The sequence below is a fragment of the Euleptes europaea genome, chromosome 1 (assembly GCF_029931775.1).
Source record: "Euleptes europaea isolate rEulEur1 chromosome 1, rEulEur1.hap1, whole genome shotgun sequence".
Classification (NCBI taxonomy): Eukaryota; Metazoa; Chordata; class Lepidosauria; order Squamata; family Sphaerodactylidae; genus Euleptes; species Euleptes europaea.
Window position 1 is genome coordinate 11,753 of NC_079312.1, and position 137,901 is coordinate 149,653.

The 137,901-nt window shown below is 57.4% G+C and overlaps 5 protein-coding genes and 1 long non-coding RNA gene across 13 annotated transcripts in view; 3 read left to right on the forward strand and 3 right to left on the reverse strand.

Annotated features, from left to right (window-relative positions):
• Positions 1-11,458: 11,458 nt before the first annotated feature.
• On the reverse strand, positions 11,459-12,859 carry ZBTB9 (zinc finger and BTB domain containing 9). The gene has a single exon (XM_056863563.1). It carries the CDS (start codon positions 12,854-12,856, stop codon positions 11,459-11,461), a length of 1,398 nt encoding a protein of 465 aa, XP_056719541.1. The 5' UTR covers positions 12,857-12,859.
• Positions 12,860-19,058: 6,199 nt separating this feature from the next.
• SYNGAP1 (synaptic Ras GTPase activating protein 1) lies at positions 19,059-91,359 on the reverse strand. Of its 8 annotated transcripts, none has more exons than XM_056853177.1 (20): positions 91,299-91,359; positions 79,164-79,282; positions 67,459-67,564; positions 57,875-57,972; positions 54,442-54,560; positions 53,078-53,231; positions 52,870-52,968; positions 47,189-47,743; positions 46,931-47,075; positions 46,382-46,526; positions 45,933-46,169; positions 43,305-43,506; positions 43,016-43,210; positions 42,773-42,804; positions 41,512-42,406; positions 26,041-26,214; positions 25,348-25,559; positions 24,811-24,914; positions 21,484-21,566; positions 19,059-19,422 (listed from the first exon to the last, which is right to left on the reverse strand). In XM_056853177.1, exons 1-20 carry the CDS (start codon positions 91,318-91,320, stop codon positions 19,267-19,269), a joined length of 3,852 nt encoding a protein of 1,283 aa, XP_056709155.1. In that variant the 5' UTR covers positions 91,321-91,359; the 3' UTR covers positions 19,059-19,266. The 8 variants fall into 8 exon arrangements, 7 of the variants coding, with proteins under 7 accessions (XP_056709155.1, XP_056709147.1, XP_056709138.1 ...); XM_056853169.1 differs by having other exon boundaries at positions 54,442-54,563; XM_056853160.1 differs by having other exon boundaries at positions 54,442-54,566.
• A 15,794-nt stretch (positions 91,360-107,153) lies between these two features.
• Positions 107,154-108,829, forward strand: LOC130480616 (uncharacterized). The gene is made up of 4 exons (XR_008933410.1): positions 107,154-107,220; positions 107,407-107,452; positions 108,550-108,599; positions 108,737-108,829. It is a non-coding gene; the product is annotated as an uncharacterized LOC130480616 (long non-coding RNA).
• Positions 108,830-110,036: 1,207 nt separating this feature from the next.
• On the reverse strand, positions 110,037-117,338 carry PHF1 (PHD finger protein 1). Its single transcript, XM_056866115.1, has 14 exons — positions 117,132-117,338; positions 116,955-117,036; positions 116,657-116,752; positions 116,479-116,564; positions 115,914-116,062; positions 115,556-115,651; positions 115,392-115,460; positions 113,936-114,059; positions 113,556-113,623; positions 112,767-112,889; positions 112,458-112,608; positions 112,183-112,286; positions 112,032-112,091; positions 110,037-110,331 (listed from the first exon to the last, which is right to left on the reverse strand). Exons 1-14 carry the CDS (start codon positions 117,336-117,338, stop codon positions 110,037-110,039), a joined length of 1,710 nt encoding a protein of 569 aa, XP_056722093.1.
• A 981-nt stretch (positions 117,339-118,319) lies between these two features.
• On the forward strand, positions 118,320-128,734 carry KIFC1 (kinesin family member C1). The gene is made up of 18 exons (XM_056866125.1): positions 118,320-118,660; positions 119,365-119,434; positions 120,683-120,820; positions 120,923-121,037; positions 121,124-121,177; positions 121,903-121,953; positions 122,591-122,810; positions 122,925-123,123; positions 123,646-123,792; positions 123,920-124,048; positions 125,618-125,734; positions 125,841-126,014; positions 126,423-126,590; positions 127,122-127,260; positions 127,523-127,662; positions 128,302-128,375; positions 128,477-128,552; positions 128,690-128,734. Exons 1-18 carry the CDS (start codon positions 118,320-118,322, stop codon positions 128,732-128,734), a joined length of 2,397 nt encoding a protein of 798 aa, XP_056722103.1.
• A 5,824-nt stretch (positions 128,735-134,558) lies between these two features.
• The window catches only part of DAXX (death domain associated protein), a 12,421-nt gene continuing 9,078 nt past the window's right edge, over positions 134,559-137,901 (forward strand). Inside the window, exons 1-2 of the mRNA XM_056858866.1 lie at positions 134,559-134,762; positions 135,645-136,437. Of these exons, the coding sequence (XP_056714844.1) occupies positions 134,559-134,762; positions 135,645-136,437 (997 nt within the window). The remainder of the gene's footprint in view (positions 134,763-135,644; positions 136,438-137,901) is intronic.

Sequence of the window (137,901 nt, forward strand, 5' to 3'; positions counted from 1 at the left end):
CCTAACGAGGAATCTAACCAGGAACCGAACCCTAACCCTAGCAGTGGGCGAGGAGCTCTCACTTCCTGGTGTAGCTTTTTGCCTTTTTAGGCTTAAAATTCTTAATTTTCTTTTGGAAGTTTGATTGAAATTTGTTCCTTAGAAGCTTCCCCACCTGGGGAGCGAAAAATGGAGGGTCCCCCCAGTGGGGGGGGGACCAGGAAATGGCAATCAAAGTTTCTCTCATAGAAGGCAATGAGCAGTTTAGGCCATGCCACTCTCCTTTGTCTTCTATGGAGGATTTTGAAACTTCTCAGCAAATCGCTTCAACCGAGGAAACCCTCCAGCTACAAGCCCTGGAACTGTCAGCAACACAGCAAGAGACCTCAGCAAGTCCACTGGTACTGGCAGAGTGCGACCCGTGCCAGTTAGTATCATCAAAGGTACAGGTAGGAAAATTTGTCCCTTTGCCGGAGGCTTCTCTTTTGGCTGCCTCCCCTTCTCAGGCCCAAGAAATAAATAACCCAGAAATAAAACAACAAATTAGCCCGTGTAAAGCCCCTCTGCATGATGTTTGGTAAGGAAAATTTGTATGTAACTATACTTTTAATTAATAAAGGACACTGTATATGTATATTGTATAATTAGGAAAATGTTTTATTTAACTTTCAAGGAAATTGACTGTTTTTGGTTGCTGTACTAAGAGTATAATTGAATGTCAGATGGCACTTTAAACTAATAAAATGTATTTTCCTAATTTTTCCCCCTAACCCTCACCCAAACCCCAAACCCCACTTGTCGCACTCTCCCCTCTGCTGCTCTCCAGTCTCCAGGATAGAACTGTCCTGAGGAAGGAGGGGCTGTGGCTCAGTGCAAGAGCTTCTGCTTTGCATGCAGAAGGTCCCAAGTTTGATCCCCGGCATTTCCATTTAAAAAGGACCAGGTGGTAGGTGATGTGAATGATGTCTTTCTGCCTGAGACCCTGGAGAGCCACTGCCGGTCTGAGTAGACAATACTGACTTTGATGGACCCTCAAGGGTCTGGTTCAGCAGGAGGCAGCTTCATGTGTTCATGTGATTTTCCTCCACCCGTGCCTCTGTTTCACAGGACCTGCCACTGGGAGCTTTGCCCCTCAGATGTACTTCAGATGTGCCCACTTGCCCTGGACTACCCCCCCAACCTCTTCCTTGCCCACATCCAGGGAGTAGTTGAGGTGAGCGTGAAATGTGGCCATCCCCAAAGGCGCCTTGCCTTGTTTCTGCTTCAGAGGAAACAGAGGGCTGCTTCACACCTTCTGACAGGGACACGGGTCTTTGTAGGAAAGAGCCCGGCAGCCACAGACAACACGGCAGCAGCATGCCTCTTTCCCACTGTCTATATCTGCAAAACTGATCCCATTTTTATCCCATTCATCCTTCAAGGGCATACATAGTTCTCCCAACCACCATCTTAACCTCACAACAGCCCTGTGAGGCAGGTCGGACTGAGACACAATGAACAGCCCACTGTCCCCCAATGACCTTCATAATAATAATAATCTTTAATACGGTCCAAGACCAGCAGATAAAAATATATATACATAGGAGCAGGATAGCGATTGTATACACCAATAAATATTTGACAAAAATAGTTGCTCACTCATGGGGGAGCCATTAAGAACATGATTTTAAAATATGGTACATAAAATATGATGCAAAATTGCAATCAATATTAATAAAAATCACTCATCCATTAAGTTCAACCCAAGCTCGCCTAGTATTCATTGCTAGGGCTGTCGATTCGGTTTGGCCCGAACTGAAAAACAGCCGAATTTCCCCTGATTCGGCGGTTTTTAGTTCGGGACGAACCGAACTAAAAAGTGGCGGGAAACCGGGGGAGCCAAATTCAGCGAGTTCGGGAGTTCACGAATAAATCTGGCAAATTCGGGGTTTGTTTTCCCCTTTTCCCTTTTCCGTATTGGGATGAATGGATCACCGATCCTGTATGCATTTCCAGAGCAAAACGTCCCGTGCTTAAATGGAATCGTCTTGGATTGCCCAGTCCTCCTCCCAGCCCCTCTTGAAGGAACAGAAGACAGCCACAGTAAGACCCCTTTGGGGGCTTTAATCTATACTTTTTCTCCTGTGTGTGAGTGTGTGGGGGAAAGCAGAGTCTGTGTGTGTGTGGGGAGGGAACAGTTTCTGTGGGTGGGGGGGAAGCCAAAGGGGGCTTTCGCCCGTTCGGCCTGGGGTGTGTGTGCCCCCTCGAGTCCCTCTCTCCCTGGTTTGAGGGGGGGCTTCAGTTGCATGTCCTCAGGTTTTCCCTCATTCATACAACGGTTAGGTCTATTTTGATGCTTGCTAAAACTGGTTTTCAAATGGTGACTTAAAGAATGCATTTGCCTGGTCCCGAGTCTCATGCAAAAGAGGAAATTCAACCCCCCTCCTGCTCATTATGCATAGCTAGCTGCCTCTGTCCCTTTCCATGGTTTGCAAACTCCCAGGTGTCAGGTGTTGCTTTGGATGTTTGCAAATGTGTTGCTTTGCAATTGTGTTGCTTTGCAGTGTTGCTTTGCAATTGTGTTGCTTTGCAAACTTCTTAGCACCTGCCCCGCCATTTGCATGTTTTCAAGTGTTGCTTTGCAGTTGTGTTGCTTTGCAGTGTTGCTCTGCAGTTGTGTTGCTGTGCAAACTTCTTAGCACCTGCCCCGCCCTTTGCATGTTTGCAAAGGTGTTGCTTTGCAGTTGTGTTGCTTTCCAGTGTTGCTTTGCAGTTGTGTTGCTTTGCAAACGTCTTTGCACCTGCCCCGCCCTTGCTCTCATCAGCTGTTTGTCGGGGCTGGGAGCTTTGTGCATGGGCGGCAAGTTCTGCTCAGAGATGCACATCATGATGATGTGATGGTGATAGTGTAGTGTGATTGGTGTATAGTATAGTACAGGTTGTTGTAGTTTATTGTACTGTGCTGTAATTTATTATCATGTTGTGTAGAATGGCTGCAACAATAAAAACTATTCAAAACTATTCAAAACCCTAACCCCAACCCCAACCCTAACCCAATCCTAACCCTAACCTAACCCTAACCCTCACCCTAACCCCCACCCTCACCCTCACCCCAACCCCAACCCTAACCCTAAACCCAACCCCAACCCGAGCCCGAGCTCTAACCCAGAACCTAACCCCCGAACCCTAACCCTAATCCTAACCTTAACCCGAACCCAACCCGAACCCGAACCCAGAACCTAACCCTAATCCATAACCTAACCTGGAACCTAACTCTAACCCGGAACCTAACCCTAACCCAGAACCTAACGAGGAATCTAACCAGGAACCGAACCCTAACCCTAGCAGTGGGCGAGGAGCTCTCACTTCCTGGTATAGCTTTCTGTCTTTTTAGGCTTAAAATTCTTAATTTTCTTTTGGAAGTTTGATTGAAATTTGTTCCTTAGAAGCTTCCCCACCTGGGGAGCGAAAAATGGAGGGTCCCCCCAGCGGGGGGGGGGGGACCAGGAAATGGCAATCAAAGTTTCTCTCATAGAAGGCAATGAGCAGTTTAGGCCATGCCACTCTCCTTTGTCTTCTATGGAGGATTTTGAAACTTCTCAGCAAATCGCTTCAACCGAGGAAACCCTCCAGCTACAAGCCCTGGAACTGTCAGCAACACAGCAAGAGACCTCAGCAAGTCCACTGGTACTGGCAGAGTGCGACCCGTGCCAGTTAGTATCATCAAAGGTACAGGTAGGAAAATTTGTCCCTTTGCTGGAGGCTTCTCTTTTGGCTGCCTCCCCTTCTCAGGCCCAAGAAATAAATAACCCAGAAATAAAACAACAAATTAGCCCGTGTAAAGCCCCTCTGCATGATGTTTGGTAAGGAAAATATACTTTTAATTAATAAAGGACACTGTATATGTATATTGTATAATTAGGAAAATGTTTTATTTAACTTTCAAGGAAATTGACTGTTTTTGGTTGCTGTACTAAGAGTATAATTGAATGTCAGATGGCACTTTAAACTAATAAAATGTATTTTCCTAATTTTTCCCCCTAACCCTCACCCAAACCCCAAACCCCACTTGTCGCACTCTCCCCTCTGCTGCTCTCCAGTCTCCAGGATAGAACTGTCCTGAGGAAGGAGGGGCTGTGGCTCAGTGCAAGAGCTTCTGCTTTGCATGCAGAAGGTCCCAAGTTTGATCCCCGGCATTTCCATTTAAAAAGGACCAGGTGGTAGGTGATGTGAATGATGTCTTTCTGCCTGAGACCCTGGAGAGCCACTGCCGGTCTGAGTAGACAATACTGACTTTGATGGACCCTCAAGGGTCTGGTTCAGCAGGAGGCAGCTTCATGTGTTCATGTGATTTTCCTCCACCCGTGCCTCTGTTTCACAGGACCCGCCACTGGGAGCTTTGCCCCTCAGATGTACTTCAGATGTGCCCACTTGCCCTGGACTACCCCCCCCAACCTCTTCCTTGCCCACATCCAGGGAGTAGTTGAGGTGAGCGTGAAATGTGGCCATCCCCAAAGGCGCCTTGCCTTGTTTCTGCTTCAGAGGAAACAGAGGGCTGCTTCACACCTTCTGACAGGGACACGGGTCTTTGTAGGAAAGAGCCCGGCAGCCACAGACAACACGGCAGCAGCATGCCTCTTTCCCACTGTCTATATCTGCAAAACTGATCCCATTTTTATCCCATTCATCCTTCAAGGGCATACATAGTTCTCCCAACCACCATCTTAACCTCACAACAGCCCTGTGAGGCAGGTCGGACTGAGACACAATGAACAGCCCACTGTCCCCCAGTGACCTTCATAATAATAATAATCTTTAATACGGTCCAAGACCAGCAGATAAAAATATATATACATAGTAGCAGGATAGCGATTGAATACACCAATAAATAGTTGACAAAAATAGTTGCTCACTCATGGGGGAGCCATTAAGAATATGATTTTAAAATATGGTACATAAAATATGATGCAAAATTGCAATCAATATTAATAAAAATCGCTCATCCATTAAGTTCAACCCAAGCTCGCCTAGTCTTCATAGCTAGGGCTGTCGGTTCGGTTCGGCCCGAACTGAAAAACAGCCGAATTTCCCGATTCGGCGGTTTTTAGTTCGGGACGAACCAAACTCAAAAATGGCGGGAAACCGGGGGAGCCGAATTCAGCGAGTTCGGGAGTTCACGAATAAATCTGGCAAATTCGGGGCGTCGGTAAGCAGCATAACCGTCAGTAAGCAGCATTCTCCTCCCCCGGCCAATCGGTGGCCAAGCTGGGTCTTCTTCTGGCCAATCAGTCAGGATTGAGTACTGGAGGAATCAGCTGCTGCGCGGCCGGGCCGGGGAGAGAGAGAGAGTGAGAGAAATCCTTGTGTGTGTGTAGGGGTGCTTGTGCACATTCGCTCCTTTCCGTGGCTGCAAGGGGCACATATTTGGGGGTACAGACCCCAAACTTTCAGTGGAGCTTCAGACAAGCCTTCTTAAGAGACCCCCGAAGTTTTGTAAACATTGGGTCAGGGGGTCCCGAGATATGGGCTCCCCCTTTTCTCTTTCCGTGGCTGCAGGGGGTGCATTTTTGGGGGTACAGACCCCAAACTTTCAGTGGAGCTTCAGACAAGCCTTCTTAAGAGACCCCCGAAGTTTTGTAAACATTGGGTCAGGGGGTCCCGAAATATGGGCTCCCCCCTTTTCTCTTTCCGTGGCTGCAGGGGGTGCATTTTTTTGGGGTACAGACCCCAAACTTTCAGCGGAGCTTCAGACAAGCCTTCTTAAGAGACCCCCCAAGTTTTGTAGACTTTGGGTCAGGGGGTCCCGATATATGGGCTCCACCCATTTCCCCCTCCCCCTTTTCCATTTCCGTGGCTGCAGGGGGTGCTTTTTTGGGGGTGCAGCCCCCAAACCTTCAGGATATCTTCAGACGAGCCTTCTTAAGAGACCCCCCAAGTTTTGTAAAGATGGGTTCAGTGGGGGTAGAAATATCGGCTCCCCCCTTTTTCTCTTTCCGTGGCTGCAGGGGTGCATTGTTGGGGGTACAGACCCCATACTTTCAGCGGAGCTTCAGACAAGCCTTCTTAAGAGACCCCCCAAGTTTTGTAAACATTGGGTCAGGGGACCCCGAGATATGGGCTTTCCCCTTTTCCCTATTGGGATGAATGGATCACCCGATCCTGTATGCATCTCCAGAGCAAAACGTTCCGTGCTTAAATGGAATCGTCTTGGATTGCCCAGTCTTCCTCCCAGCCCCTCTTGATGGAACAGAAGACAGCCACAGTAAGACCCCTTTGGGGGCTTTAATCTATACTTTTTCTCCTGTGTGTGTGTGTGTGGGGGAAGCAGTCTGTGCGTGTGTGAGGAGGGAGCAGTTTCTGTGGGTAGGGGGGAAGCCAAAGGGGGCTTTCGCCCGTTCTGTCTGGGGGGGGTGCCCCCTCGAGTCCCTCTCTCCCTGGTTTGAGGGGGGGCTTCAGTTGCATGTCCTCAGGTTTTCCCTCATTCATACAACGGTTAGGTCTATTTTGATGCTTGCTAAAACTGGTTTTCAAATGGTGACTTAAAGAATGCATTTGCCTGGTCCCGAGTCCCATACAAAAGGGGAAATTCCACACCCTCCTGCTCATTATGCATAGTGGGGGAGTTCAGACTTCGGCATATCCCGAATCTAAACGGGCCGAATTCAGCCGAATCCGAACTATACCGAATTTTTTTTAATTCAACAGCCCTATTCATAGCTTGCCATCCAAATTTGGCCACTTTAAAGGTTAGCTCCATGTCCTTATCTGAGAGCATGTTAGAAAGGCAGATTGCTCTGGATCTCCCTGGGAAGCCAACTATTACAGAGGAGATGGTTTCACGTATCTTGCTATAGATTTTACAGTCAAACATGACCTGATCGAGGGTCTCTATACTCCCATCAGAGCAAGGACACAAACGTTCACTGTAAGGTAACTTTTTATATCTCCCGATATAGCTGAAGTAAGAGCATCACAACGCATCAGAGTAAAGGCCCACCTGTGGTCAGGGTTATCCAAGTGGGTAAGATAGGACATCGGGGCCAAGATGGTAAGAGTGCTCCAGTTGTAACACACATTGTTAACTCTGTTTATGTCATGCTGTCTTTCTAAATCTAAGACTCTTTGCCTTATCAAGGCCCTGGCCTGTAAATAACCCATAGACAGGAGCAGTTGTTCTGAGAGACTGTAGAAGCCTAGTTCATACTTCAAGTTTCTCAACCAGGGAGAAACAAAAGTGTCATGCAAGATTAGGCTAACAAGTCCTTTAGGGCGTGAAGCTATTTTAAGCCAATAGGAGATCGAAGCAATCCATATCCTTGCTTCGACCGTAAGCTCCCCAGTCTCCATTCGAACTGCAGCGTTGGAGACACTGGGAGGGACTTGTAGGACAGCTCTCAAAAATTTAGATTGCATCTTCTCCATCATGGAGTTATTTGCTGTGGTAATAAGCGGCGCCCCATATAACATTTGGGAAAGTTTTAGCTTTAAATAGCTTGACAGCAGCTATGACTGAACGTCCTCCCTTAGTCCAGAAAAACTTTTTTATAGCTGTTGCGCTTTTTTAGGCATTTGCAGTGGCATGGGCTATATGAGTAATTTTTGAGCCTGATGCCTGAAAGACCACTCCTAGGTATTTGTAGCAATGCACTTGCTCTATCTTGACCCCATTCAGACACCAAGAATAAAGTTTTGGCTTGTTGGCAAAAACCATTACCTTAGTCTTTGAGTAGTTAACCTCAAGTCGGTTGTCAGTACAATAACTCGCAAGCGAGCACAAGGCCCTCCTAATTCCAATAGGTGTTCTAGAAAGAAGGACGGCATCATCTGCATATAGTAACAGTGGGATGTGTCTATCCACCAATTTTGGGGCCCCCAGTGACCTTCATGTCTGCAGTCTTATGCTGATGCTCAAGCGGTCACAACCACACCAGCTCTGAGGACACCACCCACGTGGTCCAGTTTGGTGTTTTGAAGGTCCTCTCCCAGGAGATGGGCTTGTTATGGTGCTTGCCTTTAAGACAACCACATTGCACATGTGCACAGCTTTTGGGGGTCAGGAACCCCAGAGCAAGAGCAGAACTCCTCCAGGACCTCTGGGCAGCACCAGGCATGCAGTCCAGAGGAGCCCCTGGGCTCTGCAGCACACGCAAAACCAGAAGAGGCCCCTGTGCTTCCACCTCAGCCCACAACCCCCCATGGGTCAGCCTAGGGTTTCCCGCTTGGAACGCAGGGCTCTCTTTGGCTCCATCCCCCTTGGGTTGAGTTTAGGAGGATGCAAAGGGTTTATTTGTCAATGTGAGCTTAAAGTGTGGTTATTGCTTTTTAATAGTCTGTCAGCAGCCTCGAGTGCCCTCTGAGTGAGGGAGGGAAACAAGACACCATCAAGAGTCTCCCACAGCCTCCCCTTGCCTCAGAAAAGCCCCGAGACTCTGCACAGAAGTGGCAAGTAGCAACCCCCCCGGGTGGGTGCCCCCCCATTGGACGGGCATTCCGAGAGGCCCTGCAGCACCACCAGGAGGACCCCTCCACTAGGTGCCCCCAAAGCAAGAGTCACATGGCTGATTTGGGGCACGCGCGGTCAGGAGACTATTTTTCGAGTCCACCTTGGAAGCTGCCTCTAAGAGTGGGCTCCTCCTCCCCCACCCCCCACTCCTTCCCACCCCTGTTGCAGCCAAGCCGCCTCCTCTTCCCTGGGCCCCCAAAAGAGAACTTGCCTTGAATGATGAGGCCGGGCAACCTCGAGGGTGGCTTTTAGAAGCACGACCAAGGCCCTGTTCTGCTGAGTAGCTTTGAAAGGTAGCTTGCAGCTGAACGAGAGCTGCTCATATTTCACTTGCTGACCTGACTGTTGTGTAAGGTCAGACACGTTTGCTCTGGTTCGGTCAGTCAGCAGGGGCAAAAACTGCAGGGCGGGGGGGGAGGGTCTTCCCAGTTTGCCTATTCTGCCTCCTGCGGTCAGCCAAGGCATTGTTCACCCCCCCTCCCTTTTCAAGCCTGGCTGTGCAGCCACAAGAAACTACCCCCTTACAGGGAACTCCGTGGCACAGAGCTTCGCTGGCTCTCTTGGGCAGCTCCTGGCGAGATGGTGCTTGGAGGCAGCATGACCACACCCAGTGCCATGCTGCAAGTAGCTCACACACAAGACAGCTGCCTGGACCAGAAGGGCTACCCGTTGGGATGAACGCTGTGTTTCTGGTGCTTTAGAGCACACTCCCCGAGCATGGCAGACTGGGCACACCAACAACAGCCACCAACAAGGGCTGGGGAGGGTGCAGGAGAAACACTTAAGCCCTCCCCCTGCTTGGCATACCGAGCCCTTGGCACACACCCCACTCAAGAGCTGGACTGCAGGGGCCACCCTCCATCTAAGGTGGCCCCAGGGGCACCTCACTGCTTATCTGGGATTTTAGCCGGGGCATCATCCTGAACTATTTCCTCGTCTGGTGAGGAAGCTCTGAGCATCTCTCTCAAGGCCACACTCAGCCGCCAGCCTCCTCGCCTTTCCCCAGCACAGACGGCACCACTCCGCCGGAGCACAGTGGTGGCACACGGGAACGTTCTCCCACTATGTGCTGTGCCAGCCTTGGGCCTTCTGGGCACAGGGCGAAGGTGCCACCGCCTCTGACCGAGACCAGCCATGGGGCTCGGCCTCCTTCCCAGATGCACCCCACTTGACTCCCCTGCGGCCAACCGGACCTGAATTTCCAGCTTCCAGAAACAGCAGCAAGTCCTGACTGGAAGCGGCGTTTAATGACGAGGAAGAACCAGACATCTCACTCTGCGTACACGCAAAAAGCAATTCCTGGAAAGTCGTGGTTAAAGTGGATCAAGCTCCTTGAGTTTGTGAATCAGCACAAAAGTTTATTATTCCCATCCTGAGAGTTTTCTGGTCTTTTATTTCAAAGCTGCAATCCCTGATTTGTCTTTTACAAACAACGTTCCGGACCTTCTCTCCGTCTCCCTCACACGCGCCCACTTGTCTGTTCCTGGAGGGCCCACATCCCCCCCCGACCCTGCCTCCCCCCGCCCCAGGCAGGTGAAGGGTTTGCTTCTGCTCTTTGGCTGTCAGGCTGCGCCTGTTCTTCTGCAGGGAGAGCTGCAGCCTCTTTCAGAGGGGGGGGTGTGTTGATCTGCAGTAGAACAGCTAGATTAGAGACCAGGAGCATCCAAGAGCTCCAACTCTCAAAAGCTCAGACCCCGAAAATTTTGTTGATCTCCCAGGAGCCGCTGGACTTGGGAATCCGGCCTCTCGAAATGCTTCTCTCCTCGTGATCCTCCGAGCAGCACAAGCAGCCCTTGCTGCCAGGAGGGGATTTCAGGCCAGCTCAGCCTCTCCTCCCACAGCCGGAGCCCGGCCAGGTGCTTTGTACCAGCTCCACCACTGCCAGGCCACTGTCCAGCCTGGCCACAAGGACCCTCCACACATCAGCCTGCACCCGGCTTCTCCGCAGGGCAGCCTTTGAGGATCCTGCCGCCTTCCCTCCACCGGGTATCACCCCAAAAGGCTGGCAGGGAAATGATCAGGACTTACAGAACATCGCCAGAGTATCCCCTGCTGGATCACGCCAGTGAGAGCCCACTGAGGCCAGCCTCCTCTTTCCCACAGTGGCCAGGAAGCCAACCAGGAGATGACCCCCACCCCACCTCTCTCTATAGCAGGCTTATGCCATGCGAAGATATGCCTGGAGGGAGTCGTATCTTGTTACATGAAAGAAACTGGCCGTGCAATTCTGCAGTTCCACAAACAAGGCCAGTCAGCCGGCCTTGTGCTGTGGGAGGCTCCGGCAGGGCCCCTGGGCCAAAGGAAGTTCACCCCAGCCGCTCTCCTCAGCCCCACACAAGGCGGAGAGCAGCCGGGCAGGAAACAGCCTGTGCAGGACCAGATCCGGAGCCGAGGGCACCCCCCCACACACACACACCAGAGCCCTCCAGAGAGAGAGTGGGGGAGGGGAGGCCAATGAGTTGCAGACAGTTGGTGTGAGACACTGCGTTGCCTGCCCCTCGAACGAGCGAGCTGTTTTCTGCTCCTAGGCACAATTCAGACCAGGACGGAGGGCAGAATGGGCAACCCTGAAGCTGAAACCCCAAGAAGGTGAGACAGCAGGGGCGGCTGGGCGAGGCCTCCCACTGGGCCCAGCCTGGTGCTGCTGCCGTCAGGGCCTGACATTCACCAACCAGGGAGCTGTCCGGAAAGAGACTCGCAGGTCTGAGAGCTGCTGCTGCTCTCCCATAGCAACCCTGGGAGTGTCCTTCACTGTTCCAACCCAACCCCTGACGAAATATCCACTCTCCCCAAAGCTGCACAAGATGTGAGGCTGGGGGATCGGGGCTCCCGGCAGGTCCATGCAGCAGGGGCGTCTTTACCACCACAGCCCCCATCCCCGGTCTTCCCTGGCCCCTCGTCAGGGGTGGGGTTGACAAGCCAAGCCTCCCCCCCGTTCCGCTCCCTGGCCATGGGCAAGATGACGGCGGGCTCCACGCTCCCCCCCAGTCCCGGGCTCTACTTGTAGGTCCAGCACGCAGTGGCCCAACCCTGCCCCTTGCAGAGCTCCTTGTGCTTCAGGAAGCAGCTCTGGACGCGGAACTTGCGGCCGCAATCCTCGCAGGCGTAGAGGTTGCCGTCATGGGTCTTCATGTGCTCCGTCAGGTGGTGTTTGAGCTTGAACTTCTTGTTGCAGACGGAGCAGCCGAAGGGGCGCAGGCTGAAGGTCAGCATGATGTGCCGGTCCCGCTTGGGCTTCACCGCGAAGCGCTTCCCGCACAGGCAGCCGAACTTCTTGCCGTCAGGGGCCGACATCAGCTTGACGGGGGCGTGCACCACCTGCCCGTGGACGGCGTGGGCGATGATCTCGTTCCCGTGCAGGTCGACCGGCTTCCAGGAGCTCTCCGGGAAAGGCACGGAGGAGTCCGAGGAGAGCGGCTGGGCCTTCACGGAGAAGCCGGGTGCCGCGGTGGATGAGAAGGCCCCACTGGGGAGGATGTAGCTGACCTCCCCGGTCTCCTGGATCTCCGCCTGGCACAGGCCTGGCACGTCGGCCATGCCGAGTGGCCGCCCCAAAGACTTGAGGAAGCTGGACTCGGACAAGGAGGAGCCGGGGGCCCTGCCCAGCACCGAAGTGGCCCCCTCCTCAGCATCAAAGCGTTCCTGCTTAATGTAGAAGATTTTGGGGGGCTCGTGGGGGGCAGAGCCCAGCTCCCCGGGGCCTTTCGAGCAGCCGTCGCGGTTGCCCTCCTCGGATTCGTCCAGGATGACCTTCACGGGGCTGTCGGCAGAGCCACTGCAAATCGGAGCCTGCCGCTCGTCGTCCTCTTCCTCCTCCTCCTCTTCCTCGTCTTCGTCATGGGGCACCCGGATCTTCAGCACCTCGTCATCCGGGCAGCCGTGCTGCATGCGGCGGCCAGGTCCGTCCGCCGCGCTCGCGGCCTCCCCCTCCTCGCGTGCCCCCGCAAAGTAGTTGCTGCTGCTGGGCGACTGGCTCTCACTGGCCCGGCCCGACCACGGCCGGCAGGGGCCCCCCTCCAGCTCCTTCAGGATGCCTGAGCACTGGTCCACCACCTGCCACATCTGCAGGCCGCTGGCCACCAGGAGGTGGCTAGGCAGGGCCTCCAGGAGTAGCTTCAGGCGGCCGGAGTAGATGAGCTGCAGCAGGTTCTCGAAGGCGTCCGGCTCGATGACGCTGGGCAGAACAATGCAGTTGGTGTCGTTGAGGAGCAGCTTGTCGTGGAAGTAGGGCGAGGAGGCGGCCAGCACGCTCTTGTGGGCCTGGAAGACGCGGCCCTGGACGTGGATCGAGATGTCGCAGAACTTCCCCTCCAGCCGGTGCTTGTTGAGCGACTCCAGCAGGACTGCTGCGTAGTGGGGGAACTGGATCTGAACGCTGCGCGTCTCGGGCTCCATGGCGCCCCGGGCCGGAAGTTGGCTCACGTGGGTGGCGTAGACAGGGGGGGCTGCAGCAGCAGCCGCCACGGGAAGAAGAAGGGCCGGGAGGCGGAGGGAAGAAGAGAAAAGGGGCAAATTAGGAAGAACTTCCTGACAGTCAGTGGAATGCAGGCTTCCTCGGGAGGTGGTGAGCTCTCCTTCCCTGGAGGTTTTTCAGCAGAAGCTAGATGGCCATCTGTCAGCCATGCTGATTCTATGATCATGAGAGGCAGATGATGAGAGGGAGGGCACCTTGGCCATCTTCTGGGCATGGAGTAGGGGGGTCACTGGGGGTGTGAGGGGGGAGGTGTGAATTTCCTGCATGGTGCAGGGGGTTGCATTAGATGACCCTGGTGGTCCCTTCCAACTCTATGGTTCTATGATCCGAAGTCAGAACCCCAGGAGAGCCCCGCTGGGTCAGACCAGGGAGGGTCCGTCCAGCCCACCACGCCCCCCCCCCATGGAGTGCCCAACCGCTTGCCCTGCAGGATCAGGTAAACCCTCCCCCAACAGTGCCTGCTCACACTGGGAGCCAGAGGTTGACTGCCTCAGCAGGTGGGGGCTCCCTTCCGCCACCTTGGCTAGCGGCAGCCACTAATGGGCCCCTCCTCCATTAACCTAACTCCTTATTAAAACCATCTATGCTCGTGGCCGTCACCACCTCCGCCGGCCGAGCGTCCCCACAATGCAACTGTCCACTGAATAAAGACCCGTTTCCTCTTGTCCCTCCTGAAGCCCCTGCCCATCGGTTCTACTGGGTGTCCCCCCCCCCAGCTCTCAGCAGTCAAGAGGGAGTGGGGCTGGTGACTGCCCCAAAGCCACTCAGATCCCCCCCCAACCCCAGGCAGGGAGGAGGCACTCCTTCCTTCAGAGATCCGAGAGGACCCTCCATGGTCATAGAATCATAGAGTTGGAAGGGCCCACCAGGGTCATCAAGTCCAACCCCCTGCACAATGGAGGAAATTCACAACTACCTCCCCCCCACACACACCTAGTGATCAGAAGATGGCCAAGATGCCTCTCATCATCTGCCTAAGTTCACAGAATCAGCATTGCTGACAGATGGCCATCTAGCCTCTTGCTTAAAAACCTACACGGAAGGAGAGCTTACCCCCTTCTGAGGAAGTCTGTTCCACTGAGGAACCGCTCTGACTGTTAGAAAAATTTTCCTAATGTCTAGAAGCAAACTCTTGTGATTTATTTTCAACCCGTTGGTTCTGGTCTGACCTTCTGGGGCCACAGAAAACAACTCGGCACCCTCCTCTCTTTGACAGCCCTTCAAGTCCTTGAACATGGTTCTCATATCCCCTCTCCGTCTTCTCCTCTTCAGGCTAAACATACCCAGCTCCTTCAACCTTTCCTCACTTCTCTAGCCTGTCAAGATCATCCTGCATCCTGGCTCTGTCTTCTACCGTATTTGCTACCCCTCCCAATTTAGTATCATCTGCAAATTGAATAAGCATCCCCTCTACTCCTTCATCCCAATCAGGGCCCAGCACAGATCCCTGAGGATCTCCTCTGCAAGTGGAGGAGGAACCATGAACTTGCACTCTCTGGGTGCGATCTGTCCACCAGTGGCAGATCCTCCTCACAATAATAGGATCCAACCCACATCTTCCCAGTTTGTCAACTAGAATACTATGTGGAACCTGACCAAAAGCCTCCCTGAAACCTGTCTGCAGCATCCCCTGATCCAGCCAGGCAGTCCCTTTCTCAAAACAGGAGGATTTTTTGGCCAGAGGCAGTCGACCTCGGAACGCCACTTGCTGCCCCGGAGGGAGGGAGGGAGCCGGGGCCCCCCCCGCCCTGGCCCCTCTTGGTGTAGGTGGGGGGCGGCCTTCAAGGGTGCCTCCGGCCTGGCCCAGCCCAGCCTCCTGATGGCCTTCGGACCCCCCTCCCTCCCTCCCGCGGGCCGAACCCGTGCCCGGGAGGGCGTGGGGGGCTGGGGGGGGGGAGTGTGCAGCGGGGCCGCGGGGGGCCCAGGAGGGAGAGGAAAGACGACGCCAGGCGGGGCTTCTGCACCCGCCCCAGGAGGCGGCTCTCTGCACGTGCTCAGAGGCACCCTTCACGGGGGGGGCGGGAGGGGGGGCTGCCTGGCTGCCTCCGAGCGCTGCGTGCGTGGCGGGGGTGGGGACGGAGGGGGGGCCGCCTCACCTCGCCGCCGCCGCCTCCTCCGGGTCCCTCCGTCGCCCCCCTCCCCCCGGCCAGCGAGCCCGCCCCTGTGGGGAGGAGAGGCCCCGCCCCCTCGCGGCTTGCTGGCCCAATGGGAGAGGCGGGATGCCCCGGCGGTGGTTGGATCGCTGCACTCGCCCCGCCCATGGCCCTAGCCAATGGGCCGGCGCTTCCTCTCACGCCGAGCCCGTGAAGGGCCGGGAATCAGGAGGCCCGCCTCCTCCGAGCCCTCCGGCCAACCGCCGCCGCCGCGGGCCCCTGCAGCCCCGCCCCCTGCGCCACCGCCACCGGGGTCCGGCCGGGAGGGGCGGCCCAGCAGCGCCCGGATGCGCCGCTGCCCCCTGATTGGCCCTTGGGCTGCCCGTCAGGGCTGAGGAGTGGCTCCTCGCACCGGCAGCGGCTCTGCGGGCGGCTCTCTTCCGCCCCCCCTACCTGCCTGGACCTTTGACCCGGAGAGGCTGCCCGCGGGGGGGGAGGAGGAGGGGCTTGACCCTGGGGGCCTCCGAGTGCGCAGCGGCCCCTCTGCCCCGGCCCAAGGCCGCGTCCACGCCCTGGGGGCCATGGCGCGAGGAGGGGGGGGCCTGCCCGCCCGGCCCGCCCGCCTCCGGCCCTCTCGGGAGGCCGCCTGGACGCGGATCTCCGCCCGCGCTGGGCCTCCCGCCCCTGCCCACAGGGACCCTCCAGCGCCCCGCGGCCAGTTGCCAGATTTGTCCCAGCCCTTCCGTCCCTCAAGCATTAGCTACACGCTGCACAGGTTCAAGGGATCGAGCAGCTTCCAAGGGATACATGACCGGTAGCAACGGCGTCTCTGCTCTTTTCTTGCCGATTTGGAGAGTTGGCGGGGAGTTCCCACGCTTTCCAATGGGCAATGGACTCTGTTGCTTAGAGTTACTCTCATCTTGGGCGAAGTTGAAACTGTTACACAAAAAAAGTTACATTATTTGCTTTTCAATAGAGGTTGAGAGTTCAGATTGGCCTTATTTTGCTATATCAAATGCATCTCATGTGCACATGCTGATTGGCTTATTTGCACATGTTGCTTGTCTCATATTTAATTACAACCAATAAAATCTCTAGATATGATCACATGATTATAATAAATCAGATATAGAGAAATATGACATTGGTTTTTGTTGTGTATGTATATAGTTGGGTAGTAATCAAGGGAGGCTTAGGAGCTTGAGTTCTGCACGAAGGATCCTAAACCCTGCTCACCCTATTGGTCAAGCAAACGGATCCTATTGGCCCTAAGCCAACATGTCCCATTGGTCACCGAGAGGGTATTTTCCCCCCCATCACGAATGGGGGGGGGGGAGTGGCCGCAGGCGGCCAGGGGGGCATATAAGCAGGGCACGTTCAGTGTGTAAGTCAGTTCTGTGCTGAAATCAAATAAAGCTGCGTTGCTGAACTCCATCTCTGATCTCATGAAAAGGTGTCTCTGGCTGGAAGTCTCAGAAGAAGATCTCTAGGTGAGATTCTTGGGTAACTTGGGCTTTTGATAATCCCTAAAAGCAGTGAGGAAAAATAGCTGAAGCCTGATTTGCTTTTTAAAACTATTACTTGCTATAATATGATTCCATATTTGGTCATTCTCGTATTTATCTTCACAATAATTGTAGGGTTGTTTTCATGCCTATATTTTTTCTGTCTTGCTCAATAAAAGAATACTTTATTTTCTCAAAGATAAAAGTTTCCACAGGTGTTCTTTCTGGTTTGCTGGTTAACCGTTCAGAGGACCGAACTCTACTCCCTACTATTTTGTATTATCAGAGCTAAGGTTGTAAATCACCTCTAAATGATAAATCCTGGAGAACTCTGCTGCTAATCAGTTATGCACAGGCAAAGCCTTGAAAACTGTTTAGTACAGATCCTCTAACAGGATGCGGAAGAGAACCTGCCATTACTTCCCTTTGGGGGTTTTGTTTGGCTGTCTTGGCCCAACATCCGTTAACACCTAAAAAAAACACCTGCTTTCTCCAGAAAGAATTGCAAAATGAAAACACCCTTTCAAAAAAAAAAAAAAAAGCCTGTAAACACAAGGAAACCAACCAGTTTCCACAAAGCAATAAAGTGCGGGAACAGCTCCTCTGGCATTTGCCCCAGGGTGCCCACCCAACCACAGACCAGGAGAGCAGTCCGTCTGTTGGTCTGGATCGGTGGAAGAGCAACAGTCTGTGTTCGTGGTGCGCAAAGGTGCAAATTTGGCTGGGCCGCAGCTGTGGAGCCTGTCCCTTGAAGGCGCCCCTGGTGCTTAGCACCACAGGAGAGGAGGCGTGAGACGGATCTCGCCGCAGGTGGCCGCGCTGCTCCGTCACTGGCCGCGGGGGTGGAGGTCGCCCCCCCCCTTGGGCTCCTGGCCTGCATTCCACAGGTCCCCAAAGGCCCTCCTCCACCTCCCGTTTCCCCAGGCACACCCCTCCCCCCCAAACCTTTACAGTTCACACAGGCTGTAAAAGACCAATTGCTTTTTATTAAACATTTTCTTCTGTTTTCACCACACACTCCAGGAAAAAAATGAGAAAAAATAAATTTGACATAAAATTAACTCGAGAGCTTGAGAGCAAGAGAGAGAGAGAGCGTTTGCCTGGGGGCCGCAAAATGATGTCAAGGGCCCGGCTTCCCCATGACCTGAACTCCCTTCGGAAGGTAGGAAATATGTACAGAGGATTGAGGTCCAGAGAGTTCTTCTTATGTACAGTACAAATCCCGCGGTAATTACACCTGGGGAGGTCCACGGGGAGCAGGCGGCGGTGTGTGTGTGTGTCTGGGAGAATATCGGAGGGAGGGAGGGAGGCGGTCGAGGGATTTCACATATGTACAAACTTTTATATAATAGTAATAATAATCATAATAATAATCATAATTCAGCATCATAATAATACGTATAAATATCTACGGTGCCAGCCTGAACCACCGTCATTGTCCGGGGGGTGGGGGAGAGGGGAGGGGCAGAGAGAGAAAGGGGGGGGTCGAGAGAGCAGGAGAGACCTTACAAAAGTAATCTGGATCAGAGAGGGCGAGATTGGCCTGAGGGAAGCAGAGACAGAGAGAGGGCGGGGGGGGGGAGAGGGGGAGGAAGAAGATGCACCAGAATAGCAAGAGAAAGAACAGAGGCCACGAGAGAGATTCACCACGGCGCCCAAGAACACTTTTTTCACCCAGCGGCAGCTCAGGAACCAAAGCACGACGGACGGACGGACGGACTGACGGACAGACGGCGAGTGAGCGAGCACCACACGCGCGGGGGGGCCGGAGCCCCCTTTCCCTTTGCTTCTCCCCGGCAGGCATGGGGCAGGACCCCACCCCCCACCTCCTGCCCTGAGTGCCCTGCGGCTGGGCAGTTCTAAAATGGCTTCTTTGAGATAGTTTGACGGCCCCTCCCCAGAAACCCCGGTTGAGGAGGGGGGCAGCTTGAGAACAGGAAGGAAAACAAAAGAGCAAAAGTGTGGGTCCCCCCCCTGCCCTGCCCCCCACTGAGGAATATAGAACTATGTATATATAGAATAAGAATCCAGAATAATTTCCAGAAAGAAACAGGGGTTGCGAGGGGGGGGGGCACTGTACAGAGCAGTCAAAGCCCTTTGTCAGAGGATGGAGAGCGCAGAATGGGGGAAGGGGGGGGTACAGCATTCCCACGCTGGGGCTGCCTGGCCATCGGGCCTTTGGGGATCAGAAAAGCCTCCCACCTGTCTGATCCAACCCACCCCCCATGCAGGGGAAAAGAATGGGGGAGCCACCCCTCACCCTTCATGGCCGCTGGCTGAAGTGAGTGCAGCCCACGGGAATCGGGACCAGCCTGCCCCTGGAGGCAAAGCGTTCCTCCCACCAGCAGCAGCGCGGGGGGGGGGGGAGATGGAGGGGTCCCCTGCAGCTTTGAAATGTGTCATGGCTGCCTTGGGGGGGAGGGAGGGAAGGGGGGGATGCCACTCCTGAGAAATATTTGGGAAGGAAGGAAGGAAGGACAGGAGGAGACCCCCCCCACCTCTGTTTCGGAGAGGGGGGTGGACAGAAGGTGCTCCAGCACAGAGGGGGGGTCAGGTGTGGGGATGAGGGGGTTTAGATTGTCGTCTGTGTCCTGCTATAAAACACCCTGAAAATGCATCCGGACCCTTCCCCGGCCCTGCTGCGTGTGGCTCCTTCCGGACCGGCCCCCCCACCCCACCGCACCCCATGGCACCCTCTGGCTGGGGGGGTGGGGTGAGGCAGGGGGGCGGTCGCTAGTGCTCAGACGCGGTGTTGCGAAACTCTCCATTTTCCGTGATCTGGAGTCGCGGGGGCGGAGGCGGTTGCCCGGGTAGGATCCCGTTCCAGGGCTGACCCATAGCGACGCTCAGACGCGGGTTTGCTGCACCCACGGCGGAAAGCTGCCTCTCCTGCAACAGAGCCAGAGGGGGGGGAGAGAGCGCCACTTATTTATTAACGTTGGGGGAGCCGGCTCTCACGGCAAGGCACCCTGACCCCCCAAGCAGGCCCGGCAGGGGACGGAGGGGCTTCTCCCCACCCGGCCCAGGGCCCCGCGTGGAGACGGAGGGGGCTCCACTCATGGGTGGTCCTCGGGGGGTGGGGGCCACGCTCAGCCAACCACCTCCCTGAAGCAGGACCCTGATGGCTGCTGCCGAGGAGGGGGGCCACCCCGCAGTTTCTGTGCTGCTTTCGTGTGCCCAGAAATGGAGGCCCACAGGGAGCGCCGGGGGGGGGGGGCACCTACCGCATTCCCGAAGGCTGCCCGCTGCCAGGCATGGGCTCTGGTGGGCTTTGGGGGAGCCTCAAACCCTGGGAGCCACCAGAAGATGGGTGCAGAGTTACATCCCCCCCTCCTGCCTCCCTTCTCAGCTGCCTCGGCCCCCTCCCCATTCCAAGGCTCGAGGGCCCTCCCAGGCCACTCACAAAGAAGTGGGCACAGCCTTCCTGCAGGGAAAGAACCATGAAGGGGGTCATGTCCCTGGCATGAGCGAACCACCGGCGGGGGGCAGAGGGGCTTCTTTTGACTCTGCTTGGAGCCCAGGAGCCAGATTTACACACACAGGCAAGCCCCCCTTTCTGGGGGGGGCTTTTTGTAGGAGCAGCAGGCCCAGCCTTCTGCAGCCGTTCCCATGAGGGGATGCCCCCAGCCCCAGGGGGCTTCCTAGACCACTCTGAGCCCGACCAGGGAAATTTGGGGGAGGGGGGAGGGAAGGACCCTAGTCTTTCTGTACGTGTGGTTTCGAGTGGGGAAATGCATTTTCATTTGCATCCTTCATGTGGACACATCTACACCCTACCCAAAACACACACACTCCAAGGAAGGAGATCTCCTGCCACCGAATGGAAGTGCTCCCTCTGGCCAGCTGTGGGGGGCCAAGGCCCTCCCCCCACCCCCCAGGTGCCCCAGTCCCTGCTAACAGGGGAGCCGGGAGCGGCTCTCAAGTGTGTCTCCATTCACTGGACTGATCTCCTCACGCCTCGTGCCCGAGTTGGGCAGGAGGCCAGCTGGAGCCCCTGAGGGGGGAGCCAGGCAGGGGGAGGTTATTGAGTTCAAGAGGTCTTTCCAGAGTCCTCGGCAGGGACACCCCAACTCCCGGGCCCTCTGCCCCCAAAGTGCCACCCCGCACCCACTAACACAAACCTCTCAGTGCCAGCTGTCCAGACAACTGACCCCCCCCCCATGCCTGGGAGTACTCAGGACTCCCTCCCTTCCAGACGGCAGGGTCCTCCTGGGTCCTCCCCCCTCCCCCTTAAGCATTTATCTCCTGCTTTTCTTAAAACCAAGAATTTCCAAATCTGTCCCATAACACACACAACACACAACACACAACACACACACATGTGTGCACGAGTGTGAAGGTCTCTCTCTCTTTTTGCAGCGTCAAGCAAGGATTGCTCACGAGGAAACAGACGGTGGCGCTTGGGTGGAATGCGGTGCGGACAGGCACAAGACAGGGGGGGGAGGCAGTGATGCAGGAGGCGGGGTGGGGGCTGGGATCACACTGGGGGACCGACCTGGAGAGAGCTGGAAATGACCCCCGTGTCTCCCTCCCCCTCCCCCTCCCCTTGGCTCGGGGTGGGGGACAGGGAGGGTGCCACATCTCAGAAATGAGGGAAGGGAGAACCAGCTGCTCCTTGGAAGGCGCCTGGGACAGAAATGAGACTGGCGGGAGAGGGACGGACTGGACGCTGCCCCACCTTGGGAGCAGGGGCTGAATCCCCTCAAGAGAGGGAGGGGAAGGCCCCCGCTTCTTCTGTGCGCATGTGCACAAAACCAAGCCCCCTCTCCCCGCCACGCTGTTCTTCCCCCCCGCCCCCACCCATTGTGGGTGTCTTGAAGCCCTCGGCTGGGGGCACTGAGAGAGGGACAGGCAACCCCCAGCCCCCACACACAGCAGGCAGTGCCGAAGGAGAGCGAGGAGGGAGGGGCTACTCTACGGGGAGGGGAGGGGAGGGTGTGCAGGACCCACCTGGTCTGCTACCGAACGGCGAGGGTCCCCCCGATCCCTCCATGTGACAAAAGCAGAGTCATACAGAGTTACCTGATGAACAGCTAGGGATGAAACGGAGAAAACACATGGGTCAAGCCCCCCCCCACGAGCATCAGTGGCTGCAGGCCGGGGGATGGGGGTGGGAACCCTGTCCCTTCCGCCCCCCACCCTGGTCAAGGCTGAGTGAGGGGGTGAGGCAGCCTCTGGGGCTTGAGGGATCCTAACCCCACCTAACCCAGCCAGCCATAACCAGCTACCTTCAGGAGCAGTTGCGGGGGGGGGGGGAGAGACGACTGGGAAATCTCTGGGGATTTGGAGGTGGAGCCTGGGGAGGGTGGGGTTTGGGGAGTGGAGGGGCCTCAGCATGGCATCATGCCATACCCTCCAAAGCTGCCCTTTCCTCCAGGACAACTGATCTCTTGCAGTCTGGCGATCCGTTGTAATTCTGGGAGCTCTCCAGGCCCCACCTGGAGGTTGGCAACCCTGCTTGCCTCCCACAGAACACTCTGCCTTGTGGCTCAGCCGGGGATGGGGTGGGGCTTCATGTAGCGGCAGAAGCTACATAGCTGGTGAGGCAAAGCAGGGGCAGAGGGGAGGGGTTTCATAGAATCCTAGAGTTGGAAGGTCATCCAGTCCAACCCCCTGCACAATGCAGGGGAAATTCACAACTCCCTCCCCCCCCACACACACCCAGTGACCCCCTACCTCTATGCCCAGAAGATGCCCGATGCCCTCCCTCCCACGAACTGCCTAAGGTCATAGAATCAACCTTGCTGTCAGGTGGCCATCTGTGTGTGTGTGTTAAGTGCCGTCAAGTTGCTTCCGACTCATGGCGACCCTATGAATGAAAGTCCTCCAAAATGTCCTATCTTTGACAGCCTTGCTCAGGTCTTGCAAATTGAAGGCTGTGGCTTCCTTTACTGAGTCAATCCATCTCTTGTTGGGACTTCCTCTTTTCCTGCTGCCCTCAGTTTTTCCTAGCATGACGGTCTTTTCCAGTGACTCTTGTTGTCTCATGACGTGACCAAAATACGACAGCCTCCGTTTAGTCATTTTAGCTTCCAGGGCCAGTTCAGGCTTGATTTGATCTATAACCCACTGATTTGTTTTTTTGGCAGTCCACGGTATCTGTAACACTCTCCTCCAACACCACATTTCAAAGGAATCTATTTTCTTCCTATCAGCTTTCTTCGCTGTCCAGCTTTCACACCCATACATAGTAATAAGGAATACGATGGCATGAATTAATTTAGTCTTGGTGGCCAGTGACACATCCTTACACTTCAAAATATTTTCTAACTCCTTCATGGCTGCCCTACCCAGTCTCAATCTCCTGATTTCTTGGCTGCAGTCTCCCTTTTGGTTGATGGTGGCCATCTAGCCTCTGCTTAAAAACCTCCAGGGAAGGAGAGTTTACCACCTCCCAAGGAAGCCTGTTCCACTGAAGAAACGCTCTTAACAGTTAGAAAATTCTTCCTATTGTCTAGACTGGTGTCCCAAGCTGCGCCCTCAAATGGCTGTGAAATCAGCCTGTCCGGGCCTGTCCTGGGAGACGGAGGCTCTGCTGAAGCCATCGTGGCCCCTCCTGTTCCCTGCCTACTACAGCTGCCTGTTGGAAGCAGACTCCCCCCCACCTCACTGCAGTCTAAGGTCACTTCCGCACGGTGTTTGCCCCGGTTTGTTTCCTGCTTCCCCACACCACTGTGGTGTTTCTGGGCACCCCCCACCCCGGGCTTCCCTGCAATCTTTCCCAAACCTGCTTTGCTGTGATATTTTCAGAATGGTGGCAGCAACACTGGGGGGTGGGATGGGGGAAGTCCAGATCTTCGCAGCCCCCACCCCAGCACCCATGAGGGCACCCTTTTCCTTACCCGAGTCCCCCCTCCCCTCACCGCAGGGATATTTTTAAAAATAGGTAATTAACATATCATTATAGAGTTATAACATTAGAACAACCTGTATGTTCCCAGCTTTCGTTTTCAAGTAGCTTTCTCTGGAGAGGTAGTTTAGATTTTTTCTGAATAAATAAATATTTGGACTAGCAAATCTCTAACCCCATTCACATATTTATTTAGTTATTTAAAACATCTGTTAGCCCCCTTTCTCCCTTCTGGAAGAAGAAGGCTTACAAAATAAATATAACATAATAAAATACAATCAAAACAATAATTATAAAGCCTATAAAAGTCACAGATTAATAGCTCCAATTAGGACTGCCAATGGGAAAAGTTAAATCCATCCAAAGGCAGCCCACAAATCAAACTGCCTTCGGCTGCCTCTTCCCCTCTTTCATCTCCAGAGGAAGAGGACTAGAGACTTACCTTCTAAAGAAAGCTGGGAACTCACAGAGCCACACCAAGGTCTTGTTATAACACCCTTGTGAGATGTCAATTGCTGCCTGTTATTTTTTTAAAAAAAACATGAACAAGTGCCCTTGGGGGTGGGGGAACCGCCGTGGCGGGGGGGGGGGACTGGGACCGGGAAACCGGCCACGTGGAAGTCATGTGGAGGCCACTGTGCTGCACCAGCAGCAGAACAGCACTGGGGAGCCAACAGGAGCCTGCCTCTCCCCCCCCCCCGTCCACACCTAACTCTCCAGCCTTGACACCTGGGGGGGGCATTCCCCTAGTGGCAAGCCCCCTCCCCTGCTGTTCTTTGGCCCTTGCGGCATAAGTTTGCATATCTCTAGAGAGTGATGTTAAAGCCTCAAACAGAAAGGAAAGACAGCTAGTCTGGAAAAGCACTTGTAATGCAAATGCACATTCTAGCCAAAGAAGACTATACATTTGCATTACAAACCCGACTGGAGTGCGTTCCCCCTTTCCCTTGGGGTGGAGGAGTGGGGGGCCCTGCTGCAGAGAGAGAGTCTTCTTTGCCCTTCCGGGGTCTGAGCTGGGCCGCCACGGCTGGCCGGCCTCCCTTCTTCCGCTGACACAGGTTTTTTTTTTGGGGGGGGGGGTTTAGACCGGGGGGGGGGTGCACCTCTCGGCCTCCCCATTGCATCCCTTGTGCCTCAGCCTGTCGGGGCCTCGCAGCCTGTTCTTAACATGGGGCCCAGGCCAGGGAAGACGGTGCCATGGGGGTCATCGCCAACAGGTCCCTGTTGAGTGGGGCCGACCTGGACCCACGGGCCCCCAGCCTCCAGAAGCGCCCCGGGCCCATCCCCGCATGAGGACAGACAGAAGCACAGCCAGGCATGCGCAGGCGGACGGACAGGCAGACGGAGGGTGGGGGTGGGAGACGCGGACGGGGTGGGTGGGATGGCCATGAAGACATGGAATAGAACAATGACATTGTAATTTCCACCTGAGCGTCGAGCAGTCGTTTCCGCGTTTCGGAGGAGGCGTCGAGGGCGGCCGAGTGATCCCTGCGCAGCTCCTCCTCCACCAGCATCAACCTGCAGGGACAGGCTTCACTGGAGTCAATCCGGGCCCCCCCACCCAGCAGGCAGGCGGCGGGAGCCGGGGCCGCCAGCAGCTGCGGGAAGGGGGGGCTCCCGAGGGCCGGGCCACAGAGGGACCTGCCCCTCGGACCCGAGGCCCCACCTGTGAGAAGCCCCCCCCCACCTATGCTGGTGGCCTCCCCAGAGACCCCTGCCCACCCCTTCTCCCTACCCCAATTCTCTGCCCCTCCTATCCCCCCACACCTCCGTGCATGGCTCCTGTCCCTTCTGCACTGAGCCACGCACAGCTCCGCTCTCCCAGTTAACAGACCTGGCCATCCAACCAGGCGCCCAGGGGGCTGCGTGCACAGACCCCTGGGCCCCCCTCCTTGGCTAGCTCACCTGACTACCCTGGCCCTCTCTGCACACATCCCCCCCCTTGGCTCCGACCTGCAGCTCACCTGCCGATGATGCTCTTGATCTGGGAGTCCTTCTCCACCTGCTGCTGCCGAAGTCGCTTCTCGCTCTGCTCCAGCCGCTGCTGGTACTGGTGCAGGATTTTGCCCGTCTGCTCCTCCTGAGTGAGCAAGCGCCGCTCGTATTCCTCCAGCTTCCGGTTAGACATGTGGAGGCGCTCCTTCAGGGAATGAATCTCTTCCTCATACTCCTTCACCTGTTGGGCACAACACGGAATGGTGGGCATGGAGAGGGGGAACGCCACGCCCAGCCGCCAGCCAGTCAGGAGTCTGGACGGGGCCAATGCACAGCTGGCGGCTCCTGCTGCTGGGGCAATTTGGCCACGATTGTGAGATGCCCTGGAGGTCACATTTAGTGGCAGGATGAGGGAGAAGTTTTGAAGCCAACCAGCCAACACAGCCGAGAGGACACGGCTGGCTTGCCCCGCCTCCACAGGTGCCACTCATCCCCCCCCCCGTTTTGTTCTCCATGAAGGGACCCAGCCCACAATCCAGCTCAACTGTGAGCAGCATGAGAAGAACGGCTGGGCACCAGCGGAAGAACGCTCGACCCCTGGCACGAGGGCCAGCGACCCGCTGTGCCCCAGGTGGACTCTCATCCCTGACCCAACGCGCCCATCAGGGAGGGCACAGGAGGCCAGCCTCGGAGCCGCTGGGCCCACCAGGCACCAGCCTTACCCGGTCCAGCCGACTCTCATCCATGGACTTGGAGTACTCCTTTAGCTTGTACTCTTCCCGCTCTATGTGGGAGCTCTCGATGTCCGCCGAGAGGTGAGGCATGTTGGAGACCCAGGCGACCGTCCGCTCCGAAGCCGGCATGACGGGGTTCAGCGTGGAGGGCGTGTGCGAGGGCTGCCGGGGGACGAAGGGACCCAGTGAGCCAGGAGGCCTCCCTCCCCAGCCCCAACACACACACACACACAGCTCTAGGGCAGCCCCCACTCCCCACCCCACCCCCGGCCCTAGCAGTGGTCGCCGGGCTCACTGTCAGGCCTGGCGGGTGGGGGGCCAAGGTGTTGAGCAAAGCAGAACGAGCCGGATGTGCAGGACTGGCCTTTCAGCCGGGGCCTCTGCCTCCTCTCCCTCTTCATCTGACTGGTTTGCTAAGCTCGTGCCATTCACGTAGACCAAGCGTACGCCACCACAGAGGAGGAAAGGCCCTCTCAAAGCCAAGGAGACTGAGGAAGCCATCAAGGACAAGAAGGGGAAGGGCCACGGCTCAGAGGCAGAGCGCCTGGCACCCAGAAGGCCCCGGGTTCAATCCCTGACAGCATCTCCAGCTAAAAAGGACCAGATGAAGGACCTGCGCCTGAGACCCAGGAGAGGACAAGAGTGACCTCGATGGGCCGATCCTGATTTTACTCGGTATCAGGCAGTGTCTCGTGTCCAGATGCTACACATTTCTTATGGGCAGGCGTGCAAACAGCCTCTGGGGAAAGGAGACCTCTTAAAGTCGCCTCTGAAGTGGTTGGGGTTTTTTCAGCAGTTCCCCCTTTCATCATGTACCATCATTCAGGTGTTTTGGGTGCATCAAGTTTGTTTACACTTTCTAGGAAATCGTGTTAAAAAGCATGAACATCCATGCTTTCGACTATACTGAAATGGGCACCTGCAGTACCTCCCTTTTGGACCGCTACACCAAACAATCAGACCCTGCTACACGCCCCACCCCTGGCTGTCCACTGTTTATATTTATTTATTTACAAAATTTCTACCCCATATTTTGGAACAAAACTGAGCCACCAAGGTGGCTAATAATTAAAACCCATCATAAAATCAGTTAAAACCATCCATTAAAACATAGGGAAGAGGTCATGAAAGGAACACCAAATGAAAAAAAAAAGTCTTCACCCACTGGTAGGTTCCAAATTTTCAATGCCACCACCGAGAAGACCCTTTCTTGGTTTGTCTCCTGCCTAAACTCAGAAGGTAGGGGGGCACTCAATCCACGGGCAGCGGACCCCCACAATTTAAGTACTCGAGGAGTACTTAATTCACTGCCAGTTGATTGGAGTGACGGTCACAAGCACGGGTGGCTTTAAAGGGGCTATTGATGCCGGGAGGGGAGGTCCGTCAGCAGCTACTAGCAGAGGAGACTAAAAGTACCTCCATAGTCAGAGGCAGTCAACCTCTGAATCCCAGTGCCGGGAGGCAACGTCAGGGAAGGGCCGGGGTCTCGGTGTCCTGCTTGTTGTCCCTCCAGGGCAACCAGCTGGCCAACGTGTGAAGCAAGAAAATGCAATCCAAGCAGGCAATCAGGGATGCAAGAAAAGGGATGATTCTGATGAGCAAGGTGTACTGCTGAAAGCATACAGGCCGACAATAAAGAATTCTTTAAATGCAGCAGGAGCAGAAAACCAGCGAGGGAAGCAGTTGGACCATCAGATTAAAGGATGAAATTAAAGAAACACCGAAGGACGGTGAGGTGATTGCTGAGAAGTTACATGAATTCTTCTCATCTGTCTTCCCTGTTGAAGATATGGGGCAAATTCCTCTTCCCGAATGGATGTTTTCAGAAGGGGGAGGATGTGGAGCTCAGGCCAACAGTGGTGACAAGCCAGGAAGTTCTAGAACTTAAAGACAATTTGCAAACTAAAAAATCACTGGGACCAGGTATCCGTTCTAGAGTTCTTAAGATCACCCTCTTCACCAAAGGATTGCCAATGAAACAACTAGCTTTTTAAAAGAATCCCTGGAGGGGAGATCCGGAAAATTACAGGCCGGTTAGCTTGACATCTGTTCCAGGTAAACTGGTGAAAAGCATTATTAAAGATAAGATTGTCAAGTATATAGAAGGACAGGGTCTGCTGAATAAACACCAGCAGGGCTTCTGCGAAGGTAAGTCCTGCCTCACTAAAATTTTTTTGAAAGCATCAATAAATATGTAGAAAAGAATCAGCTGGTAGACACTGACCAAGTCCCTCACCAAAGACTGCCTGTTTCTCATGGCACCAGGGGGTAAATAATACCTCCTGGTAAACAACATCCCAGCCTTTATTAAAGGAACGGGACATTTTTCTCTAGGCCAGTTGGCACCCATTATAATAACCTGGGGTCATCAGGAGAGGTCAGAGGTCATTCTAGTCATCCTCGGAGGCCCTGCTTCAATTGCCTCACTACCACCACCACCTGAAGCTAGAGAAGTGGTAACACGAAAAAAGGCCTTCTCGGTTGTGGCACCAAAATTTTGGAACTCCCTCCCCAGGACGATTCGTCTGTTTAGTAAAGTGCTAAGTACAGCCTTTTCACTCTTGCCAGAGCAGTTAATGAGCATAAGATATAATATCAGCACACCTACATGCGATTTCACAGCAACATACTGAGAACCAATTGCTCCTCTTTAGAATCACTGCATGATTTTTTTGTAAGATAGTAGATGTCCCTTTGCTATAAAAAGTGGCACATAGAAGAGTTACTCAAGTGTTTGTGAGCGGAGTGACAAAAAACGAAGGTGAGATTTCTCTCTCTGTGCATGTGTGTGCGCGCACGCATGCACACACACGCATTGGGCTTCTAAAGCTTTCTAAAGCATTCTGAGATAGTTCTTTGAAATCTGATTTACTTTAAATCTCATTTATTCAATCCTGCTTGAGAAATGTTAGGAGAGCTGATTTTCCTAACATGTGGCCTTTCCATATTTTTTAGGGTTAACTTGTTCTTGTTTCTAATTTTTATTCTCTTGCCTAAAAAAGAGAATCATGCCTTTTTTCAATAAAGAGCATTGCCTTGATGAACATTTCTGTCTGGTTTGCTGGTGCGAGGTTAAACACAGAACTCGCCTCTAGACACGGTACCACTGCAGACAAGTTGCCCCCCTTCTCTGGGTCTCGTCTGCATAGATCCTTTATCATTGTTGAGGCTGCTCGGCCAGATCAAGCCTTTAAATTGGACATGGGGTAACTGGCACAGAATGGCGGCTGCCCCAGAGCCAAAGCAGGGCTGCCCAAGGGAGTCTCTCCCTCCGCACAAGGATGCTGAAATCTCTCCACACCAGAGCTCGAGGTGGAGCAGCTCCAGTCTGCCCCCGAGGATCAGCAGAACTGCAGCCCAAAACGAACAAAACCCGCACTGTGTTAAAGGAACACAAACTTGGAAAACAGAAAAAAGAGGGAGGGGCCATGGCTCAGTGGCAGAGCCTCTGCTTAGCATGCAGAAGGTCCCAGGTTCAATCCCCGGTGGCATCTCTAGTTGAAAGGACCAGGTAGCAGGTGGCGGGAAAGACCTTTTTCCGCCTGAGACGCCAGAGAGCCCCTGCCAGCCTGAGTAGGGAATACCGATATCAGTGGTCCGATACGTCTGATGCTGTATAAGGCAGCTTTATGTGTTCCCATGAACCATCTGAGTGACAGGTGAATGACAGCGTGGGGCCGGACCCAGCTTAGTGAACCGACCCCACAAAGGCCTTTGAAAGCCGGTCTCAACCGGTGGTGGAAATGGAGCAACCTGCCGACCGCCAGGGCCTACACGACAAGGCTCTGCTGCCCCCCAGCCACTTGGCACAGGGAGGGTTCCTGCTACGAGGAGCGGAGGGACTGCACAGCCCTCTCCGGACACAGGCCCACCTAACCAGGCTGTTCCGGAGCCAAGCCCTTGGCGCTCTGCTCTGAGGCCAGAGGTGGGAGGCGTGGACCGGGGAGAAGAGAGGAGAAGAGCGGCTCAGTTCACCAACAAGGCCATCTCAGCCCGGATCCAGACCTCAACACTGGTGTAACATTGAAGACAAAGAGAACTGTCCACCTCCGACAACAGCATAGCTGAACGTGCCAACTAAGCCCGTAGCCAATCACAGCTCCCTGGAGGGGGGGTGCATCTCTCGTGTGACCTGTGTGTCCTACCCCTGCACGGCTGTGGCAATGAGAATGGTGAAGAAAACAGAGTTGCGCTTGTCTGTAACTGCTGTTCATTGAAGTCTTCTGTGCAGACACACATTTGGGACTGCGCCTGCTACTCACATCCTGGAGGTGGGTGTCAAATTACTGGGAAAGGGCCTGGAGGACCGCCTTTCCCACTTCTGCATCTTTCCTTGTTTGCAGGTCTAAGGCGTAGTGTCCTCACTTGACCACGTCGCCGCCTTACAGATGTCTAGGAGTGGTACCTTCCTGTGAAGAGTGGCTTGGGCCCTAGTTGGGCCCTAGCTGAGTGGGCCCTAACTTCGAGGGGGCACGTCTTGCCTGCCTCTCTGTATGCAGATCTGACTGCCGACACCACCCGCCTAGCGATGGACTGTTCTGAGGCACGTTTCCCTTTTTGGGGGGCCCTGATAGCAAATAAAGAGACTCTTAGACCTCCTGAATTGCTTTGTTCTATCCATGTAGTAGAGGACAGCCCTCCTAACATCCAAAGTATGGAGGGACCTTTCAGCTGACGAAGAAGGGTTTGGGTAGCACCAGACTGGGAGCACCAGATCCTGAGCCATGTGAAAAGCGAACGTCACCTTGGGTTTAAATTGTAAACTAGGATGTAGGGCCCCCTTCTTGTTGAACACCTTTAGAAAGGGGTTGTCTATCCTAAGAGCTGCTAACCCTAACCCACTCTCCTGGCGGAGGTGACAGCTACCAGGAAGGCTACCTTGGCTGTGAGAAGGGCTAGCTGGGTGGAGCCCACAGGTTCGAAAGGAGGCTGCATAAGCTTTGCTAATACTAAAGATAAGGACCATTGAGGTGTGATCCCGGGCATCGGAGGGAACAAGTTGTTAAGTCCCTTCATAAAGTGTTTAGCTAAAGGGTGAGAGAACACAGTGTAGCCCTCCACCTCGTCATGCACTGCTGCAATGGCTGCTAGGTGTACCTTGACCAAAGCCACTGAAAGACCCCCTCGAGCTAGTTCTAGGAGGTAGTCTAAGACACGAGGCAGTGGGCAGATGAAGGACGATAGTCCCTTAGACTCAGCCCATTGGTGAAACCTTTCCCACTTTAGCCCATAAGAATAGCATGTGGAAGGCTTTCTGGCCTCTAGAATAACCCCCTTGACCAGAGTGGAAAGCCCTACTCTTTGAGCACTATCCTCCAAGCTGCCAGGTGTAGTCTGTCTACAACGTGGTGTAGGAGTGTGCCCCACTTTAGCAATTCTGGGGAGTTGGGGAACATCCTGTAGTTCCCCTCTGCCAGTAGTAACAGCTCCACATACCAAATCTGGCGAGGCCAACGCGAGGCGATCAGGATACAGGAGGTACGGTCTGCTTTGATCTTCCCTAAAACCCTGGCCAGAAGGGGAAATGGGGGAAAGGCATAGAAGAGGGCCCTCGACCATCTTATCTGAAATGCATCTCCCAGTGATTCCAGGTCGTGGCCTGCTATTGAGCAGAAAGCTAGTGCCTTCCTGTTCTCTCTGGATGCAAACAGGTCGATCTGGGGAAAACCCCACAATTGGAAAATTGGGGACAGGAAGGTATCTTGAAGTTCCCACTCGTGGTTCGTGTGGAATTCTCTGCTGAGCGTATCCGCCCATGTGTTGTACTATGTGAATGGCTCTTAGAACAATGTTGTTCTCTAGAGCTACCTGCCAAACCCTCTGAACCTCCCTGCATAATGGGAGTGAGCCCGTGCCCCCGTTTGTTGATGTAGTACACTGCTGAGGTGTTGTCGGACTGCAGCAGTGTCCTGGATCCATGAAAGATATATGCAAAGGAGGTAAGGGAATAACGGACAGCCAGTAGCTCCAAAATGTTGATGTGAAGTTCTGTCCCACTTGCCCTGAATGGAGGAGGATTGGCAGTGGCCTCCCCATCCCTCAAGGGATGCATCGGTCATCAGTGTAAAGTCCGGGTTCCAGTAACCAAAGGGCACACCGGCGAGTAAATTTGTCTCTGATAGCCACCACCCCAGAGATTTCAAGACTGCACTGGGAATGGAAAGTCTATGCCACTGTGAGTGGCGAAACTGGTCAAAAACCCTAAGGAACCAGTTTTGTAGAACCCTCATCTGCAGCCTACTGAATGGGGTTACTGCTGTCGTGGAAGCCATGAAGCCCAGCAGTCTCTGGATGACTATAACGGGTTGGCGTCTACAGCGTAAGAAACGTTCGACTAGACACCTCACCCTCTCCAGTGGGAGGAAGGCCCTCCCCTTAGGACTCTAGGACGGCTCCTAAAAACTGGGCCTTCTGAGAGGGGACTAACTTGGATTTCTTCCAGTTGACCAAAAGGCCCAGGGAGGTGCAAGTGGTCAAAACCAAATCTATATGGGACCTTAAGGTATCAGGACTGTTGGCTGTAATGAGCCAGTCGTCTAGGTAAGGGAAGATGCTGCACCCCTTACTCCGAAGCTGGGAGACAACTACGGCTACCCATTTTGTAAACATCCATAGGGCAGTAGCCAAACCAAAGGGAAGAACAGTGTAACAGAACACCTCCTTACCGTAGCGGAACATAACATACTTCCTATGTGAGGAGTGGATAGACACATGGAAGTACGCGTCCTTTAAGTCTAGGACAGCAAACCAAATATTGGGGGTGAGCAGTTCCATAACAGATGGTAACAAAACCATACGGAATTTTGACACTCTCAAACATTATTAAGTTCTCTGAGGTCTAGAATAGGTCTAGAACCTCCGTCTTTCTTCTCCACCATAAAGATCCTAGAGAAGAACCCAAAACATTCAGGTGAACACGTTGAATTGCGCCCTTCTGCAATAATTCCTGCAACTGTGGGGCAAACTCTGGGAATGGGTTGTCCCTTGCCAAACTGGACGGGACACAAGAAGGAATAACGTTAAACTCAAGGCGATAGCCCTCGGAAACGATTCTGTAAACCCAGGAATCGTTGCAAATGGAGAGCCATGCATCAGAATATTTAGCCAGTCTTTCAAGGAAGGGAAACTCCTCTGGGACGGCTTGCTGTAATAGTCAGAATCTCTGGGAAGATTGTGGTTGGTGGTCCTTGGTCTGAGGACCACTGGGGGGCCTCGCCTGTTGAATGGTCTAAGCTTTCCTGATTGACCTTGCTGGTATTGTTGATGCTGGAATTGCCTCTGCTGAGGATACGGTTGGTATCTCTGGTGCCTTTGTCCTCTGTAGAAAGGCGTGGCAAAACCCTGCTGGCAGGGTTGGAATTTCTCCTTCTGAGGTAGGTGTGATGCCAAGGGATCTAGCCGTCTGGCGATCTCTCTTGATGTTAAGAACATAAGAAAGGTCCTGCTGGATCAGACCAAGGCCCATCAAGCCCAGAAGTCTGTTCACACAGTGGCCAACCAGGTGCCTTTAGGAAGCCACAAACAAGACGAGTGCAGCAGCACCATCCTGCCTATAGTCAGGAACTCTGTTGTACTTGAGGCGAAGAGTGTATCTCCCTCAAATGGCAGGTCCTCAATTTGAGATCTAGTGTCCAGCGGTAATACACTATTACACAGCCAAGAGTGACATTTTAGGGTGACTGCAGTAGCCATAGACCGAGCTGCAATCTCTGCAGCATGCTTGCCTGCACTTATCTCCTGCTTGGAGAGGTGAATTGCTTCAGCTTGAATAAGTCCAAGTGCGGCCTTGGATTCCTCTAGTAGCAGTTCCAGATGGGGGGTGGCTTTCTCCCAGAGAAAAAGCTGGTAGCCCCCCATTATTGTCTGGTAGTTCACAATCCTGAAGCTAAGAGCTGAGGAAGTATAAGCTTTTCTGCCCAAGTAGTCCATCCCCCTGCTCTCCTTCTTGGCAGGGGTGGAATGCTGGCCCTGCCTCTGTCTCGTTTGCATTTCTCCCATAACAATGGAGGATGGGGGAGGGTGGATGGTCAAGAACTCTGCAGAGTCTGGTTTTACCCTATAAAGGTTTTCAATTTTCTTGGTGGAAGCTGGAGTGGAGGCCAGCTTCTTCCATACTGTCTTGGTAATATCAGATAAGCCCTCTAGTATTGGGAATGCTGCAATACCCAGGGAATCGGGGTACAGTCGGCTAAGGATCCTATCCTTAGGTCTGTTGTCTGAGGTGGCAACATTAATTTCCAGTGCCTCAGCCATCTGGATCATCTGTTCGGTTCTCAGGCGGAGATCCTCTGAAGGGGAAACAGCTTCAGTATCCCCCACTTGCTCATCAGGAGAGGGTTCAGACACGCCCTCTGAGCTGTCTACAGATGCCAGGGCTTCAAAATCCTCTGGATCTGAGTCCGGTAAAGAGGCTGGTTGGGTATAGGAAGTAGATGGGAAAGGCACCTGCTGCGTAGTGCCCTGTGGCATCGGTCTTCCCTGCAGGTTGAGTTGCTTGAATTGGCAGAACTCAATCCAATCCTGCAAGAGGACCGGGGAAATGCTGGGTTGAGAAGTTGAAACCAAACCCGGCTGTAAACAGGGTCTCGGATCCAGAGTGATTGGATCCGAAGGCTGCTGGGTCTCTGCCGGTAACTCCAGCTCCACATCAGAAAACGAGTGGCGGGGAGATCCTGAATGGAAAGACAGGGTCCTCAGCGGAACCAGGACTGGATCCAGCTCCAGAAGCTTCGGATCTGACGCAGATGGAACTGGTGTGGCTGGGGAGGACCTGGACCGGATCGAGACGCTCGACTTGTCTCTGTGTTTGGACTTGCTCTTGTGTTTCTTGGAATGCTCCGGGTCCGATTTCTTTTGAGTCGGATCCGAGTGCTTCGGGTCCGAGCCGTATCCGGGGGCCGGAGCGGACGGCACCGAGTGCACTGATGGAACACGCTGGGGCATCCTGGAACCAGCAGAGGGAGATGGGGCCAGTAAAGCCTTCTTCCACAACTCTGCGTTCAAACGGTCGGCGCGAGCATTTCGTGCTTGGGTGGAAAACTTTTGGCAGATCTTGCATGCCGATACGTTGTGTCCCTCGCCCAGGCAGATCAGGCACAACTCATGCACGTCTGTGTGTGGGATCTTAGTAGAGCACTTGGAGCAGCGCTTGAAGGGTGATCTAGGGGCCATACCAGCCCTCAGCATACAGCCGAGGGGACCGAGGCGAAAAGTTATCTTCTCCCCCGAATTAAGAGCTGGATAGAAGAGTGGGGGAAGGGGATGGTCAGGAAGCCCTGAGCGGCAGCCGGACAATGAAGACTCACGAAAACGAAAGCAGAAGTCGCACTGAGGTAAAGAAGCTCCATTCTCGGCGGTGACAAAGAAGGAACTGAGGAGGGAGGGGATGCCCTGCCCAGGAGCACGCGGGAAGCCGGGCCCGCTGGCTTGGTGGGAGGGGCATCCCCGTCATAGGCCTGAGGCTAGTAAAAGTTTCCGGTGGCAGGCCTGTGCCCAGGCGCAGTCCCAAATGTGGGGCTGCACCGAAGACTGAAAATGAACAGGTCTTTTGCACGAAAAGGAAGCCGTTTGCACAGGTAACCAAGGAGGAGATCAGACATTCTTACAGCATGCTGCTAACGCTGACAACCACGTTCCAAGATGCAAGGTCCAGCACCAGATGTCCAGCAGGCCCCGAAAAGGGCTGGCCTGGCGCCACAGGAAATACAGCCTTCGGCTTAGCGTCACCAGGCAAAGGCTGACTTTCTTCACCTTTCCAGCTGGTGACCAGGGTTGCCCTGGCCTGGCCTCAAGATGGGACGAAGACCCCTCAGAAGGAGAGGGAAGAAGCCTTAAAGGGAGAAGAGTCTTCACTAGGGCTGAGGGCTTTGGGCATCCTGGGGGCTCCGGGGAAGGCCCCCCCTTTCCCCTCTGCAATAGCAGGCTCCGGGTCAAGATCCTGTGGAACAGGCAGATCAGCACTCCTCCCCCCCAACAGTACCTGCTCACCTCCAGCACCCCCAGAGTCTCCCCCCTGGGACCACTGAAGCCTGGGCCGGGCTGAAGTGCCCAAGCAGGGCAGGCCGAGGCCTCCCAGCTCACTCAGAAGGGCAGCAGCACCCGCCCTGTGGGTCTCAGCCACTGGGGGCCAGCATCTCCCATGAGCCGGCCAGGGCTTGGCTCCCGGCTGCCTCTGGTGGAGATTCCCCCCAGCCCCAGACAGACACGGCTCCCTGCTTCTGAGCCAGGTGGGCTCCCGCTCGACCCACGGACACACACACACCCCGACACATACACCTTCCCACACAGCCTGCCGGGCAGAGCGCGGGGCCTCCTGTCGCCAGCCACACCTTCCTCCGATGTCAAGACCACCAGCTTTTGGACCCGTCCTCGGAACCGATGACAATCTAGCCTGACGGTTCCGACGTGGAACCGCCTTGGACGGGCTGCGCTTCCGGCGGCCACAGGAGACCCTGGGAAGGGCCGTTCCTTGAATAGTGGTTTTTTATCTACCGGCTGTGCCGCTCCTCGCTTTGGATGTGAATTGTTTGCAGCCGGAGCCAGCCCGTCCCTCGCCACGGCCGAGAAGTCCTCAGTCACAAGCGGTCATCCGAGGACGCCATCTTTCCTTCACACCGGCAATGGTGCCTGAAGAACACTTCTTGTGCTGTTATCACCACCGTCTGCGTGGTGTAGTGGTTAAGAGCGGTGGTTTGGAGTGGTGGAGTCTGATCTGGAGAACTGGGTTCTTTTCCCCACTCCTACACACGAAGCCAGCTTGGTGACCTTGGGCTAGTCACAGCTCTCTCAGCCCCACCTACCTCACAGGGTGTCTGTTGTGAGGAGGGGAAGGGAAGGGGATTGTAAGCCGGTTTGAGTCTCCCTTAAGTGGTAGAGAAAGTCGGCATATAAAAAACGACTCTACTTCTTCTTCTTCTTCTTTTCAGAGCTGAAGAAACAGCCGTCACCAAGCACTCTGACAGGACGTTTTCTCACCGTGAAGGCAGAAGGTGTGTGTCGTTCTCCCACCCCCGGGTGCTTACTGTAAAGTCAGGAAACACCACGGGGGGGGGGGGCGGGGAGGTGCGCCTCACATTCAGATGGAGCTCCAGAATGTTCCACGGCACAAAGGCCAATCATAAGAGCACCCAATGGGTGACGCCCCCTCTCCACTCCTGCAATTCACCACCACGTAGAGAGCACCTGAGCCCACCTAGAGTCTGAGGCTTCGACTGCTCATGGCCCATTGCTGGCTCTGTGTATCTCTTGGCTCTTTCCAGGCAGCTATCCAACAGGAGCATAGGCAAGAATGGAGTCCATCTCTAGCAGCATTGCCAGCTGCTTGACAGGGGCTTGATCCATGAAGCCAGGCCCGACCTCAGAGGCCAGTGGGGGCAGCTCAGCCCGTCCCCTCCGCTGGCTGTCGGTGCAGCCCAGAAGCCGGCGGCCCCCGCCCCTCCAAGGGTTGCATCTCTCTCTCAATCTCTCTCTCTCTCGGGAAAGAAGGGCTCCGTGTCGTCCCCCCCCCCAGCTATCTTCAGGAAGGGACTCATTCCAGGCAGCCCTGCAAGCCCTTGGCAGACACGATCCAGCAATGGGGCCCACATTTCCACCACCCCCATCACCGCTGGCATGATGGGCCCTGCGGGGTCTCTGACCAGGAAGGTCTCTGCTGTCAACGACCGTCCACCCCTGGAGTCCGAGAAGGCCGGGTGGGCAGCATCCTCAGTGGTGAAGGGTAACTTCTCCTTTATGCTCTGTGTTGAAAACAAACCAAGCCGCCCATCTCCAGTTTCCCTCGCAGGAAGCAGAGAGAAGCGGTGCGTGACTCTGGGAGGGATGTTCTTCCTGCTTCTGTGAAGTCAGAGTTCTCTCTTGATTCTGCGATGCTGTCGGAGCAGCAGAGACTGGCCCCCGGGGGGAGCCCCCAGGAGCGCCCACCTCCAACTACATTTGGTTTGGGAATGGTCTTTCCGCCCAGATTCCACTATCCCAGCTCTACAGATCCACACTACCGAAACGCGGATGCTGGACTACTACAACACGCTCTATGTGGGACTGCCCTTAAATACAGAGGCTTTAGTGTGTGCAAAATGCAGTTGGTAAACAGGAACGAGCAGATGTGAACATGTCCTATTCCAAGACCTATTCACAGGCTTCTCGTCCACTCCTGGCTCAGTTTTAGGTGCTGGTGCCGGCTTGGGAAATCCTCCGTGGGCCGGAACCAGCCTCCTGGCAGGATAGGGACCCGAGCGCCGGACGAATCCTTCGCAGCAGCTCCTCCCATCTGTGCCCTCTGGCGTGGCTGTGAGAGCGCTGCTTTCTCTGTGCCTCCCTCTGAAATGACCTCCTGGGGGAAATTCACAGTGGGTAGCCGTGTTAGTCTGTTTGCAGTAGTCAAAAAGGGCAAGAGTCCAGTAGCACCTTAAAGACTAACAAAAATGTTTTCTGGTAGGGTATGAGCTTTCGTGAGCCACAGCTCACTTCTTCAGATACAGCTAGAATGTGAATCCATCGGTCTTTAAGTAGAGGAACAGTATGTAAATGTGAATAGCAGGCTTGATGGGATTAGGTGTGATATGCAGAAGAGTCTGTGATGTCCAGGGGAGACATGGGTGTGGAGAAATCAGCATTGGTAATGGGCCATGAATGCAAGGTCTTTATTCAGCCCAGGTAAATGCATTGCGGGCTCCGCTGAGAGGTCCACCCAGTCCAGCACCCTCCCCCTCCAGCCAAACAGCCCTTCGGGGGGTCAGAGCAGGCAGGATGGGAAGGGCTACCCCACCCGGTCCGTCTCCAGCACCTACGGCATTCGTGGTGGTCCTGTCCAGCAGCCACAGAGGGACAAAACAGCTGCCACAAACGCTCCACCCATGAGAGGAGAACCGCAGGCCCCGTGGGGGACAAAGAGGCGAGTCAGGGGCAGGAGGAGTCCTGCCCGTGCGCCCCCCATCTCCCCCCACACACACACACCGTCAGGCCAGCTCTGTCAACCCTGCTGGCGTCACTGATAAATACCGCTTGCCATTCTGTTATCAGTTATTAAACACGGACTGAGCTCAGGCCTCGTAGCCCCGGAGACCTGGTGAGGCTTTTACACATGAGAAGTAGTCAGTCAAAGCAAAATACAAAGGCTCACTTCTCACACAGGGGCACCACAAAGGGGAGGAACAATACGTGAACAAATCCAATCCAAAGGCCTGGGGCCACGGGCAAGCCCCCCCACCCCCGGCCACTGGTGGACTCTTCAGCGGATTCAGAGCCAGGTTGATGGCAGCAGGGGAGGGCATGCCCAGGGGGGGCATCACCAAGAAAACCCTGCTCTTTGTCACAGCCTGCCTCAGCCCCCCAGCCCACCCCAGAATGCCTCCCCCAGATGAGGAAAGGCCACCACCCAGGTCAAGAAAGCCGGGGAAAAGCAAAAAGGCTTCTTTATAAAAGTGGAAGGTTCTGCCCCAATGAAGTGAACAGAAAGGAGCCACAGAGTGTGGCAAAACAAGTGGAAGTTAATAATTAGGCATGTAAAAAGAGAATTTGAGGAATAGATTGCTAAAAGAATCCAGACAGACAGTCAGACAGACAATAAGCATTTCTTCAAATACACCCAGAGCAAGAAACCAGCCAGAGAACCAGTTGAACCTTTGGATTACCAAGGACTAAAAGGGTTGCTAAAAGAAGACGGGGAGATAGCAGAGAAGCTCAATTAACTCTTTCCATCTGTAGTCACTGTGGAAAGTGAGGGGCAGATACCCGCGGCCACTGCCACTATTCTCAGGGAAGGCGCCTGAAGATCTGAGTCAAATGGACTCAGAAGTGAGATTGTTCCTGAGGGCGGGGGCCGTATGGGGAGTCTGCAAGCCGAACAGCTGGATTCAAATCCAGCAGCAGCTCAGAGACCAACAAGATTTTTTTTTGGGGGGGGTATAAGTTTTCGAGAGTCTGAGCTCCCTTCATCAGATAGGTAGGTCAACAAATGGGAGATTGTTTATCTACAAACCCATATAAGCAACTTTGTCACTAAATTCAGCCACTGCACCAAAGTTTTTACACCAGTTTTTAAAAAGGAATCCAGAGGAAAACCAGGAAATTACAGGCCAGGTAGCCTAACGTCTCTGTCCCCCAGAGAAATTAGTAGAAACTGTTATCAAAGACAGAACTACTAGGCACACAAAGGAACCAAAGCCCGGTGAGGGAAAGTCAGCCTGGCTTCTGCCCAGGGACGTCCTGCCTCACCAACCTCTGTATCTGAAGAAGTGAGCTGTGGCTCACGAAAGCTCATACCCTACCAGAAAATATTTTTGTTAGTCTTTAAGGTGCTACTGGACTCTTGCCCTTTTTGACAAGCTCTGGGAGTCCTTTGAGAAAGTGAACAAGCACGGAGACAATGGTGACCAGGCAGACGGCCTATACCTGGACTTTCCAAAGGCTTCTGACAAGGTAACCTCACCAACGACTCCTGAGTAAACTCAGCAGTCATGGGATAAGAGGACGGGTTGTCTTATGGATGAAAAATTTGGTCAAATTACAGGAAGCAAACAGTAGGAATAAATGGACAGTTCTCACAATGAGGGGAAGTAAGCGGTGGGGTCCCATCAGGATTGGTTCTGGAGCCGATACTATCTAATTTGTTCAAAAATGATCAGGAATAAGGGATGCACAGTACAGTGGCCAAGTTTGCACAAGACACATAAGTATTGTATGCGGAGTTGTTTTCTGTTGCCCCAGAAGGTCGGATCAGAACCAACGGGTTGAAATTAAATCAATTGTTTCCGGCTAAACCTTAGGAAGAACTTCCTGCCAGTTAGAGCGGTTCCTCAGTGGAACAGGCTTCCCCAGGAGGTGGTGGGCTCTCCTTTGGAGTTTTTAAGAAGAGGCTAGATGGCCATCTGTCAGCAATGCTGATTCTATGAACTTAGACTATCAGAGGGAAGGCAGGAAGGGTTGCGTCAGTGCTTGGCTCTCATGGCCCTTTCTTGCATGCCCAGGGAAATGTTGATTGCCACTTTGGGGTCACGTAGCAATTTTTCTCCAGGCCAGATTGGCCCAGAATCCTGGAGGGTTATTTTGGGGGGGAGGAGTCATCTTCTGGGAATGGAGTGGGGGTAACTAGGTGTGTGGGGGGGGGGAGATAGTTGTGAATTTTCTGCATTGTGCAGGGGGTTGGACTAGATGACCCTGAAGATCGCTTCCAACTCTATGTTTCTATGATTTCTATGTATCTATTCGGGATGGTGAAAACCAGGGATGACCATGAAGACCTCCTGGAGGATCTCCAAAAATTGGGTGAGTGGGCAACTATGTAGCAAATGAAGTTCAGGGTCGGTAAGTCTAAGGTGATGCTCACGGGGACAAAGATCCCAACTGGCCGGACGGGAAGGCGGAAAGCCCTGAAATGCACGAAGACACCCCCACACACACGCGCATGCCCCACCGGCCTCGCTGTTTTCCCACCAGAGCTGGGGGGGGGAGGCTGCTGCTCACCTGCTTGGTGATTGATGGCTTGAGAGCGGAGGGGGTCTCTTTGGCGACCGACTGCTGGCGGGTGCGGGTTGGGCCGTAGGAGGGCTCCGGCTGGAGCAGGTTGCCGCTGGACGGGCGGGGCTTCTGGGCGGAGGAGACAGTGAGCTGCTGGGACTTCCCCCGCTGCACGGAGGGCTGGGGCTGGGGTGCCTGGCGCTGGGGCTGGGGCCCGATGGTGATCTGGGGGGGCGAGAGCATGTTCTGCAGGTTCTCCTGCAGCGAGAGCTGCCGCTTGGTGAACTCGGAGCCCTGGCGGGTGAACTCGTCGCTGTAGCTGTGGCTGTGGATTATGTGCTTGCTGGCGGAGAGGTCCTCGCTCTTGCTGTAGCCGTGAAAGGGGGCGAAGGCGTCGGGGTTGCCCTCGGTGGGCCGGTGGTGCTGGTGGGGGTGCAGGGAGGGGCCGGCGGCCGGCCCATCGGAGGCCATGTGGAAGAGGGGGTTCTGGAAGGAGAGGGGGATCCTGAGCTGCTGGGCGGAGGAGGTGCCACCCCCGGGGGGCCCGTCCGTGGTGACGCCCATCTGGCTGAGCCGCAGGCCGGCCGCGATGCTGGAGCCGCTGCCCTGGGAGAGGCGGCTGGGCCGCAGCCCCAGGCCGGCCGTGATGGAGGCCTGGCTGCTGTTGAGCATGTCACCCACGCTGTGCAGGTTGGAGATGCTGTTCATGCGACTGTCCTGCAGGTCCAGCATCGAGACGCTCTTGTTGACGCTCAGCACCTTCTGGTCCGGCTCCGTAATGTCCGAGCTGCTGGTGCAGTAGGCGGGAGAGGAGCGGGCCAGCGGAGGCCGGGCCACAAAGAACATGTCCTTTGAGCCCTTCTCCTTGGTGGGCGAAGGCAAGCGGGTCATGTCCATGGAGCTGCGGAGGAGGGGGAGGGGGGAGAAGGCCCCACAGAAGGTCACACAGGGAAGGAGGACCGAGGACGGGGCTGTCTCCAGGCCCCAGCCGAGCGGCAAAGGCCGCCTCCCCCAACCAGAGAGAGGAGACCCCCCCCAGCCTTCAGGAGGCACGAGGAACGCCCCCTGCACAGGGCTGCATGCAGAGCTGCCCAGGAGAGACAAACAAGACCAGTTTCACGCAGGGGCTCCCAGGGTCCTCTGTGGAGGAGCTGACGCTTCAGACCCTCAGCCTGCTCATGTGGAAGTCATGGGAGGGCAGGGGGCAGGCATGGATGGGCCCCCTCTCCCTATGTGGGTGGGGACAGGGGGGCTCAGCAGGACTCACCTGTTCATGCCTCGCATCATGTAGGGCTGCATGTCAACAGAGCTGTTGGTACAGAGGAAAGGTTGATGGAGACCCTCCCCGCAGAGGAAGCATCTGCCCGCCCCTCCGGCCCCCTCAGGGCAGCCAGAACGTCCCCGTCTCATGCAATCAGCCCCGACTCCAAAATGCCTGAGAGGGGGCATTTTCATTACGGGAGGGGGCAGCTTACATCAGCGGTGTGCTGCGTAGGCTGCGGAAGGGAAGGGGTAGGCCTGACCTGTTGAGGTCGCGCATCATGTAGGAGGACTGCATGTCGGCGGAGGGTCCGCGGAGGATGACGGGCTTCGGCTGCAGGCGCTCGCCCTGGTGGCTGGGCTGGCGCTGGATGTGCGGGTTCCTGAGGGCGAGGCTGATGTCGTTGAGGAGGCGAGGCAGGGGGCCCAGCTTCATCAGGGCTTCCTGGAAGAGGCAAGGGGAGGCTGGGAGGAGGGGGAGGTGGCGGGGAGAGACCCCCCCTCCCCCCCGGCCCCGTCGCCGGCCCTGACCCCCCCACCTTGCTGAGCTGGGGCATGACCTCCCAGAGCAGGGCGTGCAGTGTGGAGAGCTCCCGGCCCAGGTCGATGTAGCCCTCGAAGCTGGTGCTGTTGGTGAGTGTGTCCAGGTTGGAGATCTCGTAGAGGAACTGCTGCATGCTGGCCCACTCCAGCTCCAGGAACTCATTCATGAAGGCCATGTACTCCTCCTTGCTGCCGAACCTGTGTTGCCGGGGGGGAGGAGAAAGGCTCTCGTGAGGGTCTGCCAGCAGGAGGGCGAGGAGGGCCCCGGCCAGCCTGGCAGGGGCCGTCAGCCGGGCCACGTCCTCATCCCAGCCAAAGGCAGGTGTGGAATGATTGCTACGGGAGGGAAGGCAGACGACCAGTTTTGGAATAGCAAGACGCAGAGGCCAGGAGGCCCCGGCCCAAATGCCCGCGGGGGAGGGGGGGCAATCTCCAGGCCCCCCTTTTTTAGAGTTCTTAATTTTCACCTCAACTGCCCTCTCTTCTGATTTCCCCCCCCTCCAGGAAGTAGGGCAATAAGTTCGAAGGAGAGGAGCAAAGGCCAACCACAGGTGAAAAGGAGAACAACAGAAGGTGCGCAAGAGCTGAGAAGCCATAGAAAGCCCTGCACAAAGACTGGGGATCCTTCTGGGTGCAGAACGCATCTTGGATTTAAGGGATGCATGCATCTACAGCAGAGTTTCCCAAATTTTCAGTCACAGAGCACTTTTCAGGAGAGAAATTCGTAATGGAGCATTAATTTTCACCTAGCGCCTATATACTAAACTGAATGACAATCGTATTTTTCTTTCCAATCTCTTCATGGATCACTAGATGTTTCGTGGAGCACCATGTGCTCCACAGAGCACAGTTTGGGAACCTCTGGTCTACAGCATGCCCACCTTGTCTCTAAAAGCATTTCATCCTAAAAGAGAAAATATTTCACAGGAGTTTTTTCAGTACTCCCCCAAATAGCCAATTTTCCCATCAAAAAGAGAAAAAAAAGTTTCAATTTTTTTCTGTCTCCCCCCCGGGGGCCTTCACATTTCTAGTCTCCATTTCCCAGCCCCTGCCCAGCCTCAAGCCTTCCCGTCCCCGTTGTCGCATCCTTGGCTGGGATCACCAACGGCCTCCCCCCCACACACACCTTGGCCACTTGCTGTGTTTGGCAGCCTCCAGGTCAGATCCATGTACAAACGACACCACCTCAAACTTTCTTGGGGACCCTCCAGATGGAGGGGGGGGGCAAATCTGGATCTCTGAGGGCCAAATATTCTTTGGAAAATAAAACACCTTCAAGCACTTGAAGGGCTGTCATAGAGGAGGATGGGGCCGAGTTGTTTTCTGTTGCCCCAGAAAGTCAGACCAGAACCAACGGGTTGAAATTAAATCAGTAGAGTTTCCGTCTAGACATTAGGAAGAATTTTCTAACAGTTAGAGCAGGTTCCTCAGTGGAACAGGCTTCCTCGGGAGGTGGTGGGCTCTCCTCCCCTGCAGGTTTTCAAGCAGAGGCTGGATGGCCACCTGACAGCAATGCTGATTCTGTGACCTCAGGCAGATCATGAGGGGGGGCAGGAAGGGTTGTGTCAGTGTTTGGCTCTCATGGCCCTTTCTTGCACGCCCAGGGTAGTGCTGATCGCCACTTTGGGGACAGGAAGCGATTTTTCCTCCAAGCCAGATTGTCCCAGGATCCTAGAGGTTTTTTTTTTTTGAGGGGGGCATCTTCTGGGCATGGAGTAGGGGTTGCTGGGGTGAGTGGGGGGGGAGGTAGTTGTGGATTTCCTGCATTGTGCAGGGGGTTTGGACTAGTTGACCCTGGTGGTCCCTTCCAACCTCTGTGATTCCGTGATTCTACCAGACATCCGATGGCACTGCGAAGTTTAACAACACTTATCCCAGCTTGGAGCTTTTGTGAGTTGCAGCTCCCTTCCTCAGCTGCATATTGGAAGGAAATATTTTGTTGAAGGCTGCAGGAAAACGCCCCCCACCCTAAAGCTCACCCCAATAATCCCACCATTGGGCTATACTGTATCCCCGTCACAAGAGCCCCTCTGCAAATCTGTAGCTGGCAAAGCACCGGGGGTTGAGGCAGGCCACTGCCCAAGCGCAGAGCGCTTCATCTTGGAGGCACGCAAGCAGAGGAGGCCGGAGGAGGAGCGACGGGAGACTCCGGCCGTCTCACCACACCTTGCTACAAGGTCATGGTGCTCAGGAGACCAAGTCTTGGATGGCCAAATGGCCAGGAATGCGGAATGACCCCAGGGGGCGACGGATTCCCAAGGGGAGATCACCAACGGGAGGCCTTGGCCTCTCAGCCCTGGGAGAGGCGGGAGGCTGGACCGGAAGGACCCTCCCACCCAGGCCTGACCCAGCAGCGCTCTCCTGATGCCCCATCTGCATTATAGCCCCTGAGCTGCCTCAGCGCCACACCCGTTCGTCTCCAAGACGAGGGCCAAAGCAACTCCTCCTCCATCCCATCCCCACGAGGACACCTCTGCCACCCTGCTTGCCCAGGGGCCAGAGGCCGAGTGCCAGGCAGGCCAAGGGAAGCTTTGCAATCCGGCTCTTGCCCCTCCAAGCCCCTCCAAGCTGGGCTCGTCCGCCCCACGCCGCGGGGGTCCCGCCCTGCCCCGACCGGCACTCACTTGGAGAAATTGGCCAGGTTCTGGATGACCTTGGCGATGAGGGTGAGGGTGCGGGACGTCTGCTCATCAGGGTACTCCTGCATGAGGCCAAAGAGGCTGGGAGACATGACGGCGGGGCACAGAAACCGCAGGAAGAGAGAGGCACTGATCAGGCGGTCGGCGATGTCCTCCCTGCCCCGCTCTGCGCAGCGGAGACGCCAGGAAGCAAAGACCTCCTTCAGCTCCCGGGGAAACACGCTGGGGGGGGGGCAGAGGCAAGAGAACAGGGGGTGAGCGGGCCACTGCAGGAGGGCCCCCCCCCCGCCTCCACACACACTGGCCTCCTGCCAGGAACCCCTCCCCACCTCTCCGCCCCTAGGCAGAGGCCCCCTCCCCTCTGCAAAGTCCTGGAAGGCGGCAGAAGCCAGGAGACCCCTCCTCCCCACACCCACACCCAGCCCTACACTGACCAGTGGGAGTTGACCACTTTGCAGAGGGCCAGCTCGCAACACATGCGAAGGTTCGCCTGGTGGTCAGCCAAGGTGGACGCCGAGCACTTCATGGGGTCCACCTCACAGTTCTCCTCCGACTCGTACAAAGCGCGGATGAACTCACCTGGGGGGGGAGCAGAGGGGCCGGTGGGGGCGAGGCGGGGCTGGCCTCTGCCCCAGCTGCCACTCCCCGCTCCCCACAAGCCTGTCCTAAGGGCTGCTTGGGATGGCAGGGCGGGAAGCCACAGACGGTTCTGGGAACAAGGCGCAACGAGGGAATGCAGGGGCCCCGTCCTCTCTCTACCACCCCCTTGCGAGGAGGCTCCGTTTCCCTGCCCCACAGCCCTGCTGGGGGTTTAGGCCTAGACCTGGAGCCGTCAGTCCTCGGGGGAGGGTCCGTCCTGCTCAGCGGGCTCGATCCATCCAGCGCCCCCCAGCCCGGAGGGAAGCCTGCCTGCCCCTCTCTGGGGCACGCCTCCCCCCCATGCCCCCCCAGCACCACCACCCACTCCCCGGCCCGGCTCTCACCGATGGCGTCCTTGAGGTATTTCTGTCCAATCAGCTTGAGATACTCCTCTATGGCTTTCGTGGCCAGCGTGTTCTCCCGGAAGAGCAGGTGCTCCCGGTCCATGAAGCGGTCCACCTCCGTCATGGCCATGTCGGACAGAAAGTCCTGCAGCGGGCGGGGCGGGGCGCGTGAGTGCGGGGCCGGCCCTCGAGGGCCGCCAGGGCCCCCCCTCTCCCTCCCCTGGGCACCGCCCCCACCCCCCGGGGCCCCCCGTTTACCTTGGCCTTCCCGGTGCTCTGGAGGATGTGGACCAGGGCGCAGGCCACCTCCTCCTTGCTCTTGACGCTGAGGACGGGCTCCAGCACAGCGCAGAGCATGCGGTAGTTGTTGGTGACGTACTCGGCAAACTCCTTGTAGAGTTCCATGGGCAGGATGCTCATGGTCTGGAAGCGGCTCTTGACGCGGATGGCCGGGCAGCCGGACTTGCTCTTGCTGGCGCTGGGCTGGCTGAGCGGGTACCACTGCTCGGCAAAGTGGCGCCCGGTGACGCTGGCGATGGGGATGCTGACCATGCCCACGTAGTTGCTCTTGTCCTTCTTGCGCTTCTTGTCGGTGTCCTTGTAGAGGTGCAGCCGGATGGTGCGCACGGCCGGCAGGTTGTTGAACTCGAAGTGCTCCCCCCAGAAGACGTTGTCCGTGCGCACCTTGCTGGTGGTGCGCGCGTACAGCATGTCGTCCAGGCACAGCTCGCAGTAGTAGCGCTTCTTGGGGGGCAGGTCCCGCCCCTCGATGATCCACAGCTTCAGCACGTTGTCGACACGCCGGCTGTTGTCCTGAGCAGCGGGGGAGGAAAAAGCAGCGCCGGCCGAGTCAGCAGGGCGGAGAGGACGGCCCCCTAACTGGGGCGGGGGGAGGCACTAACAGGAGCAGACGGCAGGGCCCCGCTGAAGTGGCTTGGAAAACATCTTCTAATTATCTGTTCATTTATTACAATACAGCTTACAATAATCGCTGTACCTGCACGTATGCACACATGGAAACATGGGAGTGTCAAATTTTGAAATGAAAGATCTACCCAGGTCAGCCAGCACCCCGTTGACAGAAACTCCCCCCCCTTGCTCTGCAGCCCACCCAACCAGCGCTCTGGCCCACTTTCTAAAAGTCGGGAGGGGAGGGGAAGGGCACCCCTTCCCCTCCTCCGGGAGCCCATCCCAAATCGCTGGTCAGAAAGGCTGCAGTTGGGCTCCTGACGGACTCCCACCCAGTGGGATGGGACCAGAAGCCAAGAGTGCTGGGGGCTGGGAAGGGGATGCCCAGGTCCACCCCCAGAGATGAGAGTCCGTCACCGAATGCCCACCCCATGCGCCGGCCCCTTTCTCCTCCAGCACGGTCACTTCTCCTCGACCAGTCAAACGGTGCTGCTGACCGACCAGGTCATCCTGGACTAGGCAGCCCATTGTAAACTGTGTGAGCTGTAAGGGGTTTGGCTCCTTGCTTCCCAGGTGGGTAGGCCCTCTGCCCGAGACCGGACCGGACCCTCCCGACAAAGCTCGGCCTCCTCCGGCTGGGAAGGCGCCTCAGACACACCCGCCTGGTGGATGATTCTCTATCTGCAGGCTGAACTGTGGATCTTTCTGGCAGCCAGCCAAGTCTAGGGGGAAAGGGAGGGGGCTGCCCCCCTGGCCAGCTCCCTGCTCCCCTCTCTTTCTTGCCTCCTGCTTCTGGGGAGTCCCAACAATGTGCTAGGATGCATGCCCCCTGGTCAGGGCTCAGTCTAAGGGGCCTCCCCAAGCCCTTTCCTCCCTTCCTTAGAACATTAAGAACATAGGAAAAAGCCCAGCTGGATGCACAGACCCAGGAGGCCTGTCGAGTCCAGCAATCTGTTCACACCGCGGCCGACCAGGTGCCTCCAGGAAGCTCACATCACCTCATATCACAGACCTGCTCCATTGATATTGGAGAGAAGAGGCATGCATCATGACCAGTATCCATTTTGACTAGTATACCCCTCTCCCATAGTATGGATACCCCTCTCCTCCATGAACATGCCCACTCCCGTCTTAAAGCCTTCCAAATTGGCAGCCATCACCACATCCTGGGGCAGGGAGTCCCACAATTTAACCATGGATTGTGTGAACAAATACTTCCTTTTATCTGTTTTGAATCTCTCACCCTCCAGCTTCAGCAGATGACCCCGCGTTCTAGTATTATGGGAGAGGGAGAAAAACTTCTCCCTGTCCACTCTCTCCAAGCCATGCATAATTTTATAGATCTCTATCATGTCTCCCCCCGGCTGTCTTCTTTCCAAGCTAAACAGCCCTAAGCATTTTAACCGCTCCCTCCCTCCCTCTCATCCCTCCATCCATCAGCTTCTGCAGAGCCTCCCTCAGCCATGTTCCTGGGAAGGTTCAAGGCCACTTTAAGTCCCGCCACCAGGCCAGGGGTACCAACTGGGTTGTCCACCAGCCACAGTCCAGCGCCTTCCTCCTGATGCCACCCGGGCAGCAACCCCATGGCACCAGGGACCAATCATGACACTTCCCACCCTACAGAAAGCCCCGCCTTTCAGACTGGACAACTCGCCATGGGGAGTGGGAGGACCTGCTGAGCGGCCACAGCTCTCCTGCTCCCGGGAGCCTGGCCGTGCCCCGCCAGTCACCTCTGGCCCATGGATCTGCACCTGGGGGGGGGGGCTCTGACTGCTTGACCCCACGCCTTTCCCTCCGGTCCCCCACCCGAGCCCTCCCCCACCCGAGCCAGCTCTCCACGGGAACAAGAGGGGTGTGGGGGGGGCAAAGCAACTGCCTCCTGCTATGCGGATCCCACGACCTCCCCCCATCCAGGCAGGGGGGCCATGGGGCCTGCAGGAAGGAGCCCAGAGCAGGGCTGTCTGGGGGCTATCTGCGGAGGCCATAATGCAGGCTTGGCGACAGATTCGCCACCTGCGGCACGGGCTGTCCCCAGCTGGCAGCTCACAGGGCAGGGGAAAGAAAGGGGTGGTCAGAGAGAGGGCGAGATGCCAGCTGTCATCCTTGGGCACCCACCCACCGAGCCCAGCTGCCAACTGTGGCCCCTAAAGGGCTGCAGCCCTGGCGCACTGCCACCCCCACCCCCCTTTAACGGCCCCCAGTGGTCTTCCTGCGGTGCCCCCCTTGCCAGCGGCTGCCCCGCTGCTACTGCAGGCCCTGCTGTGCGGGCCCGGGCGGCCCTCCCTTGCCCGCCCGAGCATCTGCTGCTGCCCCTCAGAAGGCCAAATAGGGGAGGGGGCTCGAAGGCATGTCCAGAGTCAGAAGGGTGTGAGTCTGGGGAAGGAACCCAGCCGAGTGAGGGGGCTGGGAGACCAGCAGGGGGCAGGAAACAGCTCGAGAAACGTCAACAAAGACCCCAGAGGGGCAGACAAACAGCAGGAATGCTGGAAGCCCACAGAGAGGGAGGGCATCTTGGCCATCTTCTGGTCACTAGGGGTGTGGAGGGGGGAGGTAGTTGTGAATTTCCTGCATTGTGCAGGGGGTTGGACAAGATGGCCCTGGTGGTCCCTTCCGACTCTATGATTCTATGAGACAGCCCCACGCACTCTGGTAGATGGGGGGCACCGCTAAGTGGGCTCCTGCTGAATCAGGCCACCACTGGGGGTCTCCTCAGATCGGCAGCAGCTCCCCAGGGTCTCAGGCAGAGGGGGGCCCTTCACATCACCGGCTACCTCCTGCCTTGAACTGGAGATGCCGCAGGGGGACTGAATGAACCCGCAACTCTGGGAAGAGCATTCAGCCTGGTGGGAAGGGGGTGTGTCATTTATTTACTTCATTTATACCCCACCTTTCTCCCCAGCAGGGATTCAAAGTGGCTTACATGTTTCTCACTGCTTCCATTTTACCCCCACAACAATCCTCTGAGGTAGGCTAGGCTGAATCTGCCTGGGTGGCTCAAGGTCACCCCGGAAGCTTTCGAGACAGAGTCGAAGCGAGGTATCCCAGATCCCAGACCGACACGCTTATCCGTCACGACACGCTTTCAGTTTGAAGGGGAGGCGACGGGGGGGGGGGGCTGGGCGGCCCCAGGTTTCAAACAGGCCTCAGCTTTGTATGACGTTGCTATCCTGCCCTATTTCCAAGGGCTGCCAGCCCCCGCCTCTTTATCCTCACATCAATCCTGCGAGGTGGGTTAGGCAGAAGGTTGCGCCACCTGGACTGTCCAAAAATTCCTCTCGAACCTCTAGCTCCATCTCGTCTCAAGAAGGGAGCTTTGACTCTGGAAAGCTGACACACACCCCCCCAAATCTTGCCGGCCTAGTTTGCTGTTCACAACGGTGGGCAGCTGAGAGGCTCCAGGCAGCTTAGGAGCAGCTGTGAAGCAGGGCAGGTGCCATGGGGGCCTCTAAGCTTGGGGGGGTCCTCCTTTGGCCACCGCGGGTGAATGGCGTGGGCTGGGCAGGCAGAAGGGGAGCGTCAAGTGGGAAACCTCTTGGGAAGGCCATCCGTGGCCAGAGAGGAGTGGGGCCTGCCCCAGCCCCACATTTTGGAGACCACTGGCTGCCCCAGCACCTGCCTAAAGAGAAGAGGCTGAGAGCTAGAAGGCCGGAGGGGATAACAGAAAAGTGGAAATCCCCACCCCACGGGGGGAGAACTTCCGTTTCTGCTCAAAGCCAAATCGAAGCAAAGACTCGTGGTTTTTCTCCTCTGTTCCTGCCCTGCCTTTTGATCCAAAAAGACCCCAAAGGTGGCACCCAAGCGTGAGCCCTCGGTGCCCCAGGATGTTCCTGATGGGCTGTGGACTGGACCCTGGGATAGTTAGGTGGACAGGGGACTGGTTGGAGAACCACACTCAAAGAGTAGTTGTCGGTGACGTTTCACCTGAATGGAGGGAGGCGTCCAAGTGGGGTGGCCACAGGGCTCGGTTCTGGGCCTGGTACTTTTCAATATTTTTATAAATGATCTGGAAGAGGGTGTGGAGGGTCTACTCATTAAATCTGCAGATGACACCAAATTGGGAGGAGCAGCGAACACCCCGGAAAATAGAGATAGAATTCAACGAGATCTGAACACGCTGGAAAAGTGGGCGGATGCGAACAAGATGCAATTCAACAAGGATAAGTGCCAAGTTCTATATCTGGGTAACAGAAATGAGGGACACGCATACTGGATGGGGGTGCACTTCTGGGCAGCAGTTTGTGTGAACAGGATCTTGGGTTATGGGTGATAAGCTCTCCTTCCATGGAGGTTTTTAAGAAGAGGTTAGATGGCCATCTGTCAGCAATGCTGATTCTGTGACCTTAGACAGATGATGATGAGGGAATCTTGGCCATCTTCTGGTCACTGGGGGTGCGGGGGGGGAGGTAGTTCTGAATTTCCTGCATTGCTCTGCGTGTTGGACTAGATGACCCTGGTGGTCCCTTCCAACTCTATGATTCTATGACCGTCAGTTAAATATGAGTAGCCAGTGTGATGCAATGACAAAAAAATCTAATGCGAAGTTAGGGTGCATCAACAGAGGCACAACATCTGGAGTTCTGGAGGCCTCACCTCAAAAAGGGTGTGGACAGAATGGAGCAGGTGCACAGGAGAGCGACGAGGATGGTCAGGGGAGGCCTGGAGGCCAAGAAGCCCTGCGAGGAAGGGCTGAGGGAGTTGGGGAGGCTGAGGGGGGACACGATCGCTCTCAAGAAGTATCTGAAGGGCTGTCACTCAGAGGAGGGCAGGGAGCTGTTCCTATTGGCAGCAGAGGATCACAGGACTCACAATAGTGGGTTTAAATTACGTGTGGGAAAGTACCGGCTGGATACCAGGAAACATTTTTTTACAGTTGTTCGGCAGTGGAATCAGCTACCTAGGGAGGTGGGTGAGTTTTTCCCCCCTCACTGGCCGCCTTCAAGCAGAAGCTGGATAAACGCTTGTCAAGGATGCTCTAGGCTGATCCTGCCTTGAGGGGAGGGGCAGGAGAAGAAGACATCTGTGGGCCGTACCTTGTTGGGCTTCACCGCGCGCTGCAAGTTCTCAATCCATTTGTCCCGCTCAGCGGCCGATCGACAGGCAAAGCATTTGGTGCCAGAAGAGGTGGTGACCTGGGGGTGAAAGGCAACCCGTGGCAGTTGTCCCCCCGTGCACGGAGCCCCTGCAAGAAGGGCAACCCCCCAACCCCCTCCCCACCCCCACTCCTCCCCCGGGGTATACCTCGAAGCAGAACTCCTGGCCCAGGATGCTGCTGTGGACGGGCTTGATGAGGGAGTCCTCATCCAGGTTGAGCTCCAGGGCCTCAGCGGCGCTGCTGGGGCTGAGCAGGGACTCGTGGGAGTGGGACTCCTTGAAGCTCTGCATGAGGCGGGCCCTGCGGTGGGGGTGGAAAAGGGAGAGGTGAGGTGCGGGGAGGGGGGGCAGGCCCTGGGGGGAGAAGAGGAGGACTCAGTCGAGGGGCCGGCCCGGCCGGGGGGGAGTGCTGCATCCGGGGTGTGGGGCAGACAGGTCACACCTGGTGCTAAAGCAACATCACAACACAAGCATGGCCGGGGCACAGGGGGGGGTTTCGGCGGTGCGAGGCTGCTCCTGTGGGGCAGGGGAGGGGGGGAGTGTGCGGGAGAGGAGGGGCCGGTGGCTTCGGCAAGGCCCACACTCAGGCGGGGTACCTGGCGTCTGCCCCACAGAGGGGCAGTCCTGCAGCTGCCGGGGGGATCCCGGCCTGGAGAACGGGACCGAGCCAGAGGAAAGAGAGAGAAAGAGAGAGACGGAGAGAGCGTCAGACAAAGTCGACCCCAGCCAGAGCGGCGAGGGGGGGCGTCTGGGGCTGCGGTGACCCCCCCCCCCACTCCATTCCAGAGCTCCTTCGGTCATCAGCGTGAGCATGCCGGCAGCCAGGGCTGGGGCGGGCCAGGGCACGTCCCCGCCCCCGGCAGGTGCAGCAGTCCGTGCTCCATGCTCCTCTTGACCAGGGCCAGTGTGCCCCCCAGAGAAACTCCTCCCACCCCGCAGGGAGCGGAGGAGAGAGGGGGCCTCAGCTCAGAAATCCCCCCTCCCCACACTGCTCTTCCTTCCCCGGTGGCATTTCTGCTCCAAGCTGCCGCCCCCAGGAGGATATTTTTAGCCCAGCGGCGTAAGTGGAGAGAGAGCCCCGTGCGTGTCGGGGCTGCCGTCAGCGGGGGGGGGGGGGGGGGGAAGGAGGCAGGCAGAGGATAAAAATACGCAGGGTGCCGGGGCGGGGGGGTGAGCCTGGGGGATCGGAGGCAGCCAGCCGTCCACGGCCACAGGGAGGAGGGGGCCCACGGTCCTCGAAGGAAGCGAAGGGGAGGGGGGGCGGACGGGAGGGGGGGCACGGGAAGGGGCCCAACAGGGAGGGGGTGAGGGGGGAACTGGGGCAAAGGGAGGTGCCAAGGCCCAAGGGTCCGCTCCTGGGAGGGTAGGCCTCTCTCTCTCTCTCTCGCTCTCTCTCAGGGGGGGTCCCCTCAGGTGCGCAAACGGGACGGGGGGGGGGGGTCCCGTTCCTCAGCAGTGCCACAGCCACTTCTGGGGCAGCAGCGTCCGGCCCCTTCTCCGCCTCCCCTCACCTGTCATGGTCAGCGCTCCGGAACCGAGGCAACATCTGGCGGAAGCTGCTGGTGCGGTCCAGTTTCGGCTGGCTCTTGGTCCGCTTGATGGAGCTCTTCAAGCGCCGGCTCAGGAATCCCTGCTGCTGAGAGAGGGGAGAAGAGAGGCGCCCGTCTGCAAAGAGCAGCCCCACCGGGGGACCCGGGCAGGGGGGCCACGCCGCCCTCGCCCCCCCAAAGACGAGGGGCACAGGAACCGCACCCACGGACGCGTGTCACCGGGAGAGCAGGAGCGGATCAGGCCAGCCCCATGAACACAGCTCTGCAGCTGCCACTCAGGGCCTGATTCAGACCAGGACGGCGGGCAGGAAAGGCCCCACCAATCGCAACCGTGCCCACCCTGCCAGCAGCTCGTGCTGTTATTAATCCCAAAAGGAAAAAAGAGCGGCTTTAATTGGGCTGGGGGGGGTGTACAGTTCCAATCAACAAAGCCACATGGGGGGGGAGAAGGGTGATCTCTCTTCTTCTTCCCCCACATTGCAGCCCCAGCATGAATTGGGGGGGGGGAGAGCTACTCCTAAAAACCACTGGGTCCCCTGGCATCGTGTGGCTGGTGGCCGTAACCCTGCCAGCCCACAACCCCTCCCCCCCGAGTTCTCCCTCATCCTTGGTTCAACGTTGCTGAGAGCTGCCCCACCCTCACAGGACAGCATGAGGCAGCCCCCCTCCCCGCCTTGCCTTCCTTCCAGAACCCTCTCCTCGCGTCCCCTTCTTCTTCTTCCCCAGTTCCGCCGCCAGCTCCTATTGCCTGCCCTGGGACGGGCCTCCCCACCCTCTCCCTCTGGTGCCACTAAGGGGAGGGGGGGCCCTTCTCCGTTTTTTCCCTCCCCTTGGCCTGCGGACACTGTGGACATATTTTAGGTGACATTTCACATCCCTGTCTTAATGCTTTGACCGATTGGCCGGGGGAGGAGAATGCTGCTTACTGACGGCCGAATTGGCCGAATTTATTCGCGAACTCCCGAACTCGCTGAATTTGGTCCCCCCGGTTGCCCGCCAGTTTTGAGTTCGGATCCGTCCGAACAGAAAAGCAACGAATCAGGGGAAATTCGGTTGATTTTCAGTTCGGACCGAACCGAATTGACAGCCCTACCCCATGGGACTCAAAGATAAATCTGTTCTTCTGGATTTATTTTATTCCTGATGGTTATTTACAGATTCAAATGTTTTCGCCCTTTATTTTTTCCTTTTTCTTTTCCATGTTTTGCTTTTTGCACTGACTGGGTTTTTCTTTCACTGTTCTCGCTAGTTCCTTGTATTCTGACCATTCTAGTTGCCCCAATAAGCTGCTCTGGGAACCAGACTCTGGGCGGAGGAGCGAGACATAAACGGCCAGGATGACATCAATGAAAAGGGTGCTTTAAGCACACCTGAGGGGAGGGGCTACCACCAGGTGCCTCCGGATTGTGTCCTGCAGTCCTGGCCAAGGCCCTGATGCCCCATGAGGGGCCTGGAGTGGAGGAGGGGGTTTAAGGCTGTCTCCATCACCTGGACAGCACTTTCCCAGGGGGAAGAGATTCCGGGGGCTGCTGATTGTGGGTTGGGGGGGTGAGCATCCCTCCCTCTCCACTGGTGGGAATGGCAAAGGGGGCGGTCTCTCCCCAGCCTTCCCAGCCCCACTGCCAAGTTCCTGCCCCATGTGCCTACAGTGAACCAGGCATTCCAAGAGCCAAGACAACAGCAGGGATCGGAGAAGGAGACTGCCCGCTCGGCACACCCAAAGGCCCAGGCACCTCCATGCCAAGGGCCTCCGGTGGCCGGTCCCAGGAAGACTTGTCCGATGAGGGACCAGTGGTCGGCTTCCTGAGGAGTTTGGCAACCCAGTCTCCTTTTCCAGTGGGGTGGTGCCACCCCTTCCTCCGAGGCCCGGGTGGAGGGACTAGGAAGCCCCCACCCCCGCAACTGCTTTCCCTGCCTGCCTGCCTGCCTGCCTGAGCGTGTATGCGACAGCTGGCAGTACTCAGAGCGGAGCATGTTTGCAAAGGGCCAAGGCAGCAAGGCGCCAGCTGCCAAACCCTAACCCAATCTCACCTCCCAGAATTGCCTCTCCAATCTGAGCTGGACCAGACTGGCTGCCACGCCCCTGAAGCAACCCCTCCCCCCGCCCGCCCAGCTGTTGTGGGTGTGGGTGCGCGCACGTGTGTGTAGCGGCAGCTATGACATCACTAACCTTTTCCTGCTGAGTTTGCAAGCTAACCCAGGGTTCACTCACTCTTCAACTGTTCACCTTGGGACAGTTAATTCGAACAGTTACAGAAAATATAGAATAACTGCTTTTTAATAGAGGTTAAGAGCTGAGCTCGGGCCTCCTCCTCTTGCCGCATCAGGGTGTCACTCGGGGGCACCCTGCTAGCTGGCTTATTTGCACTTGTGTCGATTATCTCGTATTCAGTTATGAAACAGCCAGTTCTCTATATAGTAATCACACGGCTATGCTAGAACAGACTTAGACAAAGATAAGACTGGCATTTTTCTACAAATATGCACTCCTGTGACCAAGCAAATCAGATTTCTTCGGATGGAAGTCTCAGAAGACCAGGTGAGATCACTCGGGCTTTTTGATAACCCCTACAAGCAGCCAGACAAAAAGCTGAAACCTGATTTTGCTTATAAAATTTTAACTTGCTATAATTTGATTAAGCAATGCAAGCTCCTTTGATAATTTTAGCATTTATCTTCACAGTAATTGTACGGTTTTTTCATGCCTGATTGTTTTTCGGTCTTGCTCAACAAAAATAATACTTTCTCATCTCAATAAATGTTAAAAGTTTCTACAGACATTCTGTCTGGTTTGTGGGTTAATAGTTTAAACAACCGATCTCAACCCCCCTCCCCTTTACTCTTTTGCACTGTCAGAATTAAAGGTTGTTAATCTCCATTAATTGATAAATCCTGGAGCCCTCTGCTGCTAAACGGTTTTTGAACAGGCAAAGCCTTTAAAAGCATTTAGTTCAGATCCTCGAATTGGATGCAGGAGGGAATCTCTCCTTACCTTGGGGGGGGGGGAAATCTGGCACCTGACTGGCTCCCCCTCCCTCCCTCCGAGAGCCTACTGCCTTTTCCATTTGCCTGCCCCATATCCAGGGCCGCCTCAGGCACTGATGCACAATGAGGTCTGACTCCAGTCCCCAGACTAGGGTGGCCCCAGTGGGAGGGCACTGGGAGAGGCCAGAGGGAGGCCGGAGGCACGGAGCCTCCTCCCGTCCTGTCCATTCGTCCATCTCCCCCCACGGCCTCCACCATCTCTCTCGCCTGGCCCCAGGCGTTGGGGGTGGGGGGCTAAGATGGGCCTCTGTCTGTCCCAGACTAAACAGCAGCCTCCACCAGGCCCCTCCCTCGGGGCACAGGGGGAGGCCGGGACCGGCCTGACCGGACAGGGAGGGCGGTCTCTCACCGAGGGGCGGAAGGGAGGTGCAGGCGGGGCGTCCATGTTGATGCTGTACTGTTTCCCTCCAGGAACACTCTTCCGCCGGGAACGGGCCGCGTGATAATCTGGAAAAGAAGAGGGGCACAGGGCTGCCGGGGTGCACTGAGCAGGAGTGACGGGCAAGGAGCGGACTGGGAGGCACCGGGCACCATCCCATCTGGCTCACCCTTCCTCCTGCACGTGGCAAAGCGGCCCACGAGGGATGGGCACCCGTGAACCACACCGAAAGCCTGTGGTGACTGAGGGCACGAGACAGGGAGCAGGCCTGGCTTCCGACGCAAACCAGGGCTCAGGGGCTCAGGGGACAGCCACAAAGGCTGCATCTCACCAAGCACAAAGCCCCTCTACCCCCCCCACAGCCATGCAGTGCCATCCTCCCCTCCCCCCTGCCCCAAATCCAAGAGGCTGGAAAGAGGAGCCCAGGAGCCCAAGGTCTGGCTGGTGGCCAGAGGCAGATGACCCCCCCCCCCCAGAGACCCTCCCGGCTGGCCTCTCCAGCCCAAGGCCCACCTGAGAGCAGAGGGGCAAGCGAGGCCTTGGAACACGGAAAGGCATTGGGGAGGGAGTCCCTGAATACTGCCCCCCCATACACACACGTTGCATTGTTGTGAATGGAAGAGCTGGGCTCAGAAAGCCCAGCAGGCGCGGGAGGGGCAGGGAAGCCTCAAATAGCACACGGGATTGGCGTCAGAGACTGAAATAGCGGCGCGGAAGCCTAGCTCATCCCCCCCACCAACCCCAAATAGCCCACAAACTCCCCCTTTCCTTGACAGTCCAAACACCAAATGCCCATCACACCTCCAGGAACCAGAAGTCCAGGTGAAAGTCCAGCCTCCCCCTCCGGGAAGGGTACAGCCAGGGTCATCTAGTCCAACCCCCTGCACAATGCAGGAAATTCGCGCGCGCGCACACACACACACATCCCCAGTTACCCCTACCCCATGCCCAGAAGATGGCAAAAAAACAACACCTCCAATCTGGTCTGGAAAACAATTGCATCCTGACCCCAAATGGCAATCGGCGCTACCCTGGGCACGCAAGAAAGGGCCACGGGAGCAAAACACTGATGAAAACCTTCCTGCCCTCCAGATGGGCCAGCATGCCTCTGTTTAAAAACCTCCAGGGAAGGAGAGCTCAACCACCTCCCGAGGAAGCCTGTTCCACTGAGGAACCGCTCCGTTAGAAAATTCTTCCTAATGTCTAGACGGAAATACTTTTGATCTAATTCCAATCCGTTGTTTCTGGTCCGACCTTCTGGGGCAACAGAAAAAAACTCGGCCCCCTCCTCCATATGACAGAGCCCTTCAAGTACTTGAAGATGGTTCTCATGTCCCCTCTAAGTCTTCTCCTCTCCTGGCTAAACGTACCCAGCTCCTTCAACCTTTCCTCATACGAGTCCCTCCCCACCCGATTCTGTGTTCCCCAGTTTAGCCTTACTCACTACAACCCTGTGAGGTGGGCTGGGCTGAATGCTCTGTGGAGCTCAGCAAGCCATGGCCCCGGGCATGAAGCATGCGAAGTGAAAGGCGAATGTGCCTCGGGGCATGTGCAGAGTGCCTACGAGGGAGGAGGGGGAGAAAGGCCTGCTCAGCTGGTCTCAAGGCAGTGGCGGAGGCAGCAGGGTCTCTCCAATGAGGCTGAGCCACCAGAGAAGACGCCCGAAGGGAGGAGACGGGTGCTGCGCGCCCCTCCCTGCCTACCTGCTTTTCTGAGGTGGGGGCTTGTCAAGAGGCCAGCGGGTGGGGGGGTTGTTCTGTGAGCTGAGCCAGCGAACGCCCCCTCTTCGCCTTGCCTGCCGCAGCAACTCCTACTGGGTCCCAGCATCCAGCTTTGGCAAAGCCCCCCCCCCCCGGGTGACCGCTCCTGCCAGGCCCGGGGCAGCTGCAGCTTCCTCTGGGGGTGGGGGGCTGCCTCCAGAGAGCCTCTGGGAACCCCCAGCCTCTTGCTCCCTTCACGTTGCCTCTGCTTGCCTTTGGCTGTGTGGAGGAGGAGGAGGAAGACCGCTGGTGTGGGGGTGGGGGGGGTCTCTGCATTGCAAGAGAGCAAAGAGCCAGTCTCGCCTGCAGCCCCCCCCCCACAAGCCCAGGTCTGTGCCCTCCGTCCCGCCCCACCCATGCCTCTTTTGTGCCTTCCAGGAGTGTGGGGAGGGGACGGCCCTCGAGCCTAGCCCCTTCCTCCCAACAGTGACCTGACAGATACTGGGTGTGCCTCCTCCCTCCGGGAGGAAGCGTCCCTGCCAGCCACAGCCTTCCCTGGCACCATGGGCAGACAGTTCCTCCAACACAGACTTCCTGGGCTGACACTCTGCACGTGCTCAAGCAGCCAGGCGACAGGCCTCTCCAATCTTGCCAGCCACGGCTCTGTCACCTCAGCCTTCCGGATGCCAAGAGCCCCCAAAGCAGCCAGAGCCCCACCCCCACCCCAAGCAGCCCAGTCGACCAGGCACCCTGCGACTGAGAATACCTTCCGCTGACCCCAGAGGCAGCCAGCAGGGATCGGTTTTTGGGGAAAGCACTCTGCGCGTGTTCTGAGACCAGACCTGCTCTTTAATGTTTAAGGGAGGGGGGGGTCCTCAGCTCGCAGGAAGTCCTGGCCTGACCTGGGGAGCTGGGGCTTGCGGGTCAATGGGGGTGGGGGGGCAGGGAATGGCCTAGCCCAGCCCAGCATCCACGCTGGAAAAACGTGCTTTGGACAAGAAGCACTTCAGCATCCGGAGACGGGGAGGGGGGGGAGGTTCCCTCGGCCCCCGTGCCAGCCCTGCTCAGCACCGAGGAGGCTCGAGCGCACGTGCCAGGGCAGGAGGTCACCCTGAGAGCAACTGGAGGAGGGAGGGAGGGAGGGAGGGGCCAGGCAGCTCCAAAAGCCCCACTGGAGACAGAAACCACCCAGGCCCTACAAAGCCGGATGCCCGCCTGCTGGCTGGGAGGCCCATCATACAGCCCCCTCTCCCCACACACGCATGCTCCCTTCATGGGGGCCGGATCCAGGACCAGGCCCACAGGTTTTCTTCCACCTGCTCTGGGCTGATCTCAGGTGCCCTCTCCCCCGCTAGCCGGCCCACCCACCTGCCCCCTTGCCAGGCAAGGAGTGGCCAAGAAGCAAGCCCCGCCTGCATCGGGGAGGGGGAGGGGCTGTCCCCCGCAGGGATGGGAGCTGCCATGTGGACCAAGAACCACTTTCCCCAGCGCAGAAAACCTCTCCAAGGGAAGTCTGCCCGGAGGCACGGAAGAAGCCTCCCGAACCAGGCAGGAAGCTGACACAGGCAACGCTGGACGAAGACCTGGGGATCCACTGCCAGCCCCCACCCCACTGGAGGCCCCGACCCACAGTCAATGTGCCACAGGATAGGGAGGGGGGTCAGCGCTGAAGTCCCCCCAGCCCAGAGGCTGGACTTTCAGACTGCCCAGTTGGATGGGCCTTTGAGTGGCTGCTACCCCCCCACACACACATACATACACACACACACACGAACACACGCAGCTGCCTCCCCCTGAGTCAGACCCTTTGGGTCTCTCAGGGGGCCTCAGGCGGAGAAAGGTCTTTCCCATCCTGTTTGTTGGGTGGCTGCTGTGTGAGATGGGAGGGGGGCCTGGATGGACCCCCCCTCAATGTGATCAAGGAGGACTCTCCCTATATTCTCAGGGCTTGGCCCTCCCTGCCTCTAAACCTTACAGGGAAGCCTCATCTTTTTTGGGGGGGGGGTCAGAGCCCCTTTCTCACCCCAGCAAGAGTGAGCCCTCCTGACTGATCAGAACGTGACTGCCTCGTTCCTCCAGGGGAAAACTCAACCCCCCATTCCCCCCCCCGCCGTGTGCTCACACAGATCGGGGCTCCATCCACCCGAGCCTCTGCCTGCCATCTGTCGCCACCCCCAGACAGCCAGGCAGCCAGCCTGCCTGCCAGCGGCCCAGCCGACTGCATGGCAGCTCCTGGGGCCCTCTGCCATGCTCGACTTCTCTCCCTGACTCCAGGGGAGCCATTCTGCCCACCCACCCCCAGCACACCCTGGCATAGAACTGCCCCCCTCGTCTTTGCCTCCCACGTCAAGCTTCGCTTTGTGAGTCTTTCACTGGAAATGAGTGGGGCCTTGAGAAAGAGCAGGAGGGCCGGTCCAGCACCCTGGGCTGGAAGGTGCCTTTTGCTACCCAGACCAGAGGGGCCTCCTGTGGAGAAGCCAGGGGAGGGCGGCGGGGGGGGGCCCTTCCGAGCATCAGCCCGCTTGCCAGCCTCCTAAATCCCACCTAGGTGTGTGGGGGGGGGCTGTGGGGGGAGAGAGAGGCTTTCTGCTCCTCTACAAAAGCACTCCCGATTTTTGTGTCTTCTGCTTCCAGTGATCTCCAAATGAAAACCTGGGCCGGCAGCTGGACCCTCCCTTGGAACATTTGGTAGAAAGCCCAACCATCAAACTCCCCCTGCACAACGCAGCAGCCCACCACCACCACCACCAGCTCACAGGGGCCAAAAGGGCCCCTGCTCCCAAGGGGCCACCTCGCCCGCAGTCCTCCGCGTGGCTTTGCAGGATTCTCCCCCTCTCCTCCTCCTCCTCCGGCTGTGATTCCGCAGAGCTCCTCAGAGTGAACTGGGCTCTACACATGGCAGCAGATATGCTTTGCTATGGGGAGGAATGGAAATTGGGGGGGGGGAGGAAACAGGCCTGCGGGGGGAGGAGGCTGTTTCCGAACTCAGCTCTCAGGGCAGAGACTTGTCCTCTAAACATGCTGCGCTCTCATGCCCCCCCCCACCCCCACCCCACACATTTGGAAGGCACAGGAGGACACGTGGCCGGTCCCCTCGGCCACATCTAACAGAACAGAGACCCGGGGATCAAGTCCAAAAGCATCAAAGCCAGGCCACCCACTGATGGGGACGGGGGGGGGGCTCTACATACCTGAGGACTCCCCAGGTGGCAAGAAAATGGCATTCGGTTAATTCACAAAAAGGAATAAAAAAACCCAAACCCCCCACCCAAATGACCAGGCAAGGAAAGCGCCAGGACGCTGGGAGTGGGTTGAAGGGGGGGAGCCAGAGGGGGAGAGGCTGCTCAGGCTCCCAAGAGCTCCTGGGGGCCCTCGAGCAAGGGATGGGGGAGAAATTGCTCAGCCTGGCTGCCGACCCGGCCAGGGCTCTCTGCTCAGGGCCTCTTCCCAGCATTGCCAGCGAGGCGTTCCGGGGGCATCCCCAAATGAAGCTCTAGGGGGCAGAACCGGTATTTGGGCTGGGCCCCAGGCCCTGTAGGGCACAGTCCCCAGAGTGGGGGGTGGGTGTAGGACCGAAGGTGGTCCAAAGATTATTTTGGGCGCAGGAGAAGCACAACTGAAGCAACTGGGGGCGCGGCCTCGCTTGGGAGCAGCTAGCGTCCAAACTCGGCTTTGGACCAGGGGACAGCAGAATTATGGGGCAGAATCCCTCGAATGTGGGGGTAGTTTGGTTTGTGGTGGTCCATGGCTTATTTTGGGGAGCAGAGCTTTTGAAGCATCATTGATATTTGTGGTTGGATCTGTGAAAAATGAACTGAGAAGGGTGGCCAAGGAACAGGGAAGAGTGTTCTGCTTTCAAGCATTGGGGGGGGGGGGGGTTTACAGTCCTGCTCGAGCTCCACAGCATGGAGAGGACTGTTGGGGGAGGGGGAAAAGGTCCGAATTACTGACCCCCCCCTCCCGTCTAAGAGCAGCCTTGGTGGGAGAGGGCCTGCCAGAGAGGCCAAGAAAAGGGCTCAGGGAGAGAGAAGGTGGGGGCCCCGCGTGCCCCCCAGGGACCAGTCTTAGGTACGCAGGAAAGCTTTCCCTTGGCAATAGCAAGACCCCTGATCCCCCCTCCCCACAAGAACGCAGGGTGCCAGCAGGGAAAGCAGAAGGCCGGGGGAAGCGGGCAGGGGGGAGGGGGAGGGGGTGGCCCCCAGCCCCCCAAAGCCGGGCCAGCGGTTGCCCTGGGCCCGCATCAGCCTCTCTCCTCTTCTCCCCCCCGCCCCGCACAAACCACCTGGCGAGTCACGTGGTCCGAGGCGGCCGGGGCTTCCGCGCGGCGGGGCCCTCTGCACATGCTCTCCGGAGCGCAGCCCTGCCGGCAGCTCCGCCCGGCTGGCCCCCCCGGGCCTCCAACTCGGCCGACCCCCCTCTCCCCCAGCTCTCCGGCCGGGCAGCCAGCCGCAGCCCCCCCCCTCCGCTCCCTCCCCCGCGTGCACCAGCAGCCCCGACCCAACACGCCTCCACACGAGACGCCAGCGGGCACGCGCGCACGCAAGCGGGCACCCAGGCGCGCGCGCACACCACGCGCGCATCGTGCTCCGCACCAGCCGCCCCGAGCGCCGCCGCGACGCACGGCCGCGCTCCTCCGCAGGTGCGCGCGCGCCGGAGCGGCGGCGGCGGCGGCGGCGGCGGAGGGGCCCCTCGGCCCTCCGCGCAGCAGGCGCGCGGGGGCCCCGGCCCGGGCAGCCGGACCCCCCCACCCACCCCCCACCCGCGTCCCCGGCGGTCCCGCGGCTCCCTTCTCGCCAGCGCCGCCTTACCTGCCGGCCGGCCGGCGGGGGCTAGGTGCGGCGCGCCATGCGCGGGGCGGCGGCTGGCCCCCTCGCCCAGCCTGGGGCCCCAGGGGGCCGCCGCCGCCGCCGCCGCCGCCGCTCCCGGGGCCGTGGTGGCGCGGGCGGCGGGCGGGCGGGCGGGCGGGCGGCCGGAGAGGCTGCTGCCGCCTCGCCTCGCCTCGCCTCGCCTGGCGCGCCCGGTCCGCGCGCTGCTCGCCGCGCCTCGACGCTCCGCCGCGCCCCGCGCCACCCCCCCCCCCCGCATGCCGAGCCGTTGCTAGGAGACGGGCTCGCCTGTCATCGCCGCCGCCGCCGCTCGCGCCCGCCCGGCGGAGCCCCCCCCTCCCTCCCTCCCTCCCTCCCTCCCCCCCCCGGCAGCGCCGTGCCGCGGGACGCCCGCAGGGCCCGCGCCGCCGCTCCTCCGGCCCCCTCTCCGGCCGCACCGCGGGCCGGGAACCCCCCTCCCGCCCCCGAAGAGGGCCGGGAACTTCCTGAGGCAGGCGGGGGGGGGGGGTCGCGCCGCTCGGGCGCTAAGCCTCCCCCCCCCGTCCGTCCGTCCGTCCGTCCCCCCTGCCTCTCGCCTGGGCCCGCCAGCCCCCCCTCCGCTGCTCCGGGCCCTGCAGTCGCCACCCGGCGTGGGGCCGCCGCGGGAGAGGCCCTGCTGCTCGGCACAGCCCAGGCCGGCGGGGAGGGGAGGCGGCGGGGGGGGTCCCGAGGGGCGAGGCGCCGGGGAGCCCCGGAGCAGCCCCGGCGGGGAGCCCTGCGGGTCCTCGGCCGCCGCCCCGGGCGGGGTCAGCCCAGGCCAGGGCGACCCCGGGGGAGGGCGCCCGGGGAGTGCGGCAGGGCCCCGGCAGGGGGCGCCCGCGGCCCGCGGCAGAAGAGCCTGGGAGGGGGGGGCGTCCCCGCCTCCCCCTGCCTCGCTCCCGGGGGTTGCCATGGAAACCTTTTAAGCCAACTTCTCCGAGAGACCCCGTTCTTTTTTTAACCCCCCAGCAGCAGGGGAGGGGGGGGGAGGGGGGCCGGCCTGCAGGGCGGCGGGTCACGCTGAGGCCTGGCCGGGCGGGGAGGGGGCGACTCCCTGCAGGGCACCCCCTGGGCGGCAGGCAGCAGGGCTCCCGGGCGGGCCAGGCGAGGGGGCACCCAGCCGGTTGCCCGGCCACGCAGGGAGGGAAGGGGCGGTGGGTGGGTGGGTGGGTGCCCAGAGGCCCCCAGGGCAGCCAAGGGGCTGCGAGGCAACGGGGGGGGGGGCAGCGGCGGCAGGGGGAGGAGGAGGAGGAGGCGGCCTGGCTTCCTCACAAGACACCCACTGCAGGCCCCGCGCTGAATAGTGCCGCCCGGGAAGCCTGCCAGAGCGAGAGAGGGTTCCTATGGCAACCGTTGTCAAGCTCCCCGGCCTCCTCCTCCGAGTCGGTGCCTTTCAATGGAGCGAGCTATTATGGGATGGGCTGGGGGGCACAGAACTGAACTGAATGGCTGGGAAGCTGCTGGGGAGAGTCACGAGGGGGGCTGGGGGGGGCTTACGCACGCGCGCGCACACACGCACACAGGTTCAGGGCACAGCATGCTTCCCTCCCCTCCAAAAGAGACCCAGGCCCCCTAAAGTCCACAAGCCCCATGCAGCAGGTGAGGGGAAATGTGACGTGGACAGGTGTCTACCTCCCCCCCCTTCCACCTGGCCTTTGGATGAGGGGGAAAAGAGAGAGAGAGAGAGAGAAGGTGGCCTGCCAGAGACCCACTGCCAAGCCCTCTCCTCTGGGCCTGCCCCACAGGCCGGCCGAGGGAGCAAGACGACCACCCTCCACCTGCCCTCCCCTCCAGAACCCCCTCCGGCCTAGACCTTGGTTCCCCCCAACCCAAACCCAAGAAACCCCAAAGTGGGAAGCCGGAGGGTGCGATGAACCACCTGAATGCACGGAGCTGCCTGATACGGAACCAGACCCCCCACCCACCCCCTCGGTCCATCAAGGTCCGTCTTGTCTACTCAGGCTGGCAGCGGCTCCCTCGGGGATCGAACCTGGGACCTTCTGCACACCAAGCGCATGCTCTGCCACTGAGCCGTGGCTCCTCCCAGACCACGACAAAATGAGGACGATACAGCCAGGCTATGGGGAGCTACCCTGACTGATTTCCTCTGTAGGACTGATGGTTGGGCGGGGGGCTGGGGGCTCTGTTCCATTAATGGGGAGAACAGCTTCCCACCCCAGATGCGCACGCCACACGCCACACACGCGCACGCAGTCCCGCCCCTCTGTCCTCACAGCTTCCGGAGCATCCACTTTCCCTGACAAGGCAGGTCACTGAGGGAGAAGCGGGGCCACGCTGCTTCATGCAAGCCCAGCACACACGCTCCCGCAACGGGGTGGGCAGCAGGTGCAAATTCCACTCATGGGAATCTCTCTCTCTCTCTCTCTCTCTCTCTCTCTCTCTCTCTCTCTCTCTCTCTCTCTCTCTCTCTCTCTCTCTCTCTCTCTCCCCCCCCCTTTTCTAGCTCAAGGCATGTGCAGACAGCCTGGGGCTACCCCAAAAGCCATTCTGTAGGGGAGCGTGTGTGTGGGGGGGGGCTTGCCCTGGCCACATCAGTGCGGAGGGGGCCCCCACATGGCATCATAGGAAGGCCTAGCAGCCCTGCTCATGAGGGGGCCTCCCTTTGAAATGGGGGCCGAGGCCCCGTAGCACTCGGAAGAGGACCGGGATGACCCTGGCAGCTGCCAGGAGAAGGGCTGGAGAGGTGTGCAGGTTCAGAGCCTGCTAAAAAGAGGGCAGGGGCCTGAGAGAGCCACGGGGAGAGGGGCTTGGGGGGCGGGACCCCAATGCTCTGCCACAGGCCTCCCAGAAAACAGGAGCAGAGGACAGACAGCCCTACGGGGCTCTCCTATGGGGAGCGGTGCTGCAGGCGCACGCCCTGCACGGGCTCTGCCAGGATCAGGTGCCACAAAGGAGTCCCCCTACATCCTTGGCGTAAGCCCGGGAGTCAGCGGCATGCCATCCCCCTCCCCGGAGACCCCCCTCAGCGAGGGTTTCCACAGGTCCCTACCGTGCTCCGGCTGGGGTCGCCCTTCCACGGGGACGCTGACAGTTCGCCGCAAAAGCTTGGTCCGGGCGGGATCCCTCTGGCGTTCTCGGAGTAGCAGGGGGTGGATCTTGACGGTGGGGAGACAGGCAAAAGGTTAGCATTCGGGAAACGGATCCTGACCCCAAACTGCTTTCTCTGCCCCACCACACCCACGCCCGGAGGGCTTTGGAGGTGGTGGGGTCCCTGAGTGCCTGTGAGAAACTCCCGAAGAATCAGGGGCCATAAACCAGCAAACCTCTATCGTGCCCCCCCTTTCTCCCTTCCACACTTTGGTAATTTCCCCTCTAGAAATGTGGGGCGTGAGTTCCTCTTTGTAGGATCCAAAAGCTCTGAGTCACAGAAGCTTGTGCTGGAATAAATTTAGTCAGTCTGAAAGGTGCCCTGGCCTCCCCGCTTTGTTTTGCCACGACAGACTAACAGGGCCGCCCCTCGGAAAACCCAAGGCCCAGCCAGGTCAGCACAAGCAGCCCGATGCGCTGGGGCCCCCTCCGGTCCACAGCCCCCCCCCCGGCCTGGCTCTGCGGGGATTCTGATGCCAAGAAAGAAGGGAGGGGAGAGAGGAGGAGCCCCTTGAGGCTGCTGGTCTGCAGGGGAGTAAGGAAGCGCCATGCCAGGCCCTCCTGCCCTGTCGGCCACTTTCCCTCCCAAGGGACCCCAGCTGCCAGCCACCTTCCAGGCGGACGGATGCGTCTTGGGTGTCTGTGTGGCCAGCACAAAGAGCCTCAGAAGAGCCCCGCTGGACCAGACCAGGGAGGCCTCCATCCGGCCCAGCGCCCTGCCTCACACCCTGGCCAAGCGGTTCCTCCTGGCACCGGGATTCAGAGATAGACTGCCTCTGAACAAGGAGGTTCCCTTTAGTCACTGTGGCTAGGGGCCACTGAGAGAACTCTCTTCCAGGAATCTGTCCAATCCCCTTTGAAAGCTGTCGATGCTTGTGTGCCCATCACCACGTCCTCTGGTGACGAATTCCACATTTTAATCACTCACTGTGCAAAGAAGTATTTCGTTTTGTCCCTCCTGAATCTACCGCCCATCGGCTTTACCGGATGCTCTGGAGGTCTAGTATTTTGGGAGTGGGAGAAAAAGCGCTCTCTGCCCACTCTATCTTGCCCATAATTTTAGGAACCTCGGTCGCGTCTCCCCCGTGGTCGTCTCTTTTCTAAACTGAAAAGCCCCAGACTCTTCAGCCTTTCCTCACACGGAAGGAGGGCAGTGAGACCAGAGTCCACCAGAGCACAAATACCTGCCTGCGCGTACACAAAGTGGCTGGCCTCGCTTAGGGGCTGAGATGAAGCGTTCTAATCTGGGAGGTCAGGGGTTCTAATATCGCCTCTGCTGCAGACGTGGGTTAGGATGGCTTTTGGGCAGCATCGACAGGGCAAAGATTCTCCTGCTCCCTTTCACTACCACCACTGCAAGCCTTTGCAGTGGTCATGAGGTATCAACATGATTGGCTGAGCACTGAATTCCTGCCCCACCTCCAGCAGTCTTGCAGCTTCAACTCCCTTACAAGCAATCTGGACAAAAAAAACAGCCTGCACTTTCCCCCTTACAGCTCCACAACAAAAAGGGGCAGAGATGTACTTTTTTACAATTGGAAGCTGAGAAATCACAGGATTGTGACAATTATGGCAAACGGTTGTCATAACATTACTGTGCTCCAGTACAACAGGATTCCCCCCACCCTCTTTTAAAAAGCCACCAAAAAGCCCTCTGATACTGCCCCCAGCAAAATGGCAGCCCTATGGACCATGGGGCTGGGGTGGGCAGGGCCTTAAGCTATGCACACTGTCCCCATCCAGATGGTGTGCAAAGGCTCTTGGCCTGTGTCTTTCAGAGAAGTTCATAAAAAAGCCATTTTGGACAGGACTGGAGCAAAGCAGAGAACCTGGAAAGAGGAAACAGACTGCGTGGAAGCAGCCACAGGCAAGCCCTTCCCTCAGCTTCACCCCCATACCCCAGAGGATAGGGTCAGAGTTCAGAATGACCTCGATAGACTGGAGAGCTGGGCCATAAGCAATAAAATGGATTTCAATAGGGAGAAGTATAAGGTACTTCACCTAGGCAGAAACAACATAAGACACAGGTACAGGATGGGAGAGAGTTGGCTTGACAACAGTATGTGTGAAAGAGATCTGGGAGTCTTAGTGGACCACAAACTGAACATGATTCAACAGTGTGATATGGCGGCTAAGAAGGCCAATGCAATTCTGGGCTGCATCTATAGGAGTATTGTGTCTAGATCAAGGGAAGTAATACTGCCGCTGTATTCTGCATTGGTCAGACCTCACTTGGACTCCTGGGTCCAATTTTGGCCTCCACAATTTAAGAAGGATGTTGACAAGTTGGAGCATGTCCAGAGGAGGGCGACCAGAATGGTCAAAGGTCTGGAATCCAGGCCCTATGAGGAGAGACTCAGGGAGTTAGGTTTGTTTAGTTTGGAGAAGGGAAGGTTGAGGGGAGACATGATAGCCATGTTTAAATATTTGAAGGGATGTCATGTTGATGAGGGAACTAGCTTGTTCTCTGTTGCTCCAGAGACTGGGACACGGAGGAATGGATTTAAACTAAGAGAAAAGCGATTCCACCTGAACATCAGGAAGAACTTCCTGACGGTGAGGGCTGTTCGAGGGTGGAATGTGCTGCCTCGGAGGATGGTGGAGTCCCCGTCTTTGGAGGTCTTTAAGCAGAGGCTGGATGGCCATCTGTCGGGAGTGCTTTGATTGTGGGATCCTGCATGGCGGGGGGAGGGTTGGGGTCACTGGGGACGTTGGGGGGAGGTAGTTGTTAATTTCCTGCATTGTGCAGGGGGTTGGACTAGATGACCCTGGTGGTGCCTTCCAACTCTGATTCTATGATTCTATGTGACAGAAAGGCTGTTGTGTTGGGGGCTTACAGCGAGGCAGACCCCCTTGGCCCACCTCTGATGGGCTGTGGCTCTCCAGAATCTCGGGCAGAGGAAACTTTTCCCAGCTGCCGCCACTGCTTCCTGCGGTTCCTCAGCTGGAGAAGCTGTGGGTGGAACTGCGGTGGATCCAACCAGTAATTCTGCTGGTAAAAAAAGAGAGGAAGGGTCTCCCCACTGGCTGTATGGGAAGGTTAGGCTGGGGGTGGTGAGGAGAGCCAGGGGGGCAGGAGCTGCTGCAGTGTGGAGTGGTGCGAGGGGAGACTGAGTGGGAAAGTGGGCAGGATCTACCTGGGGGGGGGGCTTCTTCCCAGGCAAGCACACCTAGGCCCCCTTGTTCAGAGATGAGACCTGCCAAGGCCTGCTGAGACGTTTCACTCACCTCCCCTCCTCCCCACCTCCCCGGAGTACCGCCCCCTGGGCTCCCGCGGGTGCCACACCAATGCAGACAAAAGAAGGGCCGTGTGCGTGTCTTGCTGCACCTGGGCCAGCGTGGCGTAGTGGTTAGGAGTGGTGGACTCTAATCTGGAGAACCAGATTTGATTCCCCCACTCCTCCTCCACATGAGTGGCAGAGGCTAATCTGGTGAACTGGGTCTGTTTCCCCACTCCTCCACACGAAGGCAGCTGGGTGACCTTGGGCTAGTCACAGCTCTCTTAGAGCTCTCTCAGCCCCAGCTCCCTGATAGGGTGTCTGTTGTGGGGAGGGGAAGGGAAGGCGATTGTAAGTTGGTTTGAGTCTCCTTAAAAGGTAGAGAAAATAGGCACATAAAAACCAGCTCTTCTTTTGGCGAACAGGCCACACGAGTGCCGAGCTACCCTGAGACACCACATCTGCCTTGAAATGCCGCGTTTAAGGGCCATAACCGGCGACTAAGCCTGAACCGGGGGTAGGGGGACAGCTAGACCCGGACTGAAGGGCCAACAACCTTGGCTCTGCCCTGACCACAAAGGCAGCAGCCCCCAGACTCTCTCACTCTGGCTGACCTACAGCGAGATTTGAGGCTGTCTTATATTGCATTGTTTGCAATAGAATCCTACGGGCGTGAGCATATGCTGGACACTTTTCATCTCTGTGAGCCGAGTCCCGAGTTTTGTTGGGAAGAAACGTACAGCGGATGATCGCTAGCTAGCTAGACAGACATGGCAGACTGCTGGAATCTCTGCCATGGGTTAGAAACTAGTTAAACAACAGGAATCAGAGCTGCAGGAGTCGCCGGATCAGACCACAGGCCCTCAAGTCCAGCGTTCTGTTCACCCACAATGATGAGATTTAATCTGTTCATAAATGATCCAGAAATTTGGAGTAAGCAGAGATAGGGTCAAGTTTGCAGATAACACCCTGTGAGAATCCTTCCAAAATGATTTCTTCAACCTGGGTAAGAAAAGCCACAATGGGAAATTAGGTTCCAGGTGACTCTGACGCAACTGAACTGGCAAGAACGGATCAGGAAAGGCACGTTGGGGGGGGGGTGCAGTGGACAGACGGCTCGAGGGCAAACGTCACCTCCGAGTGTGGCAGCGGTGATAAAAGGCAGATTCTGGGGCAGGGATTGTCAGGAGAGGGGCCGCAAACAAAACAGCCCACATAGTCAAGCCCTGAGGCAGCTGGGTGTGGGATGCCGAGTGCAGTTCTGGTCACTCTGCCTTGAAAAGGATATTGCACAGCTGGGGGGAAATGCCAAAGAGGGCAACCGAGGTATCATAGAATCAGGAAGGGACCACCAGGGTCATCTAGTCCAACCCCTGCACAATGCAGGAAACTCACAACTACCTCCCCCCCATACCTCCAGTGACCCCTACTCCATGACCAGAAGATGGCCAAGATGCCCTCCCTCTCATGATCTGCCTAAGGTCATAGAATCAGAATTGCTGACAGATGGCCATCTAGCCTGTGCTTAAAAACCTCCAGGGAAGGACAGCCCACCACCTCCCGAGGAAGCCTGTTCCACTGAGGAACCACTCTACCTGTTAGAAAATTCTTCCTAATGTCTAGACGGAAACTCTTTTGATTTAATTTCAACCCGTTGGTTCTGGTCTGATCTTCTGGGGCAACAGAAAACAACTCAGCACCATCCTGTATATGACAGCCCTTTAAGTACTTGAAGATGGTTATCAAATCCCCTCTCAGTCTTCTCCTCTTCAGGTAATTTTAGGTGTCGCAGACCCCCTTCCTACAGCAGGCTTTTTAGCTAGAAGATGACTAAAAGGGGACATGACAGAAGCTTATACAATTATTCTCCCCCCCCCCCAATCTTCTGGACGTGGAGCAGTGGTGTGTGGGGGAGGAGGTAGTTGTGAGTTAGGGTTAGACTAGATTACCCTGGTGGTCCCTTCCAACTCTATGATTCTATTTATGGAGTGGAGAAACTGCATAAAGAATTTTTCTCCTTCTCCCCTAACATTAGAACTCCAGAACACCCAGTGACGTTAATTGGCAATGGATCCAGGAGAGACAAAAGGAATAATTTGTCAGAGAAGAGAGTCAGAAATAGGTGGAATTTCCTAAAAAGGGAGGCGCAATGGAAGCATTCCTCGAAGTACAGGGGGGCTTTTCGTACAAAGGAAAGAAAAAGGTGCTAGTGCTCCACTGCACCAATTCCCCCCTCCCAGTGCAGACCCCCCACTAGGGTTTTCCTGAGCGCCCCCCCCCCTCTTGCTCTGGCTGTGTGGAACGGGACGGCACAGGAGGATCAGGACTTGGGAAAGCCCCATAAAAACTGGTGCCGGTACCCAGTACCAGTGATTACTGTCACAAAAAAGTCCTGTCTCAAGTATATCAGGAGCAGGAAACGAGCCAGGGAGGTGGCTCAGCCTTCGATAGCCAAGGAGGGGGAGATGATGGCAGGGGAGCTCAATGAAATCTTTGCATCCCTTGCCCTGTGGAAAATGTGGGGTGAGTAATGGTCCCTAAAATCAGCCTCCACACTGGAAGACTAGAAAGCAAAAAGTGTTACAGCCTTTTAAAAAGGGGGGGGGTCCAGAGGGGATCCAAAAACCACAGGTAGCCTAAGGTCTGTTCCAGAAAAATTAGTACAAACACTTATTAAAGAAAGGATTATTAGGCACATCAAGGAACAAGCCTTGCCGAGGGAAAATCAGCCTGGATTCTGCAAAGCGAAGTCCTCCCTCGCCCACTTTTTAGTGTTCTTTCAGAGGGTCAGGAAGCAGGTGGATGAGGGCAATGGAGGAGACATCCACATACTCGAACTTCCAAAAGATCTCACAAGGATCATTATTGGGATCAGCGCTGTGTAACTTGTTCATAAATTATTCTGGAATTGGGGTTGAGCAGCGTAGTGACAAATTATAGATTGTGAGGAGCTACAGGAGGCTGAAATTTAAGAAGCTCTTTGGATTTGTAACGGATAGTTCAAACAAAGCATTGACTCAGTGGCCGTGGCAAAAAAGACAAAGTCCACGCTGGGCATTATTAGGGGAGGGACTGAAAATAAAACACTCGCTATTACAGTTCCTCTGTATCGAGCCACACTGAGGCCTCATTTGGAATACTGTGTGCGGTTCTGCTCACCATCTCTCAAAAAGGATACTGCAGAGCTGGAAAAAATACAGAAGAGGGCAACCAAGATGCTTAGGGGGTTGAAGCCCCTCCCCTATGAGGGAAGTACGGGAGTTCTCAGTTTAGAAAAGGAGATGAAGACGAAGAAATAGAAGAAGAGTTGGTTTTTATATGCCGACTTTCTCTACCACTTAAGGCAGAATCAAACTGGCTTACAATCCCGTTCCCTTCCCCTCCCCACAACAGATAACCTGTGAGGTAGGTGAGGCTGAGAGAGCTGTGACTAGCCCAAGGTCACCCAGCTGGCTTCGTGTGTAGGAGTGGGGAAACCAGTTCACCAGATTAGCCTCCACCACTCATGTGGAGCAGTGGGGAATCAAACTGGGTTCTCCAGATCAGACTCTACCACTCCAAACCACTGCTCTTAACCACTACACCACACTGGTTGGGGACATGACAGAGATTTATAAAATGATGCAAGGGGTGGAGAACGGGGTGGAGAAAGTTGACAAAGAAACATTTTCTCCCTCTCCCAAAGTACTAGAATTTGAGGGCATCCAATGAAGCTGACGGGCAGTAGAGTCAGGACAGACAAAAAGGAAATACTTCTTTACACAGCGAGAGATTAAAATGTGAAATTTGTTGCCAGAGGATGTAGCGGTTGCCCAAGGGCACAGATGGCTTTAATGGGAGATTAGACAGATTTATGGAGGAGAGCGAGGTCTCTCAGGGGCTACTAGCCATGTGGAACCTCCAAGTTCAGAGGCAGTGAACCTCTGTACCCCAGTGCCAGGAGGCAACATCCGGGGAAGGTTTCAGCAGGGAGGAGAAAGTGAGTAAGGGCAGCTTTCCCCCTCTCTTCCATAGTACTAGAACTCAGGGGGCATCCAATGAAACTGATGGGTGATATAGATGCAGGACAGACGTTGGCCTCTATGCCCTGTGGGCTGGCTCTCCTGGCCAACTGGTTGTCCACTGTGTGAGGATGCTGGGCAAGATGGACCACTGGCCCAACCCTGCAGGGGTGTTCTTGAGTCATCATGTAACTGAAAACAATACAAATGATAAAGAAAAATGACAGATGTCTAAACGAACCAGTGTTTGAGCTGAAAATTAAAGAGGGATGTGTATAGGAAAAAGGAGGAGTGCCAGGTCATGTGGGAGATCTACAGATGAGTAACTTGTACTTTTAGGGACAGATGCCTAGAAGACTGAAACTCAAAATCTCCTGCTCTGCGAAGATAGTGAAATGTTAGCCAGTGACAAAGGGAAGATGGAACTGCTCAACTCCTATTTTGCCTCAGTCGAAAGAGGCCTGTGTCCAACTTAGCAAAGGTGTGGTGAATGGTGGAGAGACTGGAGAATTATTTATCTTGGAAACTAAGCAGGGTCAGCCCTGGTTCAGGCTTGGATGGGATACCACCAAAGAAGTCCAGGGTTGCTACACAGAGGCAGGCAGGGGCAAACCAGCTCTGAATGTCTCTTGCCTCGCAAACCTTACAGGGCCAACGTAAGTCGGTTGTAACTTGACCACAAAAAAAGAAATTGCTCCAGGAACACAGCTTGTTCAAGTCGTCTGGCCAGATAAATTGTGTACTAAATGTGTGAAAGCTGGTCAATGAAGAAAGCTTGATAGGAAGAAAGTAGATTTGAAATGCAGTGTCGGAGGAGAGTGTTACGGATACCATGAACTGCCCAAAAAAATCAGTGGGTTATAGATTAAAAGCCTGAACTGACCCTAGAAGCTAAAATGACTAAACTGAGGCTGTCGTGCTTTGGTCACATTATGAGAGGACAAGAGTCACTGGAAAAGACAATCATGCTAGGAAAAGTGGAAGGCAGCAGGAAAAGAGGAAGGCCCTACAAGAGATGGATTTTACTCTATAAGGGAAGCCACGGCCCTCAATTTGCAAGATCTGAGCAAGGGGGGTTAAAGATAGGACACTTTGGAGGACATTGATTCACAGGGTCGCCACGAGTTGGAAGCGACTTGACGGCACTTCACACACACACACACACACACACACACACACACACACACACACACACACACAAAGGATCTCACTGATCTACCAAAAGCCCTGCCTACCATCTTTGACAAATCCAAGAGGACCAACTGAGGTGCCCCAAGACTGGAGACAGAAACCATTGTCCAAATCTTCAGATGGGGGGGGGAAGGAAGATTGAGGCCTCTTGCTTGGATTTCATTCCCAAGGACAATTCAGACCATAAGGTGGCAGGTCAATCAGCAGTCCATTGGTTAGCAGAAGCCAGAACAGATGTGCCCAGAACAAACCCTTCTCCCTCTTTTTGACCACTTTGCTGGTCCAGAGGATTGCAGGAGTGCTGAGGACAGAATCTACCCCCTGGTTCCAGCGAAGCGCTGGACAATGTTGGGAATGAACCGCCTGGCTAGATGTGGGCTAGATTGCACGGTCCTGTCTGGGGGCCTTGACAGCTTGCAAGAGAACCTTCCTCCAGGAGCGCGTGCATCGTCAGCAGCATTTCGTCTCTTTGCAGAAACGTCTCAGTGTGTGTGGGGGTAGAGGGTGGGCTGGAACAGGGCTCTATTGGAGGACTCATACTCCTCAACGTTTTCATCAATGATGGGTACAGAGTTGGAGGGAATTGTTACCAAAGCTGCAGAGGACTCTAAAATGGGAACAATAGCCAATGTCTTTGAAGGCAGGAATAAAATTCAAACTGACCTCAACAGGCTGTAAAGCTGGGCTGGAACGGGCAAAATGGAATCCAGCCAAATGCCAACCTCTGCGTTCAGGTAAAAAGAATCAAATGTGCAGGTATCAAGTGGGGGATACCCAGCTCGAACAACACAGCACAGGATGTCAAGACTGAAGCTGATCACAAGCTGAGTGGCAGCCGGCCACGTGAGGCGGCTGCAGAAAAAGGGCACGGTCTGTTGGAGGCTGCCTTAACGCAAGGTCCGGCTCCCGGCCACAAGGGAGAAGAGCTCCCCTCTCCTTGGCACTCAGTCAGACCTCACCCAGGGTCCCGGGTCCAGGTCTGGAGGCCCCACGTGAAGACAAATCAGGATGTGTTCTGAAAAGGGGGGACGGAGATGGCCGAAGGGCTGGAAAAGAGCTCCTGTGAGGAAAGGCTGAAGGAACCTGGGGGAAATTTCGCCAGGAGACGATCTAGGGAGAGAGAATGGCCCCGTTGCAGCTACGTAAGCGGCTGCCCCCCGGAGGGGGGGGCTACCCCCTCTCCTTTCTCCATTTGACTGAATCGATCAACTGGGGGCCCTGACCCTCCTCCCCCAGGCTGGCTACCACCCTGTGTGGTACAAATTATGCACCAACTGGATTTTAGAATTATGATTTAGGCTTGAATGGTAAATTATTTTTGTGTTTTGTATTAGTGCGCTGATGTTTGTATTGACGTTATAACGTTGTCAGCTGCTCTGAAGCCCGGCCTTGGCCAGGGCAGAGCGGGTTGGAAATTAAAAAATGAATATAAATAAATAAATACATACTTGTTTCCTACTGCTCAGGGAAGGGGGAGCAAGACCGGCCCTGACGGGAGGGTAGATCGGGGCTGGCCATCATGGGGAAACACCTCGCAGCAAGAGCCGTTCAACAGTAGAACTGCCGGGCCGGGTCAGGGTCGGGCGGGGGGAGAGAGACAGACAAGAGAGCCATCCGACGCAGGAGGCCTTTAGGCAGAGTCTAGGCAGCCATTTCTCAGGGATGCGCTAGCTTTAGATTTCCTGGACGGAGCTGAAGGTCAGGTAGGACGACCTCTAAGGCCAGAGCTTGGAGGGAGGGGAGGGGCCGTGGCTTAGTGGCAGAGTGACCGCTTGGAATGCAGAAGGTCCCCAGTTCAGTCCCCGGCATCTGCCGCTGAAAGGATCAGGTCATAGGTGAAGGGGAAAGATCTCTGCTTGAGACCCGGGAGAGGCAACTGCCAGTCAGAGCAGACAGTCCTGACATTGACGGACCGAAGAGGGTCTCTGCTTCAGAACGAGGCAGCTTCATGTGTCCCAGACCCCTTCCAAATCCTGTCCTTCTAAGCATTTTTTCACTCAGAAAGTAACTAACTTGTGGGATTCACGGCCACGGGGTGTGGCGATGGCTGCCCACTGAAAAAGAGACACCGTCACAGGGGAGAGGTGCGTCGATGGCTGTCTGCCACATGGACTCGATGGAACCTCCATGTTCAGAGGCAGGGTCCCACTGAGTGGCGTTGTTCGTGGGAGAGGGCCACAGCAAGAGCAGTAGGAGACCTGTCCTCTCTCCCCCCCCCCCGGCCTACGACAGGTCTGGCCCTTCTGGAAAGCAGAGCCCCGCAGAGCAGAGACAGCCTTTCCTCTGAACGGGCATCATTGTTGCATAGCAAGAGGAGCCAGGGCAGGGGTGGTCTTGGGGAGGGGGCTGCTGCTCCCCTCCTCCTGGGCACCTGACCCAGAGCAAAGGGTGGGTGGACTCTCTCGCCAGAAGGAACCCAAGAGGCCTCAGTGGGCATCTCAGCCTGAGAGAGGGCCTGAGCCTCTGGGGCATCTAGGGTTGCCAACGCCTGGCTGGCAAATTCCTGGAGATTTGGTGTTGGTGCCTAGCCTAGGGAGGGCTGGGTTTGGGGAAGGGAGAGAGATCGGGGTTATAATGCCATACAGACCACCCTCCAAAGCTGCCCTTTTCTCCAGGGTAGCTGATCTCTGTCGTATGGACACCAGGTTAAGTTGCCAGGAGGTGCCCAGGGCCTCATCTGGAGGCTGGCAGCCCTTGGGTTGAGATCAGAGTGTCATGACGACTCAGATGGAAAGAGCTTGGGGGCTGGATCTGGCCCCATGGCAGCCCCCACTGAGGTGACCAAGTTAACTTGGGGGTGGGGGAGATTCCTACTGGCCTTTAGGCACTCTGGCATGCTATGGGTTTGGGGTGGGGGGGTATGGTATCCCACTGAAGGCCTCGAGCAACCCCACACCTGTGAGCTCAGGGAGCGCTGATGTCCGGGGAAGGACAGGCGGGCTGTCGCTCCTCCCTCCTCCCCACCCCACTGCGCCCCAGCAGCTGTTTCTCGCACTTGGGCAGGGTGGGCACCATACCAAGGATGGGCAAGCCCCCTCCCCCTGCTGGCTAGCCCAGGGACAGTGACTCTCAGGGCAAGGGTCTCCTCTTGGCCTTGACCTGCCCCCAGCCCCACCCCCCCCAGGAGCCTTGCCTGCCTGCTTCGGGGCCCACGTGGTCGGTCCACATGGGCTCCCCTCCCCCACCGGGCCTCTCACCTCTTCCTCATCCAGCATCAGCAGCTGGTTCCCGGAGATGATGCAGAATCGGGGGTTCCAGGGTCGGTCGTAAGGGGAGTGCATATATTGGGCGCGGTGCAGGGGGGCTCCTCGCACATCTGCAGGAGGAAAGGGAAGAATTAAGGAGACCCAGGTAGCCCCCTCCCCCAGCGCTTCAAGCCCCCCCACACATGCACTTCCTTTTTCATTTGTTGCAGTGCCCCCCTGTCCCCCCAGTACCCCAAGGGGGGACAGACGACCTCTGGGGCTCTGAGAGACCCCCTCATCAGGCCTGGACCCCTCTCTGAGAAAGCCACCCCAAGCAACACCCTCCCAGGTGGAAGGGCAGGAGCTCCCCCCCCCCCATCTCCTGGTGGAACTTAAGTGCAGCTGTCGGCTTAGGGTCAGTGGGGGAGGGGGGAGGCTTGTATTTTGGCCACAAGGCAGGAAGGAAGCGTATTTAACCCTTTCCCCTGTGCCACTTCTCTGATCTAAATCTCTCCCCCCTCCCCAGAAGCTGCACTGCCTCCCCCCATACTGCTAGCCCTGGGGCAGGGCCATGGCTCAGTGGTAGAGCATCTCCTTGGCATGCAGAAGGTCCCAGGTTCAATCCCCTGCAGCATCTCCAGTTAAAGGTGTTGGAATATCTATCGTGTGGAGCACCCTGCTCTAATCTTGCTTGGATGATGGGCAAGGAGAAAAAGAGAGAGAGGGGAAGTTTCCCTGACAATACATCCTCTAAACATCAAAGGGGCAGGAAATGAGGGCAAGGTGTAACTAGAGATGACCTCCCCCTGACCTGTCTATCTATCTGACTCTGTGGTCAGTTCCCTATCTGACTCTGTGGTCAGTTCCCCCTCTCAATGTGCAGGCAAGTGACACCGTCCTAGAAGGGCAGATTTTCCAACAAAAGGGACCAGGCAGGTAGGCGATGGGAAAGACCCTTTTCTGCCTGAGACCCTAGAGAGCCGATGCCGGTCTGAGTGGACAATACTGACTTTGATGGACCAAGGGGGGTCTGGTTCAGCAGGAGGCAGCTTCATGTGTGTTCATGTGTCTCTTTCCACCTCCTCTGTGTTGAGAGGTAAAACCACCTACCCGAGGATGGCATGTGCAGGGAGGGGGGTGCACAGGGGAAAAAAACAACCATCTTGCACGCGCACACCGCTCACTCTCCAGGGCTCAGGAGATGTGGCACCCACATTCCCCCAAAGGCTTGGCTTCCACTAGCCTAGGAGGTGCCAACAGGCAGTAGTGAGACAGGCAGCCAGCTGGCATGGTGGTGGTGGCACAGAGAGAGAGAGAGAGAGCGAGTTCCCTGCTGCACAGAGCCCCAGATGCCCCCTGTTCATGGGAAGCTTCAAGAGCACCCTGTGGCCAAGGAGTCTGGACTCGGCCCTTCTGCCTTCCTCCTCCTCCGGCTTCTGAGCCTCCCTTTCAGAGCCTCCTGCGGGGGCGGAGGGTGAGGGAGTTGTGTAAGGGCCTGTGCTGGGGGGGGGCGCTGCCCTCTGGTGGCGAGACCCAGCCACCAGCCTGGGACTGGTGCCAGTGGGGGGGGCAGGGGACAGGGGGCCGGTCTCTGCTGCAGGTGCCCATAAGAAACTCCAAGGACGCCTTCTGATACGGACATCAGGGAACCAGAGCTTTGATTTTCCGAACGTGCAGAGCGTGGGATATTTTTAGATCCCTAAAATGTACGGCAAAACACGAGTGCAGTGAAGCCCCTCCCCTGTGAGAAAAAAAGGGGGGCTCAGCGCTTGTCAGCAGCCTCAGGGCATCTGTGCTCCTGGGGAGAGTTTCGTCTGGGCGATCTCAGCCCCATCTCTTTGGACCATCACCTGGAGATACAGACAGATCCAAGGGCTCAGTCCCTCCTGCCCCCTTCCCCACCCCACCCCCCATGCTTGGACAAAGCCTCAGAGACCAGCCTCACAGGGATGCAGGAAGCGGCCTTCCACCAAATCAGCCCCCACCTGCAGTCTCTCCTCCTCTCTAGGGTCTCATGCGGAGAGATCCCTTCCCCATCAGCCAATCCCACCTCCTTCTTTCTCACTGTACATGCTACTGGGGATTGAACCCGGGACCTTCTGCACGCCAAGCAGATGCCCTGCCACTCAGCCCTCGCCAGGCCCTCGCGGAGACGGATGCCCATCGTAAACTCTGCTTGCCCCAGAGTCATCTCTCTGTCCCTTGCTTGTTCCGAGTACCCTCACCACACCTTCTGCAAGTGCCCGGATACAACAGTCAGTCTGGGGGCCTTGAGGCAGACTTATGGGGGGGGGCGCGCACCCTCACCTCTCTCTCCCCCCACCCCGCAATTCTGCAAAGAATTTGCCATGAGATTCTAACTTGCCAAATTCAACATTTTTCTATCATCTCCCTCCCCAATTTTAAATATCACCATTTATAATTGGGAATGTTGAAAAAATCCCAATTAGGAAAAAAATATGCTCATTTCTAAAGCAAATTCAGATGATTTGGGGACTGTTTCCTCCCAACTGTATTTCAGTCATCCCTGCCTCTCCAAAGAAAGAGCCAAGAGAGGCTCCTGGCAAAAATCCCAGATGCCTCAGGGGAGAAAAATCAGGAGGAGCAGCAACCAACCCAACTGAGACCCATAAAATGCCTTCACACGCACACATAACATGCGTACACACACACACAGGGGCCCAATGCCCTGTGCCAGGACCTCTCCCCCCCCCAGTTCACGTGTTCCTCTTGCTTCAAGCCCTCCAGAAACCTCACAAGGGGGGCAATTTGGAACCAGCATCTCCACCCGGCACTTCACAAATTCCTATCTCATCATTTCTGTCTGAATGGAGCTCGGCATAAAGTCAAGTTGATTGAGAGGCCCTTCTCTGGTGGCCCCCCTCCACAGCCACTGAAATCCTGACCTAAAACCAGAGGAGGAACATAAGAAAAGGCCCTGCTGGATCAGACCCAGGAGGCCCATCGAGTCCAGCAGTCTGTTCACACCGTGGCCAACCAGGTGCCTCTAGGAAGCCCACAAGCAAGACTTTGACTGCAGAATCACCATCCTGCCTGGGTTCCACAGCACCTAACATAATAGGCCTGCTCCTCTGATAACTGGAGAGAAGAGGGATGCATCACGACTAGTATCCCTTTTGACTAGTAGCCATGGGTAGCCCCCTCCTCCCTGAACATGTCCACTCTCCTCTTAAAGAAGCTACCAGCGTCTGAGGGGGCCGGGGTAGGGGCGGGAGTGAGATTGGGAGCTTGCAGCCTGCAATTCCACGAACCATTTCTCTGCCTCCACCACCACTGGGTAATGTTGCTCTTTACCCTGCACATTGCCTCAATCAATCTCTTAATTGTGTTAATATAAGGACCACCCTGTTTCTCTTCTCATCTCAGCCAAATGTTGAGGGACCCGATACTCCATTTGGTGCCACAGACTCGTCCCGTGAACCACCACAAAGGGGACCTGGACATGTCTTGCCTCTCCACCTGGGCCTGGGGTTGCCAGGTCCCTCTTTGCCACCGGCAGGAGGTTTTTGGGGCGGAGCTTGAGGAGGGTGGTGTTTGGGAGGGGAGGGGCTTCAATGCTATAGAGTCCGACAGCCAAAGCAGCCGTTTTCTCCAGGTGAACCGATCTATGTCAGCTGGAGATCAGTTGAAGTAGCAGGAGATCTCCTGCTACTACCTGGAGGTTGGGTACAAGAGCGACACAACTATAGCATAGGGTGCAAAATAATCTATTCAAAAGCTACCAAATCTCAATATGTCACAAAGTGATAAACAATCTATACAATCAATCCTACACGTATATAAATTCATCTCAAAGTCCAAGATGTATCTTCATAGCTGCAATGTTGAAGTAATACCCATTTTCTAACTTTGTTGTATTGGCAAAGTGGTGTCTGCTTGGTTCTCCCTACCTGGCGATGGGCCATCCCTTCCACCCTCCCTGGGTCCTGGAGAGCCACGGCCAGCCTGGCCTGAAACAACAGCTCCCCTCCTTCGCCCCGCCCCACTTTTTCATACCAGACGCCCACCTGACAAAGAGTCCTGGAGACCTCCGAAGGCGGCGCCACGTGGGGACGGTTGGGGGCTGGGGGCTCGTGCAAGGTCCTCCGCGTGGCTTTGGTTCGGGGGTCTCGCTTCGGGCCTGTGGAGGGGGGGGGGGGCTGCAAGAGAGGCGGCGGCGCGGGGCAGCGGCTCCGGTGTGGGGCCACGATCTGGGAGGGCCGGGCTCGGATCCCCTGCCGGCCTCCTGGCTTGGACCAACCCCCCTCCCCGTCCCTCTGGAGTACGTAGGAAGGGGTGTCCCCTCCCCTCCCCCCCACTCACACGCTGGGGCGGCGGGGCTGCTTCCTCCCCACCAAGGGGGGGTCCTGAAGGGCAGGTCGCTCCGGCGACAGAAGCCCCGCCGGAGGGGGGACCTCGGCTGCTCCTGGGGGGGGGGCCCGCGCCCGCCCTTGTCTGCGGCCCCCCTGAGCAGGAGGAAGGGGGGAAGGCTCCCAGGGCAGAGGGGCCGCCAAAGAGGAGCCAAGAGGCCAGTCGGGTTGCCAGCCTCCAGGCGGTGGCTGGAGATCTCCCGCTATTCCCGCTGCCCTCCAGGCAGCAGAGGTCCGTCCCCACCAGAAGGTCGGAAAGGCCCTGCTGCCGGGTGGGTCACCCCCGGGAGGCCCGGCCCGTCCCGTCCAGCACTGGGTCCCCACAGCCGCCCAACCAGGGCCTCTGGGAGGCGGGCGGAAGGCAGCAGCAGCGCCCTCCCACAGCCCTCATGCCCGAGGCCGGCTCCTGGGGTCACTGGAGAGGGCAGGGATGCATCGCGACTAGTATTCATTCCCCCCCCCCGGAGAAAATGGCCACTTTGGTAATTGGACTCTATGGCATTATACCCCACTGAAGTCCCTCCCCTCCCCAAGCACCGCCCTTCTCAGGCTCCACCCCCGCAAATCTCCAGGCATTCCCCAGCCTGGAGCTGGCAACCCTAGAGGCCAGCCCGGAGGCCCCTGTGACATCACAGCTGCCCTCAAGGCCTGGCCGGCTGGAGACCCACCCTGGGCACGGCCTCTGGCACCCTTGTCTGAACAGAGACCAGGAAGTCAGAGAGGCCCAGAACCAGACAGGGGGGTGGGGGTTTATGCCAAATACCCCAACTGCTGTGTCACGCAGCGTCCACTCTCAAAGTGGATCCGGACAGGGGGGTGTCTGGGGAGGCAGAGGACAGGTGGACTGGGGGTCAGGCCCCAGGGACAGTGGAGGCAAGGCTAGAAAGGGGGGCTGGATGGCCCCCCTGCAAACACAGCTCTCACACGCACGCACACAGTGCCCCCTTCTGAGGTTGCATCTGGCCAAATGGCGCACACATTTTGGAGTTTCTCTCTCCAGCCCAGCAAGAGGCCCAACTTCTGGATCCGGAGAGCCGCCCTTCCAATCCGCATGGGGGGGGGGCTTTGCTTTGGTGGGTTTTGCATGTGCCTTCCCCACCACCCCCCATCCAGCTGCAACAAATTTACCTAAGCACTCAAGGTCTGTGGACAACGCTGAACCCCCCCCCGATCCCCCCCCAAAAAATTTGGTACCAAGGAGAAGAACCAACACCACTCCAAGAACAAGCAGCACCAGGTGGGGGAGGGGCCTCGGCCTCCAAGCCCTGTTCTTGGCCCTCTGGAATCACCGGTTAGCCCCTGTGTGGGGCGGGATGCTGGACTAGAGGGAGCCTCCCTGGTCTGGTCTGACCCAGCAGGGCTCTTCTGCTGGTCTTATAGGAAGCCTCCACATTCAGAGGCAGTCAACCTCTGAATCCCAGTGCCAGGACTCGGCCTCTGTGCCCTGTCCATTTGGCCCTCCAGAGGAACTGGTTGGCCGCTGTGTGAGGCGGGATGCTGGACTTGATGGTCGGATCCAGCAGGAATCTCCATGTGCTCCCATGCGTACTTATTTATTTGATTCATAGATCATAAAATCATAGAGTTGGAAGGGTCCACCAGGGTCATCTAGTCCAACCCTCGGCCAATTGGGGACCCAAAAGGGCTGTGGCACGTTCACTCCTCCTTGTGATTTTTCATGGTTCCCTCAGTAAATGCTTCGGTGCTGGGGTGGAACAAGTACAAAAGGCCAGTCACGTTAAAGGGGCTCTTAAGAAATGCGAAGCAGGTATGAGCCGGCTTCGCAGTCACTTCCTGAATGACAGTTCAGCTTGAAAAACTAATAAATAAATAAATATGCAGGGCTCTTCAGCCTGGAACGTGTTGCTAAATACCAAGCATAAATGGCCATAGAGTTGGAAGGGATCACCAGGGTCATCTAGTCCAACCCCCTGCACAATGCAGGAAATTCACAACTACCCTCACACACACCGTGACCCCCACACCATGCCCAGAAGATGGCCAAGGTGCCCTCCCTCTCACAATCTGCCTACTGTCACAGAACCAGCCTTGTTGTCAGGTGGCCATCTAGCCTCTTGCTTAAAAACCTCCAGGGAAGGAGAGCCCACCACCTCCCGAGGAAGCCTGTTCCACTGAGGAACCAGCTCATGACCATGTGAAGAAACCTGAACCATGGGACCTGGACCATGTGAAGAAACTAGTTCCTCTGAGCATCTCCTGAACAAAACCAAGGCGGATGGCAGTGCTCCTCCTCCAAGGGGAACGCTGCAGGGGCCTGAGCCTCCCCCCAAAGCAAAGAGAGCCCTGCGACAATGTCAGAGCAACTCCATGGACACCTGAGGGGGCAGGGGGTGACTGAAATGTCGCTGATGGATTCCTCCTTCCTGCCCCACCCCCTTCTTGTGCATGCCTGAATTTTTAGTCATTTATTTCCTGAGAGGCCTTCCTGCTCAAATTCAGGGACATCCAACGTGACCGTCTTTTTGCTTAGCCAAATGTTGTGGGGGGGGGTGTTTGAGTTCCACCCAGCGGAGCATTACAGGATCAACACTGGGGGGCGGGCTTCTGGCCAGGGGATTCCTCGTCCAAATGGTACCATTTTTACCTTTACGGAATCTGGGAAGGCTGTTGTGGAAGACGCAGAGAGTTGTGGGCACGGCCTGTGCCAGACGAAGGCCCCCCCACCCAACCATGCTCCTGTTCCTCCTTTTGTGAACTACAGCCAGGGCTCAACTGGGCAGCTCTAGGACCCCTTCCCCCACCTCACCTCTCGGCTGGGCCCCTTCTCACCTGAGCAGATGCTGCTGCAGGGACCGAAGAGGCAAGCTTGGGGGGTGGGGGGCAGAGGCCAAAGGGCCAGCCAGGATGCCAGGAGAAAGGCCCCCTGTGAGCCCCCCACCCCATCTCTCGATCCTGCCCCTCCTCTAAGGAGCTCAGGGAAGCATCCTTTAAATCCTCACCACTACCCTATGAGGTAGGCTAAGCCAAGAGGAGGAGGAGGAGAAGAGCTGGTTTTTATATGCCAACTTTCTCTACCACTTTAGGAAACCGGCTTACGATCATCTTCCCTTCCTCTCCCCACAACAGACACCCTGTGAGGTAGGTAGGGCTGAGAGATCTGTGACTAGCCCAAGGTCACCCAGCTGGCTTCATGTGTAGGAGTGGGGAAATCAACCCAGTTCACCAGATTAGCCTCTGCTGCTCATGTGGAGGAGTGAGGAATCGAACCCGGTTCTCCAGATCAGAGTCCACCGCTCCAAACCACCACTTTTAACCACTACACGCTGGCGAGTCCCTGGCCCCAAGTCACCCAGCAGCAAGCTGAGCAGGAATGGGGACCTGGATCTCTAAGCTGTCCGCCATGCTGCCTGCTCTTGCCTGTTTCTGGTTAGCCTGCGGGGAAATTCAGATGCGGAGCAGGAAGGGGAAGTCTGGAAGGACTTCCTGGGCTGGATCCATTCAGAGGCACGGAAGCGCAATGGCCGTCATGAACTCCACATCAAGGTCGTGCTGCTCTGTCCCGGATGGGCCCCCAGCTGACCAGATCTCGTCAGACCTCAGAAGCTGAGCGGGGTCAGCCCTGGTTAGTATTTGGATGGGAGACCACCAAGGAAGTCCAGGGTCCCTGATGGAGGCCAGCACTGGCAAACCACCCTCTGAGCGTCTCTTGCCTTGAAAACCCCCAGGGTCACCGTAAGTCAACTGCAACGCAAAGGCCCTTTCCAACACCAAGTGAGAGGCCATCACTGCATCTTGTTGCAAGGAGTTCCATAAGTTAACTGTGTAAAGAAGTGCTTCCTTTCAGATGTCCTGATTCTACTGGAGAGAGTGGACAGGGAGAAGCTTTTCTCCCTCTCTCACAATACTAGATCGTGGGGTCATCTGCTGAAGCTGGAGGGGGAGAGAATTCAAAACAGACAAAAGGAAGTCTTTCTTCATACAACACATAATTAAACTGCGGAACTCCCTGCCTCAGGATGTGGTGATGGCTGCCAACTTGGAAGGCTTGAAGAGGGGGGTGGACATGTTCACAGAGGAGAGGGCTATCCATGGCTACTATTAAAAATAGATACTGGTCATGATGCATACCTATCTTCTCCAGGATCAGAGGAGCAGGCCTATTCTCTGAGGTGCTGTGGAAGACAGGCAGGATAAATGCTGCTGCAGCCGTCTTGTTTGGGGGCTTCCTAGAGGCACCTGGTTGGCCACGGTGTGAACAGGCTGCTGGACTTGATGGGCCTGGGTCTGACCCAGCAGGGCTTCTCTGATGTTCTTATGTTCTTACAAACACTAACCCTCAAGGGCTAAAATGGGAGCCCACAAGCAACTGCTGGCCAGGCCCCCCTTTCCTCTCTGTTCAGACTCCCCGCCCTGCCGTCCGGCCACAGGCCTGGGCAGCAGCAGGACGAGCATGGGGAGCCCGCAACCCCAGCCAGGCCAGAGAGAAACCAGGCTCCTGCCACCGCCCAGGGGCAACCAGAGAGGCACCTCCCCGCTGAGCTGCTGCGGAAGCAGGCCTAGCAGAGGTCCAGGTGAAAGGGGAGGGGTTTGTTTTGTCCTGACCAGTGCTGTTTGCAGAGGGGCTCCAGACACGGAGGGGCCGGCCAGGCTGGTGGTCACAGGTAGAGCCCTCCTAAAAAAATACCCAAAATGCCTTCTCTGTGGCTGCCAATTGTGCAGTACCCCCACCTGCCCCCCTGACCTCCTTGAGCCGCGTTTGGACAGAAGATGCCACAAGCCCAGGGTCATCCCCGATGCCCCCCTCTGCGCTGGCTCAGAAGCCTGTGGAAGGCCCAGGCAGATGCAATCAAGCCCAGGAGCCCGAGGGGTTCTGGCTCTCAAAAGCCTGGAGCGCCAAAATCTTGTCGCTCTCTTTCCTGGACTCGAACCTGGCTCTTCTGCTGCGGACCAACACAGGTTGCCTCTGAAAGGGCTCTGTCCCAGAGAGGTGAACTGCTCAGCCAGAGCCGGGACAGGCATTGGGGGGTGGGCTCCTTGCCAAGCAAGCAGAAGACGGGGGCTTCTGCAGAAGCGGCAGGCGGGGGGGGGCTGGGGAGGCAGCTGCCCCTGAGTCCTGGGGGAGGGGGGTCTTTCCTCCCAGGGGGGACCTGGAGACAAGAGCCAGAGGCAGGGAAGCCTGGCCTGCCTACCTCCCCCCTCCCCAAAGATCAAGGCGGGGGCCGTGGCGGAGGGGAGGGGAGGGGAGGGGAAGCGTCTCCTGCAGATGCCAAGCACCCACACACGCGCGCCCGAATTGCAAAAAAGAAAAAAAGGGGGGGCTGGTTGGCGAGATATGCAAATTGCATGCAAATGGGAACCTGCTGGCAGCCGGGAGGTGCCAATCAGGAAGGGTGGCAGGCGGGCGCCTTGTTGCCCAACCAGCTCATTAAATAGCCAGCAGGAAAACCTTCCCAGCCAAACTGCCCACCGCCAGGGCCGGGGCCCCGCCAAAGACCACCCGCAGGAAGGAGGGGTGCGGGGGGGGGGGCTGGCGCAACGCGTCAGTCTCTTGGAGAAGGAGCCCCAGCCAAAGGCGCCAACCGAGGCCTCCTGGCAAGGGGGCCCCAAACTCCGCCATCCCAGAGCGGCCCCGGGTGCAAAGCGCGCGGGGGAGATGCCCCCTGGCCCCCAGGCTGGCTCCCGGCCGGCCCCATAGCCCACAGGGGGGAAGCCCCTCGGGTTTTCGGCTTGCCCCCCCTTCTGTTGCCATGCAAATGAGCTGGCGGCCAGAGCCAGCCCCCCAGCCTCTGTCTGCGACCTCCAAGCGGACTGAAACCATCTCCTTAACGTGCACGAGGAGCAAAGAAACGCAACCCCCCCCCACATGCCGGCCCGGCCCCACAAGTCCCCAAGGAGAAGGAGGAAGGGGGAGAGAAGAACCCGCCTGCAGGAGGGGCCCCAAAGGCGCCCTCCTTCCAGGCCCCGCCTTGGCCGCGGCTCACCCAGGGCCCTTCAATGACGCCCAGGGAACCACGGCCTGGGAGCGGGGGGGGGGTCTCTTCACTCCCCATCCCACCCCCCCGCGCGTCTTTCAGCTCCCCCCTCCCCCACAGGCCCAGAGCTCGCAGGACGGGCGAAGAGGGGGCGGGGAGAAGGCCAGTGTGGGGGGCCGGGGGCCGGCCCCCCTTCCTCAGATGGCCCGAGGGACTCCCTGCCGGTGGGCCGGGGCTGGCTGGGGCTGTTCTCCCCCCACCCCCACTCAGCATCCATCTCCAGCAGGGTTGCCTGGCAACATCATTCCCCTCCCCCGCCACAGGAAGCTGGCGGATCTGGGGGCCACAGAGGAGGTGAGAGAGAGAGAGAGAGAGAGAGAGAGACCCCCTCCTCAAAACCGGAGCCACAGAGAGCAGGTCCTGGCTGCAGCAGAGGAGAGCTTCTGGGACAGCCCCTTGACCCCGCAAGCCAAGTTACAAGAGCTGTAGGACGGGGCCAGTCTGGGCATTCTTCCCCCCCACCACCACCACACAGACACACACACACACACACACACACACACACACACACACAACCCACAGCACAGCACTGTCATTGGCTGGAACCGTTGACCAGAGAGAGGGTTGCCAGAATGACCGGGTGGGGTGGGGTGGGGGGTCCTGCAGGCTCCAGAGGCCGGCTGCTCCTCGGGGAGAAAAGGACGGCTTCAGAGGGGCAACCACTCCACGGCGCGGCGCAGATCCTCGGTGGGACCCCTCCCCCAAGCCCCTCTCCAGAAGCAGCACCTCCCCACCCCCCATCTCCCCGCTGGCGACCCAAGATCAGAGCTGCTAGAAATGGCAGCGCGGTGGGTTATTTTTTTACGGGGGGGGGGGGAGAGACATATCTGCAGACCCAGGTGCCAAGACAGCCTGCTGTGCCCCTCCTCAAAACATGCACGTGGCCAACGCGGCCCCGCCGCCTCCCCCATCTCAGGCTCCCCCGCCGCCCCGCCGCCGCCGCCGCCTCGCCCCCTCGCCGGGAGGATGTTCTGTGCCCGCCTTGCGGGAACAACCTGTGCCCGTGCAGCGACGGGCGCGCTCGCCTGCCTGCCTGCCTGCCTGCCTGCCTGCCGGGCGCGTGTGAAAGGGCGCGCGTGCCCGCCAACGGGGGCGGGGGGGCGGCCTGCCCGGGAGGGGAAGGGAGGGGGGAGACGGGCCAGCGCCTCGCGGCCCGGGCCTGCTCGGCTCGGCCAGGTTTCTGCACTGGGGGGGGGGGGGAGTGTGCCTGCGATGGGTCAGGGCTGGGGGGGAGGGGGCACAGGCAGGCCTGGCCTGGGGAGGGGGGAGCAGAAGCCCCCGGGATGCTCCGCCGCCCTCCCCTCGGGGTCCAGCGTGGCCAGAAGAGGCCCCGCGCCCCACCCGCAAAACCACCGGCCGGGAAAGCGGCGGGCGGAGGGGAGGGGGAGGGGGCGCTAACGGCGGAGCAGAAGGCCCGGCCAGGAACCGAGCAGAGGGGGAGGGCCAGCCACCCATCCCCGGAGCCCCGGAAGGGAAGAGGCAGGCCTCGGCCTAGGGGACCCCCCCCCCCGCAGGGCCTCTCCGTTCCCGGTACTCCGGCCTCCCCTGCAGCCCGGGGGCCGCCCCGGGCAAGAGGCCAGCCGCCCTTCTCGCCGGCAAGGGAGGCCGGGGCAGGGGGGGGGGACTCCAGCTCGGCCCCCCCGACCTTTGCATCCCGCTCCCGACCCGCCACCCCCGCATGCAGCTAAGCCCCCCCCCGCCGAGAAGACCATCTCCCCCCTCTCCCGTGCACGCGCGCGCATCCCCCCCCCACACCCAGAGAGACCCGGGGGCGCGGAGGGTACCTCGGAAGGGGGCATAGGACATGGTGCCTTCAGCCGCCCGCTCGCCCGCTCCTCATCCACCGGCCTGCAGGGGAGGGGGGCTGGGGGGCGCGGGGGTGGGGGCCGCCTGCCCGCCTCGGCCTCCCCCGCACCGCCGCCGCCGCCGCCGCCGCTCCGCCCGGCCGCTCTCCTTGGTGCTGAAGCGGGAGGCGCTGCGGAGGAGGAGGAGGGGGGGAGAGGAGGGGGGAGCCGCCGCCGCCGCCGCCGCCGCCGGAGATGGCAGGCAGGCCGGCCGGCTGTGCCGCGCGCCCTCCCCGCTGGCTGGGCTGGCTGGGCTGGCTCCGCCGCCGCCGCCGCCGCCGCCGCCTCCGCCGCCTCCTCTCCTTCCAGCAGCGGCAGCGGCAGCCGCCACAGCATCACCGGCGGGCGGGCGGGCCGCGCAGCGCAGAGCAGCGCAGCGCAGCGCCACGAGGGGCAGGGCGAGAGCAGGCGCCGCGCCGCCCAGCGCCGCCCCCCCCCACCTCCGAAAGGCGCCCCCCCCCAGCCACCGACGCCGCCTGCTGCTGCTGCTGCAGTGGGGGGGGGAGGCGAGGGAGGGGGCTTGAGAGCGCGGAAGGAAGAAAAGCCCCCCCCTTGAAGCTGCCCCGGCGCCCCCCCCCCCCACCGCCTCTGCTCCTTCTTGCTGCCGGCGGCACCAGACCGGAGCGCGGCCGTTTGGGGGAAGGCGAGGGGCCTCTGGGCCAACCCGGGTGTCCTGGGCACCTCTGCCCCCACAGCCGGCGGAGGGCAGGCTGGCAGCTCCCATCCTTGAGGCCAGGCACAGGAATCCCCCCCTCCACCCCCAGCATCAACAACCCTGCCCTCTTTCCTCTGGGGAACAGGATACTGGACCAGGTGGGCCTTTGGTCTGATCCAGCAGGGCTCCCCTCCTGTTCCGATGTCCCTGTTCTTCTGGGCACCTATTTCCTACGTTTCCTCTGAAGTAGACTACTACTGTGCTCCTCACCTGGGGCTGCCCTTGGAGACTATTTGGCCAGTGCTGTCGGTCCAGGGACTCCGGACTGTACCTGGCGGAAGGGGCCTGGGGGCTCCTGTCCTTGAAGGGCTGTGCTGGCTGTCATTGCCCAGGTGGGGGCTGCACCTGCCCCAACCTTGCAGGCCTAGGAATGGGGACAGGTGCTGATTTCTAATGCCTGACACTCTCGGGGCCTCCCTGCCCACATGTTAAGATCCTCCTGGGAGGCTTTTTATTGCACAGAGGAGTGGCGGCTAGGTGCTCCCTGGCGGGGGCTGTGGAACTCCCTGCTCATGGGTGAGAGGCCTAAGTGGCCAGCTCACTCACTGGTTAGATGCAATCAAATTGTCCTTTCAGTGAGGCTTTTTGAGTGTAAGGGACAGACAATGGTCACTTTTCCCCCACCACTGCTTTTCCCCCTTTTGTGGAAGAGCCTCTGTTAGAAGGATCAGGCTGTAGGTGATGTGAAAGACCTCTGTGCCTGAGACCCTGGAGAGCCGCTGCTGGTCTGAGTAGACACTACAAACCTCGATGGACCAAAGGTCTAATTCAGTGTAAGGCAGATTCATGTCTTCGTGGGTATCAGAGGACAGCTGTATTGGTTTGCACCAGAACAAATAGTGGCACTTCAGAGGCCAACAGTATGATTTTCACAATATAACTTTTCAAGGGTCAAAGCTCCCTTCATCAGATAACGAGTTGGAAAAACATGAACCTGCGTTTACATGTGCTGCAACCCTATGAATTACTGACCTCCAAGATGTTTTAGATACAGAAGGCTGCGGCTTCCTTTATGCAATCATAGGATCATAGAGTTGGAAAGGACCACCAGGTCTAGTCTATCCCCCTGCACAATGCAGGACATTCACAACTACCTCCCTTTTACAACCTCCATGCCTAGAAGATGGCAACAAAAACCCTCCGGGATCCCTGGGCCAATTTGGCCTGGAGGAAAATTACTTCCTGACCTCAAAGTGGCAACCAACGTTTCCCTGGCCAGGCAAGAAAGGGTCATGAGAGCCAAACACTGACACAAACCTTCCTGCCCTCCCTCTCATGATCTGCCTAAGTTCATAGAATCAGCCCTTGCCGTCAGGTGGCCATCTAGCCTCTGCTTAAAAACTTCCAGGGAAGGAGAGCCCACCACCTCCCGAGGAAGCCTGCTCCACTGAGGAACCCGCTCTGACTGTGAGAAAATTCTTCCTAATGTCTAGACAGAAACTCTTTTGATTTAATTTCAACCCGTTGGTTCTGGTCTGACCTTCTGGGGCAACAGAAAACAACTCGGCACCCTCCTCTTTGTGACAGCCCTTCAAGTACTTGAAGATGGTTATCATGTCCCCTCTCAGTCTTTTCTTCTTCAGGGTAAACATACCCAGCTCCTTCAACCTTTCCTCGTGGGACCTGGTCTCCAGACCCCTCACCATCTTTGTTGCCCTCCTCTGGACACGTTCCAGCTTGTCTATATCTTTCTTAAATTGTGGTGCCCAAAGCTGAACACAATACTCTAGGTGAGGTCTAACCAGAGCAGGGTAAATCAATACCATCACTTCGCGTGATCTGGACACTATACTTCTGTTGATGCAGCCCAAGACTGCATTTGTCTTTTTAGCTACCACATCACACTATCAACTCATGTTCAGTGTATCATCTACTAAGACCCCTAGATCTTTTTTACACATGCTACTGCCAAGACAAGTCTCCCCATCCCATAATCATGATTTTTCCTATCTAAATGCAGAATTTTATATTTATCTCTGTTGAAGTTAATTTTATTTGTTTTAGCCCAGTTTTCCAGCCTGTCAAGATCATCCTGTATCCTGGCTCTACCATATTTGTTCCCCCTCCTAATTTAGCATCATCAGCAAATATAATGAGCATCCCCTCTATTCCTTCATCCAAATCAATTATAAAGATGTTGAACAACACAGGGCCCAGGACAGATCCCTGAGGCACTCCACTAGTCAGTCACTCCTCTCCAAGTGGATGAGGAACCATTAACAAGCACTTTTCGGGTGAGATCTGTCAACCAGTTACAGATCCACCTAACAGTAATAGGATCTAAACCACATTTTACCAACTTGTCAACAAGACTAGTATTTGGACCCTTATCAAAAGCCTTACCGAAATCCCCTGATCCAGCAAGATAATAACTCTCTCAAAAAAGGAGATAAGATTAGTCTGACATGACTTGTTCTTGAGAAAGGAGTGCTGGCTCTTTGTAATCAGATCCATCCTTTCTAAATGCTCAAGGACTGACTATTTGTTCAAAAACTTTTCCTTGTATAGAAGTCGAGCTGATGGGTAGGTAGTTACCCGGGTGCTCCTTTCCCCCCTTCTTGGAAATGGGGACAACATTTGCCCGCCTCCCATCTTCTGGCACCTCACCTGTTCTCCAAGAATTCTCAAAAATACTGGACAGAGGCTCAGAAATTACATCTGCAAGTTCTTTTAGTACCCTTGGATGCAAATTCATCCAAGGACTTTGTTTCGTTTAAAGAAACCAGGTGTTTGTGCACTACTCCAATACCGATTCGAGGCGGCAACTCACATCCCTCATCATGCGTTCTGTTTTTGCCATGTTGAGCACCACTTCCCTTGTAAAAGAAGATTGAGGAAAAGTAGGAATTGAGCAGTTCTGCTCTCTCATTATCACCTATTACAATTTCATTTCCCTGTCCCTGCAATGGGCCTACCATGTCCTTGTTCTTTTTCTTACTCTGAACACAACAAAAGAACCCTTTTTTTTGTTGTGATTAGCATCTCTCACTAGCCTAAGCTCATACTGAGCTTGGGCTTTCCTAACACTCTCCCTACAAGCGCTAGTTATTTGTTTATATCCCTCCTTGGTTATAAGGCCCTCCTTCCATTTCCTAAAGGAGTCTTTTTTATTTCTCAACTCTTTAAAAAGCTGTTTATGGAGCCACCCAGGCTTCTTTAGGCTCCTCCCATTTTTCCTTCTCATAGGAATCGTATGTGATTGTACGTTCAGCATTTTCCTTTTAAGAAATTCCCACCCTTCTTGAACTCTCTTCTCCTTAAGTATTTCTGACCATGGGATTCTTCCCAGCATAAGTTTAAATTTGTTAAAATTAGCTCTCCTAAAGTCCAACCTACATGTCTGACTACGTACAGGTTTTCCTCTCCCCAAGATTGTAAATTCCAAGATTACATGGTCACTACTACCAAGAGTGCCTACTACTTTAACCTCATCAACCAGATCTTCCCTATTGGTGAGAATCATGTCCAAGATAGCAGACCCCCTTTGTTTCCCTGTCCACTTTCTGGAAAATGAAGTTACCTGCAAGACAAGTCAGGAATTTATTTGACCTTTCTTTTTTAGCAGAGTTGGACTTCCAACAGGTATCCGGGTAACTGAAATCTCCCATGAGATTATTGCATCAATCCTTCTCAAGTTGGGCCTTTCCCTTTTCCTGATGCCAGTATCGTAATAGATCTATGAGGTGGCCTCATTTGGAATACTGTGTGCAGTTCTGGTCACCGTCTCTCAAAAAGGACGCTGCAGAGCTGGGAAAAGTGCAGGTAATGTCAGATAGGGCTTCTGACAGCTCCGTCCCCAAACAAGATGGTTTCCCCGCGAACAAAATGGAGTTCTTCGTGCACTCCTCCCCCCCCCCCCGTTTTGCACATGAGCTCCGGTCAGGGATTTACAATTGTATTGGGTTTCGCGCACAAAGCCGAGAGCTCGGCCATCTCCTCCACTGATTGCTCTCAATTGTTTCTGTTTCAGTTTTACTTAAGTCGTTACCGGCAGGAAACGACTACATTGTCTCTTTGTTCCTGTAACCCTATTGTATCAGCCCTATATACGTATCCATACACCCCCAGTCATGTATTTCAGCCTTGCTCGTCTCTTTACTGAAATCACAGACTTTCGGAATAAATCCTTGAATCCCTGCTCTGTCTGGATTTGAGTTCTATTGCCGGAAACGCCGTGCATTTGCTGAAGCCTGACATTAGGCTGGAATCGCTGTTATTTTATTTTATTTTCTACCAGTTTGTTCTTGACAAGATGTTTTCTATGTCATCCCAATCCGCCGAACTGATCCGGTGGTACATTGCATCTGCCAATCGGAACGGCAGAGAGAGGCACTGCTCCGGGAAGAAGAAGCCCCGGAAGGAGCCGGCCCGCTCCGGGAGGAAGCAGCCCCGGCGGGGTGCCCCGCAGAATTTGCCGAGGGGGCACCGCTAAATGACCTCCGCACCGGACAGGATGTCCACCAATCGACAACGACCCCAAGCTTCGTTCACCTGTACTGAGGCCCGCTGGAAGACCGGTACTCTGGGAGGGAGGTACAGCTTTGAGACCAGGCGCCAGCCACCTCGACCCCTTGCCCCCGGGAGGAGGAACACTGTCTTCTACGAGAGCGGAACCACGACCTGACCCGGGAGAATCGAGCCTTCAGGCCCAGCTGGGAGCCCTGCCGAGGGAGATGATGGTACTGGCAGAAACGGTGCGAGGACTCCGATCGTCCATCGGCGCTGCGGTTACCCCCCCCCCGTTCATTCTCCACGCACAGTCGCCTGGGACCTGAAGGTCTCCTTTGATGAGACCTGTGCCCAGTTACCCCACTTCTTATTGCAACTTTCTGGTTTCATGAACGACCAGGGTGAGACTTTTCCTTCAGAAGAAGCCCGGGTGCGTACCGCCGGTTTGAGGACCCTCACCGGGCAGAGAGGGCCAAGATTGCCATGCGCAAATTGAAGCAGGGGTCCCAGTCAGTGCTAGAATATGCCCAGGAGTTCCAGTCCCTGGCGTGCAAAGTGCGAGAGTGGAGCGAAGCCACCAAGGTCCAACACTTTCTCGAGGGACTGCGCTGGGAAGTGTTGGACGGCTGCCTGACTCTGGGAGACCCTGACACTGTGGCGGGCTGGATCCGGCTGGCAGGGCAAGTAGAACACCACAAGCTTACCCTGCAGTTCGTCAAGGATCGCCCGGGGAAGGAAACCCCCCCCAGAGGCCCGACCAAGGGGAACGCTGAAACGGAGGTACACCGAGGTGAGGGGAATCGAGGCAGGTTCCCGGAAGAGCGAGCGCGCCACTTCAGAGAGGGGTCCTGTCTGCGTTGTGGAAGAATGGGACACTTCGCAGCCAAGTGCACCAGCGGATCACCCAGACAGGTGACAGGCAGGAAGGCTCAGACCGGCTACCAAGTTCCGGACCTGAAGAGAACGGAGGGGACACCCACCCAACGCGGAACGGTGGCTTTAAACGCGGATCTGGAGCCTGTTCTGTGCGAACATCGCTGCTGTTCCAGAGATGTCTCACCATCAAAAAACGAAGGAAGCTTCCTGTGAGTGAACTGGCACAGGAGGTTACCACACAAGAAAACGAGCCGGTTCTGACCTGGGTGAGTGACCAGGGAGAAACTCTCCTGATACCCGTGGTGTTAAAGAATGCCCAGGGAGGGGATCCAGTTGCAGTAGTGGGCATTTTGGACTCTGGTTGCTCCAGAGCTTTGATAGACCAAGAAGTGTTTGACCGATTACAGTTGGGGACGGTGGAGTTGGACCAGCCCTTGCGCTTCCGTCAAATGGACGGGAGGGACCTTCAGGGGGGGCCGTTCATTTGCGCTCTGACCCTGTGTTGTTAGGGGTGGGGGATCACTGGGAGCAAATCAGCCTCACCATAGCCCCTGGGATCGCTTACCCGGTGGTCCTGGGTAGGGCTGTTGAATTAAAAAAAATTCGGTATAGTTTGGATTCGGCTGAATTCGGCCCGTTTAGATTCGGGATATGCCGAAGTCTGAACTCCCCCACTTCGGGTCCGTGCAATTCGGCGGGAATTCAAAGTTCGGGGAAAAAATTCGGCCGAATAAAGCCATTAAAAACACAACCGCGCCTTTCCGCAGCTCTGGGGGGGCATTTTTGGGGGTAGAGGTCCCAAACTTTCAGCGGAGCTTCAAAGGACCCTTCTTGCCAGACCCCCCAAGTTTTGTAAAGATTGCGTCAGGGGGGGCTGAGATATGGGCCCCAAAAGAGGTCCCCCCACCCTTAATGTGCATCTCTGAGCAGAGCTTGCCGCCCATGCACAAAGCTCCTAGCCCCAACAAACAGCTGATGAGAGCAAGGGCGGGGCAGGTGCAAAGACTTTTGCAAAGCAACACAACTACAAAGCAACACTGCAAAGCAACACAACTGCAAAGCAACACCTTTGCAAACATGCAAAGGGCGGGGCAGGTGCTAAGAAGTTTGCAAAGTAACACAACTGCAAAGCAACACTGCAAAGCAACACAACTGCAAAGCAACACTTGCAAACATGCAAAGGGCGGGGCAGGTGCTAAGACATTTGCAAAGCAACACAACTGCAAAGCAACACAATTGCAAAGCAACACCTTTGCAAACATCCAAAGCAACACCTGACACCTGGGAGTTTGCAAACCATGGAAAGGGATAGAGGCAGCTAGCTATGCATAATGAGCAGGAGGGGGTGGAATTCCCCTTTTGCATGGGACTCGGGACCAGGCAAATGCATTCAAGTCACCATTTGAAAACCAGTTTTAGCAAGCATCAAAATAGACCTAACCGTTGTATGAATGAGGGAAAACCTGAGGACATGCAACTGAAGCCCCCCCTCAAACCAGGGAGAGAGGGACTCGAGGGGGCACACACACCCCAGGCAGAACGGGTGAAAGCCCCCTTTGGCTTCCCCCCCCCACCCACAGAAACTGCTCCCTCCCCACACACACACAGACTCTGCTTTCCCCCCACACACACACACACAGGAGAAAAAGTATAGATTAAAGCCCCCAAAGGGGTCTTACTGTGGCTGTCTTCTGTTCCATCAAGAGGGGCAGGGAGGAAGACTGGGCAATCCAAGACGATTCCATTTAAGCACGGGAAGTTTTACTCTGGAGATGCATACAGGATTGGGTGATCCATTCATCCCAATAGGGAAAAGGGAAAAGGGGAAAGCCCATATCTCGGGGTCCCCTGACCCAATGTTTACAAAACTTGGGGGGTCTCTTAAGAAGGCTTGTCTGAAGCTCTGCTGAAAGTATGGGGTCTGTACCCCCAAAAATGCACCCCCTGCAGCCACGGAAAAAGAAAAGGGAGGAGCCGATATTTCTGCCCCCACTGAACCCATCTTTACAAAACTTGGGGGGTCTCTTAAGAAGGCTCGTCTGAAGATATCCTGAAGGTTTTGGGGCTGCATCCCCAAAAAAGCACCCCCTGCAGCCACGGAAATGGAAAAGGGGGGAGGGGAAAGGGGTGGAGCCCATATCTCGGGACCCCCTGTCCCAAAGTCTACAAAACTTGGGGGGTCTCTTAACAAGGCTCGTCTAAAGCTCCGCTGAAAGTTTGGGGTCTGTACCCCCAAAAATGCACCCCCTGCAGCCACGGAAAGAGAAAAGGGGGAGCCCATATCTCGGGACCCCCTGACCCAATGTTTACAAAACTTCGGGGGTCTCTTAAGAAGGCTTGTCTGAAGCTCCACTGAAAGTTTGGGGTCTGTACCCCCAAAAATGCACCCCTTGCAGCCACGGAAAGGAGTGAATGTGCACAAGCACCCCCCACACACACACACACGAGGATTTCTCTCACTCTCTCTCTCTCCCCGGCCCGGCCGCACAGCAGCTGATTCCTCCAGTACTCAATCCTGACTGATTGGCCAGAAGAAGACCCAGCTTGGCCACCGATTGGCCGGGGGAGGAGAATGCTGCTTACTGACGGTTATGCTGCTTACCGATGCCCCGAATTTGCCGGATTTATTCGTGAACTCCCGAACTCGCTGAATTCAGCTCCCCCGGTTTCCCGCCATTTTTGAGTTCGGTTCGTCCCGAACTAAAAACCGCCGAATCAGGAGAAATTCGGCTGTTTTTCAGTTCGGGCCGAACCAAATCGACAGCCCTAGTTCTGGGAAGTAATTGGCTGGCGGGTCACAATCCCAGCATCGACTGGGCACAGCGTCAAGTAGTTTTTGAATCCCCCCAATGCAGGTGGCATTGCAGGGAGGACATGCCTGATGGGGGGAGGGTGACTGCCGCGACAGCGATTCCCGTAACACTACCCCCGGAATATCAGGACTTTGCAGATGTCTTTGAGGGGAAGGACTGTGACTTACTGCCCCCTCACCACACTACGGACTGTACCATTAAGTTAACGGTGGACATGAAGCCCTCCAAGGCTCGGGTTTACCCCATGAGCCCCCAGGAAAAGACTGTATTGCGGGAGTTTCTGGATAAGAATCTGGCTAGGGGATTCATCCATCCATCCAAGGCTGCGTTCTCCTCACCCTGCTTCTTCGTGAAGAAGAAGGGGACTTCGGACCTCCGGTTGTGTGTGGACTATAGGGGGCTTAATGCAGTTACTGAAACTAACGCGTATCCCATCCCCCTCATCCCCGACCTTCTCAGCCCGCTGCAGGAGGGCAGGGTGTTTTCTAAACTGGACTTGGCAGAGGCCTACTACCGGGTTCGGATTAAGGAGGGGGATGAGGCTAAAACAGCCTTCTCGTGTTGCTATGGGCTTTTTGAATTTAGAGTAATGCCTTTTGGGTTGTCTGGAGCTCCGTCCTGCTTCATGCAACTCATCAATGAGATATTGCATGATCTGTTGTTTCAGGGGGTCATCGTGTACTTGGACGACATTTTAATTTATTCACGAGACCCGGAAGAGCACAGGAAATTGGTGTTGGAGGTTTTGCACCAGCTGCGGGAACACCACCTGTATGCCAAACTGTCCAAGTGTGCCTTTGTCAAACAGGGCTTCTGACAGCTTCGTGCTCAAACAAGATGGTTTCCCCACAAACAAAATGGAACTCTCCGTGCACTTCCCCCCCCCGTTTTGCACACGAACTCCGGCCAGGGATTTACAATTGTATTGGGACCCGCCCGTGTAAATCTCTGATCTGATATCAGGTCCCGCGCACAAAGCCGAGAGCTCGGCCATCTCCTCCACTGATTGCTCTTGATTGTTTCTGGTTCAGTTTTACTGAAGTCGTTACCGGCAGGAAACGACTACATTGTCTCTTTGTTCCTGTAACCCTATTGTATCAGCCCTATATATGTATCCATACTCCCCCAGTCATGTATTCCAGCCTTGCACGTCTCTTACTGAAATCACTGCCTTTCTGAAATAAATCTTTGAATCGCTGCTTTGCCTGGATTGAAGGTCTATTGCCTGAAAAGCTGTGTTTTCTGAAGCCTGACAGCCTTTAACCAGGACAAGCTTACTTTTCTTCGGTTTGTGGTGTCGCCCAACGGGTTAATCATGGACCCCGAGAAGGTCCAGGCGGTCCGGGATTGGGAACCTCCCCGGACCCGCAAACAGGTTCAACAATTTCTGGGCTTCGCAAATTTCTACCGGGGTTTCATCCCAGATTTTGCTGAAATAGCCCTCCTGAGCACGGAACTCCTTAGGACCAAGGGGAGGGGTCAGGCAGCCACGGCCGCTAACTATCTGGTAGCATGGGACGACAGCTGCCAGGCGGCGTTTGACTTACTTAAGAGCCGGTTTATTACCGGGCCCGTTTTGGCTCACCCCGACTGTTCTCAACCTTTTACCCTTCAAGTGGACGCTTCCAATAGGGCAATGGGGGGAGCACTCTTGCAGAAAGAAGCTCGGGGGAGGCTCCAACCCTGCGCCTATTTTTCCAAAAAGTTATCTGGGGCTGAACTCAACTGGCCGATAGGGGAGAAGGAGGCCATGGCAATTAAACACGCCCCCACGGACTGGCGCCAGTTCTTGGAGGGGGCAGTGGTGCCGTTTGAGGTTTGGATGGACCACCGGAACCTCAAAGCCATCCTGGGGCAGAGGAAACTCTCGGCCAAACAGCTTCGTTGGGCAGATTTTTTTTTCTAAATTTCGCTTCACTATTAAGCATGTCCCCGGGAAGGAGAATTGCCTGGCGGACGGTCTCTTCCGCATGCCGCAGTACGACTGCAGAGTTGAGCGGCCGATTGGGTCCCTTTTTACCCCAGAACACCTTGGCTTGGACCCAGAGGGGGCAAGCACAGGAGTTCTAACCCGGGCCCAGGCTTGGGCAGCGCCCCATCCACCTACCCCGGTCCTCCCACAAGGAGAAGCCACCAAAGCCACCCATCCTCGGGGAGTCCAGACCCGAACCCAGACCCGGGCAGCAGTTTCCCCGTCTCCCCCTGACCTCCCGCACGAGGAAGCGACTGAACCCCCCCGCTCGCAGGGACCCCCTAGAGACCTGCCCCCTGCCACCTAGGCTAGGTGGGGGGAGGCCCTTTTGGAAGAACAAGGGGAGAAGTCTCTTGGGAGGGAAGAGGCCGGGGGCCCGGAGGGAAAGACTTATGTCCTCCTGAAGCTGCGCCGGGAGGTGCTAGAATGGAGCCACAGCTACAAGACAGGGGGACACTTTGGTTTTGTTAAGACCCTGCACCTGGTTAGGCAACGCTTTTAGTGGTCCGGGATGTGACAGGACATCGATAGTTTTGTAAGGTCCTGCCCAACGTGCGCCACCAATAAACGCCTTATGGGGAAGACTTTCAGAATAAATCCTTGAATCGCTGCTCTGTCTGGATTTGAGTTCTATTGCCGGAAACGCCGTGCATTTGCTGAAGCCTGACAGGCAACCAGAATGAGTTAAGGGGTTGGAGCCCCTTCCCTATGAGGAAAGGATGAAGAAGAGTCTGGGACTTTTCAGTTTAGGAAGAGGAAAGAGGAGGAGGAGGAGAGTTGGTTTTTATATGCCGACTTTCTCTACCACTTAAGGCAGATTCAAACCAACTCATAATCACCTTCCCTTTCCCCTCCCCACAACAGACAACCTGTGAGGTAGGTGGGGCTGAGAGAGCTGTGGCTAGCCCAAGGTCACCCAGCTGGCTTCACGTGTAGGAGTGAGTGGGGAAACCAACCCGGTTCACCACATTAGCCTCCGCCGCCCATGTGGAGGAGTGGGGGAATCGAACCCGGTTCTCCAGATCAGAGCCCACCGCTCCAAGCCACCACTCTTAACAACTAAGGGGGACTTCTTTTTTTGCCATCAAGTCACATCCCTAGAAGCTAAAGTGACTGTTGTCCAGTGACGCTTGTCTTCTTACAATGTGACCAAAGTACGACAGCCTTAGAGATAGCCTCGGAGTCAGGAAGCAATTTTCCTCCAGGCCAGATTGGCTCAGGGATCCTGGAGGGTTCCCCCCCCCATCTTCTGGGCATGGAGTAGGGGGTCACTGGGGGTGGGGGGGGAGGGAGTTGTGAATTTCCTGCCTTGTGCAGGGGGTTGGACTAGATGGCCCTGGTGGTCCCCCTCCCAACCCTACGATTCTGTGATTACTGGCTGTGTGGGACAGGCTGCTGCGCGCTCAATGCCCCCCCCCCCCGGTCTGATGCGGCAGGGCTCTTTTATCAGACGCAACTGCTAAATTTATTATTCTGTTTCTATGTTCAGGTTGGTTTCTTTCTTTCTTTTTTTGAAGAGTTTGAAGCAAGCGAAGAACCACCCTCTCCCAGCAACGCCCCCATGCGCCAAAGTAGACCGTCCAGGCATTGCCTCTGCTGTAAACCCATCAGATCCGCCACAGGTCTGATCTAGGTTTCTCTCAGCTGTGGGGTGCCCGTATTCTGGAGTGGTCCCTCAAAGGAGGGCAGCCAGGTCCCCCTTCCCCCCCTGCCCGGGGCTGACACTATGGACACCAGGCATCAGGAGGAGAAGATCCAGGCAGGACATCAGGGGGTCATCCACAGAGAAAGGAGGGAGGTAAACGGGAGGGGTGAGGGCTGCAGGGACCCAAACTCCTTTGGCTGTGTTGAAAAGATCCCCCCCCCCACAGCCCCTGGCCAGGCTGCCCTGGGATGCGGGCCGCTTCTGCCTCACCCGCCTCTTCTAGGGGCACGACTCATCCATGTACTGCCTGCGCTCTATGCTTAAGTGGTATTGCCACAGCAGAGAAGGCATTGGGCTTGCCAACACCGGGCACACGTCGGGGGCACTCCGTCTGTCACACATACTTGCCTGGATCGCCTCTGCCTGGACAGGGCAGCCGCCCAGGCCCTGCGCAAAGAGCTCGGGGCAACTCTCCAGGGCCAAGACCGCCCGCCCCCCCCGGACCACGCACCATCCCTGCCCCACAGAAGGGTTCTCCCTATGGGTTCCTGGACACAGGGTCCTACCACGGGGTCGTCACTGAGGCCCTGGAGGTGTCCCAATCCTCGGCCAGTGGCTACTTGCACAGCTTCGCTGGGCCACCCACAGGAGCAGGTGCGCTTCCCCACAGAAGCGACCCAGCAGGGTTGGCGGAAGCCCCCCCCCCCGGCTTCCTGAACACGGTGGGGGCTGTGGGCTTGCACCCACATTGCCCTCTTTGCCACCCTCCACCCCCGGGAGGAGCTGTTGCTTCTACAGCCTGAAGGTCCCAGCGGCCTGCAACCCCCAGGGCGTTTTCACAGAGTTTGCACCTCTGACGGGGGCATTCCCTGCCCTGGCTGAAAGGGCTGAGGGAGCCAACTATCACTGGCCATGCCTAGGGTTGCCAACCTCCAGGTGGTCTGGATAGAACTGAAGGCTCAGTGCTGTAAAGATAATGGAAAAGATCCAAAACAGCACTCACAACAATATCAAATAAGTGTGAAAATTTATAAAGGTGAAGAACGTGCAAAAAAGGTGAATAATATGTACAATAAAGATACACACGAGCACAGATACAAGTTGGCAATAAACTCCCAGCAGAGCTCAAAAATCAATCGATATCATAATCATGAACAGAAGGTAAGTCAAAATGCATTGTCAATTATAGTCCAACAAAGTTCTTTTCTTCTATGGTTATATATCAAATATTCAAGCAGCTGTCTAAAAATTAAAAATAGATTTTAGAAAACCATCATGAAATGAATTGGATTACTCTTGTTTTTTATAGGATCCTTTCCCTTTAAGAGAATGTCCTGCTCTTCAACTAAACATCTCATTAACTGAGACTTCTACTATTTTAACTTGCATTTACTTTGTTTCATTACTTATTTGACTGCCTTGAGACCAACTGGTCCTCTTTAAGACCTTATTTATTATGAGAAATCTTAATGGGTAAGCGCTTATTTAATTATTATATATGATGGCTTATGATGGTTTTCTATAATCTATTTTTAAATATATTCTGACAATAAAGTATTAGTTTTAAATATTTATTGATATTTAAATAGTAAAATCTTACATTTGTGTAATATTTAATATTATATTGCATAATATTTATTCCGTGATTATACAGATACACATAGCTGATGAAGCCATGTGCGAAACGTGATCTTGATCTAGACGACACGTCCTGAAGTCTCCTCGTTCTGACGCCCGGCTGCTTGGATATTTGATATATAACCATAGAAGAAAAGAACCTTGTTGGACTATAATTGACAATGAATTTTGACTTTCCTCCTGTTCATGATTATGATATCGATTGATTTTTGAGCTCTGCTGGGAGTTTATTGCCAACTTGTATCTGTGCTCGTGTGTGATCTTTATTGTATATATTTTTCACCTTTTTTGCACGTCCTTCACCTTTATACATTTTCACACTTATTTGATATTGTTGTGAGTGCGGTTTTGGATCTTTTCCAACCTCCAGGTGGTGGCTGGAGATCTCCCGCTATTACAGCTGATCTCCAGCCGGTAGAGAACCGTTCCCCTGGAGGAACCGGCCGCTTTGGCCGTTGGACTCCGTGGCATTGAAGCCCCTCCCCGAACCCCGCCCTGCTCAGGCTCCGCCCCCAACACCGGCAGGTATTTCCCAACCCGGAGATGGCACCCCAGCCAGGCCTCCAGGGCCGCCCACAGCCATGGCGGCACACAAGGGCCTGCAGCTCCGGGGCACCGGCGGGCCCTGAAGTGGGCAGCCATCCCCACGCGGGGGGGGGGGGGCTGCGGCGGGGTCGAGGGCGCCACTACTGAAGAGCCCCCGAAAGGCCCGGCTGCACCAGACCCGCCCAGGCCCGCCGCCTCTCCCGCCTTCTGCAGAGGGGCCCGGAGCCCCCCCCCCGCATCCAGCGCCCAATTCCCGGGGGGGGGTTGGGGGCAGTCTGGGCCGCCCTCTCGCCCCAGGCCGGAGAGGGGGCCAGATCCCCCCACCCCCCCACGGGGGGCTCTCCAAGGCGGCTCTCCGCCCCCCCCTCGGGAGCCAGACGCCACGCCCCCCTGGCGGGCGGGGCCGGTGACGCGGCGGGTGGGGGGCGGGGTCGCGATCACGTGCCGCCGCGGGAGGGCGCCTCGAGCAGGTAGGGGCCCCCCCCGCCTCCTGCTCCGCCGCGCCCCGGAGGGGGGAGGGGCGGGGGCTCCGGCCGGTGGGCGGCTGCGGGGAGGGAACGGGGGGGAGAAAGGGGGCGGGCGGCTCGGCCCAGCTCCTGCCGGGGGTGGGGCGCGGGACAGGGGCAGCACGTGTGCACGCCGACACGCGTGTGCCAGGCCCGCCTTCCCGGGCTGCTGGGGAGGCCGGAGGCGCCGCCGCCCCGCGGGGTGTGGGGTGGGCGCGTCCAGGCGGTGTCCTTCCGTAGGGGCGGGGCGGGGCCTCCATCCGCCCCCCCCCGACGGCCTGCCCGCCCCCCGCCCGCCCCCAGGTGCCCCGGATGCTGCTGCCGCTGCTGCTGCCGCTGCTGTGCTCGGGCCCCCCCCGCCGCTGCTGGGCCGCCGCCGCCGCCTCCTCGTGCCGGTGGCCCCCCATGGCGGCCGCCGCCCCCCCCGCGGAGCCCCCCGACGCGCCGGGCAGCCTCTCGGCCGCCTTCGTCTCCTGCCCCTCCGAGCCAGTGGCCAAGGACATCGCCAGGTGGGACCCCCACCCCACCCCACCCCGGGGGAGGGGGTGCGGGGAGTGGGGGAGCCTCCGCCCCCACGAGGGCTGGGCGGGGGTCTGGGGGCGCGGGCTGAGCGGGGCCTCCCCGGCGTTGTCCCCCCGGCAGGGCGGTGGTGGAGCGCCGCCTGGCGGCCTGCGTGAACATCGTCCCCCACGTCACCTCCATGTGAGTCAGTCCCGGCTGGGCCCGGGGGGGGGGAGGCAGGGGCGGGAGGGGGCGGGAGGGGGCGGGAGGAGGGGCAGCCCCCCCTCAAAATAAACCCCGACCCCACGAAGGGGCTGGGGGGGGGCTCCCGCGCCCGCCCCCCCTCACCCCCCTCGCCCCCCCCCGGGCCGGGGCTTCTCTTTGCAGCTACGCGTGGAAGGGGCAGATCGAGGAGGACGCCGAGGTGCTGCTGGTGAGCCCGGGGGGGGGCGGGGAGACGTGTGGGGGGGGCGATGGCCTTTGCAGTTGACCCCCCTCCCCCCTGGGGCAGGGCCGCGGGGGAGGGGGGCGGCGGCAGGCCCACCACGTGCGGGGAAGCCGCTAAAAATAGATGCCCCCCCTCCGTGGGAGGCAGTGGCGGCCCCGCCCCCTCGCCAGGGGGCGTGCTGGGAGTTGTAGTTTGGCAAGGGGGTGGGGGGGAGAAGAGGGCCCCCCCAAGGCTCAGCCCAGGGCTGGAGGGTCTCTGGACAGCTGCCGGTGAGGGAGCCGGACCCCCTCCCACCACCACCACCTGCTCCCCCCTCTCCCCTGGCAGCGGCCCCCACCAGGGAGGGGCCGGGTGCCCTGGAGGGAGGCGCTGGGCAGGGGTCCTCAGCCGTAGGGTTGCCAACCTCCAGGTGGCAGCAGGAGATCTCCTGCTATTGACAGCCAATCTCCAGCCGATAAGAGATGGGCTCACCTGGAGGAACCGGCCGCTTTGGCCATTGGACTCCGTGGCATTGAAGCCCCATCCCAAACCCCGCCCTCCACAGGCTCCACCCCAAAAACCTCCCACCGGTGGCGGAAGAGGGACCTGGGAACCCTACCTGGCCCCCTGGTCCCTTTGGTTGCAGGGCTGTGGGGGGGGGCTAGGCCTGTGTCCTCCCTGTCTCCGCAAAGCCACCCAGGAGGGAGAAGGGCTCTCGAACTCCCTCCCTCGCCTGATGGAGAGACCGGGGGGGGGGTCCTCGCATTCACAGCTGGCTCCAGCGTGGTGTCATGGTTAAGAGCGGTGGTTTGGAGCAGTGGACCCTGATCTGGAGAACCAGGTTTGATTCCCCACTCCTTCACATGAGCTGCGGAGGCTCATCTGGTGAACTGGGCTTGTTTCCCCCACAGGAAGCCAGCTGGGTGACCTTGGGCTAGTCACAGTTCTCTTTGAGCTCTCTCAGCCCCACCTACCTCCCAGGGTGTCTGTTGTTGGGAGGGGAAGGGAAGGCGATTGTGAGCTGGGTCGATTCTGCCTTAAGTGGTAGAGAAAGTCGGCATCTAAAACCCAACTCTTCTGCTTCTCTCCCCCCCCGCCACCAGATGATCAAAACACGCAGCTCCCGAATCCCGGCCCTGGCAGAGTTTGTCCGGTGAGTCCCGGTCGTGCGGGGTGAGGCAGAGGCAGCGGGGGGCCGCCCCCTCTGAGGTGGGGGGATGGCGGCAGGCAGGGGGGTGTGGGTTAGCGTGCAGGCAGGCCCTCCCACGTGCCCCCCATCTCTGCTTCCAGGTCCGTGCACCCCTACGAGGTGGCTGAGGTCATCGCGGTGCCGATCCAGCAGGGGAACCCCCCTTACTTGAAGTGGGTCAAGGAGACGGTGCCGGAGTAGGGCCTGCGCGGAGGCCACGGCCCAGAAGCTGGGGAGTGGGAGTGGGGACTTTTCCAAGGGAGCAGCAATAAAACCTGCCACAGCCCATGGAGGAGTTTTGACTGTCGCAGTTCTGTGCCGTGCCTTTTGGGAGGGTGAGGGTGCCCCCCCCCCGCTTGTGGGCTTCCTTGGTAAGGGGCAGCTTGGGCCTGGCCCTCTGGGGGAGGGGTCTTCTGGCCTCCTTCTGCAAAAGCACCCCCACCAGGCAGTTGTGGCTGAGCGACGGTGAGGTTCAAACATGCCCTTTCTTGCACGCCCAGGGAAATGCTGATCGCCACTTTGGGGTCAGGAAACTATTTTTCCTCCAGCCCAGATGGGCCCAGGCACCCTGGAGGGGTTTCATTGCCATCTTCCGGGCGTGGAGCAGGGGTCACCGGTGGTGGTGGTGGGGGGAGGCGGTTGTGAATTTCCTGCATTGTGCAGGGGGTTGGACTAGATGCCCCTGGAGGTTCCCCTCCCAACTCTGTGGTTCCACAATACGCTGGCTTTGTGTCTCCCACGGACCGGGTTTTTTTTTCTTGTGGCCGAATGCCAGCAGGTAGCCTTTCTCCCCCTCCTTCCCCAGTGCTCACAACAGCATCCAGGCCTCTTCCTTTTCCCTTGGGGGGCAGGGAGGGGTGCCCCCCCCCGCTCGGCTCTGCCCCCTGGGCCCAGGAACCAGCCACAGGCAGGGTCTCTACCAACAAGCTCTTTCTTTATTCAGCGGTGGGGGGGCTTTGTACAAGAGTCAGTTTTACAGCGGCGGCAGCAGCAGAACAACACACAGAAGCAGCGATGGCAGGGGGGGCAGCCGCCCCCTCCCTCTCCTCTTCCCCTCCCCTCCACGGAAGCAGTGCCCAGTCCCTCTTCCAACTGGGGGGGACTCTTTAAATAAAACCTTTACCAACATACAGTAAAAAAATAAGCCAAAATAAAAACTCTTTTGAGCCTACGGTGGCGGGCAGTCCCGTCCCTTTTTCCCTCTCCCAGCGGGCTGTGGCCGGCCCCATGTCCAAAGAAGCCGCCCGGTCAGTCCAGGTCCTTCAAGGAGAGCTGGGGGGCCAACCTGGCCTCTAGAACTGCCCCCCTGGTCTCTTCACTGGGTGGAGGACGAAGGGAGCCGTGGCCCTCTCCCCCAAGGACAGGTGTCCCCGGGGCGTCTGTCCGGCCTCCTGGGTGGGGCTAGAACATGCCTCCGCCATCCCACTCCACCAGGTACTGGACGGTGCCGTCCGTGGTGACGCGTCTGGCCAGGATCCGCACGGCCTCCCCGCGCGCCAGCCGTCCCATGGCTCCAAAGTAGCTGCTGGTGGAGGGGGTGCTTGCGGGGGTGCAGAGGGCGGTGGAGGCGGCGGGGGGCCGGGCCCGGTGCTTGGGGGCGGTGGCCGAAAGGGGCGAGAACGGGGCAGGGGGTTCCGGGCTGTCGTGCTCCGTGGAGGTGGATGCATCGCAGGGGTCGAGGGAGGGGCCGCTGCTCCTGCCGCGGAAGGGAGAGAGAGAGAGAGGAAAGGGGGTTAGGTTAGTCAGGTGGGGGGGTTGCTCCCCTTCTGCCTCCTTGGAGGCCTCCACTTTCTCCCAGTGGCAGCAGGGTCCGTGGGCAAATGGCCACGTGGGGAGGGGGGATTCGTGTTTTGAGCTGCCCACCACTTTTGCTAAGAACAGGACCCTCCTGCCCCCCTCCCAAGAGGAGCGCTGCTTCTGTTTCTTGCCCCTCGGCCGGTCTTCCTCTGCACTGCCGTGAGAACGTCCAGTTGAGGCAATGGAGCTGAGGTGGCCTCACCTGAGTGGCGGCTGCGCTTCTTCCCTGGAGGTTTTTAAGCAGAGGCTAGATGGCCACCTGTCAGCAATGCTTAAGCAGATGATGAGAGGGAGGGCATCTTGGCCATCTTCTGGGCATGGTGTGTGGGGGAGGTAGTTGTGAATTTCCTGCATTGCGCAGGGGGTTGGACTGGATGGCCCTGGTGGTCCCTTCCAACTGTATGATTCTATGAGTGGTGGTAGCGCTTCTTGGCAGAGGGGAGTCCTGCCCCCTCCCTGTGCCCAAGCCATTCTCCCCCCTCGATGGGCAAAGGGGCACTGCCGGGAGTGGCTGGCGAGGGAAGCCGTTCCAGCACCCCACCCTGCCAAGACGGGACTGGCACCTGCTGGTCTCCGGCAGTTCCTCTCTGCAAGGGCAGAACCTCTGGCGTTGGCGAGGGGCGGGGGAACGGCTGTGGCGGCTGCTGTCAGAAGAAGGGGATCTCCCTATTGCAAGGGGGAGGGTGTTCAGGGGCTGTTGCTCCTTAGGGGCAGCCTCCTCCTTCCCGTAATATCATGGGATGCCCTCTTCTGTGGGGCCTTTGCTGATCTGGAGGTTTGCTGATCCGGTTGGTTTGCTTTGGGGTTTTTTCCCCGCCAGCCTTCCGCAGCTCTTGGGGGCTGTTTTGGGGTACCCTTTAAAAAAAATGAGCTGGCTGTTGACCAACCGCTGGGGGGGGGGGCTTTCCAAGTCTTTTCCAAACTGCTGCCGCTGTGTCAGCTGTCTTCGCTGCGGGCGCCTTCGATTTCCGCTCATGCGCCGCTGGCCTTCTTTCTGGCCGTCTTTCAGGCTGGTCGTGTTTGCAAGAGAGGCAGATCCTCAAAGCGCTTCAGTAGCAGAAGCGGGGGGGGGGGGAGGTCTCCTGGTTCCGCACTGAGGCTGCCGTGGGGAGGGGCAGGCCCCAGTGGTCCTGGGGAGGGGTGCGGCCAGCCCTGCCAGTATCAGCCTGGCCTTCTCGAAGAGGGGCTCTCTGCCCCTGCCTTCGCCTTCCGTGTTTGTAGTCTGCCTGCACGCCTCCTGCCCCTTGGCATCATGGTAGAGAGGGCTTTCTGAAGGGGCAGGGGGCGTTGGCTCAAGGCTGAAGGATGGGTCAAGCAGGGACACGGCTCATTTTGCCTATGTGACACAGCATGAGCTTCGGCGCCCCTCCAAGAAGAAACACCCCAGACAGTGGGGCACGAAGAGGCAGGCCAAGGGGGCGGCTCAGGCGGCCTCTTCCTGGGGGCTCCGCTGGGCACGCAGCTCAGAGGGTGGGCCCATTCTGAGCCAGTTCAGAGCTGCCTCCTGGGGTGCAAACTCTTAGGACATGGGCAGCCCCTCCCCCCGCTTTGCCCCAAAGGCAGGTGAGAGAGGTCAGAGGCCAGGCAGAGAATCCTCACCTCAAGGTCCCTGCGGTGTTGGCCGAGGGATGAAAGGAGGCGAACATCCGGATTGGGGCGCTGCAAGGAGAGAGAGGCAGACCGTCAACACGGGGCCGGGTGGGGCCGCGCCCACCCCCCACCAGCCTGTGCCGCCACGGGGGCACCTCACCTGTCCTGGCAGCGGGCATCGGTGCGGCGGAAGTTGTAGGTGCCGGAGGTGCCGCCGTAGCCACCGTAGCTCTGGTTAGCGCTGACTGGGTTCTGCACCACCTCCTGCCGACACGCAAGACGGAGACAGGCCGTGAGGGGCCAGGCGAGAGCCCCTTCCTCCCTCTGGGCACACAGCGGGACTGTTGGATCTCCACCCAAGTCAGCTAGGCCGGGAAGCGGACCCCTCCTCCCCCGCCCCAGGGCCCTCCCCCCTCTCGGCAGGCACCCTCTTACCTGGGTGAGGGCCCTCTCCAGCCGCTCCCTCTCGGTGGCGCTGCGCTGTGCCACGCTGGGGGTGGGCTCCCCCTGCTGGCGGCGGCGGTGCTGCTGCCTGGCCCTCCTCCGGTCCGGCCCCTTCCCACACCTGCCCTGCCCTGAAAGGAAGCTGTAAGAGACCCTCCTTATCTGCACAGCACGGAGGGGGTGCTGGAGGCGCACGGGGGGGGGGCGGGCGCAGAGGGTGCGTGGAGGGAGCGCACCCCCCCTGCTGCTGCTACCGCCGCCCTGGTCATGGCCCCGCGTGGGGGAGGGGAGCTTATTCACCTGCTGTCTGAGATGAGGGGGGTGTCGCCACCGCCGTCTGGGATGTGGGGTGCGGGAGGCGGGACTCGCAGGTGCAGCCCGAAGAGGCCCTTGCGCTTCTTGATCTCCTTCCCGGAGATGAACCTGGAGGGCACCGGAGGATCAACAGATTTATTTATTTTGTCAAACTTATAACCCTAACCCTACCCAGAGCGGTTCACACAATCTACGGAATACACAATACCATAATAAAATCAGGTAAAACAATACATTAAAACAGCCCTGAACAGAATAAAATCACAAATTCTGATTCCTAACAGCGCACAGGATGCCCACAGTCTGGCCTGCAGGAAGCTGTTGTTCGGTGGCAGTGGGAAGGATAGGGGAGGCCGGCATTTATGGCAAAACCGTAGCCGGCCTCGAGGCCGTGTGCCTGGTGGAACAGTTCTGTTTTGCAGGCCCTGTGGGATTCCATAAGGTCCCACAGGGCCCTGGTCTCCACAGAGAGAGATGGTTCCACCAGGCCGGGGCCAGGGCAGAAAAGGCCCTGGTCGAGGCCAGCCGAACACTCCTTGGGCCGGGGACCACCAGTAAATTAGCGTGAGGCGATCTTCGTCTTCTCTGGAGAAAGCACCAGGGGAGTCAGGCTGCAGAGGAAGGGGAGGGCACGGCCAAAGCAGGGGAATATTGCCCAGCGCCCCTTCGGAGCTTCTGGGAAGTTTGCTGGCGGGTGACCGGCAGGACCTCCTGCCCCACCAAGGAGGTCTTGCTCCCCCGCAAAGGTGGCAGTACATGGCAGTCTCAGCCTACCTGTCCTTGTGCGTCGTCAGGGCGTTCAGGAGCTGACTGTACCTCTCCCCCTTGGGCGTGTCGGAGAGCTGCCGGGACCAAAGGAGAATGAGAGGGTTAGGAGTCCTGCCCAACCTCTGCGCCACCCTGGGTTCCTCCACTGAGGCACTGACCAAAGATGGTTGCTGGCCCCGGCGAATGGGGTCCCCCCCCAGCTCCCTGGGAGTTGTAGGAATCCCCCCTTCTCCCCGCTAGACACAGTTCAGGAAAGGGAAACCCAGCAGACGCAGCCCCTCCCACCGGATTTTATCAGGCCTGCTCTTCTGCTTTGAGAAGAGTGCCAGGCTCCCCCCCCAAACCCCCCCACCACTACCACCTCATGGCTCTGCGCTTCCCCTCACCTCTCCCGGCAGTAGGCTGTCCCAGTTCTCGCTGGCGAAAGGGAGGATCTCTCGCTCAAAGTCGAAGTACTTCTTCTTGCAACAGATGCTCAGGTGGTAGAGAATGAGATGGGCCACGTCCACCCTGCCGAGAAGCAGCGCTGCCCTGGGTGAGCGGAACGGGCAACCCCCCCCCCCAGAGGGCCCTCCCCCCACTTTTCCAGCCTCGAGGAGTTCACTGGACAGGACCAGCCTGGGGAAAGGGAGCCTATGGGAAAAGGCAAGAGCCTACGGGAAATGGGGGGGGGGCTGGCTGAAACGGTGGAGGGAGAGGCGAGGGGGTGCAGTCTCTGCCCACAGAACAGACACCTACTGGCAGACTTCACCGGACTTGGGCTGGCATTGGAAACTGGGAAGAAAACAGGCAGCAGGCTGGGCGCCCGTCACTTGGCATAATTCAGCCCCCCTGCCTGAGCTTCTGGGCAAGGGACACACACACACACACACACACACACACACACACACACACACACACACACTCAGAGCAAGTACTTTGCTAATGCTTTCAGTGCCCCATCATACCAAGGCCTACTTTGGTGGCTGTCATGCCAGCTGGTGGCACTGGGATCTGTCCCTTCATGGAATCATAGAGTTGGAAGGGACCACCAGGGTCATCTAGTCCAACCCCCTGCACAATCCCCTCTCAGTCTTCTCCTCTTCAGGCTAAACATACCCAGCTCCTTCAACCTTTCCTCATAGGACTTGGTCTCCAGACCCCTGCCCATCTTGGTTGCCCTCCTCTGGACATGTTCCAGCTTGTCTACATCTTTCTTAAATTGTGGGGCCCAAAACTGAACACAGTACTCTAGGTGAGGTCTAACCAGAGCAGAGTAAAGCAATACCAGCACTTCCCCTGTGATCTGGACACTATGACTTCTGCTGATGCAGCCCAAGATCCCTCATCAGAGCCTTTTCTGTGGTGGCTCCTTTCTGATGCAGTAGCTTAGTTACTAAAGATACTAAACACCACCACACCGCCCCCCAGGGCAGGAGCCTTTGCCTGGCAGCGTGAGGCTGAGTTATTCAGACAGGCCATAATCCTTACTTGTCTCCAGTACTTTCTACGAGGAAGACTGGCCAAAAAAACCAAGCACCCCCCACGCTTCGCCAAACTCCCAGGGGTGGCACTCGCCCCCCTGGCCCTGGCAGGGAGCCAAACCAGAGGCTGCCACGGGGCAGACGGGCCCATCAGCCAGAGCAGGCCCAGGTCTCAATTCCCACTCTGGAGACTCTGCGCTGCCACCTGGTCCAAACCACCCTGGCCAGGGCAGTAACCACCCCGCCCCCTTCAAAAGAAGGCTTCGTCTCCAGGGAAGGGAAAGCTTGTGGTGTGTCCCCCACCCCACCCCTCCCGGGCCCTTTCCATCAGTTCGGCTTGGCCCCAGGGGCTCCCCTGCAGGGCCGGCGTTCCACTTACCATCTCAGCGGGAGGCGGCGGACGGTCTCTGGGCCCCCCGTGCACACGGAGCACTCGAAGACGTACAACCTGCCGCAGAAGCCAGGCCCAGAGTGTCACCCACGGGCCGAGCCCCACACCACCACCCCTCCCTCTCCCCCTCCCCCCGGTGCCCAGACCCTCACCTGTCCCCGTAGAGCAGGGGTTTGCTCAGACACTGGGTGCAGGCCTCATGGAACCACTGGGCGCACCGGCGGCACTGAAGCATCTTCAGGTTCCACCTGGGCCGGGAGGAAGAGAGGCAGCTGGGGCCCCGTGCTCGGCTGCCCCCCACCGCCTCCGCCACTTGCCTGCGACCTCCCTTCCCCCCCCCGCCCAGGACGACAGCCCCTGATCGGCAGGAGGGCGTGCCAGAGGCCCTGAGCTCCCGTGTGTGCTGTGAGCACTGGCGGAGACCGACACCAGAATGGCCGAGCCCGTTCCGGCCCCCTCCCACGGCGGCCCCAGAGCCCTTCCCTGGGGGCCCCCACCCCAGAGACTCACTCGCCAGGGCCCCCGCAGTAGCAGTAGCACTGCTGGCGGTTGGTGAGGTGCTCGGCGTCCCACTCCAGGGCCTTGACCTGGTAGGGCAGCACCAGCTTCATGCTCAGCATGGCCTTGGCGTAGGGGCCTTTCTTGAGGGCACCCCCCCGCTGCGGAGAGAGAGAGAGAGGGGGACGGGCTCAGGCGGGCAGCTGCCGGGACATGGCTGGGAGGAACAGAGGCGGCCTTCCCATGAGGTGGGACAGGAGGGGGGATGGGGGGGCTTGCCACCTCCCCTTCGCATCCGGGCAGGTGAAGGATGCAACCAGGTGCGAGAGCTAAGCAACGGGAGGTGGGAAACGAAGGCAGGCTCTCACCCGCGGCCTGATGGCAGCACAAAGCCTGGTTGGCTCAGCGGCCTTCGCCCGGCCAACCCAGAGATGGAAGAGAATAACTGGAAACCCCGTCGTCCCCCCTCCCCAACCACACACATGCTAAGACCCCCCCATCCCTCTGCCATCCTGTTGAAATATGAAGCTGAGCGCCAGGAGGGCGTCTGCCCCAGCTGGGGGTGGGGGGCGCCTACCTTGGTGGCCACAGCGAAGACGCACTGGCGGCACGTCCAGGAGCCCTCGGCCAGCACTCTGGGAAGGTGGCATTCCTGGTGGTAGGCTGCAAAAGAGGGCGGGGGGGGGGATCAAAGGAGAGGCAGGACCCTCCAGGTGGGGTGGGGGGTCGCGGGGGGGGCAGGCGAGAAGACTCACCGTGGCTGCACTTCTCGCACCTCACCAGCCGGTTCTCCGGGCTCAGGTCCTCCAGGTGGCAGACACAGCAAGACCCCTCCTCCCCAGGCACGGCCGCTGCAAGGAAGGGAAGGCGGGTGGGGAGCTGAGCCCGTCACAGAAGGGGCCCCGTTTCCCAAGCCCCCTCCCATGTTAACACGCCCCCCCCCCAGCAATGGATGGAAGGCTGCCGGTGAGGGCGGGAGAAAGCGGCCCCCTTTGGCCACAGGTTCCAGGACAGGCGGATGGGCCATCAGGGCGGGGGGGGGGGGTCACTGACCTGGGCTGATGTCCTTCCAGAGCACCAGGAACTGGGAGTCGTCCTCGAACTGCACCAGGCACACCTGCCGCAGGGGGTCCACCTGGCGGGGAGGGAGGGAGGGAGGGAGGCACAAGGTGGGCGGAGGGCGGCTGGCCAGAGGGGGGGGTCCCGTCCGCGGGGGGGGGGGGGGCTTACCTTCTTGATGGTGCCCAGGTAGAGGAGGCCGTCGGTCCAGCGGGCCAGGACATCCTGCCCCTCCCAGAAGCGGGGCCAGCCGGGCAGGGCGCTGGGGCCGGGGGGGCCGCTGGCCGAGGGGGCGGCCGGCCGCTTCCAGGGGCCGGAGGTCAGGCGGGCGGTGGTCCGCGTCACTCGGGCGGGGGGGGTGGGGGGCTCACTCGCCATCACATTGCGCCGCACCTGGGGAGCGAGGGGGGGGGGAGGGCGCACGCGTCAGAGGGGAAGGTGACCCCCCCCCGGCCCCAGGCAGAGGGGCCAGGAGTCCTGGACACCCCCCCCGCGGCCCCCCTTTGACCCTCTGCTGCCCGCCCCCTGTGGAGTGCTGCGGCCCCCGGGGAGGGAGTCTCCTGTATCTGGGGGGGGGGGATTTCTGCTGCTGTCAGAAGGAGGGGGGTCTCCCCACTGCGGGGAGGGGGGTCTGTCCCTCCTTCCCTCCCCAGGGCAGCGCCAGCGGGCCGCCCCTTCCCTCCCTCCCCCCTTACCGGCTCCGGGGGTCTCGTGGGGGGTGGGGGGTGGGCAACGGGGCGGTGGGGGGGGCTCAGGGGCGGGGGACCCTCTGCGGCGGCGGCTCCATCCTCCAGCCGAGCCGAGTGACGCAGCAGCCGGAGCGGGGCGCCGCGAGGGGGGACGCCGAGACACGCCGGCCCTGGACCCCCCCTGCCGCCCCCCCACCCGCCCCCGGGCCGCCCGCAGCACCCACAGGCACGGGGGGGGGCGGGGGGGGCGCTGCCCTGGGTGCCCCCGGGGCCGGGGGGGGAGACACCCCCCCCCCAAGGCCGACGGGGGGCAGGCGAGGGTGCTACGAGCCCCCCCTTCAGACTGGAAGCCCCCCTCCCCGCACCTGTCACTCTGCGGGGGGGCCCCGCAATGACACCTGCGTGCCCCCCCGCCCCCCCACACACCTTGAAGCGTCCTTCAGGCGCTCCTGGGGTGGGGTGGGGTGGGGGGCTCCCCTCTCCCTCCCCCTCCCCCCTCCCGGGCAGGTCTCGGGACCCCCCAGCCCCCCCTTTCCCGGTCAATTGCCCCCCCTCCTGCCCCCCCTCGGCCAGCCTCTGACCCCTCCGCTGCTCCCTCGCCGCCTTCCCCCCCCCCCCGCGGGCTGCCTCGGCAGAGGGGCGGCGGAAGTTCAACCGGTGAAGCTGGGCGATGGGGAGGGCGGGAGCTGCACCGGTTGGGCGGCCGCCGCCTCCCCGCTCGGTTGGGGACGCCCCGCCCCCTCGGCCCCGCCCCCCTCCGCCTGGGCTGGGCGCCGCGCGCCGCCGCCGAGGAAGGGGGGCGCGCGCCCGAGGCAGCGGCGCGGCGATTGGCCGGCCCTGGGCGTGGGGGGCGGGCCCAGCTCCCGGGAGGCGGCCCGCGGATTGGCCGCGCTCGCGGAGGGACGCGGCGCGCCATTGGCTGAGCCCCGGCCGCGCCCCGCTGGCCGACGGGAAGGCGGCGTTTGAATCGCTCGGACGTTACAGAGGGAGGGAAGGCGGCGGCGAACACCGGTGGGTGGGGGTTAGGGGGGTGGGGGTTAGGGGGGTGGGGGTTAGGGGGGTGGGGGTTAGGGGTCCCCCCTCTTTTCCTCGGGGCATGTGCAGAGTCCTCCCCGGGAGGTGGGGTGGCGGCGATCGCGGCCTGAGGTTCAGCCGGCCTGAGCCGGGGTGGGGGGGGGGGGCGACCGAGCTTCCTCTTCACGCAGCCCTGCTTAGGGAATTGGGGGGGGGTCGGCTTCGCGCCCCTGCTGAGCCCGATGACCCCCCCCCTCCCCACGGGGGAATGCTGGTTGAAGGGGGGGCGGGGCCGTCCTGAGTGACAGGAGCTCTGCGGGGGGGGGGAGAGAAAGCGGCAGCCCCCCCCCCACAGCGGTTGGGGGAGGGGTTCTGGACTGGCTGGAGGGGGCCAGGCTGCCGGAGATCCCTCCCCCCGGGAGAGAATGGACACTTTGGTGGGGGGGGCGGACTCCCCCCGTGGCATTGGACCCCCCCCGGAGGCCCCTGCCCTACCCAGGCTCCATCCCCAAATCTCAGATAATTTCCCAACCTGACACCCCATCCCCCACAGGTAGACAAGGGGGGGCTGGTAACCCTTATTCCCCACCCCGGGGGGGGGATGGAGCCTCCAACCCACCTGGTTACTGGTGTGGTGGGGAAGAGCGGTGGATATAAAAACCAGCTCTTCTTCTGTGCCCCCACCTTCTCTCCTCAGCCAGGCCGTTTGGAGGGTGGCTCCGGAAAGGCGCAATGGAAGGCGGCCCGCTCCTCGGGAGTAGCGTGCGGCAGGTGAGCATTTTATTTACTCATTTGGGGCTCGCCTGTCTGCTCCATGGGGGACCTGAAGCTCTCTTCTATAGATCATTGGCTCTCTAACTCAAAGCTTCTTAAACTGCGGGTCGCGACCCCGTTACTGAATGTGGGGGCCGCGAAAAATTTGCTTTCATCTTCGATAAATAGTAAAGTTATACATATACCAAAGAATTGTTTTAAAGTTAACTTCTTTATGATTTATTATCAGTAAATGTGTGAGTTGTATGCCTATTTTATATACCTATATACCCGGGGTCACGTAAAAATTTCTTGGGCGAAAAGGGGTGGCGAGTGGAAAAAGTTTAAGAAGCCCTGCTCTAACTGACAAGAAGTTAGAAGTTTGTTTATTCCCGGTCTCAAATGAAAGCTTTATGCTCCAGCCAAAGATCACTCAAGCTTATCCGCTAAGGTTTTTTAATTAAAACCAATATAGTCACTGTTGAAATGAGTAAATATGAAAGAATCACAGCAATGCAAGCATTCACATATGGTGGTTAAGGGCAGTGGGCTCTGATCTGGAGAACCAGGTTTGATTCCTCACTCCTCCACATGAAGCCAGCTGGGGGACCTTGGGCTAGTCACAGTTCTCTCTGAACTCTCAGCCCCACCTACCTCACAAGGTGGTCTGTTGTGGGGGTGGGGGGGAGGATAGGTGATTGTAAGCCAGTTTGAGACTCCTTAAAAAACAGAGCAAATCAGGGTATAATTATCAACTCTTCTAAAATCAGATATACCATCATTTATTCTATCTTTGATTAAAATACAATTTTTGTGTTTCTCACCAAAAAGCTCTCAGAAAGACTAGTCTCACACAGCCCACATCTGAGAGATTCAAGAGTGTTTTGGGAGTGGCTGTTTTATACGTGAAACTCACATTTGCCAGATAACCTAATTCTCTTCCATTTTATCCTCGCAAAAATAACCCTGCGAGGTAGGGAAGGCTGCGAGATGGTGGCCTGGTCCAAGGTCACCCAGCCAGCTTCCATGGTAGAGCGGGGTGCTTGATCCTCGTCCAACATTCTGACCTCCGCCTTGGCTCCCACCCGTGCATCCCAGAGCCCAGTGGGGGAGAGTGGGGCAGCCAGGTCGGAGAGTGGCCGGATGAAGAAGAGCCTCTGGCGGCCGCTAATTGCAAGGCACAGGCGTTGCCTTGGCGAAGCTTCATATAACCGACAAAACGCTTCTTTGTCACTCTTCTGGTGTTCCTTTCTCCCCCTGCCCCAGTTACCCCTCACGGAACAGAAGGCAAACATGGATGGCGGACGATTGTCCCTGCTGACAGCAGCCTCCCGGCTTCCCGTGCCTGGCTTGCGGCCCAAACGCCCGGCCACCAGTGAGAATGAGCCCCCGAGAGAGAGTTGGGTGAGCAGAGGGGGGCGCGGGGGGAGGCGTGTCCCTTTCTGTGCAGACTGAGTTGCGCCCCCGCTGCTGGGTAACCATCTGCTCTCTCCTTGCCCCTTACAGAAGTGTGCCCGTGTCTCGCTTGCTCCCCCAAAGAGAGGAGCCACGTCAGTCGCCGTCTCCCAGCCGAAAGAGGCCCCTGCTGCTGCCGCCGCTCTCCGTAGCCGGCGTGGGCCTGGTAAGCTGGGTAAGGAGCCGGGGATTGGCCGGACAGGAGCCCCCAGCAGTCCCCGGCCATGTTCCTAACGAGGTTTCTCTGTGCAGGTCGTCGCTCGACTATTCGAGCAGGAAGGGCCACGGGCGTGGCTTCCACAACAGGTAGGGAGGGGGTGCTGTGCGCTGGGGGCAATTCTGTGGGTGGGGGGCTGCCCTCGTTGGCAGAGAGCACGCACCTGGCAGGCAGGATATCCCAGGTTCCGTCTCTGGCCCTCTGCAGCCCTGGGGTCTGCTGGGGTTTGCTTTCAAGGCCCCACATGTGCCTTGAGGGACCTGTTGCCTGGCTTGGTTGGAATGAAGGAGTTGGAGTGGTGCTGGAGGTAGGGGGGTGGTGTCAGATCTTCTGTTGTATTCATTTGTTTATTAGACTTATAACCCGCCCTCCCAAGCAAGCTGGCTCAGGGCGGGCAACATCATTTAAAACACAAAGCATTCAATATATATAATCATTAATAAAACCTAGCAATAAAACTCTGAGACCCCGATATGATGGTACACTGAATCCCAAAAATATACTGTAGGCACCATACAGGTGGCAACAATTCAATCTGCATTATTCCCATTCAAGGGAGGGAAGGGGGGGAGTCCAATAAAGATGATATAGGCGGCTGTCCTCAGCTGTAGGCCTGGTGGAAAAGCTCCGTCTTGCAGGCCCTGCAGAACCCTTTCAGGTCCTGCAAGGCCCTGATGTTACCAGGCAGAGCATTCCACCAGGCTGGAGCCAGGGCCGAAAAAGCCCTGGCTGTTGTCGAGGACAGCCACACGCTCTTAGGGCCAGGGACCATCACGACCTCCTGGCAGGCTCTGACTTCATCTTTCTCTTCCAGTGCTCAGCCGTCGGCCAGTGCCTGCCGCAGCAGCAGCAGCTCCCACATCAGGTAGGAACTGAGAACCAACTCTGACATTCATGCTGGGGAGTGTTTCTTCCCAGGACTGACTTTCCGTTTTTCTGGGGAACAAACTCTGGAAAGTGTCAACAAAAACCTTGCTTCTGGAATGACAGAAATATACACTTTGAGGAGAATTTTGTAAGTATGAACATGTTATCATAAAATAGTACAGCATCCCAGAATACGTCCAGTTTAGCATTTTCAAGAATATTTCACGATATGATATTGGAGAGTTTAGTGATTTCAACATTATAAAGCTTAACAGTATCCAAAGATGCGGGTGGCCTTGCCTTCAGAGTTTCTTTCTCTCAGCTGGCAATAATTAAGAGCCACATGCCGTGGTAACAAAGAGCGCAGTGGCTGGCAGATCTTTCTCAAGTGTTGAGTATACTTGAAAATTTTCTGTTGAATTCTATTACACTGCCAAACAGTAAAAAAATGAATTATGCCATTTATGTTATATGTGTAGAATAAGTTTGATTAAAAAGTGTTGTACGTGTTTCACTTCCCCACCCCCCAAATTTCTATGTTTTTTTCCTGGAAAAGTTTTTTTAAGGCTTCCAACTCTCTGAGCCTGACATCTTTGGTGCCTCACCCGCCCGCTGTGTCCTGTCTGTCTCCACAGCAGCCCGTGCTCCTGCCGCAGCGGGAGGTGGTGAGAAGAAGCGGGCCCCCTGGGACCTGAAAGGGCAGGTGAGTGACCTGCGGGCCAAAGTGGGCGCTCTCAAGGAGAAGGCTCAGGGCCTGGACAGCGAGAACCGAGGGCTGAAGCAGCAGGTGGCCGGCCTGGAGCAGGAGCTGCAGCGAGTGGCGGCTGAGAACGGGGAGCTGGGCTGCCGGGCCAGGTGAGTGGGCACCGGGAGGGCAGGGGGGGCTGCTGGGCCTGGCACCGGCCCTGTCCCTTCCCAGAGGTGCTGGCCCTTCAGAGCTCTGATCTCCTTTCACTTTTGGTCCTCCAGCTCACTGGCCTTAGAATTGCAGGTTTGGCAGGACCGGGCGAAAGAGAGTCTCCAGAAATTGTCTGAGCTCTCGGCAAGAGAGCAGCAGCTGGAGGAGACGGTGAGGAGCCAGAACCAGACGATTGGGGAGCTAGAAGGTGCCAAGAAGGAGCTGGAGGAGGCCCAGCAGGTCCTGGCCGCCCAGCTGAGCACCATGGCGGTGAGTGTGGGCTGATAACGTGGGGAAGGGGCAGAATCACAGAGCTGAGGGTCTGGGTTAGAGGAACGGCAACCTCCGCTTCTCCTCTGCGCTCTCCCTGCTCCTTCGCCCTGCGTGTGGGCGGCCTTGCCCCGAGAGGAATGATCCGAAGTCCGGGGGGGTGCAGCTGTTCAGGGGCTGGGCCCTGCCAACCCCAGACAGCTGGGGAGGGCCACAATGGACAGAGAGTTTCTGCTCTCTTCTGCGTCCTCTCCTCTGAGGAGGCGTCTCCTGTGGCATGACGTGCCGTAAACTGCGTCTTCCAGGCGCCCCAGGATTCCTCTGCCAAGCTGATGTGGCTGCCTGTAGCGTTGGGCAGGGCCTGGAGGAGGTGCGCAGGCCCTGCCGGCAGGAGAGCCGGCCACTGCTGCTGCTTGGGGCAAGGGGTCGCTGCCCTCCCTCGCGGGCAGTGGAAGGGGGTGGTAGCGCCTGGGTTAATGGGAGAAAGTGAGACAGGACCTCTGTGCTCTGTCGCTCTGCTAGGCACAACTGCGACTTGCTGAGGAGGCTCTGGCCCAACAAAGGCAGGAGAATGAGGCATTGCAGGCCCGAATGGCAGAGCAGGACAGGCGGCTGCATGACTCAGAGATGGAGCGCCGGAGTCTGCACAACATGGTGCAAGAGCTGAAGGTGAGATGAGGATGGGCCGGGGGGGAGTGGCCTGTCACCCCTCCAGAGAGGCTCCCCCCCGCTGAGCGAGTGCAGTGGCACGGCTGCCCCCCTCCCCGCCCCCAGTGACAGTCTCTTCCTCTTGCAGGGCAACATCCGGGTCTTCTGCCGCGTGCGCCCGCTCCTGCCGTGGGAGAAGGAGGCCCAGAAGGGGATGGGGCACCTGCGCTTCCCTCCAGATGACAACCGGACCCTGGTGCTCTCCAAGGCGGAGGAGGTGGGGCTGGCTTCAGATCCCCAGGGTTTGGTCCTCGGCTTTGCTTATGCGTTGGGGGGGGAGGGAGGAGGCGGCATCAAGGCTGCAGTGCCCGCCAGCCAGTGACTGAAAAGTGGCCGGGCAAGTTCCCAGGGGAAGAAGCCCTCCTTGTGTCTAGAGATGTCTGTCTGAAGAGGCATCACATCAAAATCGCAAGAAGCTATAGTTCCGCTGTACACCACATTGGTCAGGCTGCACCTGAAGTCCTGTGAGCAGTTCTGGAGGCCTCACTTCAAAAAGGGTGTGGGTGGGTGCAGAGGAGAGCGACGAGGAGGATCAGGGGCCTGGAGACCGAGCCCTGCGAGGAGAGGCTGAGGGAGCTGGGGCAGGGAGCTGTTCCTGCTGGCAGCAGAGGAGAGGACTCACAATAATGGGTTTAAATTGTGGTCTGAAAGGGACCGGCTGGATATTAGGGGAAATTTTTTTTTTTACAATAAGAGTAGTTCCACAGTGGAATCAGCTACCTAGGCCTGCATGGCCCCTTCCAACTCTATGATTATGAGCTTCTGTTGGCCGCTTATAGCCGTGTGGATAAAAAGCCCACTTCCTTTGGGCAGCTGCCATTGGCCTCACACCCGAAAAGTTTTGTCCTAAGCGAGCCTGTGCCTGCTTCTTGATGTTCTGAAGCAGGGGTCCTCGACCTTGTTGAGCCTGTGAATCCCTTTGGGATTCTGACGCAGGGTGGTGGAGCCGACCACCACCTGCCCAGAGGAAGAAGGTTCCACGTGCCGGGGAGGAGAGGGGTCATTTTACAAATATGCTGGGGGAAAGGAGAGAGAGGGAAAGGTGCCGTGCTGGGCCCCCTGCTCTAAAGGTACCCCCTCTCTGGGAGTATTACTTGACTTGTTAATGATTTCTAACACATATCTCTTTAAATGAAATTACCCATATTCAGGTTGCTAATTTACCAGGGAAAGTTCCAAATTATATACAACTTAGACTTCAACTTATTACATTTATAATTGAAACAAAAAACTTACAAATGACACATCACAGTCAATACAGCAGTAGTCCCAAACAAATATACAAAAAGCTAATTATTCAACAGGTAATGTTCTGCGTTACAGATAATGTTGTGTAGTACACAAACCACGAGTCAAATAATATATTTCAAAATAAATTCCAAATATTATGTACAGTCTTTTTGCAGTCTGTTCAAATTTCCAATTATACAAATTTAACCAATAGTAAGTGGTGAGCTTATGCAGGTTGTAGTATCCACATATAGGCTACCTTTGATTAAATTCAAACAAGTTCCCAGGTATAAACTTGTTTTGTACAGTGACTTACTGAGTAAGTGGTCTTTAATCCTAATATAAATGTATTATATGTGAGATCAATTCTTAATGTATTAAAACATTTAATATCATTATTGAGGCAAACGTAAGTCAATTAGAAATGCTTTTACCTTATCAAATTCCTATGTAGCTGATATCTAATAGCTCTTTCATAACATTGCCTTCTATGACTTCTGGGTGGGTGGAGAGCCCCCTCCCCCAGCAGTCACAGTGAAGCCACTTTTCTCTGCAGTCCCACGTTGGGCGCGAGCGCAAGGATGACATCACTTACGAGTTCAACTTTGACCGAGTCTTCCCACCCTTGAGTTTGCAGGAAGACGTGTTTGAGGAGATCGCTCTGCTCGTGCAGGTACGGCAGGAGGGGGGGCGGGACAAGGAGGGGAGAGCTTGGCATGCCCTTTTGGGCGGGTTAGGGTTAGGACGTCTGACGGCGACTTCCTTCTCTTCGGCCGCAGTCCGCCCTGGACGGGTACAACGTCTGCATATTCGCCTACGGCCAGACCGGGAGCGGCAAGACTTACACCATGGAGGGGCCGGAGGACCTGGCCCCTACCACCGCCGGCATGATCCCCCGGGCCGTGCAGCAGATCTTCCGGGCCTCCCGCCAGATGGAGGCCAAAGGCTGGAAGGTGAGAGGCTTGGGGGAGGAGGCCCGCCTGTGGGGTGGGGGAGAGGTCAGAGAATCCATCTCTTTGCCAAATCTAGGCCGTGCACCAATGGTTGCATCAATCTGCCCGTAACCCTGGGATGTGACACAGCTGAATGCACGTGGCCTGCCTCCCGAGAGGCTGCAGAAGCTGAGTGTGGGGAAAGGCAGGGAGGAGGCTGTGGGCTGGGCGAAGGTGGCTGTTTGTGAACGGGCAGAGGGCACTCCGCTCCCTCCGACAGAGCACCGTGGTGGTGTTAGCGTGTGGTAGCTTTTGAGGCTGCCTTTCTCAAGGTTTCCTGACTTGTGATGGCTGCCAACTTGGAAGTCTTGAAGAGGGGAGTAGACATGCCCCCTCTGCCTATGCCCACCTCTCTCCTTCCCCTCGCAGTACCAGTTCACAGCCAACTTCCTGGAGATCTACAACGAGTCGCTGCGGGACCTGCTGGTGCTGCGGCCTGAGCGGAGCTCCGAGCTGGAGATCAAGCGGGTGAACCAGAGCACGGAGGAGCTGCACGTCCCCAACTTGTCCTACGTCCCTGTCGCTTCAGAGGGGGAGGTACCCGTCTGGCTCGCGTGCAAAGGGGGGGTGGATGGCGTGCTGGGAAGGGGCAGTCTTCTACGTGGACATGTTCTCTCTTCCCGCTAGGATACTTCTCTATTCTGGCCCTCTGTTGCCCCTGCTGCATGGCTTTGGGGTGAGGTGGGGGAGCTTTAGTATTGCAAACGACTGGAGGTGTGTGTGTGTTGGCTTTTTTGTGTGTGAACCCTGCCGACTTCGGCTGAAAAGGTTTTGGTGTTGCTGTTTTTTGCAAGAAGATGATGGGCTTCTGGCACTGCTCACGGCACGCCTGCCCCTCCCCTGAGCTCCATGCTGGTGTCACATGGGAAACCTGGAACTGATGCGGCTCAGCCCCTTTGCAGGTTCCTCTGTGCAGGATCTGTCCTTAAGGTTCATGTGCGAGAGCCCTTGGACTGGAGCCACATGGAGGCATTCAGGCAGCCTCACCCCTGGAGCCCCTTCTGAGGGCCGGCACTCGTGTCCCTCCATCCGTCCTTCTGCCAACCAACGCTCTTCTCCCCTGGCCAGGTGCTGAAGCTGCTGCAGATGGCCAAGGCCAACCGGTCGGTAGCCAAAACCACCCTCAACGAGCGCTCCTCGCGGAGCCACAGCCTTTTCCAGCTCCACATTGAGGGTCAGCACGCCAACCGGGACGTGCACACCTCCTGTGAGTTGCGGCAGACACTGGGATGGGGTGGTGGAATCGATTGCTCTCTCCACCCATTTCCTTCCCCCGGGGTTTCGCTCACATGGTTTGGATCCCAACGCCCTTCAGGCCATTCTGCTAGCTGCTTGCTGTGACGGGCTACAGGACAGCAGTGGTCCTCCCTCCCTCCAGCATGGCAGGCTTCCCCAGGCAGAGGCCACCCTCTCCCAGGCGGCAGGAGACCCACCTTGCTCTGACCGCCCTTTCTCCTGCCCTCCTGCAGCTGTGTTGAACCTGGTGGACCTGGCCGGCAGTGAGCGCCTGGACAAGTCCCTGTCGAAGGGGGAGCGGCTGAAGGAGACCCAGGCCATCAACAGCAGCCTCTCCAACCTGGGCCTGGTCATCATGGCTCTCAGCAACAAGGCAAGCCCCACTGCCGACAGAGGCTCCTTCCTCATGGGGAACGCCCCACCGGCCCTCTTGCCTCTGGAATAGCCCCCCCCCCCCACAACACACACACACATAACCGTGCTGCAGAGCTTCTTGGGAAGCGGCTGGCCGGTTTTCTTGGGGCTAACATTCTGGGGCAGGAGGTTGTCCTGAAGCCGGCACGTTAGTCAGGAAGAAAATCACCCATCTCCGATGAGGAGTTTTCAGTCTGTTAGAGTGGCTGACAGCCTGGGCCAGGTGACAAAATTTGCTAGGCGGGCTTAAAGCAGCCCCCCCTCCCTCCCACACGCATACACATGCACACACACTGGAGTTCAGCATTAAGTAGCATTAACCCCATCTGCAGGGGGTTCCTGCGTGCGTGCATGCGTGTGTGTGTTCATAACCAGCCCGTCCTCATTGGAGAACTGACAGCTGTTTCCACTTTGCTTGGCAAGTCTGTTCCTGATGGCGCAAACGGGAGGGGCCTCTGGCTGTGGCCCTTCCCTGAGTTGCGGAGAGAAGGCTCGGGGTGGTGGTGTTGCGATCCATTTGAGTCCACTCCTCTTATGGGTGCTACTGATTTTTTTTAAAAAACCTTTTCAACCCCCACCAATTCCTCCCCCCTTGCAGGAAGCCCACGTGCCCTACAGGAACAGCAAGCTCACCTACCTCCTTCAGAACTCCTTGGGAGGCAGCTCCAAGATGTGAGTGTGGGCACCGGTGGAACTCATGGATGGGGGGGGAGGCGGTGGAGAGGTGAGGGGGGGAGCTAGAAGAGGCGTTTCATGCCCCTCCCCTCTTTCAGGCTGATGTTTGTGAACATCTCGCCCTTGGAGGAGAACTTTGCTGAGTCCCTCAACTCACTGCGTTTTGCCAGAAAAGTAAGCGGTTGGGGGGGGAGGGGGGAGACATCTCAGTCCTTCCTGGGGATGTTGCGGGGAGGGGGTGGAGGAGAGGCTGGCTCTGGAGTCAGAGGCACGCGGCTCCACACAACCCCCCCTTTGGTCTTGCCTTGCAGGTGAACGAGTGTATCATTGGCACAGCACAAACTCATCGTAAATAAGGGCAGCGGGATCCCATCCAACGGCAGGCAACCGTGCCACGTCCAAGGCATTGGCTTGGGTTTCCTCCTTTTTAAATCTGACTCCTTTTTATTGTTTCTAGTGCACATATTGATCATTAAACTTTTCAAATCTGCTAGCGAGTCTTAGTTTTGAGCCAAATCAATCCAGGTCTGGAAGATGCCTCAGCTCTGCATAGCGGGCGGGGCATCGTTAGCCTGGGTGCGTCCTTTGGTGCGCCTGGAGGGAAGGAGGTGGCCGACCCAGACACACCAACGTCACCTGACATGCCGTGGCCCTGCGTGTCTTGCCACTCATGTCCACTGTGCCTAGGGTGGTGGTGGTGGGCAGATATGCACCCCGATGGCAGCTGGAGCTTCTCCACCCTCCGCGGCTTCTTCCGCAGGCAGCAGAACCGGGTAGGAGGCCAGCATTCCCACTTCTAGGCACCCCTGGAGGCATCGCGTGCAGCAGCTACAGCAGCCCAGGAGCCTGGTTCTCTCCTCCTTCAGCCCCTGTGGGTCCCTGCAGCCTTCAAGGGGAAGATTGTAACCCCCGGGGGTGGCCCAAGTTTCTCTCCAACCACTAGTGGACCACATGTCCACCACATGTCCTGTTGGCACCTTGCTAAAACAAAGTGCCTTTAAATCCTGAGCTGATTAAATCCTGGAAGGTGGCCAGAGGGCCAGAGGGAGTTTTGCTGGCAGAAATCAAACCAGTCCGCTTTGCAATTTGCCAGTTAAACTTTGCCAATATTAATTTTGAAAGCAGCACAGAGAATATTTGTGCAAATTAAGGCTAGCCTGTTTAAGCAACCGGTGAGAAGTTGTAGTGGCAGCAGATGGATGAAAGCGTATAGGGCTGCAAGTGTTTGTGTCTGTTATCATGCCGGTGCAGGGCTGGAGAAACACAAACACAAGAGAAACACGACAACCCAGTTACGAAAGAAACTTTGGAACTTGGAGGTGTCATCCTTAAAGGAACGAGCAGTGACAGACGGCTCTTCAGGAGAGCCCACGCCTGAACAGCTGTTCCCATTGGGAAGTTAGAGAAATAGTTAATCAAAATCTAATTCCCTGTGTTTAGGGCAAAACTACAACCATCTTCCGCAACTTGAAGATGGGGCCCTTTTTCAGGTGCTCCTTATAGAACTCTGCTCTCCCCACCTCCTGCATTTGCTCTCCCAAAGTACTAAATGAGCAGTAGATTTAGGACAGCCTAAAGGAATAATAGAATCATAGAGTTGGAAGGAACCACCAGGGTCATCTAGTCCAGCCCCCTGCCCAATGCAGGAAATTCACAACTACCCCCCCACACACACCCCAGTGACCCATACTTCATGCCCAGAAGATGGCCAAGATGCCCTCCCTCTCATGATCTGCCTAAGTTCACAGATTCAGCTCTGCTGACAGATGGCCATCTAACCTCTGCTTAAAAACCTCCAGAGAAGGAGAGCTCACCACCTCCTGAGGAAGCCTGTTCCACCGAGGAACCACTCTTAACTGTTAGAAAATTCTTCCTAATGTCTAGACAGAAACTCTTCTGATTTAATTTTAACCCGTTGGTTCTGGGGCAACAGAAAACAACTTGGCCCCCTCCTCTATCTGACAGCCCTCAAGTACTTGAAGATGGTTATCCTATCCCCTCTCAATCTTCTCCTCTCCAGGCTAAGCATACCCAGCTCCTTCAACCTTTCGTCATAGGACTTGGCCTCCAGACCCCTCACCATCTTGGTTGCCCTCCTCTTTACACAGTGGCGTGTGTTTACAATGTGAGATTCACTGGTAGCGGCCACAGGCATTTTTTCGGTTGGGCCCATCAAGTCAAGGCTAACTTATGGAGATCCGTGATGGGGTTTTCAAGGCAAGAGACTATTGGAGGTGGTTTGTGGTTGCCTGCCTCTGCATGGCGGCCCCCGGTCTTCCTTGGGGGTCTCCCACCCAAACATTTGCCAGGGCTGACCCTGAGGAGATGAGGCTCACCTGGGGCTATCCAGGTCGCATGAACACCTGAAGCTGCCTTCTACTGAATCAGACCCTCAGTCCATCAAAGTCAGTATTGTCTACTCAGACCAGCTCTCCAGGGCCTCAGGCAGGGGTCTTTCACATCACTGTTAGCCAAATTGCCCTTTAACTTGGGGAATTAGCAAGCAATATGGCAAACTACAATATTTATAAAGCGGGAGCAACCTTTGTATATTAGAGCTGGTAACTGACCTTTAAATATAGACAGAAGCAAAGGATTCCAAATTAAGAGAGTTTATGTTTTCTTTCAAATCAGTGATGCATACACACAGAGAAATCTAAGAAATTCAAAGAGAGTAGTACAAGCACAGATGCCAACGTGGCAGGGATTGTTGATGGGGTGATATTTACCATTCTTGAAGAGGTGTCCGAGTTCACGTAGACTAAGATAGAAGAATTTAAGAGCAAAGGCGGGGGCAAGGGGTTCCCGTAGACTTGGCCAGCAAGGTGGGAAGGAGCGTGCAAAACCAAACCAACAGAGTAACGGCAAAGATGCCAGGAAAGACCTAAGGTAACATTATGGGCTGGGGGCACGCCAGATATACTGTTTTTCTGGGGGCGGGGAGAGAGGATTTACCCCTCCTAGGTTCCCAGGTGACAAAAGGATTAATCTGGCTGCCAGGGTGGGCTAGGGAGAATTTGGAAATCTATTCTGATTCCAATGGCTTTTGCAACCCGGGAGAAACCGGGAGATGTCTGCTGAAGTGATTAACGTTTTGGAACAATAGGTGCGATCTCTGCAAATGTCTGGGGATCGCTGCTGCATCGCTGGAGGAACGACTCATCGCTAATATCAGGATCGCTGCTGATTGCCCATTAAGCTGCTGATGTTGCAATGGGAGAGCGGGGTGTTGGCACTGACTACGTGACTGTCTGCTTTCCATGACATGGCTGAGCAGGAAGAGTTTGCACAGGAACATGGAGTCTCTCAGGTTCGCTGGAGGTTGCCCTTGCTTCTGTTTCCTAGCTGCCGGCTGCACAGAGCTCGCAGGAGCAGCCGTGTCAATTTCAACGGAGGTCACAGCAGCCGTCCAGCGGGCGCGTGGCTGGAACAGTAGTCGTGTGCCTGCATATCGGGTTGCCAGGTCCAGTCCGGGAGTTTAGGCAGCCCGTATGCTTACATCACCTACCTGCCTAGTCTAACTGGAGATGCCGGGGATTTAACCTGCATGCCAAGCAGAGGCTCTACCACTGAGCCACAGCATCTGAGCTCAGGGAAGGACACAGGCATAGCTGCTGTTACAAGGGAATGATTGGGCAGACTGATGAAGGGGGGGGGTCCATCAATTGTGGTGACTAAAGGTAGTCCAGAGGCAGTCAACCTCAGAATCCCAGCCACTGGGAGGCACCCTCAGGGGCAGAAGGCCTTGCCCCAACCCCCAGTTGTGAGAGGCTGGATGGGGCCTCACCGGGGTCTGGCCCAGGAAGCAGCGGCTGTGCAGCTCAGGGGCTGTTTTGGCTTCCCTGGTAGCAGCTCTTGCACAGGGGGAGAGGGGGGATCTTAGGGTTGCCAGGTCCCTCCTTGCCACTGGTGGGAGGTTTTTGAGGGTGGGGTTTGGGGACGGGAGGGACTTCCATGCCATAGAATCCAATTCCCAAAGTTCCCCCAGGGAAACTGATCTCTTTTGGCTGGAGATCAGTTGTAGCGGTTTTCAAAATATTTATGGTTAAAAGGGTCGATGATTGACAAACTGCAGTCTGGATTTAAAATCCAAGTTAAGATCTAAGGTTGCAAATTTGAACCTGCAGAAAGAGAGAGAGAGACCTGTGAAAAATAAGTTGTTTGTAAGATTGGATGTTGGACCACAGAAACCACAGAACAAGGTCAGATAACCTACGAGAACCAGTCAGATACAATGTTCCCAAACATTGTATAACCATTTGAAATCTGGGAATAGCTTTCAAGGTTGTTGATAATACAAACTAGTGAAAAGCAAGTCTTATCTGTTTTTGTTATTTTCTATTGCTTTCAAATCAAATATGAAAAACAACTTTATCTGTCTTAAGTATTTTCCCTGGCTTTCAAGTCTATTGTGATAATGACCTATTTTGTCTTTGTGGTTAACAAGCCTTGAAGATGAAAGTGTGAAAATTGGGGATTTATTTTCAGAATGTATAATTGATTTCTATGTTTGGGTGTTATTCCCTATGTCATCTGTTTGTGTGACATGAGATCAAAGTTAGGGAAAGATGTTTGTTAAGGGAGGTTTTGTCTTATTGATACAAGTGATGTCTTTTGATGTCTGGGCATTTTGCAAGAATTTCATCACAACTTCTTGCCGATTCTCAAAGCAATTCTCATTGGTTCTCAAAACAATTGACCTCTGGAAGGGTGGCGCGACCCATTGAAGGGGGTGTACCTTTTACTGCATTTTTCATTGTAATTTGTACTGTATTTCAGATCTGTGATATTTTGTTATATTGTTGTTTCGTGTAATCTACTTTTCGTGTGTGTATATAGAAGTTTTTACTTTCTTATTAATAGTATTGCAGCATTAGCCATAAACAGGACTTTTGAGAATTCAAAGCCAGCGCTCGAGGTGGCCGGTTGAAGCAAGACTGCGTAGTCTCTGTCAGTGAAATACAAGATCTCGAAACACGGGGGGGGGCCTTTATTATCCCCGCCAACTGACCTGCTTCACGGGGCCCCCGAGGCTCCTCTGCTCCGTGCCTCTGGCCGGCCCCCACCCCACCCCACCCCACCCCCCAGGGTTGGCAGGACCCTTGAGCAGCAAAGGGGCGGGGCGGGAGCCCCGAGCCCCCCAGCGGGAAAGGAGGGGGGGTCCTGCGTCGCTGTGCTTCAAAACGCGCCCTATTGCGGGGGGGGGGGCGGGGGGCGCCTCTGCCGGGCAGGAGCGTCCAGGCAGCAGCAGCCCCCCACCCATCCACCGCCCACTATCTCTGGGTGGGGGGGCGAGGTGGCTCCCACCTGCTGGGGGAAGGTGGGGGGGTCACTGGGGGCGGCCTCCCCCCTCCCGGCCGCCGTACTCGCGCCCGAGGGTGGCCATTTTCAGGTCCAAAACCCCACCTGCGCATGCGCGGCTCCTCTGCGGAAGTCGCAGTCGTGTGGTCGGCTTTGTTGCCTCGGCCGCTTTTCTTATGCCCCGGGGGGGAGGAGGGGGAGGGCCCCACCCCCACCCCCGGTCTGCGCGGGAAGCGCCAGGAAAGGACACTTGCGCATGCGCGGAAAGTGGGCGGGGGGAAGGCCCGGAGCGGCGCCTGTTTCGAAGGCGGCGTCACGTGACGGGGGAGGGGAGGAGGGGGGCGGGGCGGCGCTTTTCCGTACGGGAAGATGGCGGCGGACGGGAGGCGGCCCCGCCCACCGGAAGTGGGGGAAGATGGCGGCGCCCGTGGGGGCTCGGCTGACTTCCGGTCCTGCGCAGGTGGGGCGGCGGCGGCGGCGGCAGAGAATTGAAGTCCTCCGCCTGCCTGTGCGGGAACCGAAAGCGGCGCCGGGAGGGAGGGAGGGAGGGAGGGAGGGAGGATCTGGTGGGCCTCGCGCCCCCCGCCCCGCCCCCCGCCCCCCGCCCGCCCGCCTCGGCCGCCTCCGTTTCCCCGTCAGGGGCGGGAGTGTGGGGCGCCTCTTTCCTCTCCGCCCCACAGGCGCTTCCCGAGGGGGGTGTGGGGGGGGGGGGTCCGTCCGCTTCCTGCCGGGCCGGCGATGGTCCCCCTTCCCGCTCGCTCGGGGCGCCGCCGCCGTCGCCGCCGCTGAGCCCGCAGGGGGTCCCGCCCCGGCGAGTGGGCGGGGGGCGTCGGGTGGTCTCCCCCCTCTCCCCCCCCCTCCCCCCCCTCTCCCCCCGGCATGGCCTCGTCCGGCGGCGGCGTCATCGTGCTGGACGAATGCGAGGAAGAAGAGGAAGGGGCCGCCCCCGCCGCCGCCGCCGCCCCTCCTGAGCCCCCCGGGGCCCCGCCCAACGGAGGAGGCCCCCCCGCCGCCGCCGCCGCCGCCCCCCCGGCCAAGGACCCCGAGAGCCTGCGGGCCGAGAACCAGCGCCTCTTCCGGGAGGTGAGAAGCGGGGGGGAGGGGGGGAGGGACGCCCCCCGCCCCCCCTCCCTCTCTCTGGGGTGCTGCTGGCACAGGGGCCGGGGTCCCTGCTGCTGCTGCCGCCGCTCGCCTGGTTCGGGGTCGGGGGTCCCTGGTGGGGCCCCTGTGTGGACACACCGCTGGGCCCCGGTGGGCCTCCTGGGCCCGGCCCAGCAGCAGCAGCAGCAGGGCCTTTTCTTACGTGGCCCCTCGTTCTGCTCTTGTGGGATCCTCTCTAGCGCTGTTGGCGGGGGGGGGGTGTGGGGGGGTCCTGTGGGGCTTCTCAGTTGCCCTGAAGGGGATGTGGACTTTTCCAGAGCAGGTCTTGCACCGGAGCGGAGAGGAGTGGGGCTCGTCTCTTGGCAGGGTGGTCTCCTGCGGACCACCACGGCCACCCTCTGAAACGACCCCCTTTCCAGCGGGGGGGGGTGTCTTGGGGCTTCCCCGTGAGCGGCTGGCTGTCTTTCGGCACGAGAAGCATCGGGTGGTTTTCCTCTTGCAGCTGGCCCCTGAAAACTGGCCCCTGGCCGCATGTGTCTTATCTAGATGCTTGGGGAAGGGAAACATGTCTCCATCCCTAGAGCTGGAGCTGGAATGTCTTCTTCTCGGGTGGAGAGGAGGGGGGAGTGCTTCCCCTCATCCAGCAGAGCTTCCAGGAGAGGCCCTCCCGCTTGGGCCAGGGCGGGCCCTTGGCCGGGATGGGGTCTGGTCCCCTCTTGGACTTTGCACCCTTGGAGGCTGGCCATCAGATGTTTATAAGTGCATGTTTGGGGGGTGTGGGTGGGTGTTTGTAGCCCCCCCACCCTCTTCAGCCTGGTGCCTCTCCCCGCTTGCGTGTTCTGAGCCTCTGCCTCTCCCCTGCAGTTTGTCGACTTTTGCTCCCAGCACACCGCGGAGCACCCGGAGGTGATGCCCTACCTGGCCAGCCGCCACCAAAAGACCGGCCCCCAGTTTCTGGCCTCCGTGGAGTTCCGCAACGTGCTGGGCCGCTGCCTGACACGCGTGCAGGCCAAGCGCACCAAGGTCTACGTGTACATCAATGAGCTCTGCACCATCTTCAAGGCCCATTCCCAGAAGAGGAAGCTGGTGCCGGCTTCCGCCACCGCCAACGAGGCCTCCGCCCCCGTGGGCCCCTCAGAGCCGCAAGCCGAGCCCCCCCAGCCTCAGGGGGACACCAAACGGCAGATCCGGTACCTGGAGAACTTGCTGCGTGTCTACGCGGTGGAGATTCGGCGGCTACAAGAGCGGGAGCTGGACTTGGAGGAGCTGGACCGCGAGGACTCGGCCTACCTGCAGGAGAGCCGCTTGAAGAAGCGCATGATGCGCATCTTTGAGCGCCTCTGCGAGCTGAAGGACTGCAACAGCCTGACGGGACGCGTCATCGAGCAGCGCATCCCCTACCGCGGGACTCGCTACCCGGAGGTCAACCGCCGCATCGAGCGCCTCATCAACCACCCGGAGGCCTTCCCGGACTACAACGACATCCTCAAGGTGGTGCAGAAGGCCAACACCCGCCACAGTCTGGGCCTGCCCAAGCGCCAGATGGAGGGCATGGCGGCCGACGCCTTCCGGGAGGTGGGCAACCGCCTGCAGGAGCGGCGCCACCTGGACCTGGTCTACAACTTTGGCAGCCACCTCACTGACCAGTACCGGCCAGGTGAGAAAAGAGGGAGGCGGGAAGGGGGGGGACCGTTGAGCCGGAGTCCACCTGTGGGTGTACACTTTGGAGGCACGTTAGGAGCGTTTATTCCTCCTCCGGACAAAGGGAAAACCTGGGCAGAGTGGAGGTGGACGGAGCCATTAGAAAATCAACCCCCTCAAACCCTGCTGTAAAACTAACGTCCCTGACAGGCCGGCTTCACTTGATAGGTGTAAAAAAAAGTCATAAATGCCATAAACGTGGGTCATACAAATACTGATGTCTATAGGAGGGAGGTAATCTCTAAAGTACTAAAACCAGTGGAGCTGAGGACCTTGAGTGAGAGCTTAGATGCTCTTGCACCGACTGGTAGCAGCGGCCAGAATGATCTCAAGTTGTTCCCAAAGTCCAAAACAATCGCGCTTCATTCAAACAGAGGGAACTTGGCTAAAATGAGGGGACCAATCAGAAGGGAGTTAAAAGGACTCATTAGATGGGTCCCTGTTGAATTCCACAGTAACGAAGGCCCAGATCGTTATTTTTTTACTTATTTACATTATTTATAGTCCACCTTTCTTGCTGGGAATCAAGGCAGATTACACAGAGTTAGTCAATACAATCAACAAGACGGGAAATTCAGTGAACAATGAAGTAGGATTTTGGCTGTAGAACCAACCAGAAACATATGGGGGTTACTGCACTTTGTATTCCCAGCGATGTATTAAGAGTTTGAAAATGTTATTAAAAACATTGCTTTAAAAGGGTTTTTGGATACTACGGCTTATAAATGGTTGGAAGACGTCTTCACAGCTAAAGGGGCCAAACAAAGTGCGAACAGTATTTTTTATAACGTTTTCAAACTCTTAATACATTGCTGGGAATACAAGTGCGGTAACCCCCATATAAAAAGAAGATTGGAGCAAAGTATAAGTGCTAACGTGACACGTTACATGATGTGAGATAACATGCCGTTTTTTTCTGTGTATAAGACGATCCCATGTATAAAACGACCCCTATTTTTTGACCCAAAATTAAGAAATCGGGTTGTCTTATACATGGGGGGCGTACGGAAAAATATGGGCGGGGAAGAGAGCAGGGACCTTGGGAAGGCCAGTCGCTGGCCGGCCAGGGCAACTGGGCTCTTCCCCGCCTGCTCTCTTCTCCGCCAGTCAGGTGACGGGTGGGGAATAGAGCGAGACCTTCCAGGTATAAGACGACCCCCAATTTTTTTCTAAATATTTTTAGAAAAAAAGATCGTCTTATTCATGGAAAAATACGGTAATAGGGTCCAACTGTACACAATAGTATAGACCACAGTCCCTAAATAATTTGTCCAAGTAACTTTGCAAATCTTTTTTTACCCTGCTACCCTCTTGCCTGCCCTATTGCTTGCATAGAAAAGCCCTCTTGAATAGTTGAACAGTCAGCATCCTGATCAGAGCATATTCTTAATATTTTATCACCCCTGTGGCTTCATAGGCT

Excerpts from the sequence above, each read along its gene's own strand:
- ZBTB9 (XM_056863563.1), bottom strand. The coding sequence starts at position 12,856 with ATGGAGCCCGAGACGCGCAGCGTTCAGATCCAGTTCCCCCACTACGCA.
- SYNGAP1 (XM_056853160.1), bottom strand. The coding sequence starts at position 91,320 with ATGTCCTATGCCCCCTTCCGAG. Across the intron at positions 79,283-91,298 it reads GTCCTATGCCCCCTTCCGAG|ATGTGCGAGGAGCCCCCCTG; the intron begins GTACCCTCCGCG and ends TTCCTCCTGCAG. Across the intron at positions 26,215-41,511 it reads AGCCATCAATCACCAAGCAG|CCCTCGCACACGCCCTCCAC; the intron begins GTGAGCAGCAGC and ends GTCCCCCGGCAG.
- PHF1 (XM_056866115.1), bottom strand. The coding sequence starts at position 117,338 with ATGGCGAGTGAGCCCCCCACCCCCCCCGCCCGAGTGACGCGGACCACC. Across the intron at positions 116,753-116,954 it reads CTGGAAGGACATCAGCCCAG|CGGCCGTGCCTGGGGAGGAG; the intron begins GTCAGTGACCCC and ends CCTTCCTTGCAG. Across the intron at positions 112,287-112,457 it reads TGGAGAGGGCCCTCACCCAG|GAGGTGGTGCAGAACCCAGT; the intron begins GTAAGAGGGTGC and ends GCGTGTCGGCAG.
- KIFC1 (XM_056866125.1), top strand. The coding sequence starts at position 118,320 with ATGGGGAGGGCGGGAGCTGCACCGGTTGGGCGGCCGCCGCCTCCCCGC. Across the intron at positions 118,661-119,364 it reads GAAGGCGGCGGCGAACACCG|GCCGTTTGGAGGGTGGCTCC; the intron begins GTGGGTGGGGGT and ends CTCCTCAGCCAG. Across the intron at positions 123,793-123,919 it reads ACATGGTGCAAGAGCTGAAG|GGCAACATCCGGGTCTTCTG; the intron begins GTGAGATGAGGA and ends TTCCTCTTGCAG.